This window comes from Coregonus clupeaformis, chromosome 21, assembly GCF_020615455.1.
Source record: "Coregonus clupeaformis isolate EN_2021a chromosome 21, ASM2061545v1, whole genome shotgun sequence".
In the NCBI taxonomy this organism is placed as follows: domain Eukaryota; kingdom Metazoa; phylum Chordata; class Actinopteri; order Salmoniformes; family Salmonidae; genus Coregonus; species Coregonus clupeaformis.
The window spans coordinates 50,815,356-50,918,071 of NC_059212.1; the positions used below are offsets into that span (position 1 = coordinate 50,815,356).

Sequence of the window (102,716 nt, forward strand, 5' to 3'; positions counted from 1 at the left end):
ATCCTAAATGAATTAAGGCATACATGAGATATCTCGTACTGTGATTTATATTAATTAATCTATGTGAAGGCATAGTGGAAATCATAGTATAGATCTATGTGGAAGTTAAATCTATGTGAAGGCATAGTGGAATCATAGTATAGATCTATGTGGAAGTTAAATCTATGTGAAGGCATAGTGGAATCATAGTATAGATCTATGTGGAAGTTAAATCTATGTGAAGGCATAGTGGAATCATAGTATAGATCTATGTGGAAGTTAAATCTATGTGAAGGCATAGTGGAATCATAGTATAGATCTATGTGGAATTTGCTGTGTTTTATATTTTAACGTGTCTGTGTTATATCTTAAACGTGTAATGGATGATGGGAAGTTATAGTGAGACTTATGAGACCGAACACCAATCTGTGGAATTGAGTGAATTTGACCTAGGGTTTCAGGAACCAGGGACTGGGGAGACTGATATTGAGGTTGTGCAATGATTCTAGAACAAGCGTGAGATAACTAAAGCGTGGTGTGTGCTGTGTGTAGAAATTACTGCATTGGTATATGTGACTGGAATTCTGACTTTTATGATAATGATTGCATTACACATAATATAAAAACAATCAGCCTCTTTATATACGAGGGTGTCGTACATGAGATAAGTCTGTAATTGATACCGATAATACATCCTTGGAAATAAAACACCAGGGACGGGTTAAGTGTATAAAGATAGAGAAAGCAAGATGGCAGGACCAAACATAACCATACCCAAATTCAATGAATACTTAGAACAACGAATGACAGGGAGAGTAATGCCAGGTCCACCAAGGGAGGGAGGTCATATGCCCGCCTTTGATGTACAACAGATAGAAATGACTGATTATGTGTAGAAATTGACGGAATTTTCTGCAGCACTCTCTTCTCAGGTGCGGAAGGCCCAAGAGGGGGAGCTGTCGGGAAACACGCCACCACTGAAGGTAAAAGTGGGAGACTGGGTGAGGGTGAAAGTCCACAAAAGAAAGTGGCTGGAACCCAGGTGGACTGGACCGTACGAAGTGAAGGAGGTTACTTCACACTCAGTCCAGGTCAGAGGTAAATCAGGCGCACCCTGGCACCATCTAACACATTGCACTCCAGCCCCCACTCCTTCCAGACCATTGTCTGAAGTAAGAGCTGATTTGAGCAGCGAGAACCAATCCTGACAACACAATGAAGAAACCCTTATGGGAACAACAATCTCACTCAGGGTGAAGAATAACTTTTTCCCCTTGGGAGAGATTGGGAGTGTCTGAATGTTTGTATGTATGTTTTCTGATAGGAATTGGACTCCTGCTGGGCACTCCTTATGAGGTGTTGTTGTGTGAAGCTATTTTGAATTACTTGTTAAATTGACTTGTAATATAGAAGAGGTGGCTAAGGGATTTTTAACAGTACCAAACGGGGGGCAAATCCTCACAAGAGGTCCCAGAATTTACTGGGGACGAGAAATGCTTGATGTAATTAAAATGGAATCCAGAGATAGAAGAAATCTCCATTATATAACCAGGTGGAGGGAGAGGTATGGTTTTGAGGGACGTCTGGACGCAGATAAACTCGAATCCATGCTTAAACAGATACATAAGGTGTGTTATGGAGAAATAAGCAGTGAGAGAGAGAGAGAGTAGGAGGGGGCCAGTACCCACTGATAGCCTTACCTAATCTATTGGCGGGGAATGAAAGGGGCCCCAGCAACCTTAGATGTATACAGTAATAATAATAATATGCCATTTAGCAGACAGGCCATGAACACAGAGGACGTGGCCAGAGCGGTAGAAAGAATGACCCACCCCATGACAGGAATAGTAAGGTTTGGGCTGCCGTTAGAGGGCAGTGGGTTTCAGGGGATGCCCATAGGACACTTTTGCCATGGGCCGATTACGGAGAGTATGTTGGGAAAATAACTGAATTGTGTAATAGCCTCAGAGAGACATGCAATCCATCAGACAGGAGAGAGGATAGAGAAGTCCATCCCCCAGCTTTGAGCGTGAGAAAGAGGAAGATAAGGCGTGACTAGTCCTTGAGGGAGAAATAGTAGACTAGTGGGGGGAAGACTAAGGAACCCTTTGATCCAAATTGTGAGGTGTTTGAATTGGCTACTATTGACTTAGCACTTCAACAGGAACAGAGAAACCTAATTTGGCATTGACAGTAATGGGTATGAAAATTAATTGGATGATGGGGTTTTGTGTTGAATTAGAGACAGTGAGACTATTAGTCAATACCTAGGAGAGAAGAGAGGTTACGGTAGCAAAGACAGACAAGAAGGAAACGGTAATAGTGGAGACAGGAGTGAGTGGAAGTGTTACAATTGTGACAAAACGGGACATTTTGCTAGAGAATGTGAGGAACCGTGTAGTTACTGTAAGGAAAGGGCACCAGTTACGAAACTGTAGGCAGAAGGGGAAGAGAGAAATCAGGAGTCCTCATGACCTGGCTGTTTGGTTGTTGTTTTTTAATTGGGGTTTTCAAATAGAAAACAACACACCTAGTATGATGTTAATAAAGTCTTGTTGTTTCAATTTTGGAGGGTTTTCAGCAGGTCAAGGGTGATAGGTCTTAGAGAAGCACACAGTGAATTTTATGGAGTTTTTTAGGTTTTGGCTGAGTTTGGGGTATATATGATTTCTTATGAGAATGAATGTCATGAGGACTTAATGAACACTTGGGATAACTAACATTTATGAAATATTTAGAATAATGGTAATGTTTAGTATACTATGGGATTAAACAGTTCGTTAAATGATTTCAATGGCCTCTGAACTCTGTTTTAACATTCTGGTGTTATTTTAATCATCCACACTAGTAAATTCTAAAGGCATGAGAGGAGGACTTTAAGATAGTTTATTTTACTAAGTTGAGGGTAATTTATAGTACTGTGAAAATTGTGAAGAAGATTATAATTTGGTAATAATATATTTGATTTGAACCATAAAATAACAGAAGAGAGAGTGGAGGAATGGCAATTGGATAATGAAATACCAATATTAACTAAAGTGATTGTTTAGGTAGGTGGTAGATATTGACACATGGCCAAATCATGTGTCAAAAAGGGGGGATGGTTGGATTAAATATTAAATATATACGAAGGAGAGGACAAAATACTTAAAAAAAACAAAAAAAACATGTATGATAGTTTATTAACCACAGCTGATGTCAGAGGTTTTGTGCCCCACAGGTGAACTAAAGGAGAAGGTGACCCACTCTATCTAACCAGGAGACTGAATCAGGCCTGGCGGGAAGGGCCCTACCAAGTACTGCCTTTGCCAGCAGAATAGCTGAGAGATCCATCTGGGTGCATGTCACACACTGTAAAAAGGCAAAACCAGCTACACCTGACGAACAAACACAGAGTTAGGAGAAAGATCCGATTACCACTAGGGCTCGGGGGTTGGCTCCTTAACGAAGATTCCCTTACCCTGTCTGATCATCCCTGTGTGAGTTCGATAGAAGGTAAAGCAATGGGTTGGCCTCTGGCATCTGACATGTTCTCAGGGCAAGGGGTGGGGATTCACAGGTCTCCCGACGGTAGGTAGCTGTCTGATTGTGGGGGGCCATATTCCTAACACACACGGACCCTCCTGTTTCAGCCAGAAGTGGTAGTTAACCTAACACAAGTTGAAAAGGCATAGGAGACAGCTAGACGTAGGGAAAAGGGAAATTCTAGAGTAAACCTCTCTGAGGGAGGTAGTGAGACCGGGGCTGTGGTAAAGATAGTGCAAAACTATAGACCTGGAGGAAGTAGTACAGGTGGAAACGGGGTATAGAAATCTTAACCTGTGGTTGGAATGGATTCAGTATACGGCAAAAACTATGTCTAAAGAAGACTGTTTTGCCTGTGGGACAGCCAAACCAGGGTTAACAACTACTCCGTTCCCCTTGACAGGCTTTAACTCTCTGTCAGGTTTTTCCTCCATGCAAGCCACCTGGGAATGTGGTGGAAGAGTCTTATGGTAACTTGCACTATCTGTTTCCCCCGATAACAAAGTCATCCCGACCTGGGTTGCCTCCGTTTGAAGTCACAGGGGATTCTAAATTGTTTTTCTAGGACTAGTAAGGATAGGATACAGGGTAGGGCCTTTTAGCTCCTGCTCCCACACAGAGAATGTTACACCTAAAGAGACCATGACTAATCTCTCCTCTTTGTTGCAGCCAGAGGATTTTAGGAGCAAAAAACCAGACCCGTGCTGACATCTGATGGATGTGTGGTGATAACTGATTGTGAACTCACCTACATACGCAAACAATCAAACGTGTCAGAGACTGGTGAGTTGTCACATAGAAAGTAGGACCTCCTCCCCGGGATCCTTTGATGAAAGGATATATATTGATGGGATCCACAATCAGATCGCAGCTGGGTTTGAATCAAGTATTTTCTGGTGGTCAACAATTAATAAAAATGTAGATTGGATAAATTATATTTAATATAACCAGCAAAATATTTATAAACCACACTCGTGATGCAATAAAGGGATTAGCTGAGCAGACAGTGGCAACTAGCTTAATGACATGGCAGAATAGAATAGCTTTAGATATGCTTTTGGCTGAGTGGGACGGGGTTTGTGTTCTGTTTGGATATATGTGCTGTACTTTCATCTCCAACAATATAGCACCGGACGGGCCCGTGACCAAAGCGCTTGAGTGACCATCACCACGCTGGAGAACGAACTGGTTGAGAACTCTGGTATTGATAGCTCCATAGACGGTTAGTTTGATAACATATTTGGTAAATGGAAAACTATTGTTGTGACTATTCTGGGTGAAGTTATGGCCTCTATGGGTATACTTGTTCTTTGTGGATGTTGCCTTATTTCCTGGCTGAGTGACTGGTTTGGTGAGTACTCTTCTATGGTGGTTACTGGATTTCTGACCCTAGTAATTGTGTTTTTGCTGTTAATGTGTTGTGCTGCTTGCATCGTCCCCTGTCTCAGGAGGTCAGTGGTAGGAGTGGTGCAGGCGTCAGGTATGATGCTGTTGTTACCGGCCCAGGATGATGCAGGTGACTCTGCTACTGACTCTGAGACCAAGCTGGATGATTCATGTTTTGCCTAGTAAAATACATACACACATTTATTTTCAGTTCTTGCTCATTTATTACCTTATGTTTTTAATAACCACTGTGATTGTTTATTCTTCCTGATGTGAAGGTAAAGGATTCCTGGGTGGCTGGTAGCCAACTCAGTACATGTTAGGTGTAGGGGAGGAATAGAGGGTTAAAATTATTATTTTTATTTTTTATTAACATTAAATGTTGTGATTTAATTTCCATATCCTGTTATTCTTAAGGGTGATTATACTCTGTTTAGAGTGACACCATAAAATTGTTGGCTTTTATTTTTAATTGGATCTGTATGTGATGAATAGCTTGGAAGGAATGCATTAAGGAGGAGCACTGTACTGATATGGATTGTTTCACATAACAGGCTGATAAGAACACTCTCTCTTTGTTGTCTGTGAAACTGTCCTTGAACATGGGTACATTTTGGGTGCTGACTGTTGTACCATTAATAAAAAACGTCGATAGAATTAACTACATACATTAATGTCCAGAAATTAGAAAACTGGACTCAACAAGGTTTTGAGGCTGTTCATGGACAACTAGCTGCAACTTCATTAATGGCTTTTCATAATAGAATTGCTGTTGATATCTTCTGATAAAGTTTTCCCTATTTTGCCAATTGCACTATTAGCTTGTGTCACGTCTCTTGTGAGACGTGAAGAGGGGGAATGTAAAACTTTATCTTTTGATAAAGTTTTCCCTATTTTGCCAATTACACTGTTAGCTTGTGTCACGTCTCAAGTTTTCCTTCTTTACTGTTACTTGGTCACGTCTCTGGGGAGACGTGAAGAGGGGGATTTGTCGTAGTAAATATGACCCATTTTAATGTTAGGAGCTTGTTTTCAATCAATGCTGTTCCTATGCAAGAACAATGGACAGAGCCAATATCTTCTCAAGGACAACACCCACGCCACAGGCCACAATCTGGTTGCTCCCCACGAGTCTTTCCTTTGAGAACATACACACATACATCTCCATGCATACGCACACTCATCCTCATGCCTCACGAGTTACGCACACACACAAACTGCACTTCTTTCTACTGGTCGGGTGCCAAGGGCAGAGGACTCTGCCGTGCACCAAAGGGGCTTCTACTCTGGACAGAGCAGACCCGCCTCCTACGCCTCGGGAACCAATCAAGGGACTAGAAGAAGGACCCCTTCCTTTGTGTTACATTGTATAAAGTAATGCTGTAAACTCTGTTTTTTATCCTTCTCAACTGTCTCCATAAGAGGCAATTGATTGGGTCCATGCATTGGGCCCATGCATGTAGCTTGAGCAGTACCAGCTATCTCTGTGTTTAATAAACTGCCTTTTGCTTAAGCATATTCCTCTCTGTCTAGCGTCGTTGGTTTGTACTTCCTCTCCTTATGGTTTCACCAACACTACCATTAAATATTTAACACATAATACAAGCTTAAATGACACATTAGCGAAGCCTACTTGCAACCACGAATCTCAATGTGCAACCACGAAACTCAAAATACAAACTCACGTATTTATGTAAACGACACGGGTAAGGTTCAAACACAGATAGTGAGCGTTCTCAAAGAAAACTATATCAGAAAACAGCAGCAAGCGTCAATACAGGAAAAAGAAACCATCGCATAGAAGCAGCAGCACAATGAGTGAGCGGACCCGTTCAGTTTAAATACTCCGCCACAGTGGTCGCGTCATTATACACATAAAACCTAGCGGTGAAATGTTTCCAATCGTCTTTCCACCATTCATTTTTCAAACACTTCAAATTAAGTATCTGTTAAGTGTAGGCTTACCTTGGCGTGACGTTTTGATAGCCGTGTAATTCTCTCTCGGACAAGGTGAGTTTTATCAATATATTCGTCTCAATTTACTCTAAAAAAATGTAAACGCTAATTAGCAACTGAGAAGACCTCATCAAGACTACAAATTCCTGCAGGAAGCTTCTGCCAGCTTCTCTAGCCAACACTGTCAGCTACAATTCACCAGCGCGATCAGAGACCTGTACCCAATCCATGATGAATCCATGTGTTCTATTGAAATTAATTGAATAAAGTGTTGAACTTCTTCCGTCCCCGTTCTCTGGCTTAATTAGCCGCTGACGACGCTTTAGCTAGCTAGTTAACAGATCAGTAGATACAAAAATAATGTTGTATTACTTAGCCTAGATAAGTGTTTGTACAGGATGTCGACCTAGGTGTCTATTTCAGACCTTACGGTATTTTTCAAGGATGAGCGTTAAAAGGGGAGAATACCACTATGTCTGGCCATGTGGAGAAATGCAGCTATAGTGAGGGGCAATTTACTGGTTTGGTCAGGGCCAGCATGAGGGATAAAGTTTGTCCTGTGTCGGTGAGTGTAGCTATTAAGTTAAGTTTGAGCATCTTATCAATACAATGTTTTCTATACAGCTGTCAACATTCTACAAGGAAAGAGGCACTTAATCAATTATATAATCATTAACCAGATTACCAGATTTAGATGAGTGATAACTCAGTTCTAGAATGTTGTCATTGATGAGAATGAATAAAAATTTTATTGACATTCAGAATTGACTTTGTTTAGACAGCCAGCCTGTATCCAGTATTGTAGTTGCATGACCAGAGACAAATCTTCAAAGGCACAGTATTTATGTATTCGGAGGGGTTCATGCATTCACACAGTCTTGATTTATAGGATCCTTCCCACTATATGATTGATATGTCAAGTGATAAAATCCCAAGTTATCAATTCAAAGTTTAGAGAAAAATTGCACTTGTGAAAATGACAGTTTATTAAATATTCTACAGCTGCAATGTCATCAATCAAATCAAACTTTACTTATATAGCACATTTCTTACAACCAATGCATTTCAAGGTGTTCAAAGTCATGTATTGAAAGGCATGTGGCACTTAACATCCTTCCTCTTGGCAGGTCTCTATAGGTGACCAGGGGATTCTCTACCACATGTGAATGCTTCCGTGGAGCTCATCAGTGTAACCATGCAGCCCATTTTGGCAGTCCACAATATCGGCCGTTAGGATGTGGAATATGAGTGCGGGAAGCCAGCCGTGCCCAACCAGGTGCAGTCAGTGGAGGACCTGTACCTGGCCAAGGACTACAACCCTCTGTCCCAAGAGCCCACAGAGGAGTATCTTCAGTGGCTAAGGAACCATCTCCAGGGCAGGTTCAGTGGAATGGCATGTCTCCTTGAACCTGAGCCAGAACAACCGCTACCCTCCCTGTCATCCCTGTCTGTACCGGATATTGTTAAGAAACAAGGGCATCAGGGGCATCCTGGCTGGCATGACGCTGTTGGTAGAGCATGGCGTTTGCCATGCCAGGGTTGTGGGTTCGATTCCCACGGGGGGCCAGTATAAAAAAAATTATGTATGCACTCACTAACTGTAAGTTGCTCTGGATAAGAGCGTCTGCTAAATGACTAAAATGAATGACGGGTCACCACTGGTTCATTGTACAGTCAAGTACTGAGAGAGAGAGCCTACATGAAGTTGGTTCCTGTTTCAGTCACGTCTTTGGTCACATTCGCATGGGTCAAACAAGAACACCCTAATGATTGGTTGACAGAGCCTCCCACAATGCAGGTGATGGCTGCAGGATGAAGTTGTGCTGCGTTCAAAACAACTGGAAACTTGGAAATCTCAGACTTTAGTGCATTCAAGACAACTGGGAACTCTGGAAAAAACGAGCTACGACTGGGAAAAACAGTTTTGAACGGTCATCTAACTCAGAATTCCAAGTTGGAAACTCTGGCATCTTTCTAGAGCTCCAACTTTCCAACCTGAAGATCACTGACTTCATGATAATAATAAAAAATTGGAGTTCCTAGTTGTCTTGAAAGCACCTTTGGTGAAGAGCAACTGCAGAAACTTGCAGTCGACTGCATTCAAAACTTCATGCAGTCCATGTAGGCGCAAGTTGGAAAATGTTTAACCCCATAATGCAACACACTTTGAAAGACTTGACAATGGTGATCCGCTCGAACGCGGCCATTGATTAATGGGTGTTCCTCTGCCCAGGCGTTGCTGATGCCAGCCAGATCTTAAAACGCCTGGATAGGTATTTTACGTATCAGCTAACCACATATGTTATAGCAATCTGTCAGTTGATGACACAGTTGATGATGTGCTGGGGAACGAGACTTTAATGTATGAGGGAGTTATTTTAAGCAGGTTGGATTGAATCGGGCAAAGGCCCTTCATGTCATTGGGCGAAAGCGGAGCGGGAGGAGCACCCTTTTCAAATAGAGCAGTAATCTGCACCGCTCTGTCATGTTGTCAACAAGGCAGCATAGTGCGTCGTCCAGAAACATACAATTTTCAAACTAGTTTTCATTGGGAAGGCAGATAAAGCGTTTTTATCAAAAGCAATCACTTTTGCATGGGAAAACAAAGAATCCTAACTACACGTGCGTAATTACATCACTTTTGTTTTGAGCAGACTTTGTCGTTGGACAGAGCGGGGCACCGCACCTGGCTCAGGCCCGGGAGGCAACCCGGTTCCAAATCGAATGCGATCAACTTTCAGCCGGTGCAAAACACGCCTGGGCGAGATTAATGAATCCCCTCTGAGAAACTGCTTTATCAAGGTGTGTCTGTTTCATAGAGATTGATAGAGGCCTCTAGTAGCCAAAAATAAGTTTTAGCATGGGCAGCACCATTGAGGGTTTCCACCATTTTAAAGTAGTTAACTGGGTGCAGAATATGTGAGCGGAGCTGGAGCGGAGCGTGCCCAATTTCACTGGAGCGCTGAGTTTCTCGGCCTTCTCGTACGCTCCAATTTCGCTCCAGTAGCGCTCAATTCACGAACTCAGGGCATGCCCGGCCCAGCATGCATTTGTAGACTACTTGTGTGCTGCTATAGCCCCTTGCTTTAGTTACTGTCATGGAGTACGCTAAATATTTTCATAAAGAAACTGATAAAACACACAGGTGCAAAATCAAGGTGACTTACAAAGATGAGGACCAAGAGCAAGAGAGGGAGTGCGGTGATGTAATGTCCACAACTAAATCATTGTGGAATCTGAAAAGACACATATCCCGAAAGCATGATGGTGTAGGCCTACTTACTATGTGCACATGCTAAAAGAAAGGAACGAGGTGGGTAGATAACTAAGTGTGTCATTGTAGCAAAGTATTTATAAACTATAAATCAGATCTCTTAAAAGTTTCGTTCATTTTTGTTATTATTTATACAGTAGGCCATACTTTCTGCCCAATAGGCCTGGCATATTCCCACTTTCAAGGAGCTTTCTATTTTGATTGGGTTATTTAGCCTAAAAACCTTTAGGACTACCTAATTGAAAAATTAAAAAAACAACTCTGCATCTCTGCCCAGCCTGGCAAGATTGGCCAAAAGGGTGTTTAGCATCCCCAGTGGCTCTACAAGCGCAGAGAGGATATTCTCCGCTGCTGGCCTGCTCTCCAGGCACCATCACATGAGCTTGAAGGCACAGACTGGCCAAACTTGTGTTTCTAAAAATGAATTCAAAGGCACCGTGGACTGAGCCTAAAAAGCCATTTTCCGTTTAATTTGTATTTAATTCTAAGTAAGTAAAATGTTGTTTAAATGCTGAGCGCTTAATGTCCCTACCAGTCTATTGTGTCGCACTTACAAATGCTTCATAATGTATTTCTTTGTAGGCTATATCCTTGAAATAATTGAAATAATAAAGCCTAAATAATTATTTTTTGTTCCTTTAGGCTCCCTGTCTACATAGCCGCGGGAAGTAGGGGTGCTGGAAAAATCATTACATTTTTAAAAAATATTTATTTTTGTTTTGTTTTTTGAAAACAATATTTTTTTCACTAAAGTAGTTCACTGGGCCTTTAATAGTCCTGTATTAGCAGACCAATATCGCCTTCTGAAGCTTGGACAAAAACTCTACTTCCCCCAGCTATGCCTGTCTGGCTCCTGACCTATTTAGAGTGTTTATATGCTGTTTAATATGACATATAGCCTATTTGAAATGATGAGCTCTTCTTACATTCACCTTTTCATGTTTATTAAAATACTTTTCATTCAAATCATATGGTTTTGTTTCAATACTTCAAAACCAAACGGTAGGTCCAGGTAGTCACAAAATAGATGGGTGTTGGTTAAATTGTGATTTTAATGAATGGAGCGAATTAGGAGCTGCAGTTTTTTCTCCTGTGAGGCAGAAAGGTTTTTAGCTGGAGTGGTTGGAAAGGACCTGAAGGTGCTTCATTAGCGGTTCAACTCTGCTCACATACTTTGACTGGGTGAGATTTCTATCGCTGCCCATGCTGTCAAAGAGGCTATAATGGCTATAAAGATGAGTCCTCTATCTATCTCTATGTAATGTTTTCGCTCCCATTTTGATGAGGTTTTGCAATATCGGAACCAAGAACAAGTTTTACTGCTGCACTTCCTGTGTTTTTACCTGTTCTTTATGAAACCAGGAAGATGGTTTTGGAATCGTCGAAATGGCTTATGTTCTTAGTTTGTTGGCATTTCAAAAGTAAGAATACCTTTCATTTATAACGTTAATACTAGCTACATGCTTTCACTTACCTATATCTTATTACCGTTTTAGTTTGGCTGAGCAAGCTACAACCTCTTTGTTGGGGCATTGGCTTTATTGTAACTCAGCTAAAGTTATAGCCCAATTATTTAGCCAACGATGTTGCTGGCAGTGAGGTCCTATAGATAATGCTTTATAATTTCACCCACGACAAACCGAATTATGTAGCAAGCTCTTTGAAGTCCCGTATGCGATGCACTTAGCTAGATAGATAGCTAGGTTAGCCAGCTAGATAGCTAGGTTAGCCAGCTGGCTAGCTAGCAAACTTGAGAAACTGATACTTACTGTTGCTGCTAGTCACAACAACTTGAGTCAGCCTCAGCGTAAGCTCAAGGCAAGCAGTGGGTGGGCGGCTATACAGGCATTATATACTGAACAAAAATATAAATGCAACATGCAATAATTTCAACGATTTTACTGAGTTACAGTTCATATACGGAAATCAGTCAATTGAAATAAATAAATTAGGCCCTAATCTATGAATTTCACATGACTGGGCAGGGGCGCAGCCTTGGGTGGGCATAGGTTTTCCCCCAAAAGGGATTTATTACAGACATTTTACATTTACATTTTAGTCATTTAGCAGACGCTCTTATCCAGAGCGACTTACAGTTAGTGAGTGCATACATTATATATATATATATATATATTTTATTTTATTTTCATACTGGCCCCCCCTCCACGTGGGAATCGAACCCACAACCCTGGCGTTGCAAACGCCATGCTCTACCAACATCCCCTGCCGGCCATTCCCTCTCCTACCCTGGACGACGCTGGGCCAATTGTGCGCCGCCCCATGGGTCTCCCGGTCGCGGCCGGGAGACCCAGAAATACTCCTCAGCTACAGAAATACTCCTCAGTTTCATCAGCTGTCTGGGTGACTGGTCTCAGATTATCCCGCAGGTGAAGAAGCTGGATGTGGAGGTCCTGGGCTGGCGTGGTTACGCTAGGCTGGACAATAGAATGAGTCAAAATTCACCCAAGGCTGAAAAACGGGAATAGAACGTTGGCTAAGCTGGAAAACTAGCGCGAGCCCATAGCAAATGAATTGAATCGAACATTCGCAGAGCCTATTTTGACTGGAATTATGCTTAGAAATTCAATTTTGCCTAAATGGCACCAAAACATGTATACCTTTTCAATTTACCACTACAATCTGTTCTTAGGACGAAACTGAAAAATAACATATTGTGTAGAAAGTAAACATCCACACCTCGATGGTGTCAACTGTGCATATGTCTGCATAACGAGGAAGTAGGAAACAAATGGCAACTTCTGACTATTTCTGGTCTAGTGATCGATGACAACGGAGTACGCTGCCCAGCCTTACATAATTAGAAAGAGGAGATTGTCGTGATTAAAATGGTGTCCTACTTGAAAAAATCTAAATGTGCACATTGCGAGATATTTGGCGAAATATACCAGCATGCCTCTCCATAGGAAAACAATGGGGGGAGTTCAGCGTTCCAAGGGCAAAAAGTATTTAGGGGTTAGCGTTTGACGACAACTGAGTACGCTGCCCAGCTTTACATAATTGAAATGGTGCCCGACTTTAAAAAATCGAAATATACACAATGGGACGACCTCAGAGTTCCATGAGTAATTTTATGTTGTTGTTGACGTTTTAACTACCAGCAATTGGTTCAACCTGGGCAGGTCTCATTGCCAACAATAGCGAATCAGGCATTGTGACGTAGAACAATGGGCTGGGAATAAAACATTCGGAAGGCGAGTTGGTGTCACGGTGCTCAATGGAACTAATTGGAGCTGGCAGGGTGAAAAATACCCTGAAATAAGGCCTGTTTTTTCGTGATTACTTCAAAACTACGGCAAGCAGCTGGGACATATGGTAATATTATGAAACTGGGCTCCACGGCGGATGCAATGAACTAGTTTTTATCAGAAAAAAGCGTTGTTAAAAATGTTGTGTCCAGCCTAGTTACACGTGGTCTGCGATTGTGAGGCCGGTTGGAAGTACTGCCAAATTCTCTAAAATGAAGTTGGAGGCAGCATATGGTAGAGAAATGAACATTCAATTCTCTGGCAACAGCTCTGGGGGACATTCCTGCAGTCAGCATGTCAATTGCACGCTCCCTCAAACCTTGAGACTTCTGTGGCATTGTGTTGTGTGACACAACTGCACATTTTAGGGTGGCATTTTATTGTCCCCAGCACAAGGTGCACTTTTGTAATGATCATGATGTTTAATCAGCGTTTTGATATGCCACACCTGTCAAGTGGATGGATTATCCTGGCAAAGGGAGAAATGCTCACTAACAGGGATGTAAACAAATTTGTGCGCAAAATGTGAGAGAAATATAGGACCAACACTTTACATGTTGCGTTTATATTTTTGTTCAGTATATGTAGGCTTTAGGGTGACTCAGGATGAAAGAACATTGGACGTGTATATAATGTTGACATTCTATTTATATATCTACTACTGTACAAAAAAAAAAAATTGTGCTTATTGGCAGTTACTGCATTAATTGATAGGAACTATGAACATAAGCATTTCGCTGCTAAACTGTGTACCGACCAATAACATTTGATTTGGTTTGGTGTCTTGGGAATACATCATTACAGAAACTGGCCACTTCAATTCAATTGTATTTCTCCTTTTGTCTTTCAGATGTGAGTTGTAACTCTGTTGCGCAGAAGATTTATGTCGAGCTGAATAACACTGTACCATGCGTCCGACTGCTCAATGCTACACATCAGATTGGTTGCCAGTGTGAGTGACATGACCCACACACTCTGCTCGGTACAATACTGTGCTCTGTGTCCTTGCTGTATTTTTGTAATGCTGGAATACAAACTGTTGAACATTTGCATATTAAGACAAGCATTTTTTCTATCCTGTGTCTCAGCCTCGATATCAGGTGATACAGGGGTGATCCATGTCTTGGAGTCTGAGGCAGATCTGGAATGGCCTTTGAGCAAAGGACCCAATCCTCCTTATATGGTCCTGTTGGAGTCATCCCTCTTCACCAGGTAGGCTACACACAGCCAAAAACAGTCAACTCCATCTCCATTCACCTCCAGAACAAAGTTGGAACACACTCACTGTGACTATTGTTCAGCACCACAATGATATGATCTATATCCTAGTAGCCCCGTCATACTCAAACATTGTCTTCATTTTACAGGTCCATCATGATGAAGATGAAGAATGCCTCCAGCAGGGTGGCAGGGGTTGTGGTGGTCCTAAAAACTAGCCCACCAGAGTTCTCGCCACATACGACATGCCCCAATGAGAACACAGGTAGGTGGATCAGATGTTAGGACTCCAGTCCGTCAAAATGACCATATGATCTTTGCTAACCAGCATGCTTTTTGAATGTTGTTTGTTTACTTTTATCCTCAGGTGTATACACGGACACCTATGATCATAATTTGGCGCACTGTAACACGACTGTATGGAACCCTCAGGGGAACGGTCTATCCTATGAGGAATTTGACTTCCCTGTCTTCTCCCTGAAAGAAGACAACGAAACAGAGGTCATCAAACAGGTGAGGAGTCACTTCAAGCAGTCACAACCCAGTCTGGTAAAATCATGTCACTTACTGACAATAAACTGTCTTTATCCAAAGAACAGAGGTGATGTCTTATTCTACAGTATTTCTGTGTATTAAAACAATGTGCTCTTCATTCTGATAAATGTATCCACTCTCTACCTGCAGTGCTACTTTGATCATAATCGTGCGGTGAACGGCAGTGGCCTGCAGTACCCTCTGTGTGCCATGCAGCTCTTCTCTCATATGTATGCTGTCACTGACACTGCAACCTGCATTAGACGCAAAAACATCGACTTCAGCAGCTCCCCAGGTATACAAAGATGCATTATTGTGTATGCGTGAATAGTCAATACACACACTGTCATGTAAATCTCACAGACAGCTCTCTCCCCTCTCTGTCACAGTGATAGTGTGTGACCCTCTTGGTGATTATAATGTGTGGGCTTCCATCCGGCCTTATAACAACACCGCCTTTGGTCACAAGGAGAATGAGAGCGTCGTTATAGCAGCAGCCAGGGTGAGTGACACATTGAGGCCCTGCCTCCCACTGACACATCTTGTCACATGTTCACAGATGTCTAAGCCTTTTGAAATCTGCAAAATAGTAGATACAAGATGAGCCACATTCTAGTGTGTGTTATACACATCCTGAAAAGTGCTTTGGTAATTTGCTCAGTACCATTTCCTTCATGGTTTTTCCTTGTTTGGAGTTTATGGACAATTTACTGGACACTTTGCATCTTTCTCTGTTTTTGTAGCTGGATAGCAGGGCATTTTTCTTGCAGGATTCTACAGGAGCGGAGGGGAGTATCTCAGGGTTTGTCACTCTGCTGGCTGCTGCCCAGGCACTACGTGAAGTCACTCAGGAGGCCCCTCCCACACGGAATATCCTCTTTGCCTTCTTCCAAGGGGTGAGTTCCTTCTGTCTCCCTGAGCAAGTCAATCTGCGGTATGTCAATTATGTGGTCACTTTATCATATAGCAGTATTGTTTAGTGTTGTTGTACTGTATGAGAGAGGATGTTTATAGCTTATTCCTCTCTTTCAGGAAGTATTTGACTACATTGGCAGCTCTCGAATGGTTTACGACATGAAGAATGACAAGTTTGTGATAGACCTGGACAATGTTCACTCAATACTGGAGATTGGACAGGTTAAGACATATGTATACGTTCTCATTGAATACTCAAGCAAACAACAGGCATCAATGAGTAAAACACATGGATATACAATCAACAAATAACGATTCATCTGTTATGTAATGTGTTAGGTAGCCGTGCGCAGTGGCGCCAACCTATTTCTCCACTCAGACCCTGTGTCCAGGAGGAACTACACCGTCAATAACGAGGTAAGGTGGAGTGAAATGCTTCTATTTGTGCCTCTCTTGTCTGGTCCATCCCATCCACCCCTTTTTTCTATATTCTCTTCATTATAATAATAATATAATAATAATATGCCATTTAGCAGACGCTTTTATCCAAAGCGACTTACAGTCATGCGTGCATACATTTTTTGTGTATGGGTGGTCCCGGGGATCGAACCCACTACCTTGGCGTTACAAGCGCCGTGCTCTACCAGCTGAGCTACAGAGGACCACATATGCTCATTCTCAACCCTCTTTTACCAACCTCTTCCTCTGTTTCAGGTTACGAATCTTGTGAACAACTTGCAGTCCTCCACGGCTGGGCTCAACTTCTCATTGGTTGAGGCAGGTTTTTCTCAGCCACTCCCGCCCTCCTCCCTCCAGCGTTTCCTCCGAGCTCGGGCAATTCCAGGGATTGTGCTTGCAGACCATCAAACTGCTTTCAACAACAGGTGAGTGTTTGACTATGGGCCGTCGTTGCTGTTCATTTTTATTACTGCAATCTTTATCTTGCCTGATATTGATTTTATTAGTAAAGAGGAGTGTTCTAGCCTGTTTACCAATGTGCAGGTACTATGAGAGTTTTTACGACAACGCTGCCCACCTGAACCTGACTTATCCATCTAACTTGAGTCCAGAGGAACAGCTAGAGTTTGTTACTGATACTGCAAAGGTATTGTTACCATAGTAAACCCAATGGTGGATTTATTTGTAGTAGTCACAGTTTCCATTACATTGTCCACTGTCTGTTACAATAATATCTCTCGCTCTTCCCTCCCTCACTGTACTCTTTCAGTCTCTTACCGAGGTGGCTACTGCGGTTGCCCGCGCTCTCTACAAGCAGGCTGGGGGAAATGACGCCCAAGTCAACAACATCAACGCAGACCCCAAAATGGTAAGACCCGATGATTGATGACCTGTTCAGCTGTTGTACATGTCAAACTGATCAGTCATACTGTTATAGTCTGTTATTTTCCATGACACTGTCAATGTCTGTTAACATATGTCACTTGTTCATTCTCAACGTCTAACATCTTTTAAAATTCAAGTTTTTGGGACAGTGAGCAGAATTGTTTGACCAGTACTATGCATCTCTCTCTCAGGTGACCCAGATGCTGTATGGGTTTCTGGTTAGATCCAACAACAGCTGGTTTCAGGCAGTGATGGCCCCAGAACTGAAGGACTTTCTCCGTGAGTTTTAGTCTGATACTTTTTCACAGGGACACACCCTTTGACACTACAGAGGCATTCTGCTACTACCGACGTCGTAAACACACATGCAGATATGGACTAGTCACAGACACATTCACATACATAAAGAAGGTACTTGGGTCTTCATTGCGTTGTGTTTTCTGTCTCTCAGAGCCCAACCCACCGCAGTACTACGTTGGGGTTGCCAGGTCGTCCCATCAGGCAAAGGCACTGACCAGTCTGGTCCAATATCTCCTGGCCAATTTAACGGGAACAGCCACCAACCTCACCCAGAGCCAGTGCCAGAAGCCAGATGAGCTGCCGAACGAGAGCACACATGTAAATGTGCTACTGGATCTGTCCGTCTGTGCTGATGGATAGATGTACAGCTGTTTACAAATAACAAAAATGTGTTTATTTGCACACTGTATTGCTGGAACCCCACCACACTCTGATTCGCTCCTTCTCTCCCTCAGATGTACTCCTATCTCTGGGTTCAGGGCATGGTCCCACCCAACAGCACCCAGAGGGAGTCTTTCTGCGTACGCGCAGCAGTACGCCTGGCCAAGGCAGAGTCCCCTGCCTTCGAGCTGGAGGATTACGCTTCCAAAGAATATTCCACGTGGACAGAATCGCAGTGGAAGTTCATCAAAGCTAGAATTTTCCTAGTAGCCAGCCGGGACCTGGAGGTAAAACTGCACTCAATTTTCCCACCGTGATCCATTTGTTTAATCAATTACAGTTTTGTTGTTTACGTTAAAGTAGTTCTGTTTGTGTAAGTAGTAAAATATGTTGATTTTTCTACACGTTTGACTGTATTCATTGGTTGATAGAGTTGATGGTAGAAGAGAATCAAATTATTTACCTTTTCTTTCCTCTTCATTTCTCTCTCATAGGTGCTGACCTTAGGCGTGGGAGTGGCCGTATTGTTCACATCCCTACTGGTGACATACTTTGTCAGTACCAAGGCAGATGTCCTCTTCAGCGACGTCAAGGAACCCGCCAGAGCCGCATACTGATTGCCTCATACTAACCTGTGACCAGCGACCACTACTCTCACAACCAAACAGGACAGACAGCTGTTTTTTTTTTTTTACACATGATAGGTACACAGACAGATAGACAGACAGGTTAGGCGGACCGACAGACAGGTTAGGCAGAACTGGTTGTTTTAACTCCGTGAATGGCCTGATGGACTCACACAGATGAGTTTTAACACATAACTGGATTTGATTGGGCTGGATGGATGTGGACTCACCAGGGTCAGATTGCACTGGTCTGGGTCAGATTGCACTGGTCAATGTAAAATATGTTCATGTTTCTGTTTTTTTGTTTTATCAAATAATATTTTGTTTACTGTATCATGGGATTAGGCACCCATCACCAAATGGGAGGTGAGTGAGTGTGTGCAAGTGTGTTTGTTGAGGATGCGGTTGTCGTACACTACCGGTCAAAAGTTTTAGAACACCTACTCATTCAAGGGTTTGTCTTTATTTGTACTATTTTCTACATTATAGAATAATAGTGAAGACATCAAAACTATTAAATAACACATATGGAATCATGTAGTAAACAAATAAGTGTTAAATAAATCAAAGTATATTTTATATTTGATAATCTTCAAATAGCCACCCTTTGCCTTGACAGCTTTGCACACTCTTGGCATTCTCTCAACCAGCTTCACCTGGAATGCTTTTCCAACAGTCTTGAAGGAGTTCCCACATATGCTGAGCACTTGTTGGCTGCTTTTCCTTCACTCTGCGGTCCGACTCATCCCAAACCATCTCAATTGGGTTGAGGTCGGGGGATTGTGGAGGCCAGGTCTTCTGATGCAGCACTCATCACGCTCCTTCTTGGTAAAATAGCCCTTACACAGTCTGGAGGTGTGTTGGGTCATTGTCCTGTTGAAAAACAAATGATAGTCCCACTAAGCCCAAACCAGATGGGATGGCGTATCGCTGCAGAATGCTGTGGTAGCCATGCTGGTTAAGTGTGCCTTGAATTCTAAATAAATCACAGACACTGTCACCAGCAAAGCACCATAACACCTCCTCCTCCATGCTTTACGGTGGGAACTACACATGCGGAGATCATCCGTTCACCCACACCGCGTCTCACAAAGACACGGCGGTTGGAACCAAAAATCTCAAATTTGGGCTCCAGACCAAAGGACACATTTCCACCGGTTTAATGTCCATTGCTCGTGTTTCTTGGCCCAAGCAAGTCTCTTCTTATTATTGGTGTCCGACCATGAAGGCCTGATTCCCACAGTCTCCTCTGAACAGTTGATGGTGAGGTGTGTCTGTTGAACTCTGTGAAGCATTTATTTGGGCTGCAATTTCTAATGAACTTATCCTCTGCAGCATTCCTGTGGCGGTCCTCATGAGAGCCAGTTTCATCATAGCGCTTGATGATTTTTGCGACTGCACTTGAAGAAACGTTCAAAGTTCTTGAAATGTTCCGTATTGACTGACCTTCATGTCTTAAAGTAAGGATGGACTGTCGTTTCTCTTTGCTTATTTGAGCTGTTCTTGCCATAATATGGACTCTGTCTTTTACCAAATAGGGCTATCTTCAGTATACCCCCCCCTACCTTGTCACAACAAGTGATTGGCTCAAACGCATTAAGAAGGAAAGAAATTCCACAAATTAACTTTTAAGAAGGCACACCTGTTAATTGAAAAGCATTCCAGGTGACTACCTCATGAAACTGGTTGAGAGAATGCCAAGAGTGTGCAAAGCTGTCATCAAGGCAAAGGGTGGCTATTTGAAGAATCTCAAATATACAAAATATTTTGATTTGTTTAACACTTTTTTGGTTACTACATGATTCCATATGTGTTATTTCATAGTTTTGACATCTTCACTATTATTCTACAATGTAGAAAATAGTTTTTAAAAAATAAAGAAAAACCCTTGAATGAGTAGGTGTTCTAAAACTTTTGACCGGTAGTGTATGTAGAATAGCTTTCCTTTCTCTTTAGTATACTGATCTGTCATTTCTCAGGAGAATTAAACCGTATGTCGGCAAAAATGGATGTGGGTTCTATACTTATGGATGTGGGTACTATACTTAAACATTCGGATATCGAAATAGTATTTTTTTATTTGGGTTGCAGTCTTTAAAAATCAACTTTATTTTAAAACTATAAATAAATTGCAGGATTTAGTAACATCATGCCCAGAGGTTTTTAATTATGTTAATTTATCTGGGGGGGTTGTATGTGAAGGGGATCTCTGATTCTGACCAACTGTGGAATAAATGTGATTATTGCCTTGATAACTAAATAAACATCGTCTAGTGTTGCTTCTCTACTATTTTCCGGCATGGTTTTGGTACAGGACATGGTCTAGGACAGGAGAACATACTGCAGTATGCAATTACATATAGTGCCTTCAGAAAGTATTCACACCCCTTGACTTTTTCCACATTTTGTTGTTACAGCCTGAATTTCAAATGGATTAAATATCTTCTTTTTTTTCTTCTTTTTTTTACTGACCTACACAAAATACCCCATAATGTCAAAGGGGAATTATGTTTTTTATACATTTTTACAAATAAATTAAAAATGAAAATCTGAAATGTCTTGAGTCAATAAGTATTCAACCCATTTGTTATGGCAAGCCTAAATAAGTTCAGGAAATGTGCTTAACAAGTCACATAAATTGCATGGACTACCTCATTTCTGTACCCCACACACAATTATCTGTAAGGTCCCACAGTTGAGCAGTGAATTTCGAATACAGATTCAACTGCAAAGACCAGGGAGGTTTTCCAATGCCTCGCAAAGAAGGGCGCCTATTGATGTGTAGAAATAAATAAACTAGGCATTGAATATCCCGTTGAGCATGGTGAGATAAGGGAGAGAACAGCTTGTTGCTGGGGTGTGTGGGGTCCTTGATGATGAAGCCAAAGCTGACATTAAAACAGTTACAGAGTTTAATGGCTGTGATAGCAGAAAACTGAGGATGGATCAACAACATTGTAGTTACTACACAATGCTAATCTAATTGACAGAGTGAAAAGAAAGGAGCCTGTACAGAATACAAATATTCCAAAACATTCATCCTGTTTGCAACAAGGCACTAAAGTAATACTGCAAAAAAAATTGGCAAAGCAATTAACTTTTTGTCCTGAAAGCAAAGTGTTATGTTTGGGGCAAATCCAATACAACACATTACTGAGTTCCACTCTTCATATTTTCAAGCATAGTGGTGGCTGCATCATGTGATGGGTATGCTTGTAATCGTTAAGGACTGGGGAGTTCTTTAGGAAAAGAAACAGAATGGAACTAAGCACAGGCAAAATCCTAGAGGAAACGCTAGTTCAGTTTGCTTTCCACCAGACACTGGGAGATGAATTCACCTTTCAACAGGACAATAACCTAAAACACAAGGCCAAATCTACACTGGAGTTGCTTACCAAGACATTGAATGTTCCTAAGTGGCAGAGTTACAGTTTTGACTTAAATCTACTTGAAAATCTATGGCAATACTTGAAAATGGTTGTCTAGCAATGATCAACAACCAATTTGACAGAGCTTGAATAATTCTGAAAAGAATAATGGGCAAATGTTTCACCATCCAGGTGTGGAATGCTCTTAGAGAGTTACCCAGAAAAACTCACAGCTGTAATCACTTCCAAAGGTAATTCTAACATGTATTGATTCAGGGGGTTGAATACTTATCTAATCAAGATCTATTCATTTTTTACAAATGTTGGAATTTTTCTTCCACTTTGACATTACAGAGTATTCTGTGTAGATCGTTCACAAAAAAAAGACAATTACATCCATTTTAATCTCACTTTGTAACACAAGAAAATGTGGAAAAAGTCAAGGGGTGTGAATATCTGAAGGCACTGTACATTTGATATTGGAGTTTTAGTACTAGTTCTAAGTGGTATATTACATTGGAGGGCCTGAAGTTAGCTACATCATCAGCCTTGAGGTTCCACAAGAAGAAAGGAGTGGAGGAGGGGCAATGAATCCGGGGCGGGCGGCAGGGTGCTACGGTTGAGGAGGGGGGAGAGGAAAGTGAGAAAATACCTGAATGTATATTTTGGGACAGCTAAGTAGTTTTTTGGGGTGGAAAATGTTTTTTTCAGTGTGGATAGGTATAGAGAACAATGTTTGGACATCATTGACCATTGAAGTACAGGGGAAGATTAAATAAATAGGCGCTAGGGTCTCATGTTTCCTAAACAATAAGTCGCTTATCGCTCGAGACCGCAGCTGCAGGGAAGTTTAGAGAGGACCCCTGATCGGGCCTATTGTTATTTTCACCCTGGACACTTATCTACGGTATCTAACCAGATATCGGACGGTTCGAAGAATTGAGTCCTGAGTCCCCAACAATTTGGGAGGAAGTAGCCTACCCTCATTGCGACGGCATGGGATCTAGACTCGGAGAGGATACTTGGGTTCAAGCTTCGTGAGAATTTTCGCTGAAGGTTGGTGTTTATTTCAATGTGCATGATCCATTCATCCAGGGTTTTCCCTTTCGAAAAGAAAAGGGTGAAAATATTCGCCGACGGGAAATGCCAGTCTCGCCCCATTGTTTGCCCTAACCCTCTAAATGGAGGAAACATTCATGCTGATGTTGCATACAATTGGCGTTTATAACTTATTTTTCGTAGTTGAATCTTCGGTTAACATGTTTTGTTTGTTAGTTTATTGCTCATGTAGTAACAGGTTATTGTTTCATTCAGTCCTTTGTGGTTGTGAGGTTTAATTATTAATGGACCTTCATGTTGGTCCCTGTTACAAACAGGCTGGGCACGAAATGAGGCTGAGGCATGTCCCAATGTTACGAATATAGCTAGCTACAGTGTATCTGATTCAGCTGGTGGCTGAAGTACATGTTTGTAACATCGTAGCAAGGATTGTTCCCATTGTAACAAGATTGTAACATTGGAAAAATGACTGCTGCTATGCATGTTACAAATGTATTGTCCAGTCTAGAGACTAAATGTATGTAGTATGAATGTAGAATACTTCAGCAGCTCAAATGCTGGTGCTTGTTTTAATTTCAGATCAAAGTAAATTACAAAAACTGGGCAGCAGGTAGCCTAGTGGTTAAGAGCGTTGGGCCAGTAACCGAAAGGTCGCTGGTTCGAATCCCCGAACCAACTAGGTGATACAATCTGTCTATGTGCCCTTGAGCAAGGCATTTAACCCTAATTGCTCCTGTTAAGTCAGAGCTTCTGCTAAATGACTAAAATGTACACAATTACAACGTTTTCATTTCAAAGTTGTGTTAGGTTTGAGTTAACTGTTGTGTTAAGCATAATGAAATCAAAATGGTCTTGTAAAATTATCAGAAGCTAATGAAAGTACAACAATTAACCAACTTTGCCACTGCAATCATCCAAAATATATCAACAAAATAACAGCTTGGTACAAAATTATTATTTTGCTCGTCTTATGCCTACTTTTATAATGTAGTAGTCGGCCACTATCTTTTGCTTGGACTACTGTAGAGTTCCCAATGCCCAGGCTATTGTCCCAGCTGCCGTGGCTCTCATAATAAACAGGCCAACAAGTCATAGGCCTATAGATGAGGCAAAGTCAATGGTGACAGAGGCAAGACTTGGGACAGTGGTAACCTCTAACCCATGCATGGGCTTGAATATGGCTTATGGGCACATCATAGTTTGTGTTGGCTAGGTGTGTTTGGTAAATTGTCTTGCCCCTCGTGTAATAATTGTAACAAGACTGCACTGTCCAGTCCATAATCTATTGATTTGACCACACCCTATCTTCCACATTGTATTGTACAAACACCTGCTCCACTTCATATCACATGGGCAGATTGGGCACAAGGGTTGAGAGTGCACAGTTGTCTGTTTTTGCCTTCATATTACACTGACATGAAGTAACATACCGCTTTGACACTGATAATTGTTTCTGTTTGGACTTTGCCACTCCCTCAAGCAGTTGGTGAAAGTTTGGATTATGATTTCATTCAGTTGTAAAAAAGGAAAGGGGGAAAAAAAGAAACTGTAAATTGTAAAAATGGTTTTGAATGGTCTCTCTGTGTGGGCATGTAGTTAGGGGTATATCACCTCCCCTGCTTATATTTACCAAGCGACATTAAGGGATTAAGTTTTGTGAGAGAGGAAGGAGATGGTGGTGTCATTTGGCAGGCATGTGTGCTGTTATGGTAGTCTAGGTATTGGTGTAGAGTAATGTGAAGAGAGATGTGTAATGTACTCAGAGAAGGCAAGGCATCTGTGATACTCACTGGGAGGCAACGAGACGTGCATCATATTTTATACACTGTCAGGAAAGCCCTGCCGTTGGCTTGTCTGACTGGATCATCTGAAGAGACTATGGTCTCAATGGGACGACCTGTTAAAATAAAGGTTAATAAATAAATGGGGGCCTCCCGAGTGGCCAAAGGCACTGCATGAGTTGTCACTACAGACCCGGGTTCGATCCCAGGCGGCGCACAATTGGGGTTTAGCGGGGGTGCTTTACTTGGCTCATTGCGCTCTAGTGACTCCTTGTGGCGGGCCAGGCGCCTGCAGGCTGACGGTGTTTCCTCCGAAAACACAGTGCAGCTGGCTTCCGGGTTAAGCGGGCGGGTGTTAAGGAGCGCGGTTTGGCGGGTCATGTTTCGGAGGACGCATGACTCGACCTTCGCCTCTCCCGAGCCCGTTGGGGAGTTGCAGCGATTTTCTACAATCACAGGCAGATGCATCTGACAGCCTTCTATGTTTTAGATTGCTATGGTATGGTTAGCCTCAGAGCTGTGTATTTAGAGAGTTGGGCCAATTCTTTACATTTTTAATATTGTTCTAATTCTAGACATACCATTATTTAAATATTCCCCATGTAATGTTAATGAGGCGCTAACATGGCTGCCACATAATGTTGGAGTGTCATGTTAAAGCATCAAAATGCAGAAACCTCAATGGCCCAACTCTCTAATTACATGGTCTCTGGTTAGCCTTTATGACGTGATGATGTGGTTTAGTGAGGTTGGCGTTAGTCGGGTGAGGAGTCACCACCACCGCACAGTTAATTAACTGGGTCACAGGACACACAGGGTTGAATAGGGAAAGGAAACTCTATCTAGGCCTATACATCTCTCCAGCAGACCACACCTTGATGGATCAGGTGTTCATCATATCCCCAGTATCAAGCAGACAGCCTAGTCTGTCCCTGGGGATCAAGTCCAGATCATGGGAATACTAACAGCAAGCTGGGATGAGCATGTGTCTTCTCCCAGCTCCGCACTATGTAGCGTAGCCTACATTGTCTACAATTTCAGGAGTATGCCTATACATTACGCATAAATTTTTACGCACATCCTTTGCACAGCACCTCCACAGAGACTGATTTATAGATTGTGTTTATTTTCAGCATGCGATGGGAGCTGAAGTTCAGCACATGCGATGGGGCTCATAGGTTTTTATTGGTGGTACAAAGGCTAAAATGAATTTATTAGCATAAACAGTGGGGCACTCTACCAAGACGAGGCTTATGTCAACTTGTGCGAGCAGACACACAGACTTTTCAATTTTTTATAGAAGGAGGGAACTTGAGAATAGAATGGCATTTTGGTGGAGTTGTTTAATTTAATGCCCTGCAAGGCTATGACTGACTATCGCCCCACGTGACAAATCGAGCTCTCCAATTAACATTAAGCTCTCCAATTAACATCAAGCTCTCCAATTAACATGGTTAGCCCATACAATTAACATAGTGCCCATATCAATTAAGCATGAGACAAGACAGTCACACAAACACTTGTATTTAGGGGGCATTTTCCTCAGGGTACGAGAGGGTGGCGTAAGGTCAGGTTTCCATGGAAACTATCAACCTCAAATCCCCTCCAGCTGAACACCCTCTTTCATCACCATAGCAGCGGAGAGGCCCTGTTACCAAGGGAGACCAAGAGGGAATGTGAGATGGGGAAAGAGAGGGAGAGGCCTAAATAAGTTTGGGAAAACACAGTAATCCAATGTGGCCGCCATTGTATCACATCTGTAGGCTTTCCTGGACCTCGTCTCACTGCAGTCTTATGGCCTGTAGAACTACGCTCACGTGAGGGCCAACCTTGCCTGAGATCTAAAAGCTTATATTCACTCCTAGAGCTAACATATTTTAGCTCAATTGGCTAACGTCGTGTTGAGTTGCGCAGACAGTCAGGGTCAAATACCAAGAAACAGGTTGGATTTAAACACCACAGATTAGGGATAGGAGTTTGTTTTTGCCACTTTGTCACTAATTCTACCCCTTCTCTCCTCTATTTCAGGGCCTGTCCACTTCAACACCCCCCTCCTATCTTTTTATCTCTCTCCCTTTCCTCCTGTCTAGTGTATTATTTTCTTCTTCTTCCTCTCCTTTCTCTAGTCAATCGTTTCCCTGATTCCCTCTATCTGGTGGGCTCTTCTCCCTGTCCTCTGGCCTCCAAAATAGATTCCTTCAGGAGTAAGGTTGACCTGCTGAAGCTGCCTCTGGCCCTATCCACCAAGTCCATCTCTGAGCGCAAGAGCCAGCTGGGCGGAGCCAGGGAACGAGGCACGGGGGGAGGAGGGGCCCGCAAACCCTGCCCACCGACCCGAGACATGGACAACGAGTCACAGTACTCGGGCTACTCCTACAAGTCGTCCCACTCCCGCAGCTCTCGCAAGCACAGGTACCAGAAGGGTGGTCACAAATGCCCCCAAAAACCACATATACACACAAGCATGCACGCACACTTTAAACAATCATTCCACACATTTTAGTTAAACACTAAGATCAAAGGCATGTGTAATATACATCGATCCATTAGTCAATGGGTACATTGATGAGCAACCACACACACGGATCACACATGTACCCACAAGCTTCGGTCACACAAGGACAGGGGCTTAGCACGCTGACATAACTGTGTGGTTGTCCTGTTTCTGTACTCCAGGGATCGGAGGGACAGGCATCGCTCCAAGAGCAGAGACGGCAGCAGCCGTGGAGACAAGTCTGTCACCATCCAGGCCCCTGGGGAGCCACTACTAGACGCAGAGTCCACCCGTGGAGATGACAGGGTCAGACAGAATCACAACCTTCTCCTCTCCAACACTTCTAGATCTCCATATTTTTTTCTCTAAATCTTTATCTCATAATAGGGCCAGAGGTTTTCCTGATCGTGTAGCTCAGTTGGTAGAGCATGGCGTTTGCAATGCCAGGGTTGTGGGTTCGTTTCCCACAGGGGGCTAGTATGAAAAAAAACATGTATGCACTCACTAACTGTAAGTCGCTCTGGATAAGAGCGTCTGCAAAATGTAAAATGTGACCTAACCAGGAAAAACTCAGATCAGGTTATGTGGTCAGAAAAACTCTCTATCCTTTCATATCTCATTAAAGCCCCCCTCAATCACTCCTCTACGTTTACACCATGTCTTGTCTCTGTCCCTGTCTGCAGGATGACAACTGGGGTGAGACCACCACCGTGGTCACAGGCACATCAGAACACAGCGTGTCCAACGAGGACCTGACGCGCGTCTCCAAGGAGCTGGAGGAATCGTCTCCCCTGGAATGCAAGCGCTTCCTGGGGCCTGTGCTGGGCGGCTGCCTGGGCTTGTTCGCCCTGTTCACCCCCCTGGCCTTCCTGGTCCTCCCCCAGCTGCTGTGGCGCGAGGCCCTGGAGCCCTGCGGCACGCCCTGTGAAGGCCTCTACGTCTCTCTGGCCTTCAAGCTCCTGGTTCTCCTCATCTCCTCCTGGGCGCTGTTCCTGCGCCCGCCGCGCGCCACCCTGCCCCGCTTCTTCATCTTCCGCTGCCTTCTCATGGTGCTGGTGTTCCTGTTTGTGGCGTCCTACTGGCTGTTCTATGGCGTGCGTGTGCTGGAGCCCCGGGAAAGGGACTATAGAGGCATCGTGGAGTATGCGGCATCGCTGGTGGATGCGCTGCTCTTCATCCAGTACCTGGCCCTGGTGCTGCTGGAGGTCAGACACCTGCAGCCTGCCTTCTGCCTCAAGGTGGTGCGCACCACAGATGGGGCTAGCCGCTTCTACAACGTGGGACACCTCAGGTCAGTCTGTGCTGTCTGTGTGTGACTGTGGTGTGTCATAGGATGAGGATGATCATTACTAACACGATGATAAAGATTATGATGATGATGGTCCGTCCTGTCATGTTTTTACACAGGGCAAGTATGTGCATTATAGCTGCTTCTGTATGCTCAATGTGATGCTGATATTAATGGTGTCTGTGTGTTCCAGTATCCAGAGGGCAGCAGTGTGGGTGTTGGATCAGTACTACAGGGACTTCCCTGTCTACAACCCTGCTCTGCTCAACCTGCCCAAGTCCATCCTCTCCAAGAAGATGTCTGGATTCAAAGTCTACTCTCTGGACGGTAAATAGCATTGTAGACTACTTACTTTATCTCTCTACCTCATCTCCCCATCCATCCATTCATCCACCAACCAACCAACCCCTACCACCATTCATCCATCCATCCACTGACTGATGTACACTACCAGTCAAAAGTTTGGACACACCTACTCATTCAAAGTTTTTTCTTTATTTTTGCTATTTTCTACATTGTAGAATAATAGTGAAGACATCAAAACTATGAAATAACACATATGGAATCATGTAGTAGGGGTATACAGAAGATAGCCCTATTTGGTAAAAGACCAAGTCCATATTATGGCAAGAACAGCTCAAATAAGCAAAGAGAAACGACAGTCCATCATTACTTTAAGGCATGAAGGTCAGTCAATACGGAACATTTCAAGAACTTTGAAAGTTTCTTTAAGTGCAGTTGCAAAAACCATCAAGCGCTATGATGAAACTGGCTCTCATGAGGACCGCAACAGGAATGGAAGACCCAGAGTTACCTCTGCTGCAGAGGATAAGTTCATTGGAGTTACCAGCCTCAGAAATTGCAGCCAAAATAAATGCTTCACAGAGTTCAAGTCACAGACACATCTCAACATCAACTGTTCAGAGGGGACTGCGTGAAACAGGCCTTCATGGTCGAATTGCTGCAAAGAAACCACAAATAAAGGACACCAATAAGAAGAAGAGACCTGCTTGGGCCAAGAAACACGAGCAATGGACATTAGACCGGTGGTCTGGAGTCCACATTGGAGATTTTTGGTTCCAACCGCCGTGTCTTTGTGAGATGCGGTGTGGGTGAACGGATGATCTCCTCATGTGTAGTTCCCACTGTAAAGCATGGAGGAGGAGGTGTTATGGTGTGGGGGTGCTTTGCTGGTTACACTGTCTGTGATTTATTTAGAATTCAAGGCACACTTAACCAGCATGGCTACCACAGCATTCTGCAGCGATACGCCATCCCATCTGGTTTGCGCTTAGTGGGACTATCATTTGTTTTTCAACATGATAATGACCCAACACACCTCCAGGCTGTGTAAGGGCTATTTTACCAAGAAGGAGAGTGATGGAGTGCTGCATCAGATGACCTGGCCTCCACAATCCCCCGACCTCAACCCAATTGAGATGGTTTGGGATGAGTTGGACCTCAGAGTGAAGGAAAAGCAGCCAACAAGTTCTCAGCAAATGTGGGAACTCCTTCAAGACTGTTGGAAAAGCATTCCAGGTGAAGCTGGTTGAGAGAATGCCAAGAGTGTTCAAAGCTGTCATCAAGGCAAAGGGTGGCTATTTGAAGAATCACAAATATAAAATATATTTTGATTTGTTTAACATGTTTTTGGTTACTACATGATTCCATATGTGTTATTTCATAGTTTTGATGTCTTCACTATTATTCTACAATGTAGAAAATAGTCAAAACAAAGAAAACCCCTTGAATGTGTAGGTGTGTCCAAACTTTTGACTGGTACTGTATATGTCTTGATCCACAGAGAACAGCACCAATAACACCAACAGTCAGTCCCGGGCCATGATTGCTGCTGCAGCCCGCAGGAGAGACAACTCTCACAGCGAGTATTACTATGAGGAGGCCGAGCTGGACCGCAGGTGCCGCAAGCGGAAGGCCAGGTAAGACAGACAACATCCTGTTTCCTTAATATGCTTTTAAGTGATTAGAGGGACAAACCCTGTTAATGTCCCTGTACTGTTCTGTTTGCGCCAGTGAATCTTGTTGTTACGTACGTTGCTAGTGAATGACCAGTCCCTTTAATAGTGTATTTCAGGCACAGTAATGATGACTGATGACACTATCCATTGAGTTCTCCTGTATCATACTGCTTTTGGTTATCATAATGATGATTGTTGTGTTGTCCAGGCTGGTAGTGGCAGTGGAAGAGGCCTTCACCCACATCAAGCGTCTCCAGGATGATGACCCCACAGCATCGTCCCCAAAACACCCCCGTGAGGTGATGGACCCCCGTGAGGCGGCTCAGGCCATCTTCGCCCCCATGGCCCGGGCCATGCAGAAGTACCTGAGGACCACGCGCCAGCAGCCATACCACAGCATGGAGAGCATCCTCACACACCTGCAGTTCTGCATCACTCACAACATGACCCCCAAGGTGAGAAACAACGTGTCACGTTCACTTGTCTATAATGTATAACCCTCAAAGAGAAGGGATACATTGTTACTTCCTGGGTATAATGTTACAACAGCTTTTGGGATAAATGGCATGCATTTGATCAGATCTACAATTCAAATAGTCACTTGTGCTCAAGTACTCATCCTCTCTGTACCCATTCACAGGTCTTCCTCATTAAGGTTGATTTTGAAAGGCTGTATTTTTGTATTTTCAGGCTTTCCTGGAGCGTTACCTCAGCCCGGGCCCTACCTTGCAGTACCAGCGTGAGAACGGCAGGGGGCGCCATTGGACTCTAGTGAGCGAGGAGCCTGTGACCTCTGCCCTGCGTCAGGGTCTGGTCTTCTCCCTGCGCCGCCTTGACTTCTCCCTGGTCGTCACGGTACAGCCTCTCCCCTTCCTGCGTATCGGTGAGGAGTTTATCGACCCCAAGAGCCACAAGTTTGTGATGAGGCTGCAGTCGGAGACGTCTGTGTAAAGGGGGTCAGTGGAGGCCCCTGATCCTACTGGGATACGCAGGGCGCTAGATCATCATGTAATCTCCTATTGAACCATTGTCATGGATGTTAACAGAATGTGATAAAGCTACAATCTTCCATAGACGAAGATGGATGCCTTGACCATGTCTTTATGATACGCTGTACAATTCCCTTGTTTTTCCAAAGGGAGCATAGGCCTACATTTATTCTGATGAATAACAGCATTTTTGCTACTTTGACTGCAACCACTGGAATACATAACTGTGTAGTAGACTCATCACATAAAGATCCCTAGCTGACCGCTAGAGGGTCATGGCTAGAATAGAACCAGCTTTTGTCAAATTAACGTCAAAAGTGGCATTTTAGCTAACCCTAACCCTTTTCTTAATCTAATTATCTTAACCTGCTACGTTAATTATCCTAACCTGCTGTGTAAGTTCTCCTAACCTGCTACGAAAAGTCGAACCTGACGTTAATTTGACAAAAGCTGGATCCCTTCTAGCCATGACCCCGTTAGAGGGGCTGTGTCATTGGCCTCTCTGTTCCATTTCCTGATGTCTTACAAATGGACCAATCAGAGTACAACTCACAAAGGTGGCAGGTAGCCTAGCGGTTAAAAGTGTTGGGCCAGTAACCGAAAGGTTGCTGGTTCGAATCCCCGAGCGGACTAGCTGGAAAATCTGTCGGTGTGCCCTTGGGCAAGGTACTTAACCATAATTGCTCCTTTAAGTCGCTCTGGATAAGAGCATCTGCTACATGACTATAATGTAAGTCAGCTGACTGCAAAGTTGGTATACTGCTTCCACTGCCAGTGTGTTGTTGTGCTTGGAAGTGATGATTAGGAAAGATGAGGCCTGTTTTTATATAGGGTGTGACTTTTTTTTAAATTACTGAATGTATTGAATTGATAAGGTGTTTCTTGTTGCCTGTAGGCCAACTATCTCAATCTGTTTGGGAAGGAACTACATTCCTGAGCTTGTTGTACCTGAGACTGTGTGTTGTAAGGAGTCACATATTCTGTGTATATGTGGCTCTCATTTCATTTTATGCTTGCCTTTTTACACAAATGTTATCATGATTCTGGTAACATTGAATGAGAAACTGAGTATACATCCCTGCCTTGGGACAGCTTTCTCAGACAGACTGTCCTGAATAACCTGTAATTCAATGAAGCTTTTTTGAATGGACTCCTCTTGTCTTTACCCTGTGTCCACTGTCCTCCATCCATCTTCCTCTGACCAGGGACGTGATTGTATCCTCACTGCAAGTCCTCTGCAGTCGTAGCAAATCACCAGATTGTGCCACATTGTAAAACATTAAAACAAGCACAGTATGATTCCTACATCCAACAGCCTTACCCATGTGTGAACTACGAAATGCTGTCTGGTCATCTCTGGCAAAGAACCACTTCTCTGACCACTAAACCTCTCGGTTCTAACCAAGACGTACCGTAACTGGCAGCCTGGTGTTGACTTGAACTGCTCCAAACTGTTGTCTACCTTCTTTTGGACAACTGAGCCACAATATGACTGCCAGTCATTGTTATTCAAGCAGTTCGAACTGAAATGCCCTTCATTTCTGTGAGAACAACCAATGAAACAAAGTTCAGAACTGGTTGACATAACTGATGAGAACATCTGGATGACAGAATACAAATGATTGTTCCAGTTTTTTATGCATGCTAGAATTTTGCGTTTAAGTACATTTTATATGATGAGCTTGTTTGTTTCTATTTTTTATGATACCTAAGTTATGATAATGCAATTCAACAAAAATTGTACTTTTGGAAAAGAGGACTGCTTGTACACAAATGTGTAGATTTGACTTGTATTGTTTATTTTATTAATAATTGTAGCTTGTATAGTGTGCTAGATGTTTTTGACATTATTAAAACATTTTCCTGTGCACCGGTTCTCTCTGTCACTACTCTTTCTCACACACCGAGTTGTGATTGTGTGAAGCCCTGTCTGTCATTTTCCTAGCCTCATATTACCAGACTGATTACTGCTGAACTCTGTGTAGCGAAACAGAATGTAATTTTGCGAGACTTCTGGATATTGGTTATCATTATCCTGCCCTTTTAGCAAAAATAGTACTGTTAGCCTATTGATGAGAAGATGATTAAAGACGTAATGGAATATGTGCTTCCTGTTTAAAGACCTCAATCTTCAGTATCTCTAACCCCTGATCTCAGAGCTCCGTCATAATTCAGAGAAGGATAAAGAATTGATAAATAATTCAGATTGAGTTTAAACTTCCCTTTCTTACCTAAAACACTTTTTTTTCCTGATCAGTCCCATTGTCTTTATTTAATTTTTTTGCATAGTACCCCATTACTCAATTCAATATGGCTCTTAAGCCTTGTTCACATTGGCAGTTTGAAGTGACTCGTCCTATTTTCTGGAATTTCTGATTCGAATCTGTTCTTTTTCCTGCGGTCTGAATAGTCAAAAAGCACATGGAATAGGATATTTCAAGCCCCAAATCTGATTCGTGGCCATGCGACTTGTGTCTGAATGGTCAAATCTGATTTATTTGCCCTCAAGTGGTTTTTAGAATGTTATTTGGCATATCTTGTTGTTTGCTAGCTACTTTGTTGACAGTTTGACAATAACATTTGGTAGCTAACTAGCTTGTTAATTGTTTACAAAGTAGTGAATGTGCTAGAAAGCTAAACAGCCACCTAGCTAGTTGTCTGCTGTGGCTAGCCAAAAAGGACTCATTTCGAAAGTTGGATCATATCCTTTGAGGCTTTAAAAGTGTTCTTACACTATGATTTTGAACATTCAAATCAACTGGGAAATGTCCTTGGCAGGCATTGTTTTCGCCTTAGCTTGCTACATAACTTCTGTGTGAAAGGAAGCAGGAGCACCACCACCAATCAGCCTACACTGCTGAGCACACACCTGTCGTTACTATGACAACTAGCGTAGCCATGTCAGCAAATGACTGCTGTCTGAACACGCACAAATCCGATTTGGTCACTTGTAACTTGCTGTTTGGACAGTCAGTATTCCAAAACGGATTTGAGCATTAAGGCCTGCAGTGTGAACAATGCTTTAGTGAAAACATGCAACACCATGTCAACACCCTCACACTGAAAAGTAACTTCTTATTTAGCCATGTGTATGGATATCATACTAAGTTGAAGAAGTTTACGTTTCTGACCACCATATTTAATATTTACATTACAAGTTTTTCAAAAAGTTAATCACACTAACAAGTAGCCTTACACAGTATCCATACTTATTAATTACAATATGGCACATAATGAGGTATCCAGGAACAGTGCAATAATGTATGCATCAGAAATGTGTACATGTTTGTGTTTCTATCTTCTCTTCTCACATACTGAAGTTGACACGTACTGTATCTCTGTGGGTGGGGAGGGGACAACCGTGTGGTTTTAACATTTAAAAACGGACACCAGTATGAGCCTATAACTTCCTGCTACAGCTCTGTGCACTTTCTGTTCAGAGGTGTCAGAAACCCACAGACAGCCATTGAAATAACAGCAAGTACTCCAACTCTCCATCTACTTTCTTTAACCGTGTCTCTCATTTTGTGCCTCCTACGAAGATGTTTCGGGGATCTCTGATCTTGGTCGCTCTACTCTTGAACTTCAGCCTTGCAGGTGAGAATCCTGTTTTATTTTACATTAAATGTTTTATTCCATCATGGACAAGTACATTTATACTATATATATATATATATAGAGGGACCGTCACGAACGTTGAGAGACGGGTCAGACCAAGGTGCAGCGTGAAAAGCGTACATGTTTATTAAACTCAATAAACATAAACAAAACAAGAAAACAACGTAACGTGAAGTCCAAAGGGCTATACACATACAGTGGGGGAAAAAAATATTTAGTCAGCCACCAATTGTGCAAGTTCTCCCACTTAAAAAGATGAGAGAGGCCTGTAATTTTCATCATAGGTACACGTCAACTATGACAGACAAATTGAGAATTTTTTTCTCCAGAAAATCACATTGGAGGATTTTTTAATGAATTTATTTGCAAATTATGGTGGAAAATAAGTATTTGGTCACCTACAAACAAGCAAGATTTCTGGCTCTCACAGACCTGTAACTTCTTCTTTAAGAGGCTCCTCTGTCCTCCACTCGTTACCTGTATTAATGGCACCTGTTTGAACTTGTTATCAGTATAAAAGACACCTGTCCACAACCTCAAACAGTCACACTCCAAACTCCACTATGGCCAAGACCAAAGAGCTGTCAAAGGACACCAGAAACAAAATTGTAGACCTGCACCAGGCTGGGAAGACTGAATCTGCAATAGGTAAGCAGCTTGGTTTGAATAAATCAACTGTGGGAGCAATTATTAGGAAATAGAAGACATACAAGACCACTGATAATCTCCCTCGATCTGGGGCACCACGCAAGATCTCACCCCGTGGGGTCAAAATGATCACAAGAACGGTGAGCAAAAATCCCAGAACCACACGGGGGGACCTAGTGAATGACCTGCAGAGAGCTGGGACCAAAGTAACAAAGCCTACCATCAGTAACACACTACGCCGCCAGGGACTCAAATCCTGCAGTGCCAGACGTGTCCCCCTGCTTAAGCCAGTACATGTCCAGGCCCGTCTGAAGTTTGCTAGAGTGCATTTGGATGATCCAGAAGATGATTGGGAGAATGTCATATGGTCAGATGAAACCAAAATAGAACTTTTTGGTAAAAACTCAACTTGTCGTGTTTGGAAGACAAAGAATGCTGAGTTGCATCCAAAGAACACCATACCTACTGTGAAGCATGGGGGTGGAAACATCATGCTTTGTGGCTGTTTTTCTGCAAAGGGACCAGGACGACTGAAAGGAAAGAATGAATGGGGCCATGTATCGTGAGATTTTGAGTGAAAACCTCTTTCCATCAGCAAGTGCATTGAAGATGAAACGTGGCTGGGTCTTTCAGCATGACAATGATCCCAAACACACTGCCCGGGCAACGAAGGAGTGGCTTCGTAAGAAGCATTTCAAGGTCCTGGAGTGGCCTAGCCAGTCTCCAGATCTCAACCCCATAGAAAATCTTTGGAGGGAGTTGAAAGTCCGTGTTGCCCAGCGACAGCCCCAAAACATCACTGCTCTAGAGGAGATCTGCATGGAGGAATGGGCCAAAATACCAGCAAGTGTGTGAAAACCTTGTGAAGACTTACAGAAAACGTTTGACCTGTGTCATTGCCAACAAAGGGTATATAACAAAGTATTGAGAAACTTTTGTTATTGACCAAATACTTATTTTCCACCATAATTTGCAAATAAATTCATAAAAAATCCTACAATGTGATTTTCTGTATTTTTTTCCTCATTTTGTCTGTCATAGTTGACGTGTACCTATGATGAAAATTACAGGCCTCTCTCATCTTTTTAAGTGGGAGAACTTGCACAATTGGTAGCTGACAAAAAAAAAATTCCCCACTGTACCAGCCTGACAGGAAACAAGATCCCACAATCAACAGTAGGCAATAGGCTGGACCCTGGTGTGGAAGACCCCGAACCTGGAGAGGGGCTGACTTCTGGGTCTGAAGTGGAGTCGCTGACCGGAGCTGAACTGGACCCCGGTGGAGAAGACTGCTCTGGCTCCGGAGTGTAACCGCTGACCGGAGCTGGACTGGAACCCGTTGGAGCGGACTGCTCTGGCTCCGGGGTGGAGCCGCTGCCCGGAGCTGGATCAGGCACCGGTGGAGCGGATTGCTCTGGCGCCGGAGTAGAGCCGCTGACCGGAACTGGACTGGGCACCGGTGGAACAGGCCGGGCCGGACTGGGGACACGCACCACTGGTCTGGTGCGAGTAGCAGGAATGGGCCGGGCCGGACTGGGGACACACACCACAGGTCTGGTGCGAGGAGCAGGAACGGGCCGGGCCGGACTGGGGACACGAACCACTGGTCTGGTTCGAGGAGCAGGAACGGGCCGGACCGGACTGGAGACAAGCACCACAGGTCTGGTGCGAGGAGCAGGAACAGGCCGTGCCGGACTGGATACACGCACCACTGGCTTGGTGCGGGGAGCAGGGACGGGCCGTACTGGACTGGATACACGCACCACTGGTTTGGTGCGGGGAGCAGGTACGGGGCTTACCGGGCTGATGAGGCGCACTGGTGACACAGTGCGTAGAACCGGAGCAGGATATACTGGACCGTGGAGGCGCACTGGAGACCAGGAGCGTTGAGCCGGCACAACCCGTCCTGGCTGGATGCCCACTTTCGCACGACACGTGCGGGGCGCTGGCACAGGACGCACTGGGCTGTGCATGCGCACTGGCGACACAGTGCGTATCTCCGCATACTTAGGTTCCTCTATGAACACACGCTCCTTCTGTTGCCTGACCAGCTCCTCTCTCCTTGCCTCCACTACTTCCTTCTCCCTTTGAGCCTCCTGTAGCGCCTCCCTCTGAACGGATACCTCCTGCTCCCTCTGATCTAACAGCCCCCGTAACGTGGTGGCCTCCTCTCTCAGACTCTCGATCCGCAGGTCTTGGAGGACCTCTAGAATAGCGGCCTCCTCCTCTCTAGTCAGCCCTTTCCCGGCCTCCTGCTGCCTCGTCGTCCACCCCGTGAGCCCCCCCAAAATGTTTTCTTGGGGCTGCTTCTCGGGCTTCCTCTTCGGCCGGCACTGTTGATGTCGCCGTTGATCCTCTCCTGCCTGGGCTTCCTCCTTCGCCCAGGGTCCTTTACCTGCCAATATCTCCTCCCAAGTCCAAAATGACTTCCCCACCTGTGTCCAGGGTGTCTGCTGCTCCTGGGCACGCTGCTTGGTCCGTTTTTGGTGGGATCTTCTGTCACGAACGTTGAGAGACGGGTCAGACCAAGGTGCAGCGTGAAAAGCGTACATGTTTATTTAACTCAATAAACATAAACAAAACAAGAAAACAACGTAACGTGAAGTCCAAAGGGCTATACACATACCAGCCTGACAGGAAACAAGATCCCATAATCAACAGTAGACAATAGGCTACCTAATTATGATCCCCAATCAGAGACAACGAGCGACAGCTGCCTCTGATTGGGAATCACACCCGGCCAAACCTAGAAATACACATCTAGATCCTAAACATAGAAATTCTAACATAGATCCTCACGCCCTGACCAAACCAACTAAAGACAACCGGCCTCTCAAGGCCAGGGCGTGACAGGGACATGTATAATCAGTGTACTATGACAATTACTCCTGATCCTCAACCTAATGGGCTAGTAATACAGCACTCTATGCAATAGATTATTTAAGCAATAAAGCACGAGGGGGTGTGGTATATGGCCAATATACCACGGCTAAGGGCTGTTCTTACGCACAACGCATCACGGAGTGCCTAGACACAGCCCTTAGCTGTGGTATATTGGCCATATACCACAAACCCCCGAGGTGCCTTATTGCTATTATAAACTGGTTACTAACGTAATTAGAGCAGTACAAATAAATGTTTTGTCATACCCGTGATATACCACGGCTGTCAGCCAATCAGCATTCAGGGCTTGAACCACCCAGTTTATAATTATCTTTACATTACATGTGTAATTCATTATTTGCAGTATTACAACATGAACAGATAAAAATAGTAGGCCTGCGGTTGATACATTTTTTTTTCATTAGTGATATCTATGATGGTATAGTGATGATGATGATGATGATGCAATGTGATCCTATAATGTGTGCAGAGGCCCAAGTGCCAGATGGGAAACTGTGTTATATCCTGGATGGGATTCTCGTGATCTACGGCGTCATTCTCACCATCTTGTACTGCAGACTGAGGGTAAGGAATTATAAACGCACTATAACACATTATAAAACATCTCACCATCCACAAAACATATGATACATCTGGGTATGCAGCTCACACATATCTCCATGACCACATTAATAATATTCATACTGTAAAATGCTATTTATATTTCAACAATAATAGCACATTCAAGACATCAATAACAATATAACTGCCTCAGCAATTGAAGATCAGCTCCCACATAAATAGAATACGTTTCACATTCACACAGTTGTTTAATTAAAATGATATTCATCATGTTCCTCAGATGCATCCCATCTACATAAACACTGGCGGGTATCCACAGGGCACTGGCGGGTATCCACAGGGCACTGGCGGGTATCCACAGGTACAATAAACATTTGTGTGCGTGTGTAAGAGGGAGAGAAAATAAGAGCGAGAGAGAATGTGAATGTGTATTGGGCATGTATATATGACACAATACTCTCAATAACCAATATTCAACTGTAGCTTTCTTTACAAACCAGAAAATGTATGTATACATCTGAATGTTGATCAAATTCAGCTGGCGAAATGATTCATCCTGGTTGTTCAAGAAATTAGCGATGTAAGAGGAATATGTCAAGTCATATGCTGTTTTACCATGTCACCTCGAAGCCCACAGTTCTGCTTTTCCTGTTAACGAGAACTGACCACCAACCCTGCTACTTATAAACACAGTTTCCATTACAGTCAGACTAAAACGCAACACTATATCCTGTTACACAGAAAAGATTACGTGATAGAAAGAAAATCTAACTACAGTGGAAGCTAAGAGTAGTGAAAGCTTTAAACGGTCATATCATCACCCTCTGTCTCTAGTCTTCTACACCAATTCCTGTCTTTGCCGATAAAAATAAATAGAGAAGGAGAACATGAGATATAGGGAAGGAGGAATGATGTTCTCCTGTTAAATGTTCTTCTGATAAAGTAAATTATGTGTGTGTGCATGTGTGTGTGTGCATGTGTATGTGTTTGTGTGTGTGCATGTGCATGTGTGTATGTGTGCCTTCAGCAGATAACAGCGCAGATAACAGCTCTCATAATTTCCATTTTACAGAAAGGAGAGGGACTTTACGCAGTAAGATAATTTTTCTTATTCTTATTATAACTTAAAGTATATCATAAATGACACAAAGAAGATTGCAGTTTTAAGGATTTCAAGTTGTTTTCAAGTCCCTCACTGTGCTTCCTCTCACAGGGTTTGACCCATAAAGGTCAGGACACCTATGAGACCATCAAGGTGCAGAATAAAGCGATGCTGGTGTGATAAAGGAAGAAGGCAGTAGTATGAGTGGTGGTAAACAACAAACCACAACCCGGTCTAACATGGCATTTCAATTAGTTTAGATCTACATGACTGCTTGCTTTCCTTTCCAAATCATCATGCTTAGGTGAGGTAGGGCCAGTAGTGTTGGTGGCTGTTGACTGGGGGCCCAAGATGGGCAGTGTTTAAGATGCATTTAGATTATTCTGTAAAGCAGCCCTTTCACTTTCTATAATTGACTATCAATTAACTTGTCATTTAAATGTTTTTATTTAAAATATTAAATGATTCAGAAACAACCTTAAATCAGGGTCCGATGTCTTTTTTTATTACAGCTTCATTGACATTAATGTATTCTGTCCATGTTTAAATTGATATGACAAAACCATATGAGTGTTATACTACTGTGTCACCGTGGGAAGAACCCAAAAAAAGGCTCAACAACCTGAGTCTGACTGACTGACCGACCGACTGCATGTGAGATTATTTTATCTGTCAAAGCAAGGTATCCTTGCTTGAGCTCAAGAAAGAACAGTAGATGGCATTCACAGATCCATAGTTCCAAATTATTGGTGCCTTTACATTGAGACTTACCCACACACCAGTGGGTTGCCATAATTTTACCCTGGAGGCTTGTTTTTATCATGTCCGAGGCATTTCTAGGACAGTGAGATGTGTTTCACACATAATTGCCTAGAAGGAAGGCAGGTCTGGGCTTTGCGCCCTGAATGATACACCCTATGACGGCTTCCGGTGTACTGATGGGTAAGTAAGTAATTAAGTAATTTTTCCTGCAAGCCACCTAGCTAGTTAGCTAACTTTAGTTTATCTACTGAAACCCATATTGTGTATTGCTGGCTAACATACTACTTTGTTACAGTGGGGGGAAATCTAATTATTTTTCTGTTTGCTAACTTCACTAGGTAGCTATCTAGCTAGGTAGCTAAGTTAGCTAAACAACTACCGGTAGCCATATCTATAACTAAAAATAGAAGAGGTTTTACAATCGGAGATCTTTTGTATCTCGATTGTAAAACCTGTTATCTTTTTGGTTGAAGATATGGCTACTAAACAGCAAGCTACAACATTACAACCAGCCAACTAAAGCTAGGTTTACCAGCAAATGTTAGCACATGACTAGAGTTTGCTAGCTAGTTTGCCTGGTGCCTGCTAACTTGTTAAGCGCCATGCCTCGCGTTTGTAACTTGTTAACAAACATGTAACATCAGAAACTAAATAATTTTACTAGCTAGCTATGTAACATAATTAACGAGGGTTGACATTGGTTATGATTATGACCGTGGATGCCTTTCAATCTCACAAAATTGTAGGCATGATGCAAGATAGGATTCCAAACAGATTTAAATAACAAGTATTGTATATCAAGAAAGCTAGCTAGCTAAGTTTACTAGCAAACAATAAGGAGAAACAATAATGCAACAATTTACTTTCGTAAATCTCTAAAACTGAAGTTGGTTTTACTATTAAAATATTTGCCTAAGCATGCCTGATAGACATAGCTGTAGGTAGATACTGTCTGCCTACCTACTTAGGCAGACACTGTCTGGTCATTGTGTAAAGGTTGAGGGTTATGTCATGTTTCTTTCTATTAGGCTAGATATTGTTGTAAATGTAATCGCTGTGCCTGTGCACATGTATGCATGTTCAACTAGTCTACCCTAATGTTGTTATGCTGACACAGTTCAACTGTCGTTCAAACTACAATAGAGTATAATTTTTAAAAAAAATTTGTCTTACAGAAAATACTGTGGTTGCCTGGGCTTCTTCCTGGAGTGGATACAGAAACAGAATTCCTTTGCCTGCGTGTCTGTCACGTCTACTCCCGCTCCGGTGCTCGACGTCGCCGGTCTATTAACCACCGGTCCTGGCAACCCATCATTACGCACACCTGGCAACCACCATTACCGCCACCTGCTCTCCATCATGAGGCACACCTGGACTTCATCACTCCCTGAGTACTTCCCCTTTATCTAGCACTCCGTTGTATCACCAATTAAGTAGTATTGTTTCCTGTTTTCATGTTTAGACACTACTCCTGTTTTTGTATTCACTCCATGTTCGTTCCTATTAAACTCACCGCCTGCACTTGCTTCTTGACTCCTTGCGTCTCCATTACAGAATAATACCTCACAGAATGGAAGCAGCAGCCAACCGAGACATCTCGAAAATGGTCGGCGAACAGGGGGACCTACTTTGCCAACACCACGACCAGCTGGCTATGGATGAGATCCTCTGCATTCTTCAACGTCTAGATCTTCCTCAAAGGACGTCACCCCCAACGAGCAGAGGATCTTCTACCATGAGTTGACCCAGCGAGCCAGCACCCCAGCCCATTCAGCAGTCTGCCCAGGTCAGCGATGCCGTTTGTCCCTTCCGGACAAATATGACGGGACTCCATCCAAATGCCGTGGCTTCCTCCTCCAGTGCTCCCTCTATTTTTCTCATCAAACGGGAGACCCCACCACAGAGAGGTCCAAGGTTGCCGCAGTTATTTCCCTGCTGACCGAGCGGGCGTTGGAGTGGGCTATGGCCGTCTGGGAGAGAGGAGAGGAGGAGCTGGGTTCCTATGGGAGGTTCATGGCTCTGTTCAGACGAGTACACTCCCATCCACATCGACGGGGCAACAGTGGAGCAAGTAGACAGCTTCAAGTTCCTCGGTGTCCAAATCACTAAAGACTTAAAATGGTCCAAACACACACACACAGTCGTGAAGAAGGCATGGGCCCTCAAATCCTAAAAAGTTTATACAGCTGTACCATTGAGAGCATATTGACTGGCTACATCACTGCTTGGTATGGCAATAGCACCGCCCTCGACCGCATGGCACTACAGAGGGTTGTGCGGACAGCCCAGTACATTATTGGGGCCGAGCTCCCTGCCATCCAGGACCTCTATACCAGGCGGTGTGAAAATAATCGTCAAAGACCCCAACCACTCAAGCCATAGACTATTTTATCTGTTGCCGCACGGCAAGAGGGGTAGATCAGCTTTAATATTGCAGATAGATTGCAACTTACATCAATGTAATTGTCTGCATCACTTCCAATCCCTCATATGTTTTTTTCTCTCGCAAATATATATATGTCACGCCCTGGCTCTGGGACTCTGTTATGTTGAGCCAGGGTGTGTTGTTTCTATGTGTTTTGTGTGCTAGGGTGATTATCTAGTTAATTTGTTTCTATGTTGGCCGGTGTGGTTCTCAATCAGAGGCAACGTGTATCAGCTGTTGCTTGTTGTCTCTGATTGGGAACCATACTTAGGCAGCCTGTTTTCCACAGTGTGTTGTGGGATCTTGTTCCGTTTGGTTTGTGTAACCGTAGGACTTCACGTTTCGTATCGTTTGTTGTTTTGTTTGTGTGGTGACTCTAATAAAAGAAGTATGTTCACTTATCACGCTGCGCATTGGTCCACTTCTATCGACGATCGTGACAATATAGTGCCTTGCAAAAGTATTCATCCCCCTTGGCGTTTTTCCTATTTTGTTGCATTACAACCTGTAATTTAAATTGATTTTTATTTGGATTTCATGTAATGGACATACACAAAATAGTCCAAAAATAGGTGAAGTGAAATTTTAAAAATAACTTCTCCAAAATTAATAACGGAAAAGTGGTGCGTGCATATGTATTCACCCCCTTTGCTATGAAGCCCCTAAATAAGATCTGGTGCAACCAATTACCTTCAGAAGTCACATAATTAGTTAAATAAAGTCCACCTGTGTGCAATCTAAGTGTCACATGATCTGTCACATGATCTCAGTATATATTTACCTGTTCTGAAAGGCCCCAGAGTCTGCAACACCAATAAGCAAGGGGCACCACCAAGCAAGCGGCACCATGAAGACCAAGGAGCTCTCCAAACAGGTCAGGGACAAAGTTGTGGAGAAGTACAGATCAGGGTTGGGTTATAAAAAAATATCCGAAACTTTGAACATCCCACGGAGCACCATTAAATCCATTATTAAAGAAAGAATATGGCACCACAACAAACCTGCCAAGAGAGGGCCACCCACCAAAACTCATGGACCAGGCAAGGAGGGCATTAATCAGAGAGGCAACAAAGAGATCAAAGATAACCCTGAAGGAGCTGCAAAGCTCCACAGTGGAGATTGGAGTATCTGTCCATAGGACCACTTTAAGCCGTACACTCCACAGAGCTGGGCTTTACGGAAGAGTGGCCAGAAAAAAGCCATTGCTTAAAGAAAAAAAGAAGCAAACACGTTTGGTGTTTTCCAAAAGGCATGTGGGAGACTCCCCAAACATATGGAAGAAGGTACTCTGGTCAGATGAGACTAAAATTGAGCTTTTGGCCATAAAGGAAAACGCTATGTCTGGCGCAAACCCAACATCTCTCATCACCCCGAGAACATCATGCTGCCACCACCATGCTGTGGGGATGTTTTTCATCGGCAGGGACTGGGAAACTGGTCAGAATTGAAGGAATGATGGATGGTGCTAAATACAAGGAAATTCTTGAGGGAAACCTGTTTTAGTCTTCCAGAGATTTGAGACTGTGACGGAGGTTCACCTTCCAGCAGGACAATGACCCTAAGCACACTGCTAAAGCAACACTTGAGTGGTTTAAGGGGAAACATTTAAATGTCTTGGAATGGCCTAGTCAAAGCCCAGACCTCAATCCAATTGAGAATATGTGGTATGACTTAAAGATTGCTGTACACCAGCGGAACCCATCCAACTTGAAGGAGCTGGAGCAGTTTTGCCTTGAAGAATGGGGGCGGCAGGTAGCTTAGTGGTTAAGAGCGTTGTGCCAGTAACCGAAAGGTCGCTGGTTCTAATCCCCGAGCCGACTAGGTGAAAAATCTGTCTATGTGCCCTTGAGCAAGGCACTTAACCCTAATTGCTCCTGTAAGTCGCTCTGGATAAGAGCGTCTGCTAAATGACTAAAATGTAAATGTAAATGGGCAAAAATCCCAGTGGCTAGATGTGCCAAGCTTATAGAGACATACCCCAAGAGACTTGCAGCTGTAATTGCTGCAAAAGGTGGCTCTTCAAAGTATTGACCTTGTGCGGGGTGAATGGTTATGCACGCTCAAGATCCGTTTTTTTGTCTTATTTCTGGTTTATTTCACCCAACAAAGTATTTAGCATCTTCAAAGTGGTAGGCATGTTGTGTAAATCAAATGATACAAATCCCCCCAAAATCCATTTTAATTCCAGGTTGTAAGGCAACAAAATAGGAAAAATGCCAAGGGGGGTGAATACTTTCGTAAGCCACATGTCTTATATGGGCAGAAAGCTTAAATTCTTATTAATCTAACTGCACTGTCCAATTTACAGTAGCTGTTACAGTGAAAAAATACCATGCTATTGTTTGAGGAGAGTGCACAACAACAACAAATTTATCACTGCAACTGGTTTGCTACATTCACCTCTGAAGGTAAATAATGTACTTACATTCAGTAATCTTGCTCTGATTTGTCATCCTGTGGGTCCCAGAGATAAAAATGTAGCATAGTTTTGTTTGATAAAATCCATTTTTATATTCAAATGTAGGAACTGGGTTCTACAGTTTGAATCCTTGCTGTCTCTGGCTCCACACCCACCTCTCCCGGCCATCTAGATGTGTGAAGGTTAGTGTATAAGCTAATGATCCATCATGTATGACATTCCTGGGAGTGTGTAAACTTACATGTTGTATTACCATATCATTTTGGTATGTTCTCTATAGTTATGTACTTGAAAATGTATCAATTGACCAATTCCGCACATTCAGGCAGACTTGATACAAAATAGTCCAGTATTGCAATGCTTCACTGGCTCAATCTGACACTTTGCGCACACACTGCTGCCATCTAGTGGCTAAAATCTAAATTGCGCCTAAACTGCAATATTATATTGTGGACTTTTTCTTGCATTTCAAAGATGATGAAACAAAAATAGAAAACGCATGTTTTTTTGTTTGTATTCTCTCTTACCAGATCTAATGTGTTATATTCTCTTACATTAATTTCACATTTCCACAAAGTTCAAAGTGTTTCCTTTCAAATAGTATTGTGATGACCTGACTAGATCATAAAAGAACAACTGTCCAGACAGAGGTTTGAGTTTACGAATGGACGGTTTATTAAACCAACTTTACACAGGCTACTGTTTGGCCGTAGCCCACGCCAAATAAATGAAAGATAACCCACAAGCCAATCGTGACCTTCTCTTGTGAAGCCCAGACGTAAAAAGAGAGAGAACAAAGGCTAAACCTGGTCTTAACTTCCAATGCTCCATCCCCCTGCCCAACCCCCCTCCACGCCACTCCGCCAACCGCCAGGATACCCGGCATCAGAACATTCCAGGCATTCCCGTGATTGGCAGATAGCAGGTTGATTGACATGTCGGACCCCGCGAACACTGGGTACTGGTAGGTACAACACAACCATCTACTAGCCTAACACATAACACACAGCTGTCTGTGCGGGTCGCTACAGTATCAAGACTATGCATATCCTTGCTTCAGGTCCTGAGCTACAGGCAGTTAGATTTGGGTATGTCATTTTAGGCGAAAATTGAAAAAAAGGGTCCGATCCTTAAGAGGTTAATGCAGGGCCGACAGACAAGTTGCTTACTTTTTTCCCTACCATTGCATTGGCAAAATTGATTGACAATGTGTATGCCAAATAATACAGCTATATGATTTAGCTGATGGCTTTCAGAGTTCAATACAGGACTGTAACGTTAGCTAGCTACACTCTAAAAAGAAAAGGTTCCTGGAGTATCCTTTAGGGGTTCTTCAAATTGAAACTGTGGGGGAACCACTATAAGGTATTTGAAGAACCCTTTAAAAGGGTTCTTCAAATCAAACTCAACGCTACTTTACGTTGTATGATAATTAGGGGGTGGAGAGACGCAGGCGTAACATATGTATTCAGCAATGGAGTGCAAAAGCCTGAGCAAGGTGTAAATTCGAGAATTAGAGACATTTCACTGAAGAATGTTAGGCTAACGACTTAATCTAATTCTGTTCCGATGTTGTGGAGTAGGTAATGTTACCCGATTATCTGGTGTTTGCAGTTGTTCGAGTTGGAATTAAAATTTTACCTCGTGCGTCAGGTAGGCTACGGACTTCTGGAGAGAGAGTGAGCAAAATAAATGTTAGAAAAGTAAACCCAAAAGTTGGGACCGTTTTGGGATGTAGTTATACTGTAGAAAATGTGGACACAATTTGTGTGCTACTGTAAATAAATAGATTAGGTTAGCTTTGATTGGCAAGAACTACGAAGAGAGACGAACACCTGACCCGTTTGTCTACCTGCCGTCGACGTAAGGTGCGGACAAATGTTTCTCCAAATAGGCTACTCAAGTGGCAACAACTTACTCTCATATTTCTAGATAACGAAAATGCATTATTTCATACCATTTTGAAGCTTGTTGTTCAACGTGGATAGATTTTGGAACTCCCAAAGTTTGATATTGGGAGTGCTACTGAATCAAGGGATGGAGTTACCTGTCTGGGGCCAGAGCCAGTGGGGGACAGCGTGGTTGGTGCTATGGGCATTTGGTAAGATTTGGGAATGTTTTTTTCCTTAACAAAAACACACATTTGCATGGTGTGTATGTTTGTTGCATACCATGATACTATAAGGAAATGGAGTGGTGACAAGTACAGACCAACATCGGCATCATAGAAATTAACTAGAGTAAGAGTAACATTCTTTGGAAAACAAAAAAGTGCAGGCTATTTCCCTGAAGTATATTTTTGTTTTGGTTGAGTAGTAATGAGTGTTTCAACAAACACATTTTTGTAGCATGTGTAGGCCTATATCTGTTTTAAAAGTAAGCTTCCTTTGTGGTAAATACACTGTCTGTCAGTGTGTTAATAATGGCCTTAGCATAACTGCTAAACTGAGGTGTGATAAAGGTCAGTGAACGCCATGAACAGGAAAAGCAAGTAAAACAGCTTTGTGGCACAAACTACCTCTGTCTGAGGCCCTATGTGCGCCTGAATGTTTCTCCCTCTCCCATGTCTGTAAAATAGGTCACAACAAGTCCCTTTTTGTGTTCACTAGAAATAAGTGTGAGCCTGTGTGCGTGAGAAAGTTTGTTTGCATTCCTCTGTGTCAGTGTGCCTGAAGGGTCTGTGACCTTGTTCTTGTGTGGTTGAAATGAACGGAATTACTCGTATACAGGTAACATGCCAAAATAAAGGAAACACTTTAATAAATGAGGGATACAAAGTATATTGAAAGCAGGTGGTTCCTGAGTTAGTTAAGCAAGTTACCCATTATTTTGGCTACCATGGCTAGAAGAAGAGATCTCAGGGACTTTGAAAGACTGGGCTCAAAGGAGCATGGGGGGTTTAAAGGGTGTGTGTGTCTCAGTCACCAGATCTCAACCCAATTGAACACTTGTGGGAGATTCTGGAGTGGCGCTTGAGACTGCGATTCCACCACCATCTACAAAACACCAAATTATGGAGTTTCTCGTGGAAGAATGGTGTCGAGTTCCAGACACTTGTAGAATCTATGCCAGGGCGCATTGAAGCTGTTCTGGTGGTTTGTGGTGGGCCAACGTCTTATTAAGGCACTTTACAGTATGTTGGTGTTTTCTTTATTTTGGCAGTTACGTGTATGTGCCATGGTCTCTTAACTGTGTAATCATTAATGAGTGAAGTAATCATTAACTACAGACAGTCTATACCCACCTCAACACTTCAAAGGGCAATGTTTGCGCATCCTTGTTTATGGTGATGATGCATTACTCTTTCTCAACCCCTTCACTCACCCTGTTTCACGCTCTCTAACACACACATACACACCACTCTCTCTCATACAGCAGCATGTGTGAGGGGTGGGTTTGTGGAGCCTCCTCCATCCTTCTCCCTGCGTTCCTTGACGGAGGCTGAGACGCGGCTGCCCTGTCAGTTCCAAGTTCAGGAGGAGGAGCAGGTAGTTCAGGTCAGCTGGTTCAAGGAGATACCTGATGGCACCAAGGAACAAATCATCACTGCCCACCTCACAGAGGGACACACAGGTTGGTACACCATGCCCTCACCAACTCACACAGAGTAGTCTCTCATCTTAACCACTTAGTCACTCAATCACTATAACATAATGTTGTTTTCTTGCATTTGTCTGCAATGACTGTAATGTTTACCAGGAATAAACCTGTCTTTGTCTCTCTGTGTCTCTGTCAGAGTTTGGGCGGTACTCTGGGAGAGTGAGGTTTGAGAGCAGTAGCCCCACGGTGAACTCTGCTCTGCTCATCATGAACACTGAGGAATCTTATGAGGGGAAATACACCTGTCACATCAGCACATTCCCCTATGGGAACTTTGAGAGGCAGCTGTCACTCACTGTGTGGAGTAAGACTAATTCCTTTCACCGTCCTAATTGTAAACCAAGTGACTATTTCATCATAGTCATTTCCTGTTAATAACCCCACATTTGACTTGATTTGTTGGAGTCAACCACTGAAGGAAATCTCTGTTCTGACTAACCAAAGCCTTACTTACACACTCAATTTTACCTGCACAACATGGAATCTCATATAGCCTGGCCCTACCTCTCCCCCTCTACCTCCCTCCCCCTCAGCCCTACCAATCTCCTCTCTGGACCCGGTGGTTCTGGAGGAGGGCCAGTCCTTCCGCGTGGCCGCCTCCTGCCGCTCCGTGGCCCGTCCTCCACCCCGCTTGACCTGGGACACGGACCTCCCTGGCCAGACCCAGAACCGCAGCTCCGAGGGTGGGGCCGTGTCCACCCACTTCTCCCTGCACCCCCTGAGGAGTATGAACGGCATGCGGCTGGACTGCCTCGTCTGGCACCCTGCTCTGGAGCAACCCCGGAGGATCAGCAACCGCCTGGTAGTGCAATGTGAGTTTACCCTCAGTTGTCACTATGGTGGGATAGTATAATTAAATGGCCATGCTTGGATTAAAGTGACAAGGTTTGTGTTGACAGTTCCCCCAGATGCAGCTGTCACTGGCTATAATGGAAACTGGTACATGGGACTGAAGGGAGCTGAACTCAAGTGTGAGAGTGGAGGAAACCCCAAACCACAGAGCTTCACCTGGACCAGGTATTACCTGTCTGACTGACTATGTTTCTGTCTGTCACTATTTGCATAATGTAACACTCTGCACTATTAAATGTACTATTCAAATATTTGCAAGAGAAACACACACACACACGATAGAGTATGTCAACTAGAGGAGGGTGTCTTCTTCTCTTTGTTCCATTCAATATGGAATAAATACATAGTGTAAAGATACAAAATTAGAAAACCGATTGGAAGGGAGACATTTTCACACGAGTGAGCGAGCCAGGGAGAGAGGGAGCCATGGAGGGAGGAAGCGCTGGAGACACATCTTAAGCACTTAATCATAGTGCCTCGCTTTAAATATCACTCTAATACGCTGTAAAACACAGGGTCTGCACGTAATTAAAGATTATTCTCTGAGCATTACAATAATGACAGAATACACAATTAAATACCCACCATTGCAGCATGCTAACAACTCGTGTCAGTTTCTGCAGTAGTTAAATATAATTCAAGGAGAGATACTTTTCCAAAATTGCTCAATGTGTGTGGAGTATCAAATTTATTTTTTACCTTTATTTAACTAGGCAAGTCAGTTAAGAACAAATTCTTATTTACAATGACGGCCTACACCGGCCAAACCCGGACGACACTGGGCCAATTGTGCACCGCCCTATGGGACTCCCAATCACAGCCGGTTGTGATACAGCCTGGAATCGAACCAGGGGGTCTGTAGTGATGCCTCAAGCACTGAGATGCAGTGCCTTAGACCACTGCGCCACTTGGGAGCCCATATGGCATGTTTCTAAAACCTTAATGCATTTGAATGAAAATAAACTGTATCCTGACCACTTGGTAATAGGGTTTCCCTATCAGTATTATTATCATCGAACATGTACAGTGAGGGGAAAAAAAGTATTTGATCCCCTGCTGATTTTGTACGTTTGCCCACTGACCAAGAAATTATCAGTCTATAATTTTAATGGTAGGTTTATTTGAACAGTGAGAGACAGAATAACAACAAAAAAATCAAGAAAAACGCATGTAAAAAATGTTATAAATTGATTTGCATTTTAATGAGGGAAATAAGTATTTGACCCCTCTGCAAAACATGACTTAATACTTGGTGGCAAAAACCCTTGTTGGCAATCACAGAGGTCAGACGTTTCTTGTAGTTTCCCACCAGGTTTGCACACATCTCAAGAGGGATTTTGTCCCACTCCTCTTTGCAGATCTTCTCCAAGTCATTAAGGTTTCGAAGCTGACGTTTGACAACTCGAACCTTCAGCTCCCTCCACAGATTTTCTATGGGATTAAGGTCTGGAGACTGGCTAGGCCACTCCAGGACCTTAATGTGCTTCTTCTTGAGCCACTCCTTTGTTGCCTTGGCCATGTGTTTTGGGTCATTGTCATGCTGGAATACCCATCCACGACCCATTTTCAATGCCCTGGCTGAGGGAAGGAGGTTCTCACCCAATATTTGACGGTACATGGCCCCGTCCATCGTCCCTTTGATGCGGTGAAGTTGTCCTGTCCCCTTAGCAGAAAAACACCCCCAAAGCATAATGTTTCCACCTCCATGTTTGACGGTGGGGATGGTGTTCTTGGGGTCATAGGCAGCATTCCTCCTCCTCTAAACACGGCGAGTTGAGTTGATGCCAAAGAGCTCCATTTTGGTCTCATCTGACCACAACACTTTCACCCAGTTCTCCTCTGAATCATTCAGATGTTCATTGGCAAACTTCAGACGGCCCTGTATATGTGCTTTCTTGAGCAGGGGGACCTTGCGGGCGCTGCAGGATTTCAGTCCTTCACGGCGTAGTGTGTTACCAATTGTTTTCTTGGTGACTATGGTCCCAGCTGCCTTGAGATCATTGACAAGATCCTCCCGTGTAGTTCTGGGCTGATTCCTCACCGTTCTCATGATCATTGCAACTCCACGAGGTGAGATCTTGCATGGAGCCCCAGGCCGAGGGAGTTATTTTGTGTTTCTTCCATTTGCGAATAATCGCACCAACTGTTGTCACCTTCTCACCAAGCTGCTTGGCGATGGTCTTGTAGCCCATTCCAGCCTTGTGTGGCGCAGTGGTCTAAGGCACTGCATCGCAGTGCTAGCTGTGCCACTAGAGATCCTGGTTCGAATCCAGGCTCTGTCATAGCCGGCCGCGACCGGGAGACCCATGGGGCGGCGCACAATTGGCCCAGCGTCGTCTAGGGTAGGGGAGGGAATGGCCGGCAGGGGATGTAGCTCAGTTCGTAGAGCATGGCGTTTGCAACGCCAGGGTTGTGGGTTCGATTCCCACGGGGGATATTATTTTTTAAAAATAATGTATGCACTAACTAAGTCACTCTGGATAAGAGCGTCTGCTAAATGACTAAAATGTAATGTAAATGTACAATCTTGTCCCTGACATCCTTGGAGAGCTCTTTGGTCTTGGCCATGGTGGAGAGTTTGGAATCTGATTGATTGATTGCTTCTGTGGACAGGTGTCTTTTATACAGGTAACAAGCTGAGATTAGGAGCACTCCCTTTAAGAGTGTGCTACTAATCTCAGCTCGTTACCTCTATAAAAGACACCTGGGAGCCAGAAATCTTTCTGATTGAAAGGGGGTCAAATACTTATTTCCCTCATTAAAATGCAAATCAATTTATAACAATTTTGACATGCGTTTTTCTGGATTTTGTTGTTGTTATTCTGTCTCTCACTGTTCAAATAAACCTACCATTAACATTATAGACTGATCATTTCTTTGTCAGTGGGCAAACATACAAAATCAGCAGGGGATCAAATACTTTTTTCCCTCACTGTATTCAATGTCAGATGTATTCTCTGGCGTTGATTCCATTATAAAGGATTGGTTATAAGGTGGGGCTGAGTGAGTAAGAACAGAAATGTGAGAAGCCCCTTGTTTGGGTGAGCAGTAAAATGGCATTCTGCCCTGCACAGTGAAACTTGGGCAACATGAGCCCTCTCAGTGGACCTAGTTCCTGGTGGGATCAGAAACTGCCTCTCTATTATGCTCACTGGGACGTCTGAGCTTATTCAGGGGCCTCTTAGTCTTCCTTCATATAGTAGTTGGCTCATACCAAGCCAAGCAGCATTTGTCTATTCAGATCAATAGGAGCAGTAATTAAACTGGTTTTACAGATGAAAGCAAATTGCTGGTTTCCCTTTTGTGGTAAACCTGATGTAACGAAAATGTATTTAGCTAAAACACCTCACCAATGCACACTGACCTATTGTTTGGATTTAATTATAGGCTACTAGGCTACTTCTGTGTGGCTTAACTGACATTCCCATCAGAGGTTTATATTCTGGTAATGTCTAGTTGAACACAAGGCTTTTAATTTTTCATAAATTGAATTATAACTCTTGAATTGAGAATTGACCAACCCTGCCCAATACATCTGCCTTCATGAACCATGAACATAGCTGTTGTTTCATGCGGTGAGTCTGCTGTTCCATTAGTCATACAGTGCATTTGGAAAGTTTGTATTTGTATTTATTATGGATCCCCATTAGCAGCAGCTACTCTTCCTGGGGTCCAGCACAATTAAGGCAGTTATACATTACAATACATTCATAACATATTTCTACTACCACATATCTATAACACAAAATACATTTGACAGTGCATGTCAGAGCAAAAACCAAGCCATGAGGTTGAAGGAATTGTCTGTAGAGCTCCAAGACAGGATTGTGTCAAGACACAGATCTGGGGAAGGGTACCAAACATTTTCTGTAGCATTGAAGGTACCCAATAACACATTGGCCTCCATCATTCTTAAAATGAAGCAGTTTCGAACCCCCAAGACTCTTCCTAGAGCTGGCTGCCCGGCCAAACTGAGCAATCGGGTGAGATGGGCCTTGGTCAGGGAGGTGACCAAGAACCCGATGGTCACTCTGACAGAGCTCCAGAGTTCCTCTGTGGGGATGGGAGAACTTTCCAGAAGGACAACCATCTCTGCAGCACTCCACCAAGCAGGCCTTTATGGTAGAGTGGCCAGACGGAAGCCACTCCTTGCTAAAAGGCACGTGACAGCCCGCTTGGAGTTTGCCAAAAGGCACCTAAAGGACTCTCAGACCATGAGAAACAAGATTCTCTGGTCTGATGAAACCAAGATTGTACTCTTTGGCCTGAATGCCAAGTGTCATGTCTGGAGGAAACCAGGCACCGCTCATCACCTGGCCAATACCATCCTCACGGTGAAGCATGGTGGTGGCAGCATCATGCTGTGGGGATGCTTTTCAGGGACTGGGAGACTGGTCAGGATCGAGGGAAAGAGAACAGAGAAAAGTACAGAGATCCTTGATGAAAACCTGCTCCAGAGCGCTCAGGACCTCAGACTGGGGCGAATGTTCACCTTCCAACAGGACAACAACCCTAAGCACACAGCCAAGACAACACAGGAGTGGCTTCGGGACAAGTCACAATGTCCTTGAGTGGCCCAGCCAGAGCCTGCACTTGAACCCGATCAAACATCTCTGGAGAGACCTGGAAATAGCTGTGCAGCGACGCTCCCCATCCAACCTGACAGAGCTTGAGAGGATCTGTAGAGAAGAATGGGAGAAACTCTTCAAATACAGGTGTGCCAAGCTTGTGGCGTCATACCCAAGAAGACTCGAAGCTATAATCGCTGCCAAAGGTGCTTCAACAAAGTACTGAGTAAAGGGTCTGAATACTTAAGTAAATGTGATATTTCAGTTTTTTGCTTTGTCATTATGGGGTATTGTGTGTAGATTGAGGGAAAAGAAACACTTTAATCCATTTTAGAATAAGGCTGTAACATAACAAAGTGGAAAAAGTGAAGGGGTCTGAATACTTTACGAATGCACTGTAAGTACACTATATACAGTGGGGAGAACAAGTATTTGATACACTGCTGATTTTGCAGGTTTTCCTACTTACAAAGCATGTAGAGGTCTGTAATTTTTATCATAGGTACACTTCAACTGTGAGAGATGGAATCTAAAACAAAAATCTAGAAAATCACATTGTATGATTTTAAAGAAATTCATTTCCATTTTATTGCATGACATAAGTATTTGATACATCAGAAAAGCAGAACTTAATGTTTGGTACAGAAACCTTTGTTTGCAATTACAGAGATCATACGTTTCCTGTAGGTCTTGACCAGGTTTGCACACACTGCAGCAGGGATTTTGGCCCACTCCTCCATACAGACCTTCTCCAGATCCTTCAGGTTTCGGGGCTGTCGCTGGGCAATACTGACTTTCAGCTCCCTCCAAAGATTTTCTATTGGGTTCAGGTCTGGAGACTGGCTAGGTCACTCCAGGACCTTGATGCTTCTTACGGAGCCACTCCTTAGTTGCCCTGGCTGTGTGTTTCGGGTCGTTGTCATGCTGGAAGACCCAGCCACGACCCATCTTCAATGCTCTTACTGAGGGAAGGAGGTTGTTGGCCAAGATCTCGCGATACATGGCCCCATCCATCCTCCCCTCAATACGGTGTAGTCGTCCTGTCCCCTTTGCAGAAAAGCATCCCCAAAGAATGATGTTTCCACCTCCATGCTTCACGGTTGGGATGGTGTTCTTGGGGTTGTACTCATCCTTCCTCTTCCTCCAAACACGGCAAGTGGAGTTTAGACCAAAAAGTTATATTTTTGTCTCATCAGACCACATAACCTTCTCCCACTCCTCCTCTGGATCATCCAGATGGTCATTGGCAAACTTCAGACGGGCCTGGACATGCGCTGGCTTGAGCAGGGGGACCTTGCGTGCGCTGCAGGATTTTAATCCATGACGGCGTAGTGTGTTACTAATGGTTTTCTTTGAGACTGTGGTCCCAGCTCTCTTCAGGTCATTGACCAAGTCCTGCCATGTAGTTCTGGGCTGATCCCTCACCTTCCTCATGATCGTTGATGCCCCACGAGGTGAGATCTTGCATGGAGCCCCAGACAGAGGGTGATTGACCGTCATCTTGAACTTCTTCCATTTTCTAATAATTGCGCCAACAGTTGTTGCCTTCTCACCAAGCTGCTTGCCTATTGTCCTGTAGCCCATCCCAGCCTTGTGCAGGTCTACAATTTTATCCCTGATGTCCTTATACAGCTCTCTGGTCTTGTCCATTGTGGAGAGGTTGGAGTCTGTTTGATTTAGTGGGTGGACAGGTGTCTTTTATACAGGTAACGAGTTCAAACAGGTGCAGTTAATACAGGTAATGAGTGGAGAACAGTAGGGCTTCTTAAAGAAAAACTAACAGGTCTGTGAGAGCTGGAATTCTTACTGGTTGGTAGGTGATCAAATACTTATGTCATGCAATAAAATGCAAATGAATTACTTAAAAATCATACAATGTGATTTTCTGGATTTTTGTTTTAGATTCTGTCTCTCACAGTTGAAGTGTACCTATGATAAAAATGACAGACATCTACATGCTTTGTAAGTAGGAAAACCTGCAAAATCGGCAGTGTATCAAATACTTTTGATACTAATTCTCCCCTCTGTATACACAAAAGTATGTGGACACCCCTTCAAATTAGTGGATTCGGCTATTTCAGCCACACCCATTGCTGAAAGGTTTATAAAATCGAGCACACAGCCATGCAATCTCCATAGACAAACACTGGCAGTAGAATGGCCTTACTGAAAAGCTCAGTGACTTTCAACGTGGCACCATCATAGGATGCCACCTTTCCAACAAGTCAATTCATCATATTTCTGCCCTGCTAGAGCTGCTGTAAGTGCTGTTATTGTGAAGTGGAAAGGTCTAGGGTCAACAACGGCTCAGCCGGGAAGTGGTAGGCCACACAAGCTCACAGAACGGGACCGCAGAGTGCTGAAGCGCGTAAAAAATAGTCTGTCCTTGACTGTCCTGCACAGAGCCCTGACCTCAACCCCATCGAACACCTTTGGGATGAATTGGAACGCCTACTGCGAGCCAGGCCTAATAACCCAACATCAGTGCCCGACCTCACTAATGTGCTTGTTGCTGAATGGAAGCAAGTGCCTACAGAAATGTTCCAACATCTAGTGGAAAGCCTTCCCAGAAGAGTGGAGGCTGTTATAGCAGCAAAGGGAGGACCAACTCCATATTAATGCCCATGATTTTGGAATGAGATGTTTGACAAGCAGGCGTCCACATACTTTTAGTCATGTAGTGCATGTTAAGTAGGTTACGATTACATTGAGTGGCTCAGTATTAATGTGGGCATTCATGTATGTGTTTGTTTGTCTCCATCTGCAGGGATGGTAAGGCCCTGCCAGACGGCCTCACTGTGAATGGAGCAAGGCTTCTGTTTGGCCGAGCCCTGAGACAGAATGACACTGGAGTTTATGAATGTGTGGTGAACAACGGCGTTGGGACAAGGAAAGTAGAATATAACATCACAGTGACAGGTAAGGGGCAGTGGGCAAAGTTACTCCTGTATTTTGGGAGGACCTGGACCTCATAACATAAGTTCTGTTATCTCCCTATGTGTGTTTGGTACCATTTGTGCAACATTGCTGCCCCCTTGTGATAATAATTTGAAAGACCAACTTTGCTCAAATAGAAAATCTGCAACTAAACTACAGTTGAAGTTGGAAGTTTACATATACTTAGGTTGGAGTCATTCAAACTCGTTTTTCAACCACTCCACACATTTCTTGTTAACAAACTATAGTTTTGACAAGTCTGTTAGGACATCTACTTTGTGCATGACACCAGTAACTTTTCCAACAATTGTTTACAGACAGATTATTTCACTTATAATTCACTGTGCTTTTAAACAGCTTGGAAAATTCCAGAAAATGATGTCATGGCTTTAGAAGCTTCTGATAGGCTAATTAACATAATTTGTGTCAATTGGGGTGTACCTGTGGATGTATTTCAAGGCCTACCTTCAAACTCAGTGCCTCTTTGCTTGACATCATGGGAAAATCTAAAGAAATCAGCCAAGACCTCAGAAAATTTATTCTGACATTTCACATTCTTAAAATAAAGTGGTGATCCTAACTGACCTAAGACAGGGAATTTTTACTAGGATTAAATGTCAGGAATTGAGAAACACTGAGTTTAAATGTATTTGGCTAAGGTGTATGTAAACTTCCGACTTCAACTGTACATCACTGCAGTTTGTGTTTACAATTGTGTGTGTTCCCTTCCCTCACACAGAGAAATCTCGCAGTGTGCAGGAAACCACCGTTGACACTCTAGTGATGATCATTATAGTTGTGGCTGCTGGGGTTTTGGTCATTGTCATGATCATCATCATCATCTTAGTCAACCGATACCACAGGCGCAAAAACAGAAAATTAGAGATGGAGCTTAGCGAAAGAACGTGAGTTGATTTCCACAATACTTTGCTACCCCTTTCCATTTCTATTTTTGTCATTTAGCAGACGCTCTTATCCAGAGTGACTTACAGGAGCAATTAGGGTTAAGTGCCTTGCTCAAGGGCACACCGGCAAATATTTCACCTAGTCGGCTCGGGGAATCGAACCAGCGACCTTTTGGTTACTTGCCCAATGCTCTTAACCCCTATCCTTCAAATCCTAAAATCCCCCTCAGTTTGACATCCTGTCTTTCACAGGTTAAAAATCAACACACTCTCCAGACAGGCCTCCTCCCGGAGACTCAACTCTGTCAGCACAGACCCCAGAGGACAGGTACACAGTACTTTGCATACATACTCATAAACACTCTTTTGCTCAAATGTTCAGTTATCATCCATCATGATCAGTTAGTATCTACTTGTGAATGAGTGTGATACCCCCAATAATTGTCTCTCTACTTTTCACCCCAGAATGAAGACTGTACACTACTCAGACTAGACAGTAGAATGAAAAACAGCCTAATGTCCCTTGAGGTGAGTTCAATAAAATATTTGTAAGCAATATTATACTTTTACAACATGTCCACTATCATAAAGGTATTTTTCATTGATGTTTAATCTATGGATTATTTTGATCCCTCCTGTTAGGACCGTCCCATCTACATAGGCAGTGAATCAACCCTTGGTGGGAGGCAGGGGACTGTTGGAGAGGGGGATGTGGACTACCTAGGCCGCCCTGTCCTGTACCAGTATAGCTGGCACGAGGGCAGAGAGAGTATTAGGGGCGCTGAGATGGAGGGAGAGAGGGAAGAGCGCAGACGAAGGGTGGAGTCGTACCTGAAGAGAAGCGATATGTCCCTGGTGTGTATTTGTGTCTGATCGAGGAAAAGGATACTTGAAAGTTTGAAAATGCACATTACGTTTATTCTGTAATAACTCACAGGCCTGTTTTTCTCAATGCCTTGCAATATGTGGGTCTCTATTTTGCAGGACTCTGGCCTTCCTTCCTCTCTTGTCCCCATCAAGCCCCAGGACCAGGATGGCAGTGTGGGGCCCACAGACATCCCCCCAATGCTCAGCGACCTGTGTGGCCAGATGGAGGGGGTGACCAAAGGGGAAGACTGGGGCCACAGACAGGCCGTGCTGGAGGTTGACGAGGCTGACTGTGACACCAGTTCTTACCAGTTCTCAGAGGCGCTCTCCAACCACTTCCACTACAGCAACGGGTTCCTGCGGCCCAAACCACACTCCAACGCCATCCTCCTACACCCCAGAGGACAGATCATCTAGACGGGTGGAGGGGCTTGGCTGAAAAGGGAACTGCACTCAGCTCCACCCTAACACAATGGTCATTATACAGTTGGACATAAGTGAGGGTTTGGCAACTTCATGCTCACGTTCATTGCCATTTTTTAGGGTAACTGTCCTTTTTTTTACATCAGCATTGTCTTCTTGTATGTCCCACTATGTAAACAATATTTACCAGCCTAAGTACAGATTGGACAAGATTGCAGCATCACTTTGTATCAACTATAAACCCAGTCTTGAATAAGCGCTCATCAGTTGTGCTTGTGCTGTCATTTTAGCTAACCTTATAGTTCTGATATCCTAAATATATCCTGACCTTGTGAGTTAATGTTATTTTCATGTTCATTTCAACAACAAAAAATCGAAAGGGCTCAAAGTTTGAGAATTTTCATTTTTATTCATAAAAATGTATGCATTGTAGTATTAGTCTAGTTCTACAAAAGATGGTGGAGATCCTCTTAATAAGCGTTCCTTAAAAGGTCACAAGCAGGAGGCTGTAAACCTGTTACTTTGATCCCTCTCTACAGTATATAAGCACCACTAGCGCAACAGTTGTGGTAGGGTCTCACTGCTCTCACTTTACAGAATGGGAAGACAAAAGTAACACACGGCTGCTTTCTGCAAGTGTGTCTTGATTGTCTTATCAACTCTGTTCTCAGTCATTAGAAAATGTTGATATGTCAATGAGGTTGTTTCACAATGTTCTTAGTTGTCTCGTCATGGTGATAACCATCAGTAGACCGTTTGCTTTGTTGTGTGGCCCCTGTGTACTCGCTGGTGTCTGCGGAGATTACTCTGCTGAGCGAAACACCTTCCACACATCACACAGCTGTACGGTTTCTCTCCCGTATGAATCCGTTGATGCATCTCCAGGTGACCGACCCGGTCAAAGCTCTTTCCACAAAAGGAACAAACAAACCACTTCTCTCTTGCTGGGGTTCTCCTTGGGGATACTTTTGAGTTGAAACCATTTGAACAACTTGGGGCAAGCGAGAATACATTGTTTAGCCAAACATTGGAATATGCTGCACCCTCATTGGCTAGTGTTTGTTTGTCTGACGGCATTCTGGTAGTTGTCCCATCCTGCCTTCTCACTGGGTGCATGGTTTCTCTGTGCTGTCCTGGCTGTGCCTGAACCAAATCTGTAGGGGTCCTTCTGTCATTCCAAACAGACTGTGCTCGCATCTCTCCGCTAATGTCACCTATCTCTGACGATGGATCACTATCGAGACCCTCCACTGCACTTTGAATGAGCTGTATGTCTGCATCTTGATCCTGTGGATATTGTTCTGTACCATAAGTGCAATCTGGACCCTCCGAGTCACAGTTGCTCTCTGTTAAAGACGCCCACAGTTGACTTTCTCTGTCATCCACAGCAAACTCAGTTTCCTGATGATCTGATCTCTCTGTGCCATGTTCACTTCCTGATGTATGTAGTGAAATAACATCATACTCTTCCTGCTCAGTCTTCACTAACTCTAGTTCACTACCCTTCTCTCTGTGGCCAGACCTATACTGTTCATCGAGCCCCTCTATTTCTTCTGCAGGTGGCTGTGGTCTATTTTGATCCAGTTGGTCGTCTTTAGGTGCGATCACTTTCTCCCTGGCGGTCTGCTCAAATGAAGTCCTTTCACCAGCATCCTCATCACACCCTTTGGACCCTGAAAGTGAAGGTTTAAATGAACTGTCAGAATGTAATTTTTTGAAATAGAAAGTATACTTTTTACTTTTATTTATACAGGGTGGGTCACCATTGAGACCAGGGTCTAATTTACAAGAGTGCCCTGTGAACAGGAACATACACAAGGTAAGAATATTCCAAATTAAAATACAAGATTAATTAAAACAAACAACTCTCACATATCACCTCCCTTAAACTCTTATCTAAACTGTCCAATGGAGACCGGCGAGTCTAATTTCAAGGTGGCCTGAAGGCTATTCCATAAGCAGGGGGAATAAAAACTAAAAGCACTTTTTCCTCAGGTCAATGGAGACCCGCGGGACCTCCAGAACCAGCCAGTCCAGAGAGCGGGTCTGAAAATTGCTGGATCTCCAATTAATACGTGAGCTGAGGTAGTTGGGGAGTCTCTGAAGAACCGCTTTATATACAAAAAGTAGCCAATGCTGGGCTCTTCTGGTAGTCAGACACCCAGGCAACAGAACTATACAAAATGCAGTGTTGTGTACGAAAATTATTTCCAGTTATAAATCGCAGTGCTGGTGAGACTGAATCTAAATGTTTTAAAACAGAGGTTTCCACATGCATGTAGATTATATCACCTTAATCAAGTACTGGGAGAAGCGTTGCTTGAACAATCTTAATTCTACTTTCCAAAGTGAGACAGGATTTATTTCTATAAAAGAAACCAATCTTAATTCTCAGCTTTATTGTCAGTTTTTTAATGTGTGTTTTAAAAGAGTTTATCGTCAATCCAAATACCCAAGTACTTAGAATGGGAAACTTGCTCAATTTGGGCTCCATTAATGTGCAAATATGCAGGTCCTCAGGGTCAACATTACGAGACCTACAGAACAACAAACTTGGTTTTATTAGCATTTAGCACTAGTTTAAGATCAGTAGGCAATTTTTGAGTTGAGTCAAAACCATGCTGAAGGTCATGGATGGCTTGCTGTACTGAGGGGGCACAGGAGTAAATAACTATCTGCATAGAGATGAATGTTACAGGTTTTAAAAGACCAAAGTTGAGAGCAACCCATTATCTACACTAGCTAGGCATTGAGCTAAATAATTGTCAGTCATTGTTAATACTGCATATTTTTGAAGAATTGACCCTTGAGATGGACTGCAACACATTTCAGATAGGCCTAGGTCTAGTTAGCTAGTACAGTAAGCAAGCACGAGCTGGCTCACCCTGCTCTGCTCTGCTGGAAGACGAAGAGCATGCAGAAGAACAGCCTGCTTCTCGCGCTTTGGACCTCGTCGTTTGCCGTTCGTTCTCCATAAACAATAATTTGATTTTTAAGGCTTCAATTTCATTTTCTCTTCGGCACATTTCCAAGCGTAAAACAGCAAACCCATCATTGAATAATTTACTTATTTCTGCCACCGCAGTTTTGGCTAACACATCGATAACGGAGGTTAATTTGGTCTGAAAAGTAACACAATTTGTCATATTCTCCTGGAATAACATTCTGACTAGTGTTATGTTACTAAAGATTTTCAGTCGGAAAAGACAATAAATAGTGATAGATGCTCTGCTTTGCTAGCCACCTCATTGATAGATTTTACTTCCGCGAAAGCAAACGGAGGGGAGGAACGAGTGGTCATATGATCATTAAAGAGTCCTATGGCGTCTGTTGAGCAGGGGCTGCAGTCCAAACACGTTATTTTTACCCCCTCAGCCCTCGCGCTAGCCACTTTCCCTCGGCGAAATCCCCGTCGAAACCGGATGCAGTTTGATTGCCATCTTAAATCGAAGTTCAATTCGGCCCTCGATTTAGCTCGAGGGAGCGAGTAAAGAACTTTAATCACTTGTGGGGTTGATATGACCCACAATCCAACGCAAACTGTAGTCACGTGTCAATCTCCGGTGGCCGCGAAGTGTCAAATGTAATCAACACCGCTGCATTTTCGCCATGTCAGACAAAATGATGATGCTAGCATGCTAAAAAAAATATATAGATGACATTGATTTTAGCGTTGGTAAATTGGCTTAGTCTTGTAGTGAAGAGCCTATAAAATGTAGCTAGCTTCATAAACATATTTTATGGAATTATGAAATGTATTGGAATAAATGACCAAACTATAAAAAAAGGAAATGAAGACCCAGAGTTACCTCTGCTGCAGAGGATAAGTTCATTAGAGTTAACTGCACCTCAGAAACTGCAGCCCAAATAAATGCTTCACAGAGTTCAAGTAACAGACACATCTCAACATCAACTGTTCAGAGGAGACTGCGTGAAACAGGCCTTCATGGTCGAATTACTGCAAAGAAACCACTACTAAAGGACACCAATAATAAGAAGAGACTTGCTTGGGCCAAGAAACACGAGCAATGGACATTAGACCAGTGGAAATCTGTCCTTTGGTCTGATTAGTCCAAATTATAGATTTTTGGTTCCAACCGTCGCGTCTTTGTGAGACGCAGAGTAGGTGAACGGATGATCTCCGCATGTGTGGTTCCCACCGTGAAGCATGGAGGAGGTGTGATGGTGTGGGGGTGCTTTGCTGGTGACACTGTCTGTGATTTATTTAGAATTCAAGGCACACTTAACCAACATGGCTACCACAGCATTCTGCAGCGATATGCCATCCCATCTGGTTTGCGGTTAGTGGGACTATCATTTGTTTTTCAACAGGACAATGACCCAAAACACACCTCCAGGCTGTGTAAGAGCTATTTGACCAAGAATGAGAGTTACGGAGTGCTGCATCAGATGACCTGGCCTCCACAATCACCCAACCTCCACCCAACTGAGATGGTTTGGGAAGAGTTGGACCGCAGAGTGAAGGAAAAGCAGCCAACAAGTGCTCAGCATATGTGGGAACTCCTTCAAGACTGTTGGAAAAGCATTCCTCATGAAGCTGGTTGAGAGAATGCCAAGAGTGTGTAAAGCTGTCATCAAGGCAAAGGGTGGCCACTGTAGAATCTACATATTGTAGAAATATATTTTGATTTGTTTAACACTTTTTGGGTTACTACATGATTCCATATGTGTTATTTCATAGTTTTGATGTCTTCACTATTATTCTACAATGTAGAAAATAGTACAAATAAAGAAAAACCCTTGAATCAGTAGGTGTCCAAACTTTTGACTGTTACTGTATATATATATATATCTTTTACCAAGCTAGCGTCATAATTTTGTCTGACGTGCCGAAAATGCAGCAGTGTTGATTAAATTTGACACGTGACTACAGTTTGCATTGAATTGTGGGTCATCTAAACCCCACAAGTGATCAAAGCACAGATAGAACAATGATACATATTTCACCGGATGTATAAATGTGACACATCCAAATATGGTAGTGAGAGGAAGCCCAGTGGCTGGCAGTGGGAGAAGATGGATTTTGGCCGACTTTCTGCTAGTTTTGTCATCGATGAAACATTTGATCTCAATACAGTTTTCTGGTCCCAAAACTAGAATCAGAGTGGACTAAGTTTTTTAGACTTTATCATTTGCCAAAGTATTTTTGTTATTGTTGCTTTGTTTAGAAGAATTGCAAAGGCGAATTGGAGTTATGGCACACGCGCACTTAACAGAGTAGGCGTTCTCTAACGGAAATATGCAAATGATGCTAGAACTCGCCAATAGGATCTCGCTAGCTCGTGTTTGTCTCTGCCCACCTCCTTGCTTGTTCTGCACACTATTACTCATTTGTTCCCATTTGAAACTATGGGCTGTGGTCTATCTTGGTTTAGTTAAATCTTTGATCAAAGTTCTTCACTAGCTCCCTACAGCTAAATCGTTTTGTTGTTGTAATGCCTGACATTGTCATGTTTTCTGTTGTATGGCAGGAGTTATGGCAGGTACACAGGGCAAATGGCAGGCATTACCATCTGCCACAAAAGCCCATTACAGTGAGGAGGCAGACAAGCTACAGGCAGGAGGTCAGGAGTTGAAGGGGAACCTGAAGGCATTAAAAGTCAAAGATTATTTAAGACGGCTGAAATCAATGGTGGGAATATATAGGGTCACAATAGTAAATAATGAAATTCAGAAACTTTTACTTAAAAAAAGTAATGGATTTGGATTTGATAGTTGGAGTTAGATTTGAGATAGAGATTTAAGATACAGAGAACAGGCATTTTTCTTATGGAAGGATTTCAGTCTTCACACCAACTCTTTTCCTATTTTTAGGTATTGTCTTTTTTACATATAATTTCATTTATTATTTATTGTGTCTATTTCTACAGAATTCCTTGTCCACAACCTCGAGGACATTTACATTTGACATTTTAGTCATTTAGCAGACGCTCTTATCCAGAGCGACTTACAGTTAGTGAGTGCATACATTTTTCATACTGGCCCCCCGTGGGAATCGAACCCACAACCCTGGCGTTGCAAGCGCCATGCTCTACCAACTGAGCTACAGGAGGACCCCATACCAGTCAGCACAGCCTCACCTGGGAGGGGAATTTGTTGAGGGCCAGGATCTGATTGCAAAGTTTTCTGTACACTTTTCTCGTAAACATATTTTAAAATAACTTTGGTAACGCTTAACCTTAAGCATACAGATGTAGATCTTAATTTGATCACCCTGTTGCAGGACAACTTTTATTAAATGCAGGACATTTTTTACTTGTAGTGTATTTGAGGTTTGAAAAGGCTCCTGAAGTTTGTAATTTCCACTTTTAAATTTAGACTTGATTTTCCCTTACGAAAAATGTATCAACCCTGACAAAAATGTCAATTTATTATAATCCACATAACTCACGTTTCCTGTGCTGCAGGATTATTTTCCTGCTGTATCAAACTGACTCAAATTAAGATCCTACATCTGTACATCTATAATGCCTTTAAACACACTCATACAGCACTGTACCTATTTTATTGTGACATCTAGGCCAACCTGCAGCTTCACAGTCAAAGGCTACAAGCCTTATTCAACCAGAAGTATAGTATGTATCATTTTATTTGAAATAACTATTAAAATGTACTGTATATATGTGATTAAATAACGGTCCTGCGCTGCTTTTAAGCAAGCTTGAAAAATGTAACCACTCAAATTCACAGGCAGTGTTCTGGATGCAATGGCTGACATTTGATTTATAAAAACATATGTGGTAGCTGTGCCTTGTTGGTTTACATTGTTGATATTCAAGTACGCAGATTTCTTGAGTTCTGGATCACTGATAGAAGCTTGGAATAATGTGTACACTTGATCGTCCTTCACTAAAGCCTTCTTTCTGTTTATGTTTAGATGAAGCAAGTGGACAGGGCAGAGTTCCATATATGACTGTGGCTGCCAAGAAGGTGGTCATTGAAGTAGAGGGCATGCCAGGTGGGATAGTTTAAAAAAAGCCTATGGCATGGACCAACTATCTGCCATTTTGGAGGCAGGCAGTGGCATCAAGTTCACAATAAGTAAGATGCAATGCTCTCTACAATGTTTCAATGCAGAATTGTAATGTCTTAGGGTCATGAGATGAACAACATTGACATGTACAGTACAGGCAGTGATTTGACCCATTACTTTAGACAATGAGTACAATCTCTTTGAACAGATACCAATTGTGGCCACTGCTCTCACTTAGGTCAACGTTGGGCTTTGCTATGTATGGCCACCCACCACTTGTTATTGTTTTTTTCTGGGTCAATGTGTCTGCTGATTATGAAAAGATGGAGCAATTGTTTGATTTTAGAATATATCTTTGCAGCTGTGGGAGGTGCTGGGCCTAGAGCTGGAGCTGGAGATGGGCCTGAGTGAAGCCTATAGTTGGTGCTGGGCCTGGGCTTTTAACTGGAGGTTGGGCTAGTGCTGGGCCTAGAGTTGGGCCTGGGGCTGGAGGTTGGGTTAGGGGAGGGGCTAGGGTTAGGGGAGGGTCTAGGGTTGGAGTTGGAGCTGAGGTTGGAGCTGAGGCTGGAGCTGGAGGTTAGGCTGGAGCTGGAGGTTAGGCTGGGGCTGGAGCTGGAGGTTAGGCTGAGGCTGGAGCTGGAGGTTAGGCTGGGGCTGGAGCTGGAGCTGGAGGTTGGGCTGAGGCTGGAGCTGGAGGTTGGGCTGGGCTGGGCTGGGGATGGAGCTGGAGGTTGGGCTGAGGCTGGAGCTGGAGGTTGGGCTGGGGCTGGAGCTGGAGGTTGGGCTGGTGCTGGAGGTTGGGTTGGGCTGAGGCTGGAGCTGGAGGTTGGGCTGGGGCTGGAGCTGGAGGTTGGGCTGGGGCTGGAGCTGGAGGTTGGGCTGCACCAGGACCTGTGTCTAATTCCCCAGAGGTTGGTAATAATATATGCATGTACACTGAGTGTACAAAACATTAAGGACACCTGCTCTTTTCATTACAGACTGACCAGGTGAATCCAGTTGAACGCTATGATCCCTTATTGATGTCACTTGTTAAATCCACTTCAATCAGTGTAGATGAGGGGGAGGAGACAGGTTAACCCTCTAGTGTCGATTGACATATCTAAGTTACATAACAAAAAAATCCCCATCAAAACCTGTCAGCTTAAACTAGATACAATTTTTGTTGTTGTTGTTGCATTGGATAAGTCTCAATCCACCACATCCGCCAGTGTCCCACTTCTGCATCTGCGGTGAAAGGTGGCAGAGCTAGAGCGGTGTTTGTCAGACCATGACGCATCCCGAAAATCGGTCTTCTCACGTAAACGTCTGTAGTGTCCGAACGGTTTGGCCTACAAACTATTTTACCACTCTATGGAAAGGGGAGACTCTCACGAACACAATGATGTTCTTTTGCTCTACGACCCCCACAAGTGTCACGGGACTCGTCTGAAGGTAACTGGTACCGGTTTAAAAAACCAAATGGAAGTATGAAGGTAGTTTTGTTCCTACCCCAAAAAAGGGGTTAAATATGTGTAAAAAACAACAAAATATTTGTTTATATGTCCTTTTTGCCATTTATGAATGTGTTATTCAATGTGTTTCTATGGGCTACAATGTCTTAGACTTGAAATAATTAAAGAAGGATTTTTAAGCCTTGAGACAATCGAGACATGGATTGTGTATGTGTGCCATTCAGAGGATGGATGGGCAAGAAAAAATATTTAAGTGCCTTTGAACGTGGTATGGTAGTAGGTGCCAATCACACTGGTTTGTATCAAGAACTGCAACGCTGCTGGGTTTTTCACGCTCAACAGTTTCCTGTGTGTATAAAGAATGGTCCACCACCCAAAGGACATCCAGCCAACTTGACACAACTGTGGGAAGCATTGGAGTCAACATGGGCCAGCATCCCTGTGGAACGCTTTCGACAACTTGTACAGACTGTAAGCCCTTGCTAAGTCTCATTGAGCTCACTGGCTGTAGGTGCTGATGTGTAGATTGTGCAATCAAAAGCGTTCATAGTCATTTTAGGTTCTTATAAGACAAGTGGAAAATCACTGTCAGAGAGGATTTTGTATTTATTAGGATCCCCTTGGCAGCAGCTACTCTTCCTGGGGTCCAAAGAGGGTTAAACCCATAGAAATAGAATGAATAGAACGGGTTTGGACGCTCTAACCCTGGCAATTTGACAATCATACCCAAGAAGACTCAAGGCTGTAATCGCTGCCAAAGGTGCTTCAACAAAGTACTGAGTAAAAAGTCTGAATACTTATGTAAATGTCATATTTCATTATTTTGGTTGCAAAGATTTCTAAAAACCTATTTTTGCTTTGTCATTATCTGAATACTTTCCGAATGCACTGTATGTAGCGATCGATAGAGCAGCGGAATTACATTTGGGGTGAGTTGTCAGGCAATGTCTGATGTGGCTCATGCAGTGGAATGTATTTTTTGTAAATATCGTGCTCCTCTCCTCCTTCCAGGCCTTAGGGCAGGAAGAGGATTTGTGAAAGTTAAAAAATGCGCATTAAGTTTACAATGTAATAACTCACAGGCCTATCTGTTTCTCTCAATATGTGGCTCTCAGTAGAGTACCACAGTATAAGTCATAATACCCATAAAACCTAGAGGTCAAACAAGGAAATGGTTCCAATCGTTTTTCCACCATTCATTTTTCCCATACAGGATTTTAGAAACACTTAAAATAAGGGCTGTGTTTCGTGTAGGCTTACCCTGGCATGACGTTTTGATAACCGTGTAAATCTCTGTAGGACAAGGTGACTTTTATTAATATATTCACCTGTATTCCTCCCCCCCCCCCCCAAAAATAAAAAATAAATACTAATTCGCTGCTATTGTGTCTATCATTAAGAACTACAAATGCCATGATGATCTGGACGAGACTGCCAAATCGAGGCAAAGGTAAGAAACTCTGGATTAACCATCTAATGTTGGCTAAATTTAGTAAGGAATAAATTGGCAAAATGTCTTTAAATTGACAATTCTGTGAACTGTCTTGTACAAGTTTTAAATTGACACTATACCTGTTAGCAAAGGTGTCAGTTAGAGATGATGTGCAGGAGCTTGCAGTGAATTGTAGTCTTGCATGATGTCTACTTTGATGCTAATTTGCATTTTCGAATCTGAGAATAAATAGAGCTGAATAAATTGATAAAAGTCACCTTGTCCGAGAGAGATTTACATGGTTATCAAAACGTCACGTCAGGGTAAGCCTACACTAAACACAGCCCTTATTTTAAGTGTTTATAAAATCCCCTATGAGAAAAATGAACGGGGAAAAACAGTTGGAACCATTTCCCTGTTTGACCGCTAGGTTTTATTGGTATTATGACACCTCCACTGTGGGGCTCAATTTCTCAGGACTCTGGCCTTCCTCCCTTCTCCCCATGAAGCCAACCTGTTCTCAGAGCAAAACGTATATATATATATATATATATATATATATATATATATATATATATATTATCTGTGCCACTTAATTTGAAACCCCAGGACCAGGATGGCAGTGTGGCATCCTTCAATGCTCAGCGACCTGGGTGGCCAGAAGGAGGGGGTGACCAAAGGGGAAGACTGGGGACACAGACAGGTTGACAAGGCCGATTGTGACACCAGTTCTTACCAGATCTCAGAGGCACTCTCCAACCACTTCCACTACAGTAACGGGATCCTGCAGCCCAAACTACACTCCAACACCATCCTCCTACACCCCAAAGGACAGAGCATCTAGAAAGGGTGGAAGAAGTTGGTTGAAAAGGGAACTGCCCTCAGCTCCACCCTAACCCAATGGTCATGGAGGCCTGTTACTTATTCCAGTGAACTGAACTTGGATACAGTTGGACTGAAAAGTAAGCGTTTGGCAACCTCATGCTCACTTTCATTGCCATTTTTGTGGTTGACTTTGTCCTTTTTTACATCAGCATTGCCTTCTTGTGTCCCACTATGTAAACAATATTTACCAGCGGTTAGACATTTCCCAGCGAAGTAGAGATTAGACAAGATTGCAGCATCACTTGGTGTCAACTATAAACCCAGTCTTGTCTAAGCATATACACTGAACAAAAATAGAAACGCAACATGTTAAGTGTTGGTCCCATGTTTCATGAGCTGAAATAAAAGATCCCAGAAATGTTCCATACGCACAAAAATGTATTTCTCTCAAATGTTGTGTACAAATTTGTTTACATGGCTGTTAGTGAGCATTTCTCATTTGCCAAGATAATCCATCCACCTGACAGGTGTGGCATATCAAGAAGCTGATTAAAAAGCATGATCATTACACAGGTGCATCTTGGGCTGGGGACAATAGAAGGGCACTCTAAAATGTGCAGTTTGGTCACAACACAATGCCACAGATGTCTCAAGTTTTGAGGGAGTTTGCAATTGGCCTGCAGGAATGTCCAACAGAGCTGTTGCCAGATAATTGAATGTTAATTTCTCTACCGTAAGCCACATCCGATGTCGTTTTATAGAATTTGGCATTAAGTCCAACCGGCCTCACAACCGCAAACCACGTGTAACCATGCCAGCCCACGATCTCCACTTCCGGCTTCTTCACCTGCGGGATCATCTGAGACCAGCCACCCAGACAGCTGATGAAACTGTGGGTTTGCACAACTGAAGAATTTCTGCACAAACTGTCAGAAACCGTCTCAGGGAAGCTCATCTGTGTGCTCGTCGTCCTAACCAGGGTCTTGACCTCAATGCAGTTCAGCGTCGTAACCGACATCAGTGGGCAAATGCTCACCTTCGATGGCCACTGGCATGTTGGGAGAAGTGTGCTCTTCATGGATGAATGCCGGTTTCAACTGTACCGGGCAGATGGCAGACAGCGTGTATGGCATTGTGTGGGCGAGCAGTTAGCTGATGTGAACAGAGTGCCCCATGGTGGCGGTGGGGTTATGGTATGAGCAGGAATAAGATACGGACAACGAACACAGTTGCATTTTATCGATGGCAATTCGAATGCACAGAGATACCGTGACGAGATCCTGAGGCCCATTGTCGTGCCATTCATCTGCTGCCATCACCTCATGTTTCAGCATGATAATGCACGGCCCCATGTCGCAAGGATCTGTACACAATTTCTGGAAGCTGAAAATGTCCTAGTTCTTCCATGGCCTGCATACTCACCAGACATGTCACCAATTGAGCATATTTGGGATGCTCTGGATCGATGTGTACGACAGTGTTCCAGTTCCCACCAATATCCAGCAACTTCGCACAGCCATTGAAGAGGAGTGGGACAACATTCCACAGGCCACAACCAACAGCATGATCAACTTGAAATTGCTGCATGTTGCATTTATATTTTTTTTTACAGAAAATAGCCCTATTTGGTAAAAGACCAAGTCCATATGGCAAAAACTGCTCAAATAAGCCAAGAGAAACGACAGTCCATCATTACTTTAAGACATGGTCAGTCAATCCGGAAAATGTCAAGAACTTTGAAAGTTTCTTCAAGTGCAGTCGCAAAAACCATCAAGCGCTATGATGAAACTGGCTCTCGCGAGGACCGCCACAGGAATGGAAGATCCAGAGTTACTTCTGCTGCAGAGGATAAGTTCATTAGCGTTACCAGCCTCAAAAATTGCAGCCCAAATAAGTGTATTTCCCACCGTAAAGCATGGAGGAGGAGGTGTTACGGTGTGGGGGTGCTTTGCTGGTGACACTGTCTGTGATTTATTTAGAATTCAAGGCACACTTAACCAACATGGCTACCACAGAATTCTGCAGCGATACGCCATTGAATCTGGTTTGGGCTTAGTGGGACTATCATTTGTTTTTCAAAAGGACAATGACACAACACACCTCCAGGCTGTGTAAGGGCTATTTTACCAAGAAGGAGAGTGATGGAGTGCTGCATCAGATGACCTGGCCTCCAGAATCCCCCGACCTCAAACCAATTGAGATGGTTTGGGATGAGTCGGACCGCAGAGTGAAGGAAAAGCAGCCAACAAGTGCTCAGCATATGTGGGAACTCCTTCAAGACTGTTGGAAAAGCATTCCAGGTGAAGCTGCTTGAGAGAATGCCAAGAATGTGCAAAGATGTCATCAAGTCAAAGGGTAGCTATTTGAAGAATCTCAAATATAAAATATATTTTGATTTGTTTAACACTTTTTTGATTACTACATGATTCCATGTGTTATTTCAGAGTGTTGATGTTCTACAATGTAGAAAATAGTAAAAATTAAGAAAAACCCTTGAATGAGTAGGTGTGTCCAAAATTTTGACTGGTACTGTATACACACACACATATATATATATATATATACATACAAAGTTGAAGTCTACAACTTTTTTTCTGAGGTCTTGGCTGATTTATTTTGATTTTCCCATGATGTCAAGCAAAGAGGCACTGAGTTCGAAGGTAGGCCTTGAAATACATCCACAGGTACACCTCCAATTGATTCAAATGATGTCAATTAGCCTATCAGAAGCTTCTAAAGCCATGACATCATTTTCTGGAATTTTCCAAGCTGTTTAAAGGCACAGTCAACTTAGTGTATGTAAACTTCTAACCCACTGGAATTGTGATACAGTGAATTATAAGTGAAATAATCTGTCTGTAAACAATTGTTAGAAAAATTGCACAAAGTAGATGTCCTAACCGACTTGCCAAAACTATAGTTTGTTAACAACAAATTTGTGGAGTGGTTGAAAAACGAGTTTTAATGACTCCAACCTAAGTGTATGTAAACTTCCGACTTCAACTGTATATGAAAGGGCTCAAAGTTTGAGAGAATTCACGTTTATTCATAAAAAGGTATGCATTGACAAAAGCACGCCCATTGTAGTTTTTCTCTCCAGATGTTAGTGTCTGGCATAGTTCTACAAAAGAAAAAAATACGATGGAGATTTTCCTCTCGATAAGTGTTCCTTAAAAAGTGACAAGCAGGAGGCTGTAAACCTGCAACTTTGATCCCACTCTACAGTATATAAGCACCACTAGTGCAACAGTTGTGGTAGGGTCTCACTGCTCTCACTTTACAGAATGGGAAGACAAAAGCAACACACTGCTGCTTTCTGCAAGAGTGTCTTGATGTTCTTCTCATTAGAAAATGTTGATATGTCAATGAGGTTGTGTTTCACAATGTGTGGGGTGGGCCCCAGCTGGTTTCTCTAGGATGCTCTAAATTGTCTCGTCATGGTGATGGATTAGTAAACAGTTTGGTTTGTTCTGAGGCCCCTGTGTACTCGCTGGTGTGTGCGGAGATTACTCTGCTGAGCAAAACTCCTCCCGCACGTTACACAGCTGTACGGTTTCTCTCCCGTATGAATCCGCTGATGCATCTCCAGGTGACCGAACCGGTCAAAGCTCTTTCCACAGAAGGAGCAAACAAACCACTTCTCTCTTGCTGGGGTTCTCCTTGGGGATACTTTTGCTGAGAGAAAACCATTTGGGGCAAGCGAAAATACATTGTTTAGCCAAATGTTGGAATATGCTGCACCCTCATTGGCTAGCGTTTGTTTGCCTGACGGCGTTCTGGTAGTTGTCCCATCCTGCCTTCTCACTGGGTGCATGGTTTCTCTGTGCTGTGCCTGAACCAAATCTGTAGGGGTCCTTCTTCTGTCATTCCAAACAGACTGTGCTCGCATCTCTTCTTTCATAACTCTGTTAATGTCACCTATCTCTGACGATGGAATGATATCGAGACCCTCCACTGCACTTTGAATGAGCTGTATGTCTGTATCTTGATCTTGTGGATATTGTTTTGTACCAAAAATGCAATCTGGACCCTCCGAGTCACAGTTGCTCTCTGTTAAAGACACCCACAGTTGACTCTCTCTCTCATCCACATCAAACTCAGTTTCCTGATGATCTGGTCTCTCTGTGCCATGTTCACTTCCTGACGAATGTAGTGAAATAACATCATACTCCTCCTCTTGCTCCCTCTTCACTAACTCTAGTTCACTACCCTTCTCTCTGTGGCCAGACCTGTACTGTTCATCGAGCCCCTCTACTTCTTCTGCAGGTGGCTGTGGTCTATTTCGACCCAGTTGGTCATCATTCTCTCTGGCGTTCTGCTCAAATGGAGTCCTTTCACTAGCATCCTCATCAGACCCCTTGGACCCTGAAAGTGAAGGTTTCAATGAATTGAATTGTCAGAAGCATACCGGTATGTCTAAATCAACGTAAATCAAAGTTGAGAGAGCACTGAACAATTTAACAAAGTCAACAATAGAACTGAAACCTATCTACAGTAGTTAGGCATTGTGCTAAATGATTGTCAGTCATACTGCATTTGATATATTTTTGAAGAATTGACCCTTGAGTTGAGATTTACAGCAACACATTTCATAATTATATTTATATGAGTACAGTAAGCAGGAGCTGGCTCACCCTGTCCCTCATCCGTTCTGATGGAAGACGACGAGCATGTAGAAGAACAGCCTGCTTCTTGCGCTTTGGAACTCGTGGTTTGCCGATCGTTCTCCATAAACAATAATTGTCTTTTCAAGGTTTCAATTTCATTTTCTCTTCGGCACATTTCCAAGCGTAAAACAGCAAACCCATCATCGAACATTTTACTTATTTCTGCCACCGCAGCTTTGGCCAACACATCCATAACTGAGCTTAATTTGGTTTGTAAAGTAACACAATTAGTCATATTCTCCTGGAACAACATTTTACCTGAATAGTGTTGTGTTTCAAAACATAATTTTCAGTCGGAAAGACAAATAGTTCGCTAGCTACCACATTGATAGTTTTTACTTCCGCGAAAACAAACGGAGGGGAGGAAAGCGTGATCATATGATCTACGGTGTCCGTGGAGGATATACATAGACCGTGCGCTCGTCTGTGTTTCAGTAGGCAGATAGCTACATGGCGTAGACATATGCGGAAATAATACTTCATCTTGCTGCTCTGAACCAGTGCTTTGGAAACTGAACTTATTAGGTAAGTTTGCGTCCCTTTTTGTGACTCTCGGAAGACTTAGCTACAGTCACGCCCATTCAAAGTACATGTAAATCTGGGTAGCATAGCTACTTCAATGTGCCTTTTGATTACTGCCTGGCTTTAGACTGTTTTCATCCCTGTGCTGTTTCCACAATATATTATTCTATGGCCACAATGTATTCTAGTCTGGACATTCGTGTATCTGTGTAATTAGATTGTAAGAAGAACATTTTGATGGGCTGTACTTCTGGTCCAGGGCGTTAGTGCGCGTCCCTAACGCCCTGGACCAGAGCTAGGTAGTACTGTACTCATTGTACTGAACCAATTTATCATTGTGTACAAGCACCACTTCAGTCTGGTGTTCTGGACATGGACAGAACACCATTGTTGCATGGTTCTGGATTTGTCATTCATTTATTGAGCCAGTCTTATCTAAAGCACAAGACAACAATCTTTATCTGTGTTGAGTGAACTTTGTTCCTTTTTACCACTCTCTTTGTCATACAAGTGACCCACCCAAATACATGAATGCCCTTTTGTATGTTTTACCGCTGACTGTTTAAATAATAGACCTGGCTAGAATGCTGATCTCTATTAACAAATGTCGTCAGTCGAGTTTCAAAGTTTATTTTCCACGTGCACAGGTTACAACAGGTGTAAAACAGTACATTGACAGTACCTTGATGTACTGTGTAATCTGTTTGTCCTAGATCAGGGTTTCTCAAACTCTGTCTTTGGGACCTCAAAGGGAGGACTGAGTTTGGGAAACGCTGTCCTAGATGTACTGTAAAAGGGACCCTCCCTGTGCTGAGTGAATATTTGCCTGACAGTCTATTGACCTGTTTTCCAGGAGAGATGAAGGCGCTGACTTTGCTCCAGCCTCATGGGGCCCGGGAACAGCAGGCTGCATCAGGGGAACTCTACTCCAACTACCTTGGCCAGAGCATGGAGAACAGATGCCTGGTCCAGACGTCTGTGCTGCCTCAGGCCCTCTCTGGGCCAGGATCCCAGCCCTCCTCCTGCTCCTCTCTCCAGCCCTCCAGGCTCACCTCCACCACCTCCTACCTCCTCTCCACTACTGCCTCCTCCCTCACTTCTCCCTGTCTTACCTCCCACCTTCTCACCTCTCCACTCCTCAGCACAGAGAACAAATTCCTAAAGAGGGATTCACTCCTCTTCCCTCGTTCCCTCTTTCTCCCCTCTCCCCCCCCCCTCCCCACTCTGTTCAATTCATCCCTGGGATCCTCTACTCGTGTCCTGCCTCCTACCTGTTCTCTCCCCCCTCCGGTTCTGAATGTAGAAGAGCGGATAGAGGGGGAAGGAGAAGGAAGAATTAGGCAGCCTGCCTCTGAGGACGCGCTGTCTTACTACGAAGAGATGACTGTGGTATATGGCACAATGCATCCTTTTCAGTCTATCTTTCTGTGATATAGTTTGCCACAAGGTCCCTTCCAATCCAGTCAAATTTTGTTGCCATTGTACCAAATGTGTTTTCTTTCCTCCTTATGAAATTGCAGGATTCTGACCAGGACAGCCTCATGGCTGAGGAGACTGAGTCATCCACAGAGATGCCTGTCCTGGACATGGTATTGGATGAAGAAGAGCTGGACCAAATAATGCCATTCGGGGAACATGAGTTTGGTGAGATGGAGAGGGGGAAAGATGAATTGGAGGAAGAACTGAAAGACAAAAAGGTGAGGGAGGTAATTCTGCATTTAGTCTCGCACAGAAAACCACGTATCTCAACATCAACCTGAACCTCAAAACCTTTCCCCTTTCCTCCTCTTTCTACTCCATCATTTATTTTCCTCACACTTTCCCTTCAATCAGTACCTGCTGCTGAATGAGGTGTGCTGTTCTCTGGTGAATAAGAGCACTGCTCCTGGTCAGAAGGACTGGGATGCAGAGGAGAGTGTCTGGAAAAGGATCCAGAACTTGTCCAAGGCCATCTCTACCGACGATCCCCAGTTTCTCCTCAAGGTGTGTGTTTCTGGAGAATCTCTCTTGGTCATGTCCCACTAGGGTCCTCTATGGATTTTGGGGTGCAGTAAACAGTTATCCTATTTTACCATATTTTCCTGTTCCCCTTTAGGTTGCAGTTTACACCAGACAGGAGTTGAACATCCGTATCACAGCTAACTTCCTATTGGCTCTTGCGGCCCATCTGCCCACCTCTAAGCCACACGTGCGTAGGTACTTCTGTGCAGCTGTGCAGCTACCCTCTGATTGGCTGGAAGTGGTGAGACTCTACAGCACGGTGAGTCTTGGTCAATCTCAGTGAATCTCTTACTAATCTCAACTGCTCTTTGTTTGTCTCTCTCTACATGTGACAGACTCAGTAAGGTACTGCACATATTTGCTCGTCTTGATTTTTTAAATGGGTAGTTGTTTGGGAGGCAAGGTGATTTGTAGATCAGTGATTCTGAATATCTCTTCTAACCATTCCACTGTGATGTCATCCTCAGTGTTTTGGCCACTCTTTACCCACCTGTCTGAAAAAAGCCTTGGGAGACAAGTTCAAGCAGTTCAACGAGTATCAGCTGGCCAAATACAACACACGCAAACATCGCTGCAAACACAATCGCTCTAGACCCAAAGGCAAGGTACGGCAAGCGTGTGTACAAACACACACACACCTTGTTTTTTTCTCTTCTCCATCTTCTCCATCTTCTCTCTCTCTCTCTCCATCACAGAAACCATCCACTCAGCAGTTGGAAAAATGGGCAAATATGCTTGGAAGTGATGCCACCAATCTGCAGAAATATGTGAGTGTGGAGCTAGGTTTCCATCCTATTGGCAACAGATTTTCATGTGAACGTTCTAAAATCCAAATGAAGAAAATATGCTAAATTTCCATCCAGTGGTGTGTTTCCACCAAACAGTCCTGTTGCGGATAAAAATCTGTGCATGATGACTTAGTGCATACAAAGTTTTCATGTACCGAATAAAAATGATATCTGTGTTTTTAATGCATTTTCAACTCTACCGATTAGTTTTGTCACAATCTGTTGCTTTAAATAGCAAATGTGCCCGCACTCGTCTTGGCATGTGTGCTCTAGCCAGCAACAGCTGGCAGACACAGTGCAGGTAGGCTGGTCTAGATGATGAGATTATTATGGATAAGAGCGAGAATATTTTTTCTTTTCAAACGGCAGTCAAGCATTTATCATCATGTCACCAGAATAAGACCCTCGATATTCATTAGAAAAGAGCATCATACTCATCACCGTGCACTTTCGCCACCCTGTGAAGTTTATCATTTATTTAATCTGTAGCCTAATAAACTGCAATAAACCGAGTCGTAATGGGAGGACCACACACCATATCATTGCGTGATTCCAAGTTTACATCGATATGATGGTTATTATATCAATATGTGTGCATAAAGGCGTTTCCACCACCATTTCTCATATAATGAATTTTATAGACACAAAAAGATCCCACCATGTCGAACAAACAAATTACCTGACAGGATTTATAAAATTGTACCGAAACTTCCTGTCGTGCTTTTTTTACGGCCTGACTTTACTCGCATAAAAACTGGATGGAAACAGTTGGTGTTTGTATATATAATAATAATAATAATAATAATATGCCATTCAGCAGACGCTTTTATCCAAAGCGACTTAGCGTGCATAGATTTTTTTTTTTTTTTTTTTGTATGGGTGGTCCCGGGGATCGAACCCACTACCTTGGCGTTACAATCGCCGTGCTCTACCAGCTGAGCTACAGAGGACCACATATATTTGTGTAGTATTATTTGATAATACTGTTTGAAGCTAGGAGATTATGAAGCTAGGACAGCAGAGTCCATAGCCTACCCATCTTCTGAAAACAAAGACCCCCCCCCCACAACTGTAAGAGCGTCTGCTAAATGACTAAAATGTAAATGTTTGCAGTTGAAGATGGAGAGAGCAGTGGTGGATAAGAAGCAGAGTGAGTTCAGTCTGAAGAAGCTGATCAAGAGGCTCCACATCAAAGAGCCTGCTCAGCATGTCCTGGCCATACTGGGAAAGAGGTACTGTATACCAAACACCGATGTTGACAGATGTTTTTTTATATTTTACAGATCCAAGGATCTATTAGCTAACATTTTGCTACTTTTCTGAGCTGTATACAATCTCGATACTGTGCTTTGCATGTGTGTTTTCAGGTACCCTGGTGACCCCAAGGCGTTCTCCCGCAGTGGGCTGAGTGGGGTGTGGGACAGGGAGCGGGCAGGGCAGCGCATGAAGCTCAAACAGCCAGACACATGGGAACGCAAACTCAGCCAAGAGGGAAATAAAGCCTCCACCTGGGAGAAACTGATAGGTATAGTCACATACCTACACAAACACTCTCACAGTGAATCAATGCTGCAGCTAGTGGTTGTAATATAACATTGTTATAATGCTGTCCTTATTTATTTTACAGACAGTAACTCTCTGCCCTTCATGGCAATGCTGAGGAACCTGAGGAATATGATAACCCAGGGCATCAGTGAGCGGCATCATCAGAAGATTCTGGGCAGACTGACCTTCAGGGTGAGTTATCCATAAATAATTATTACATTTTTTGACCCCTTGTTATATTATATGTTCACGCAATCGGCAGAATAAATCATTGGACAAATAAAAAATATATTGTCAGTCCATGTAGATCCATGTAGATTCTGACCACTAGGGTGCAAGTCTACTGAAGGATCAAATAAAACTTGATAGAAATTGCAGTAGGAAATACAGTATGTTTACATTAACACCCATATCCCAATAAAAGAGTGGTGTTGTTACAGAAAGCAGTGATTCAGAGCAGACAGTTTCCCTTCCGTTTCCTCTCCGCCTATAAGGTCATAATGGAGCTCAACAACATGGGTAAGAATCTTTCACACAAACATAAACTCTAACAACATCAATACATTCTAGTTTGGAAAAGTCTACATTTGATGTTGTCGGACAAAGCTTTACCTCCCTCTTTTAGCCCGTGCATCAGAGAAAGTGTTCTCCAGCTCTAGGGAGATCCTCAGGGGCATTCTGAAGAAGATGCCTAAGAACAAGCGCTTCAGTCATCTGGATTGGGAGACGGCTGGGAAGAAGAGGCTGAGGGTGGCGTTAGGCGTGCCCTTTGTCTACCGCATCTACAACATGAAGAAGAGCCAGCTGAAGAAAGCCAGGTACAGACAGCAACACTGGGTATTCACCTGGGAGAGGAATCAGGGGATGCAGACAGGGAAACCGAGAGACATGGGAGATTTGATAATGAATATTTATCAGGTAGAGGAAGTCCAGAGGAAAACTGTAATATAAAAATCTGCATTACTGTGGTTGCGTGATAATAATTAGAAGTATGTTTATACTGAGTAAGGAGGATGCACTCTGAAGTGTGTGTGTGTGTCTACAGTCAGAGACTGTATTCGCAGGCCCTTCTGGAGCAGTACCGCAAGGCTCTGGAAACTGCGGTGCAGATCTCGTGCCGTTACAACGTGCCACCCCTCCCTGGCCGCACCATGATCTTCTTCGCTGGTAACATGGGTGAGGATGACACCTGGAGCGCCGCTCAGGACTTCTGCTGCCCGCCTGACGCAGAGGCAGAAAAAGAAGATGAAGAAGAGAAACTCACACCCTCTGTAAGAACCCAAAACCTCAACACACTGAGTCCCTGACCAGAAACAACCCCTAGCCTCTACTCTCTACGCACTTGTGTAGATCTAAAATAAATGGTGAAGTATAGTCAGTATGGTAGCAGCTTCACCCTTCCCTCAGACATGCTAGGTTACATTCTCCATATTGCTTAGACTTGTCCAGTACTCCCAGACAAGTGCCTAGTGAGTAGGGGCTAGGGCCATACTCTACAACGCCCAGCAGCTATAATCTGTGCTTATTACTGACCCTGCTGATTTGTGAATTTCCTCACAGATGCAGGAGGTAGCAGTGTTGCTGTCACTGATGATAGCCCACAGCGCTGAGCATCCCCAGCTGATCCAGTTTAACTGGTGGGGTTGTGCAGAAGCAAAGCTCAAGTCGGACGTGCTGTTGGATAATGTCAGGCATGTGATGAAGCAGGTAGAGGTGAGGCTGTCGTTTCCTTTCCCTCATGTCTATCTACACACTGTTGTAATGGTTTCAATACTTTTCCAACATAATGCCATCACTGTGAAGTCAGTTTAGATAAACTGAAGTTAATATTCAGAAGACTTTGAACTGAATATTCAAAGTGCGTAGTACTAGAGAGATCGATAGTATATTGAATCATTTCTCTTACAGGAGGCTCAGAATGCCTATGACAAGCATGAAACATTCTCTTCTTTCATGAGCAGAGAGATGACGCAGAAAAACAAGGTGTGTTTATGTGCACATTTGTACATTTGAATTGTTTTCAGGGATCCATTTTACTTAATTGTACTTTGAATCGTGACCTTCCCGTCTTCCTTCTCAGGTGGACAATATCATCGTGCTGGCGGATCATTACTTGGATAATAACATGGATATGGCGCTTGACCGATACAGGAAGGATGTGAACAATAAAGCCCTCGTAGTGAAAATCTTCTTTGGGAAAAGGTATGGGGTGCTTTTCTGTGTGCTGACCAGCAGCACATCTCTGCCACGTAGGAGAGAGCAAGCATTTACTATTCTATGAGAAACAACCTTTTCTTTCAATAAGGAGCATTTTCAGTACATGTTCTGTATCCCCAGTGTGTTAACAGCTACAACCTTCACTGTGTGTGTCCTGCCTCTGTCTGTTGCAGGACGGGAGACCAATCCACAGACAGGAACTGTGTGGTACTCCAAGGCTTCAGCGAGCAGATCCTCAGGCAAGCTTTCTTCTCATTCACCCTCTTGTCACTGACACACACACATACACACACCTTGTGGCATGGTGTCTCTGAAGTGTTTGTGTAACTCAACAGGTTTGTGGCTGAAAGAGGCTCATCTAGACTGCTGGATCACGTGGAGCACATAGACAAGCTGCATCACATTCTCCCGCCACAGGGGTGTGCTAAAGAGGCTGAGCTAGAAGCTGCCATCACCCCACTTCCTGCCACCCCAAAGTTGAGGTACTGTGGCAGGGCAGGTTGAATACATTTCCTTCAAAACTGGTTTGGTTGTCCATGATTATCCATACTTGATTATTGGGCTGTCTCTGACAACATAGAGCCTTCATTTCAGGGTAGCCATAGGGTTACCTGAGTGGCGCAGTGGTCTAAGGCACTGTATCGCAGTGCTAACTGTGCCACTAGAGATCCTGGTTCGAATCCAGGCTCTGTCGCCGCCGGCCGCGACCGGGAGACTCATGGGCGGCGCACAATTGGCCCAGCGTCGTCCAGGGTAGGGGAGGGAATGGCCGGCAGGGATGTAGCTCAGTTGATAGAGCATGGCGTTTGCAACGCCAGGGTTGTGGGTTTGATTCCCACGGGGGGCCAGTATAAAAAAAAAAATATGTATTCACTAACTGTAAGTCGCTCTGGATAAGAGCGTCTGCTAAATGACTAAAATGTCAAAAATGTAAATGTAAAACCACAGAGATGAACGAACACGAAACAAACTGAGCATTACTCTCCTTTCTCTCCTCTTGTATCACTGACTCTCTTATCCCCCTCCTTTTCTCTGCTTGTCCTTTCTCTCTGTCCTCCTGTCCTTTCTCTGTCCTCCTGTCCTCTCTGTCCTTTCTCTCTCTGTCCTCCTGTCCTTTCTCTCTCTGTCCCCCTGTCCGTTCTCTCTCTGTCCCCCTGTCCGTTCTCTCTCTGTCCCCCTGTCCTTTCTCTCTCTGTCCCCCTGTCCTTTCTCTCTCTGTCCCCCTGTCCTTTCTCTCTCTGTTCTCCTGTCGTTTGCCCATGTCCTCCCTGTCTCTTTAGATGGCGAGGCGTGCGTGTGTTTGTCTCCTCCACGTTCAGAGACATGCACGCTGAGAGAGATGTTCTGGTGCGCAGTGTGTTCCCTGAGCTCCGGCGTCGTGCGGCACCACACTGCCTCTACCTGCAGGAGGTGGAACTGCGCTGGGGGGTGACTGAGGAGGAGACGGGGCGCGTCGTGGAGCTCTGCCTCTCAGAGGTGTGCCGTAGCCAACTGCTGCTAGGCATTCTGGGAGAGCGATATGGACTGCTGCCTCCCCGTCCATCCCTACCAGACCTCCCACAATACAGCTGGGTAAGGTTTGCCTTCTCAAGACGCTATCTCTCTTTCCATATCTCTCTTTCTTAGTCCTACTAAGCTGTCTGTTTGCACAAAATGTCATGTTTTCTATCAGGAGAGAAGTTTTATTTGCAGCCACATCTAGTCAGAAAACATGTTTAAGATAAAGATGATATTTTTTGAATGATTTGGTTACCCTTCTCTACAGCTGGATTCTGCTCCATCGGGGTTGTCCATCACCGAGATGGAGATTCGACAGTTCCAGGCCCTTCATCCAGACACAGCTCAGAATCGCATGTTTTGCTACTTCAGGTCACCCCACCTGTCCAGGTAGACAATATCAAATCAGTCCACTTCACATATCCAGGTTCACACCTTGAAAAATACTCATTTGTCCAATCGTTCATTTGCCAATGCCTCATATGAACAATAAGATTATGACTGTATGCATTTGAATATTAAATAATATAATCATGTTAATAATCGTCATACAAAACGTGTACAATGTTTGCTTCCTGATTTCTCAGGTCTGTTCCTGTGGCGTGGAGGACAGACTTTGCTCCTGAGTCCAAGGAGGCTGAATGTAAGATGGCCGACCTGAAAAGAAGAATAGTGGATAGTGAAGCTAAAGTCACAGAGAAGTGAGCTCAGTTGTAGTTCCTTACACATTGTCTTGAAGTAGCTTTATTAAGATAATTGGTCTCATGTGCATTGGTATCATGTGCTCTCTCTCTCTCAGTTACCCCTGTGAGTGGGGTGGTGTTGTGGATGGGAAGCCCTATGTGAAAGGCCTGGAGGAGTTTGGGAAGGTGGTGCTGGAGGACCTTTGGGGGGCGCTGTTGAAGCAGTTTGTGGAGGTCAGAGACTTTGACTATGACAGACAACTTAACATTGAAGCCATCTCCCTCCATCTTGGGTTCCACTTCCACCAATCATTGTATTGATGTTGTTTCTCTGACAGAAACCGGATGAAAGTGATTCCAGGTCAGATCTGTCAGAGCAGGAAGTGCACCAGGGCGCCCTGCAGCGGCAGTTCTTTGGCCGTGCCAAGCTGCTCTCTGGGGCGGTGGGCAAGGTGCAGGAGGCTCAGCTCAAAGGAGGAATGGTGCTGCTGGAGGGAGCTCCAGGAGAGGGCAAGACTGTCTTCATGGTAAACCGTAGCAGCAGCTTTAGCAGAGATACACAAACATACTTTATTCGCTCAGTATAAAGATATTATCCATATTTTTGTCCTACCCGGTTTCTGTAAGGTTTTTCTTATGCATTGTCTCCTCCCTTCACACAGGCTGCTCTGGCGAACGCCCTAAGAACTCCTACCAAGTCCCAGAAAACCCCTAGAGGTGATGTCATCTCCTACTCCACTGTTGCTACCCAATCAGCATGCACTGTGGAAAACCTTCTACGCTGCCTTGTACAGTGGTTACGGAGAGGCAAGGAAAAAGAGGACTGGCCTCTCCCTTCCTCTTATAAGTGAGTGCAGACAGCAAACATTTCATCCAGATTTTGTCAAATGGCCTTTCAATGTCCTTGCCAATAAATGTGCTTGAGTCAATAGTAAGGGCCATTGCTGTTCAAGACTAACCCAACCATGACTGTTTTATCATAGAGATCTGCTGACAGAATTCCACTCCCAGTTGAGTGACACCAGGAAGGACCAACCACTGGCCCTGCTAGTTGATGGGGCGGAGCATGTGCAGGATGGTAGAGGACAGCTGACCTCTGATTGGATACCACAGCACCTTCCTCAGGTCAGAAACTCAGCCTAAATATACACAGATGTTTTCAGTTTATCTGTGTACATGGTGATCACAGGAGGTGGCACCTTAATTGGGGAGGACGGGCTCGTGGTAATGGCTGAAGTGGAATTAGTGGACGTTTTATCAAATACATCAAACACATGGTTTCAATGTGTTTGATGCCATTCTGTTAGCTCCGTTCCAAACATTATTATGAGCCGTCCTCCCCTCAGCAGCCTCCACTGTAGTATCATATAGTATAGGATTTAACATAACGCATACAAAACTTCTACTCTTTCTTTTGTTGTGTTCTTCTGACAGGGTGTGTCTTTGGTGCTGAGTGTCACCTCCACTTCGGCCCTGCTGCGAGTCCTCGCCAAGAACAAACGGGCCTTCTTGTTTCCTTTAGGACAGCTTTCTTTGCCGGACAGAAAGGAGATAGTTCAAAAGGAACTTGCCGTTTATGGGAAGAAGCTTAGTGACTCTGCCTTCAATAATCAGGTAATTATCTTTACATTTTAGTAATTTAGCAGATGCTCTTATCCAGAGTGACTTACTGTAGTGAGTGGATACTTTTTCATACTGGTCCCCCGTGGGAATCGAACCCACAACCCTGGCGTTGCAAGCGCCATGCTCTACCAACTGAGCCATATGGGATCCCATATCATCACACTGAAAAGCCTACTAACAGTGTTGTGAATAGTATGGCCTGCTCTGTATAATTTTGTCACCATTAATTAACTATTGTCTCTGTGTACCTGTATAGCTTCAGACCCTTCTGATGAAGAAGGGAGCAGTGAGTCCACTTTACCTGCACCTGGCCTGTGAGGACCTGAGGAACTTTGCCTCTTTTGAAAAGGTCAGACATCATGCATGTCACAATCACATTGACCCGACCCATAGTGACCCATAGTCATGATGATCTGTGTCTGTGTTCCAGATGAAGGAGAGCCTCCAGGCTCTTCCTCCATCTCTGAGTGAGTTGGTGCAGCACAGCCTGAGCAGACTGCAGTCCCAGTACAGAGAAGTAGGACTGGGCTGGGCGTTGGCCGCCTTGACTGTCAGCACCACCGGTGAGAACCTGGGCACTTCAAAACCACCTTATTCACTACTCACTGACTGCATACACTGTCTTTTCAACACACACACCTCCTATATCATCTCCCGAGTGGCGCAGTAGCTGTGCCACTAGAGATCCTGGTTCGAATCCAGGCTCTGTCGTAGCCGGCCGCGACCGGGAGACCCATGGGGCGGCGCACAATTGGCCCAGCGTCGTCCAGGGTAGGGGAGGGAATGGCCGGCAGGGGATGTAGCTCAGTTGGTAGAGCATGGCGTTTGCAACGCCAGGGTTGTGGGTTCGATAAAATAATGTATGCGCTAACTGTAAGTCGCTCTGGATAAGAGCGTCTGCTAAATGACTAAAATGTAAATGTAAATGTATATGTTACCCAAATCCCCTCATCTCAACATGCACTCCTTACCTGGTGGCTGGCGGTGGTGTGGACCAATTGTTATATCTGCTCAAGTGACTAAAATATAACACTCACTAATATTCATACCCTACTTACTAATCACGGTTACTCATCTCATTCAGCAATTGTGCTCTGTGACATGTCATGACAATTCCGCCCTGGTTCCATTGCAGGCCTGAGGGAGAGAGACCTGTATGCCATACTGAACATGTGCAATGGCCTGACCTCTGGAGGTGAGAAGGCAACATGGCAAGATATGCTGCACTTGGCCAGAAAGCCCATAAAGCGCGTCCCAATGGCAACCTTCTCCCACATGGTGCGGAGTCTACAGAGGTATGAGACTGTGTCAAATGATGGGGAGTCAGAGGTCAGACTTGGGTTGATGAGGCAATCAAACGAATATCGGCTGATGTTCAATTCTCTACCCTTCTCCCAGAAGTGTGCACTTGTTCACTCCCTCTCATGGAATGCGCTGGTGTAAGAAATATGATGGGAACGACCACTACTATCCACTGCTTTTAACGAAGGGGGAATGAATGAGTAATTGTACACTGTGGAATGGAGAATGGTAAGGAATTGAACGTAAACACAGTCCATCTCTTTGTTGTTGACCCTCTTCTGCAGCCTGATTGATCCGTCCCACTGTCACGGCCCGGATGACCTCCTGGCACTGACCAATCCCGAGGTCAGGCTGGCCTTTAAAAAAGAGCTCCTCCTACCAGGAGAGGCTGACTGGACCAGGGCTCATATCCTGTTGGCAGGTAGCTACTATTGTAAAGATCCTACACACGAATTCACTGCTTACATCTGTATATAATCATACAAAACACACAGACATAGATACAAATGGATTTGTTTGTCTTTCTCTCTCAGCCCATCTTTGGGTGCTGGCAGATCCTCAGGGAACATGCACATTTCTTCACTGTGAGGCCAGCTCCATCTTGAACCTGCCTTTCCACCTGGTCAGTGACACTGCCTCTAGCTTTTAACCTCTCTCCCAGTTGACCACACCTTAACTCTTGGTTGTCTTTGGTCAGATGAGAAGTGGCCAGTGGGAGGCACTGCATTGCCTGCTCTCTAGTTATAATTTCCTGTTTGCCAACGTGCGCCATGGCCTCCTGCACCACCTCCTGGAGACCTACAGCTTATTTGGTAAGTCAGCTCTCTGGAGATATGTAAGAACTTCATTCGATGATAGGTGTTAGGTTATCTAGTAACTTTTCATCAACTCTACTTCTACTTCACTGCAGGCAAGAGGGTCGAATCGGAAGGTATTCGTTCATGGGACACTTTAGGTAATAGAATTGATCCTTTTCTACCGGTTACCTCTAGAGAAAAGTCTCTCTAGAATCTGTTCCTCAGACAGAAAGCCCAGAGTTGAGTCTTCCTCTCCTTTTTCCTGTGAAGACCAGAGCGGTCTGACGGATTGTGTCGGGTTCCTGCAGCGCCATGCTCCACTCCTGTCCTCATGGCCAGCCCTGTTTCTGCAGCAAGCTCTCAATGAGCCCAACCACACTGACGCCCATGTATGGGCACAAGGCATGATGGGAAAAGGAGGGAAAGGGGTGCATGTGATGAGGTGGCTGAACAATGAACAACATACCCAGCCGGAAACCAGGTAGCTAATCTTCATGCCGTTTGTACAAGTGATATTTACAGTTAATGCAGTTAGACCATATTGACCTCTGTGTTCGCTACCTCAGTGAGTTAGTTATATTGTTTCTTACCTTAGTAGTGATGATCTTAGTGATGCTGGTGTCCTCTGTGTTACCACAGTAAGCTGGTCTCCACCTTCCCCTCTGAGCCCACCTGTGTGGTTGTGAGTCCAGGGGGTGGGGTCATGGCAGTAGGGACTGGACAGGGCACCCTCCACCTCGTCCACACAGAGACTGGACAGGTAAACTCCTGCTCTCTGTCCATAAAAACAATATGCCACTGACCTAACAGACTAGGACAGGACTTACTGCTGACTATATGCCACCATGAACACTAAAATATGACAGTAATGTCTTTCAAATGCTCCATATATTTGAATCGAAGTCCATTTTACCTTGACCGTTAACAGGAAGTGAGGTCACTGGTGAGCAGCTGTGACGGAATCTCAGGATGTGTCTTCCTGAGGGAGGGGCTTATGGGAACTACTTCATTTGATGGACGAATTGAATTGTGGGATGTTGAGAATGGCTGCAGGTGAGACAATGCTTGGAATAAAAGAAAGTATTCCCCAGGCCTATATATTCCCCAGGCATATACAATAGCTTTACAAATATGGGATTACGAAATTCCGATCTTGCAGTCACATGCAAAATGGTCAACTGTCTTGTCTTTCTAGGACTGCCCTCATCGATGGCCACTCAAACAGAATAACAGGAAGTGACATCAGTGCAGACCGGAAGCACCTTGCAACTGTGTCCCTGGACTTAAGGCTTAAAGTGAGTCTCGCATCAAGACTACGCCAGTCGCTCTGATTACTACTTCACCCATTCATTTGAACGTTAATGTTATCAATGTTATTCTCCACAGGTGTGGTCATCTCCAAAGGGCAGTCTGGTCACAGCCCTCTCCAGCCCTAGCCCTCTGAACTGTGTGACCTTTGACCCCGAAGGTCATCTTGTGGCTGCGGGGGGTTGGGATGGAGCTGTGCGTCTGTGGAACTGGCTGAAGGGTGAAGTTACGGTGAGTCGAATGAAGGACATATTGCGAGCAGAGATGTCACACTGTTAAATGTTTTATTCCCTCGTCGTTTTAACACAACCTTTCTTTCATCATTCCTCCTTTCCAGACTCTCTCTGGTCATCAGAGGTCAGTACGCAGTCTAGCTTTCTCTCCCTCCTCTTCTCTGCTTTGCTCTGGCTGTCTGTCTGGAGAGGTGAGGCTGTGGTCAGTTCCAGCCTCTACCTGCGTGGGGCGCTACCAGGCTCACAGCGGATCTACAGAGGTGCTCACCTTCCTGCTGGGAGGGACGGTACTCCTGAGTGCTGGATCTGACCACACGGTGAGAAGGATGGTTTACACACGCACACACACACACAGTGAAGATCTCAATTGCTTACTCCTTGTGTCCTCTCTCCTCGTCTTCTTCTCAAAACCCATTGGAGGAGAAGGTCAGAGGGGAGGGACCTCTGTCTTTCTCATCCAATGGGTTTTGAGAAGGAGACGAGGCGAGCGGATGCTAGGAGTAAACAATTGAGATCTTCCCATATTCACACATTTTGAAAGCTTCCTTGTTTACCTGTCCCCCGTCCTCCACAGGTCCAGTTATGGTCAGGTGGTCTGGGTCGCTCTGTGAATGTGTTTGGAGAACCCAAGGTATGCTGTTCCACTCATCTTTCAGAAGTTCCTCAATTTCCATTTCTGTCATTCGGAAGCTCAAAAATCACTTTGTTTGCCTTGACAGGAGTCTGTTGTTCAGAAGGGAAAGAAGATGTCAACCACGGAGCCTGCTGCTCTATGTGTGGCTGTCACTGGTGGTTATGCTGCAGTTGGTTACCATGGTGATGGGTTGAAGCTCTTCAGTCTTGAATCAGGTATATGGTTTTAAGTTTGCTAACAAACACCAACTCTGCAAGCCAAGGAAATGAATAAATTTAATAAATTACTGAACACAACATCAGTGATTCAGAACTGAATGAAACCACCCCAACCCTATTGTGCAGGTGAGAGGACGTGGGCTAGCGAGGACCTGCGGGTGTCCATTCTCTGCCTGATGTGGCTGGCTGCAGAGGAACCCGACCTGCTGGTGTCTGGGGGCGGGGACCAACGGCTGAGGGTGTGGAGGAGACAGGAGGAGGGAGAGGCAGACATGGTGCTGCTGGGACGTTTTGGGTTGCAACAAGGCCCCATCCTGGCCCTGGCACAAAACTCCTCTTATCTGGCCTCTGCCTCAGGTCAGACCAATAACTAAAACACAAATTAAACACTCAGTTGATCAATAGTTAACTCATTTTGTACTAATCACTAATTTATCTAATCATTGTGTTAAGACAATTTACTAACTTTTTCCATCTCTTTCCTCAGATGACTGTTCCATTGCTCTGTGGGCAGTGAAGGACTTGACCTCTGACACCTGGGTTGACCCCAGTGTGATCTCTGTCCTGAGAGGTCACAGTGGAGGGGTCACCTGCCTGGCCTTCAGTCCAACTGGGGAGGAGTTGCTGTCTGGAGGAAAAGATCAGGTATAGGTTTTCAGAGTGTGTTCATATTTGAGTTTCGGTTGGTGTGTAATCTCAGTTAACCCAGAACTAAAGTAATTGTAATTGGTCAGATGCTCGATTTAAGTTCTGGGTCCATACGTGTTAAAGGAAGAGGGAGAACGGGGATCGGAAGCGGAACTAAGAGCTCCACCCACTCTCTTTGCAAGTTACGAGCAAGTCTATTGGCCAAATGTTCCCTTCAGAAATTTGAAAGATGCTAACACCTGTGAAATCGTGTTTTGTCTGAAATAACCAGTGACAAAAAAAAACAAGCACTGAAACTAATGCTGCTCCTTTTCTCATGCATCCCGATGTATCATGACAGATCTACGCTACCAGTTCTGTTTACGTAGTCAGTCCACGAGAGATTAGTTGGTGTGTTGCAATTTTACTTTTATTGTGAATAGTGGGGATGCTGTTGATGGCAACGACCAAGAATATTGAGAGCTGTCTGTTGTCACTTGTTTACTTGTGACTGTTGTGGTGATAATGTGACATTTTTCCTCAGGTTCTAATGGTGTGGAATGCCAGTTCCTCTCCTCCTACTCTCACTCAGTCTCTACCACACTGTCATGGAGACTGGATAACTGGCTGTGTCTGGGGCCCAAACTGTGTGGTGAGTGTGTCTGTGTATATATATATTTTTTTATATGACCATTTGTTGCCTGTTTTTATCTGATGATAATTCCCATTTTAACTAGAAAGAGACTTTACTGAATTAAACCTGAGTAACTTACTGTCTGTCTGTCTCTCAGGTGAGCTGTTCCAGTGACTGCAAGATCCGTGTGTGGGACCTACAGAAGGGTCGCAGTGTGAGAGAGATCCTGGCGAGATCCTCCCTCAGTGCAGTCTGCTGTCTGGTCAGTCGAACAGTAGGATGGCAGTGTGGACCTCTCTAAATTGGTACTAGATCGATGGCGTTAAACTGTAGTCTTAATGGAGAAGTTGTTGAGGAAAAAACGTCTGTCTTCAGGGTGAAATTGTTGTGTCTTCATGTAATATATGAAACACTGTAAGTTGTGATGTTTCCATTTTGTCTTGATGATGTTTGTGTTGTCTTGGGGGGTCCGCAGGGGGAGTTTGTGATAGCAGGTTGTGCCGAGGGTGAACTGCACGTGTGGAAATGGGATTCAGGGATGGAAATCAGCCGGATTTCAGCTCACAAGTCACGCATACACCACTGTTCTGTGCTACCTGACCCAGGTACTGGATCTTTACTAAATACTTACACACATATTAATATTATTTCCCTTTTCAAAATACTATGATACACATACCATTGTGATCATGTAGTGTATTGTTCCTAAATGTTATATATTCAGACAAGACCAAGGAGACTAAGCAGGAGGACATGGTGGTTGCTACAGCATCTGATGATGGCACAGTGAAGCTGTGGCACCCTTTCCAGGTTTGATGAATGCAATTTGCTTGTCATTTCTAGGATTTAGGTTGATTTGAATAAGATGCTTCAACAATAACATCAACAGATACATGTATCAATATGCAGTGATGCTTGGTCTGATTGTCTCTTTGCCTCTAATTCTAGGTACAGCACCACAGCACCTTGCAAGGCCACAGCGGAGGGATACACGGAGCAGTCTCAAAGCAGGAAGGAGTCCCGGCATTCCTCACTGTGTCTGAAGATCGGTCGTTGAGGTCTTGGAGCGTTGCTGCGGCAATGGGTAACACATTTATCAACCTAAATTGTCAACCTAAACCAATCCTCCAATTTCCATACTTGTTGTTTTTTGTTTAATGTATTAATTCCCCCTCTTTATTCTTTCCTCCAGAGAGTCCTCTCAACCAGAGGGGCACTGTTACTGCTCTGTCTTTCTCCCAGAGTGGCGATGTGCTGCTGTCTGGCTATGAGTCTGGCAGAGTGGAGATATGGAAACACAATTCTGCAGTTGGCCACAAAAAGGTATCTCCATACAGGACCTTGTAGTGTTATTGTGTTTCTCACACTGACTAATAGAACAAAGTTGGTTTATCTTTGATTTGCTTGTGTCGCTCAGGTGTCTGACAGTAGTGTAACAGCGATATGCTCCATGCCTGATGGCCAGTTTGCTGTGGGATGCAGGCAACGCTCTGTGTCAGTGTGGAAGCTGGAGTGGAATCCTCAGCACAATGCTGCAAGGTCAGCTTTTGGCCATTTATATGTCAAGTTCTCACACTATGGTGACGGTTGCTATTGGCCCAATTTGCCATTTGTAAGAGATTAAGGCAGTATCGGCTGGTTGCAAATTTGTAAAACTTTCAGTAGTACATGGATTACATTTTAGTCACCATTTGTTCTTGTACTCCTGCAATGCCTGCTGGTAAAGACTGTCATCCTTTTGTCCGTAGTCTGTTGAAGGTGTCCACATACTCAGTGCCTACCCCAGTGATGCACCTGTACTACTGCTCCATCCTGCTGGGAACCTGTGAGGATGGAAATATCATCAATGTCCTCGCTGACGCTGATAGAGAAATTAACAAGTAAAGCACACACACACACACACTTATGGTATACACACATTATTATGTGGTAGACCAGGACTAGACTGAAAAATACTGACTTGAAATGTACATAAATTGCAGTTGGAAGGATGACACACAAATTCTTGGGATGGTGGCCAACGATGAAAAAAGCACTTGGCTGGTGGGTGAGAAGAAAGGACAGGTTGTACTTGGCTTCTTGGTGAGTTTACCACCATCATCACCGACACATACATCATAACCATCATCAATGACAACACTGCTGCTGTTTTTAGATTATTGTTTTAATAAGAGTACTATTGGTAGATGATAATATGGTCCTATCTGCCTTCCCTAGTATGCCATGGGCCCAAAGACTGACCTGCAGTCATCATGTGGTGAAATTAAGCTAGAAATGGAGGAGACTTGTGGTGGAAAAGGTGGCTGGATAACTGCAGTGACTGTGGAGAGAGGTAGCTGCACTGCAGTACAATGACACTCATATACATTTTGATACTACTTGTGAATCATCTGTCAATTTATAATCTATTAACTCCACTGTTATTCTGTGTCCTGTCTCCAGAGTTGGTGGTGTGTGGAGATTCCAAGGGGAACATGTGGTTCAACCAGCCACCAAATGTGAACTCCTGGAGCAGCAGGAAACCTGTAAGATCTGTCCCCTTTTCTCTGATGATGATGATGGTGGTGGTGGTGGTGACTGACTTGAAGAGGAAACTGTTGTCTTATTTTCGATGATAATTTGTATGGATTTTCCCTAGGCACACAGTGACAGGATCAGTGTACTGAGACTCACCAACAGCACGATGATCTCGGCGTCCCATGACAGAACTGTCAAAATGTGGGACAGAAACACCAAGAAACAGGTGCATGTCATTCTAACTCTTCAATTTTCACACACTCAAATAATTTCATAAAGAATGGATGAGTAGTCACAGTAATATACTGTTTGTGTGTGTTTGCTTACACTATCTCTCTGTACAGGTGGGTGTGTTTGTGTGTTCGGGTCCTGTTCTGGTCTTGGAGGTGAACCCACACTGCTCCAGTGAACTGGTGTGTGGCGATGCACTGGGCCAGCTCTACTTCCTCTCCTGGAGAGAATAACCCAGTGTACACACACAGTCCATTGTATACACACTCTGCTCCATACACACACACATGCAGCCATAATTAACACACATAGCAGCGAAGGGGGGACCAACTCCATATTAATGCCCATGATTTTGGAATGAGATGTTAGACAAGCAGGTGTCCACATACTTATGTAATGTATCAGTACTACTGTACTTTTATGAATATTCTCTCATGCAGCTCAATCAACACTACCTGCTCTCTTCTACACACTATATAATATGCATACTCTTTATATCTAATACCTCTACTTATATACAGTATATGTATGTGCCTTTTAAAAAACCTTGAGAAGAACCTCAATGTAAATCAGCTATAATGCATGTACCATGCAATAGTTACCTGAAATATAAGGAAATTAAGTTTAATTTGAAGTTGACATGAAACTAGTTTATTGTCCTTGTTCCCCAGCTGTGTCAAACAAGTTATCCCTTTTCTATCCTTTAATAAATACAATACCACATTTTCAGAATGGTTTCATTAGGTTGTGTGGATGACAATGGAGATGATATGTTTAACAATTTCCTGACACCTGTGTTCAATGGTTCATAAAGGCATCATTAGATTCATAAGGAACCATTACTTTTTAATAAAAATGGTTGAAAGTGTTTTTGTATTTTACCACAGTGCGTTGCACATTATAAATGCCTTTTATGCATTTATAATCGTATGAGCCACGGCACTCTCCCCTGCATGTAGTCATATATATGTTTACTAAAAACAGACGTTTTACTATCTTGAATTCTTTAATGTCTTCTCTTTTTGGTCAATATATGGCTGCCCTACATGCAGACTAGAATACATCTAGCCCAACTGGCCGCAGGATGGCAGTATTATTCCTTTTACTTTGGTAAAATGGCAGTATTATTCTAAATTGAGTTATTATTTTTTTAAAGGAATAATAACGCCATCTTGCAGCTGGTTGGGCTAGAATACACCCTGGTATTTTCATTGCCTGTGCGAAAACAAATATAACTACATTTATAACTAACTGATATTTGTGCGTTTAACTTTCTCACTCATTATTATTCACGATTCATTCAGATTATCCGTAATCATGGTAGCATCCACATTAATGTAGACGTGTTGGATGAAAATACCCTCCAATTAAAGCTGACAGTTTGCACTTTAACCTAATAGTACTTGTATCATTTCAAATCCAAAGTGTACTTTTGGAACTCACTGTATAAGTATCTTTGCCATAGATGAATAGTGTAAACTTTTAATTATATTTGCTGACACCCTACAGCCAAATACTGGCACTAGTAGAATAGTAGAACAGTATGAGTCATAATACCAATAAAACCTAGCGGTCAAACAGGAAAATTGACGTTTTGATAACCGTGTAAATCTCTCGAGGACAAGGTGACTATCTAAATATTTGCCTGTATTTATCCCCCCCCCCAATTTGTTTTGTTTTGTTTTAATAAATATGAAATGCTAATGTGGCTATCATAAATAACTACAAATGCCATGATGATCTGGACGAGACTGCCGAATTATGGCAAAGGTAAGAATATCTGCAGCCCCCCCCTTAATTGGTCAATAGATATGGCTACCGTACATGCAGCCTAGAATAGACACTTGTATTTGCTTTGGCAATGCTAATTCTAACCATTTTGAAGGGCTGTTGCGGTCTCATATTTACGGTAATAAATACTTAGGTCACGAGTTGTGGAACGGAAGTGCGATTGCAATTGCGCACGCATCACACACTGTTGTCATATCGACATTTACGGCGTGTTTATTGAGTATTAGCTTTGAAATTGTAGACTTTACTTCACACAGATAATACAAATCTGTAATTTGGGCTGGACAAGATGGCCAGCTGCAATTTTCAGGCGCAGTTGGTAACCATTATGGAGGTATTAGCTAAAGCAGCTGTAGCAGAAATAAACAGTCGTGTTGATGATAGCTGTGCAGTTATACGTTTGGAAATTACCCAAAGCCAGCGAGATATTGATGTACTGAAAATGAAGTGTCAAGTGATGGAGAGCGAGCTGAAGAAGACACGAGGACGAGTCAGGAGCAAAGGTAACGTTAGTTGATGTGTTATTCATAGAAAGTTGATTGCATATGCAAATGTGTGAATAGCCCTAATATTTTACTGAATATAATTACTAGTCTTTTCCCGTTTGTTATCCCATGGCATCAGAGAGATCTTCATATCCAGTCAATATTGTTTTGAACAAGCAGAGGAGTAGCTCACAGTGGAGAGATGGAGAGATGGCTGTTGAAGAGGACTCTCAACCCCAGGTGTAATACATAACATTTTAAAAATACAGAGACCTGACCTCTTGGATCAATTCTGATATTGGAATATCAGGAGAATTTACTGCTTTTGTATGGTTCATGAGTATGAAAAGCATTAGACATGGTGTGTCCAGAGTAATAACCTCAGTCCCCTGTTACAGCCTACAGATGTGGAGCAGAGAGAGGAGACTGAACCCATACTGATCAAAGATGAGGAGACAGCAGTGGACTTGTGGAAGACTGACCCTCAGGAAGAGTTTAGGATCACTGGAGAGGGTGGGTGCGACCATAAGGGGTACTGCTCTGTGTGGGTGTGGTGGTATGCGCGTTCCAAATTGCTACATTGGTGTTTTATGTTCTGGCATATGTAGCACACGGACACACAGTCAGTTCTAAAGCAGTCGTATTTTGCATCTGTTAAGGGTCTTTTGTAATGTTTATTTAATGTTTATCCCCAAATCTTTAGGGTCTGGTTCCAAGCCTGGGCAACCACCATCCTTTGAGCAACGGCACTGTGATGAGGACTTCATCACACAACCCAACATATCTCCCGAAGACTCAGTGGAACATTACCCCACTTCTGATCATCCAGAGGAACCAGGCACACCCCGGCTCGCGTCTACAGAGGTGTTCAGCACAGAGCAGCACCAGCCAGACAAGGACTCACTAGAGCTAGTGATGGTGAAGAATGAGAAAGAGGAGGAGCTGGATCAGACCACGGCCCTGGCAGGACCTGACCAGTTTGTTATGGATGAGACTGATGGGCAGCTGTGGACCTCTGTGGATCCAGGCAGAGACACTGACCCTGATGGCCACCCAGATTTCTCCTTTCATGCAACAGAAGAGTACTCTCAGAATATCTCAATTTTCCCATCTCATAGTGGGCTGCCATCCGTTCCTACTATGACAGATGATGTAGGGCCATCGCTTCACTCTTCTATATGGAAACCACATGCTAACATGTTCAGTGCAGCAAAACACATGACAAGACATGTCAGGACATTGGCTGATGAGACTAGACAACAGATGCCAGAGGGACAGAGCAGCGAGAGGCTGAACTCAAATAATGAAGGAAATAGTTTAGCTCTACAGCCAAGGCAGCATCAACACAGTGCTTCAGAATCAACAGTGAGATTGAGTGAATGCATGACAGGGTCAAACATGGCCACCACCTCCACCTTCTCTGGATACAGCCTGAGTCGCAGTAGTTTTAACATGGTGAAGAGAATGAGGACTCAGTGGAGGTCGGGCGGCCCCACCGAGAGGCGTTTCAGCTGCACCTTCTGTGGGAAGAGCTTCCCACGTTTCTGGCAGCTCAAAGAACACCTCCGGAGTCACACCGGAGAGAAACCGTACACCTGCGAACAGTGTGGCAGGAGTTTCACCAAGCAGTGCAACCTGATCAGACATGCTGTGGTCCACAGCGGGGAGAAGCCCTACAAATGCACACAGTGTGGGAAATGCTTCCCCCAGCGTTCCGGTATGAAGTCACATCAGAGAACTCACATAGGAGAGAGTCCAGTGTCTCAATACGTGGTACCTGCATACCCTGGGGATCCACACACAAGTTTAATGTTGTCTCAGAACAGATGGAACAAATAGTTAATAATTGCATAGTTTTTCTGTAATACTTTTTATGGGAAAATGTTGTACAGGTGGAATTTTGAGACATTTTGACAAGCTTTTCCTCCTAATTGATTTGTAAAATGGTTTTCATGTTTGACTGTTAATGGCTCCTCACTTATTATTGTTATTATTTTTTTTAAACAAACATTCTATTCTCATTTACAATGAAAATGTCTCCAAAATAACACAATGCATTTTTACTATTAATTTATATTGGGCACAAAAATCTGACTATAGAAAAGTTTGTGGTCATACGCACATCCTTAGATGTGCTGGGCTAATAAAGAATACTTGTAAAGAAGAGGAAGGCCCAATGTTCCAAATTCATTTTACATTTACATTTTAGTCATTTAGCATACAATTCACCGCCTTAATGACAACGTTTCGATCCAAAACACACACAAAAAAACTGCCAATGTGTCCAACAAGTTTGTAGTCACAAGCATGATGTAGTCATTGCGTGCTAGGAGTATGGGACCAAATACTAAACTTTTGACAATGTAATACACTAAGTGAATTTTTTCAAAATACTTATGACACTTTCATGGGGAGACTAGTGTAACTCAGTAAAATCTTTTGAAATTGTTACATGTTGCGTTTATATTTTTGTTCAGTGTATGAGAGAGATTGGTGTGTTTTTTCACCACCTAATCATGGCATGGGGTTTTTCAAAGGCTTACATATATTTGTTTGAAATCTATCACTTGATGGTTTCATGTTGTTCCAAAACGCTACAGTGCCTTCAGAATGTATTCAAACCCCTTGACTTTTTCCAAGTTTTGTTGTGTTACAACGTGGGATTAAAATTCATTTAATTGTAATTTTTTTGTCAATGATATACACCAAATACTCTAATGTCAAAGTGGGAGAAAAATTCTAACATTTGTAAAAAAAATATTGAACAATAAAACACTAATATATCTTGATTAGATAAGTATTCAACCCCCTGAGTCAATACATGTTAGAATCACCTTTTAGCAATGATTACAGCTGTGAGTCTAACTGGGTAAGTCTCTGAGCTTTCCACACCTGGATTGTGCAACATTTGCCTAATATTATTTTCAAAATTCTTCAAGCTCTGTCAAATTGGTTGTTGATCATTGCTAGACAACCATTCTCAGGTCTTGCCATAGATTTTCGAGCAGATTTAAGTCAAACCTGTAACTTGGCCACTCAGGAACATTAACTGTCGTCTTCGTAAACAACTCCAGTGTAGATTTTGCCTTGTGTGTTAGGTTAGACTGAACCAGGTTTTCCTCTAGGATTTTGCGTGTGCTTAGCTTCATTCCGTTTCTTTTTTATCCTGAAAAACTCCCCAGTCCTTAATGATTACAAACATACCCATAACATGATGCAGCCACCACTATACTTGAAAATATGGAGAGTGGTACTCCGTAATGTGTTGTATTGGATTTGCCCCAAACATAACACTTTGTATTCAGGATAAAGTTGTTCAAAAATCATGAGTCCATGCAACTTATGTGACTTGTTAAGCAAAAACATAATTCCACTTTGACATTATGGGGTAACACACAGTGAAATGCCCCAATTAAATTCCTGGCCCAGTAACAAATAATTCTAACTCAATGTTCGTGATTAACCCAGTTCTATCTCCTAATCCATTAAAAAATACACTTCAATCTCAATTTAATCCATTTTAAAATCAGGCTGTAACACATGACAATTTGGGGAAATTCAAGTGGTGTGAGTACTTTCTGAAGGCACTCACTCTCAGAGAAATAAGTAGTACTGCTAGGTTTTACAGTCAAATGTGACAAATAACTATATATTTTTAAATAAAGACCTGTACAAATGATACATTTGTGACATCAATATTTAAAAAATGTTTTTAAAAAGGAATAAATACAGTAATATGAGATCTATATGTAAAATATTTACATTTGACATTTTCGTTATTTGGATGCTCTTATCCAGAGTGACTTACAGTTAGTCCATTCATCATAGGATCGCTAGGTGAGACAACCACATATCACAGTCAAATATACAGGATACGAATGTTCCATTCCAGCTAAACAATGAGTGTACAAAATATTAGGAACACCTTCCTAATATTGAGTTGCACCACCTTTTGACCTCAGAACAGCCTCAAGTCGGCGTGGAATGGACTCTACAAGGTGTCGAAAGTATTCCACAGGGATGCTGGTCCATGTTGACTCCAATACTTCCCACAGTTGTGTCAAGTTGGCTGGATGTCATTTGGGTGGTGGACCATTCTCGATACACACAGGAAACTGTGGAGCGTGAAAAACCCAGCAGCGTTGCAGTTCTTGACACACTCAAACCTGTGCGCCTGGCACATACTACCATACCCCGTTCAAAGGCACTTAAGTATTTTGTCTTGCCCATTCACCCTCTGAATGGCACACATACACAATCGAGGGCTCCGGGCAGCCGAGCGGAAATGGAGGAAAACTAGACTCCCTGCGGACTTCAGTCCTTCACGGCGTAGTGTGTTACCAATTGTTTTCTTGGTGACTATGGTCACAGCTGCCTTGAGATCATTGACAAGATCCTTCCGTGTAGTTCTGGGCTGATTCCTCACCGTTCTCATGATCATTGCAACTCCACGAGGTGAGATCTTGCATGGAGACCCAGGCCGAGGGAGATTGACAGTTATTTTGTGTTTCTTCCATTTGCGAATAAACTGTTGTCACCTTCTCACCAAGCTGCTTGGCGATGGTCTTGTAGTCCATTCCAGCCTTGTGTAGGTCTACAATTTTGTCCCTGACATCCTTGGAGAGCTCTTTGGTCTTGGCCATGGTGGAGAGTTTGGAATCTGATTGATTGATTGCTTCTGTGGACAGGTGTCTTTTATACAGGTAACAAGCTGAGATTAGGAGCACTCCCTTTAAGAGTGTGCTCCTAATCTCAGCTCATTACCTGTATAAAAGACACCTGGGAGCCAGAAATCTTTCTGATTGAGAGGGGGTCAAATACTTATTTCCCTCATTAAAATGGAAATCAATTTATAACATTTTTTTCATGCGTTTTCTGGATTTTTTTGTTGTTATTCTGTCTCTCACTGTTCAAATAAACCTACCATTAAAATTATAGACTGATCATTTTGTGATGTCACGAGAGGCTGTGTCCTGGAGGGACGTTACATCCCCCTGAGGTGGCTGCAAACCCAGACAGCTATGGCTCCATCTGCTGGTATGGTCGGGAACTCCACCCCTCTATGGCCAATCTTCCCACGCAGCTGAAACAAATGAGGAGCTGATGAGCTGAAGGTTTGGGGAAGTGAAGGAACACAGTCTCCAGACTGGGCTCTCTGGAGGACAAGAGTGCTGCACGTCCACTTCCATGAGGAATATAAGGATTTGGAGATACTTACCTTTGGGAAATACTCACCTTTGGATATATGCACCTGTGGAAATACGTGTGGGACATTTGGAAGGACGTTTTGCTGGGTTGGCCACTAGCTGCAACGTGGAATACAGTAAGACTGGGGAAAAGTTATTTGAGCGAGGGAGAGTTATGATTTTGGATGTGGAAGAGACATCCCTGAACTGTTAACCCTTAGAGAGCCACCAGAGAACAGAATTGTGTTATAC

At 43.6% G+C, this 102,716-nt stretch overlaps 8 protein-coding genes across 15 annotated transcripts; 6 read left to right on the plus strand and 2 right to left on the minus strand.

Annotated features, from left to right (window-relative positions):
• Positions 1–11,308: 11,308 nt before the first annotated feature.
• On the plus strand, positions 11,309–18,789 carry LOC121535612 (nicastrin). Its single transcript, XM_041842844.2, has 17 exons — positions 11,309–11,541; positions 14,237–14,338; positions 14,475–14,598; positions 14,754–14,869; positions 14,972–15,117; positions 15,289–15,433; positions 15,528–15,640; positions 15,882–16,034; positions 16,171–16,275; positions 16,393–16,470; positions 16,768–16,937; positions 17,056–17,158; positions 17,282–17,380; positions 17,589–17,676; positions 17,849–18,015; positions 18,153–18,365; positions 18,573–18,789. The coding sequence occupies exons 1-17, from the start codon at positions 11,487–11,489 to the stop codon at positions 18,693–18,695; spliced, it is 2,100 nt and encodes a 699-aa protein (XP_041698778.1). The 5' UTR covers positions 11,309–11,486; the 3' UTR covers positions 18,696–18,789.
• A 3,915-nt stretch (positions 18,790–22,704) lies between these two features.
• LOC121535611 (vang-like protein 2) lies at positions 22,705–32,028 on the plus strand. 3 transcript variants are annotated; one of them, XM_041842841.2, is made up of 8 exons: positions 22,705–23,128; positions 26,941–27,324; positions 27,589–27,712; positions 28,090–28,697; positions 28,888–29,021; positions 30,499–30,634; positions 30,882–31,128; positions 31,364–32,028. In XM_041842841.2, the coding sequence occupies exons 2-8, from the start codon at positions 27,254–27,256 to the stop codon at positions 31,622–31,624; spliced, it is 1,581 nt and encodes a 526-aa protein (XP_041698775.1). In that variant the 5' UTR covers positions 22,705–23,128; positions 26,941–27,253; the 3' UTR covers positions 31,625–32,028. The 3 variants fall into 3 exon arrangements, with proteins under 3 accessions (XP_041698775.1, XP_041698776.1, XP_041698777.1); XM_041842842.2 differs by having other exon boundaries at positions 27,003–27,324; XM_041842843.2 differs by having other exon boundaries at positions 27,039–27,324.
• Positions 32,029–35,078: 3,050 nt separating this feature from the next.
• LOC121534709 (high affinity immunoglobulin epsilon receptor subunit gamma) lies at positions 35,079–40,978 on the plus strand. Of its 3 annotated transcripts, none has more exons than XM_041841290.2 (5): positions 35,079–35,259; positions 39,302–39,396; positions 39,674–39,754; positions 40,421–40,486; positions 40,607–40,978. In XM_041841290.2, the coding sequence occupies exons 1-5, from the start codon at positions 35,205–35,207 to the stop codon at positions 40,673–40,675; spliced, it is 366 nt and encodes a 121-aa protein (XP_041697224.1). In that variant the 5' UTR covers positions 35,079–35,204; the 3' UTR covers positions 40,676–40,978. The 3 variants fall into 3 exon arrangements, with proteins under 3 accessions (XP_041697224.1, XP_041697225.1, XP_041697227.1); XM_041841291.2 differs by having other exon boundaries at positions 40,424–40,486; XM_041841293.2 differs by having other exon boundaries at positions 40,466–40,486.
• A 6,547-nt stretch (positions 40,979–47,525) lies between these two features.
• LOC121535609 (nectin-4) lies at positions 47,526–60,516 on the plus strand. 4 transcript variants are annotated; one of them, XM_041842837.1, is made up of 12 exons: positions 47,526–47,969; positions 48,069–48,202; positions 49,477–49,674; positions 49,838–50,005; positions 50,235–50,513; positions 50,601–50,718; positions 57,889–58,040; positions 58,798–58,963; positions 59,216–59,291; positions 59,429–59,491; positions 59,606–59,818; positions 59,948–60,516. In XM_041842837.1, exons 2-12 carry the CDS (start codon positions 48,139–48,141, stop codon positions 60,245–60,247), a joined length of 1,797 nt encoding a protein of 598 aa, XP_041698771.1. In that variant the 5' UTR covers positions 47,526–47,969; positions 48,069–48,138; the 3' UTR covers positions 60,248–60,516. The 4 variants fall into 4 exon arrangements, with proteins under 4 accessions (XP_041698771.1, XP_041698772.1, XP_041698769.1 ...); XM_041842838.1 differs by having other exon boundaries at positions 48,090–48,202; XM_041842835.1 differs by having other exon boundaries at positions 47,526–48,202.
• Positions 60,517–60,642: 126 nt separating this feature from the next.
• Positions 60,643–63,805, minus strand: LOC121535610 (zinc finger protein 436-like). The gene is made up of 2 exons (XM_041842840.2): positions 63,138–63,805; positions 60,643–61,926 (listed from the first exon to the last, which is right to left on the minus strand). Exons 1-2 carry the CDS (start codon positions 63,415–63,417, stop codon positions 60,998–61,000), a joined length of 1,209 nt encoding a protein of 402 aa, XP_041698774.1. The 5' UTR covers positions 63,418–63,805; the 3' UTR covers positions 60,643–60,997.
• A 10,105-nt stretch (positions 63,806–73,910) lies between these two features.
• On the minus strand, positions 73,911–75,981 carry LOC121534707 (zinc finger protein 436). Its single transcript, XM_041841289.2, has 2 exons — positions 75,593–75,981; positions 73,911–75,323 (listed from the first exon to the last, which is right to left on the minus strand). The coding sequence occupies exons 1-2, from the start codon at positions 75,876–75,878 to the stop codon at positions 74,407–74,409; spliced, it is 1,203 nt and encodes a 400-aa protein (XP_041697223.1). The 5' UTR covers positions 75,879–75,981; the 3' UTR covers positions 73,911–74,406.
• A 74-nt stretch (positions 75,982–76,055) lies between these two features.
• tep1 (telomerase-associated protein 1) lies at positions 76,056–95,725 on the plus strand. The gene is made up of 56 exons (XM_041842834.2): positions 76,056–76,150; positions 77,001–77,536; positions 77,668–77,844; positions 77,981–78,130; positions 78,243–78,407; positions 78,616–78,753; positions 78,844–78,915; positions 80,050–80,168; positions 80,304–80,461; positions 80,564–80,673; positions 80,922–81,000; positions 81,107–81,299; positions 81,527–81,752; positions 82,042–82,194; positions 82,390–82,464; positions 82,562–82,683; positions 82,872–82,937; positions 83,034–83,180; positions 83,979–84,270; positions 84,464–84,585; positions 84,783–84,896; positions 84,995–85,112; positions 85,217–85,405; positions 85,541–85,725; positions 85,862–86,003; positions 86,313–86,492; positions 86,758–86,850; positions 86,932–87,064; positions 87,637–87,796; positions 88,088–88,224; positions 88,337–88,425; positions 88,501–88,615; positions 88,714–88,758; positions 88,871–89,081; positions 89,240–89,360; positions 89,529–89,653; positions 89,796–89,895; positions 89,987–90,139; positions 90,246–90,458; positions 90,716–90,772; positions 90,861–90,990; positions 91,120–91,350; positions 91,481–91,638; positions 92,165–92,272; positions 92,412–92,516; positions 92,730–92,859; positions 92,979–93,064; positions 93,203–93,338; positions 93,447–93,577; positions 93,672–93,793; positions 94,003–94,134; positions 94,237–94,336; positions 94,472–94,586; positions 94,697–94,779; positions 94,893–94,997; positions 95,116–95,725. The coding sequence occupies exons 2-56, from the start codon at positions 77,006–77,008 to the stop codon at positions 95,233–95,235; spliced, it is 7,767 nt and encodes a 2,588-aa protein (XP_041698768.2). The 5' UTR covers positions 76,056–76,150; positions 77,001–77,005; the 3' UTR covers positions 95,236–95,725.
• A 1,245-nt stretch (positions 95,726–96,970) lies between these two features.
• LOC121535600 (zinc finger protein 263-like) lies at positions 96,971–99,900 on the plus strand. Its single transcript, XM_041842823.2, has 4 exons — positions 96,971–97,296; positions 97,418–97,518; positions 97,677–97,791; positions 97,982–99,900. The coding sequence occupies exons 1-4, from the start codon at positions 97,083–97,085 to the stop codon at positions 99,115–99,117; spliced, it is 1,566 nt and encodes a 521-aa protein (XP_041698757.1). The 5' UTR covers positions 96,971–97,082; the 3' UTR covers positions 99,118–99,900.
• Positions 99,901–102,716: the final 2,816 nt, after the last annotated feature.

Excerpts from the sequence above, each read along its gene's own strand:
- LOC121535611 (XM_041842841.2), top strand. The coding sequence starts at position 27,254 with ATGGACAACGAGTCACAGTACTCGGGCTACTCCTACAAGTCGTCCCAC. Across the intron at positions 28,698-28,887 it reads TACAACGTGGGACACCTCAG|TATCCAGAGGGCAGCAGTGT; the intron begins GTCAGTCTGTGC and ends TGTGTGTTCCAG. Across the intron at positions 31,129-31,363 it reads CTCACAACATGACCCCCAAG|GCTTTCCTGGAGCGTTACCT; the intron begins GTGAGAAACAAC and ends TTGTATTTTCAG.
- LOC121535609 (XM_041842835.1), top strand. The coding sequence starts at position 48,139 with ATGGAGTTACCTGTCTGGGGCCAGAGCCAGTGGGGGACAGCGTGGTTG. Across the intron at positions 50,006-50,234 it reads GCTGTCACTCACTGTGTGGA|CCCTACCAATCTCCTCTCTG; the intron begins GTAAGACTAATT and ends CCTCCCCCTCAG. Across the intron at positions 50,514-50,600 it reads CAACCGCCTGGTAGTGCAAT|TTCCCCCAGATGCAGCTGTC; the intron begins GTGAGTTTACCC and ends TTGTGTTGACAG.
- LOC121535610 (XM_041842840.2), bottom strand. The coding sequence starts at position 63,417 with ATGTTATTCCAGGAGAATATGACAAATTGTGTTACTTTTCAGACCAAA. Across the intron at positions 61,927-63,137 it reads TTCCAGCAGAGCAGAGCAGG|GGTCCAAAGGGTGTGATGAG; the intron begins GTGAGCCAGCTC and ends CTTCACTTTCAG.
- tep1 (XM_041842834.2), top strand. The coding sequence starts at position 77,006 with ATGAAGGCGCTGACTTTGCTCCAGCCTCATGGGGCCCGGGAACAGCAG. Across the intron at positions 84,897-84,994 it reads GAAGCTAAAGTCACAGAGAA|TTACCCCTGTGAGTGGGGTG; the intron begins GTGAGCTCAGTT and ends TCTCTCTCTCAG. Across the intron at positions 86,493-86,757 it reads ACTCTGCCTTCAATAATCAG|CTTCAGACCCTTCTGATGAA; the intron begins GTAATTATCTTT and ends GTACCTGTATAG.
- LOC121535612 (XM_041842844.2), top strand. The coding sequence starts at position 11,487 with ATGGTTTTGGAATCGTCGAAATGGCTTATGTTCTTAGTTTGTTGGCAT. Across the intron at positions 16,938-17,055 it reads CAAACTGCTTTCAACAACAG|GTACTATGAGAGTTTTTACG; the intron begins GTGAGTGTTTGA and ends ACCAATGTGCAG. Across the intron at positions 17,159-17,281 it reads TTGTTACTGATACTGCAAAG|TCTCTTACCGAGGTGGCTAC; the intron begins GTATTGTTACCA and ends GTACTCTTTCAG.
- LOC121535600 (XM_041842823.2), top strand. The coding sequence starts at position 97,083 with ATGGCCAGCTGCAATTTTCAGGCGCAGTTGGTAACCATTATGGAGGTA. Across the intron at positions 97,297-97,417 it reads AGGACGAGTCAGGAGCAAAG|AGAGATCTTCATATCCAGTC; the intron begins GTAACGTTAGTT and ends CCATGGCATCAG. Across the intron at positions 97,519-97,676 it reads AAGAGGACTCTCAACCCCAG|CCTACAGATGTGGAGCAGAG; the intron begins GTGTAATACATA and ends CCCCTGTTACAG.
- LOC121534707 (XM_041841289.2), bottom strand. The coding sequence starts at position 75,878 with ATGTTGTTCCAGGAGAATATGACTAATTGTGTTACTTTACAAACCAAA. Across the intron at positions 75,324-75,592 it reads CAGAACGGATGAGGGACAGG|GGTCCAAGGGGTCTGATGAG; the intron begins GTGAGCCAGCTC and ends CTTCACTTTCAG.
- LOC121534709 (XM_041841290.2), top strand. The coding sequence starts at position 35,205 with ATGTTTCGGGGATCTCTGATCTTGGTCGCTCTACTCTTGAACTTCAGC. Across the intron at positions 39,755-40,420 it reads GCACTGGCGGGTATCCACAG|CAGATAACAGCGCAGATAAC; the intron begins GTACAATAAACA and ends GTGTGCCTTCAG. Across the intron at positions 40,487-40,606 it reads AAGGAGAGGGACTTTACGCA|GGTTTGACCCATAAAGGTCA; the intron begins GTAAGATAATTT and ends TTCCTCTCACAG.